Genomic DNA, 143,341 nt, shown 5'->3' with positions numbered 1-143,341 from the left:
GAAACTGCTACTAGGAGCAGGGTGGCAGCCAGAGCTCACTGGACTAGTAGTAGCAGCTCCATTATCTGGCACGTTGGAGCCAAGTCTTAGCCTCTCAGTTCCCCAGCACTGTGACATATGCTGTCTTAATGCCTCTGGCAAATTGGAATCAGCTTGGCTTTTTCAAAAGCCCTTTCATACAAAGGGCTGACATTTTCTGTGCTTTATTCCGGAGCAGGTTTGGGTTGTTAAAAATTATACCCAGTGGGTAGGAGCTGCCATACCTCCAATTGCCTGTGAGGCTACTCTGTATTTTGTCAGCCTTCTTTTTTTAATTTTGGTGTAAGGAAAGGGGACCCTTGTTTTGAAACTGTAGCAAGACTTGCCAATAGATCTGGAAATGTGCTAGTGGTAAACACCTATCTGAAGAATAAGCTACCCCCCAGCACCTCAAGGACAAGGCCTCCAGCTGTTCAGTTATTCAGCCTGGATCATGGGCTCCAGCTGTAATTTCTATCCTGCTAGCTTAATTCTACACCATTTTTACCCTGCCTTTTGAAAAGTGCATGTTTATTCTCCCTTTGCCTTCCCCCATTTGCTGTAAATGCCTTTCAGAGGGCCATACTCTTCAAGTGCACTTGTCTTTACAAAGCTGTGCACAGTGCAGCATCAGGAAGAGAGGAAGGTAGGAGACATGCATTCAGGATGGATCTGAGTCCACTCATGGTGCTGAGCCAAACTGGAGCAAATCTCTCTTGTCCTGTCTGAATGTCAGCACACGGACAGGCACATACGTGTGTGTACAATGGGCACAAATGCATTGCAGGCCTTCCTCATCCTCTTCCAAGACACCCTGGGCACCCTGGCTTGCATCCTCCTTGGATCCACATCTGGTAACGTTTTTTCTCACTCAGTGGAGCAGCTCCTCTTAATTCACATTGTGGCAAGGCTAATGTGGCCATTTTCACAGCAGGGGCAGAGAAATCAAGCAAGATTGTGGAAAGATATGTGGGAGAAAAGCATGAACTGCACCCTGTGTCAAGTCAGGACAGGTGTCTTTACAGGATTTCAAAGTGATGTAGAATTCAAATAATGGCAGAAATAAAGTGGAGACACCAAACTGGGCTGAGAATTAGACTGCTGAATCATTTTTCAGAGGAAACAGCATTGTTTCAGTGCTGTGACTCCATGCTGGCTAAAGGACAAGGTCAGAGCTGTGACTAATCTCTACAGCTCAGTTTGCTTCTGTGCCTGCTCCAGGAACAAGGTGGTATGTTGAAGCACAACTTTCACTTCCCTTCTACAAGAACTCTTTCAAGCTGTCTGATTCTATATATTGATCACAGATACTCCAGACAGCAGCTCTGCTCTGTTGGGGTGAGCAGTGAGGTCAGATGTAGATATTTTTCTGGTACCTAGACTGGAAAAGCCTGTAAGCAGATCTGGTGTAAGGCCTGTGTGGGCAAAGTACAGGTTAAACTTGTGCATGATGCTGACTCAGGTGACTTTGAAATTTTCTTTTCCTAACCACCTAGCCCAGGAATGCTCCCAGAAGTCAGTCAAATAGTGCACATCTGCCCCATAGGGATGAGTCAAAGGGAATTTAGAATGCTCTAACTGGAAATGTAGTGTAGAGGACAGCATAGAGCAACCTGGAGCTGGGCTTTGGAGGCCATCTCTCAACCCATGCTGTCCCCTGGTCAGCAGCCTGGGCATATACAATCTCAGCTGGAAATGCAGCCTTGTCTATTCCCAGCACCTGGGCCAGGAACACAGTATCACAGGCTCCTCAAACCCTTACCCTGTAAGATGTGACGTGGAAAATCCCCTTTCCCTGCTATCTTCACCACAAAGCCCCCATAACTGTGGCTCTCTGCCACCATGTCTTCTCCCAGTGTCCCTCTGTCTTGCTTGCAAGGAAGCATTCTGTCCCTGAGGGAAGACAGCTCTTGTCATTAAGGGACTGAATGCTGGGTTTTCTATTCGGCTAATTCTTGCATTAGCTCAATCCCATGGGCTATGTAGAGGACCTGAAGCTAAAAAGGGCTGATTTGTCTTGTTCCTGCATTGTCTAATGGCTGTTGCTCATTTATACCATGCTCTAGAGCTTTAGAAGGTCCACTCCAGTCCATTAGATCACCCCACTGAAGTGGAGAAAATGAAACATGTCCTTTCTTTGCCAGTGACTGAGTAAACTGTAAAAAAAGCAGAGGATTAAACCTTCCCCAACAGAGAGATTGCTCTAACAATTATTTACTTTGAGCAGGCATATCTATATTAATTTGCTTTGGGTTGGCTTGATTTTCTTGATGAAGATTACAGTAGACGAGTTTTGGAGGGAAGAGAATTGCTTAATTGCCATTCAATACTGGGGCTATGTCTTTGCCTTTCTGCATTTGCAGAGATGTTTAATATAAATACTTCATTTGGGATGAATGAAATCTGAATGGAAATGAGTATCTGTGGGTACATGGCTAAACAGTAGCTTATATTTAAGCACACCATTAAGTAGGTTAGTGAAGGAGGGAGTGTTGCTCAACTGGCCTGCTCCTCACTTTCACAGACATGTTTAAGTATGAGTTCTCAAGGCTCTTGAAACAATTTCCTAATGAACAGTAGGAAAGAAATTATCACAGCACTGTGGAAATGGCATGTGTCCTACCTGAAACAATCCCTAGCTTTACAGCAGTTCAGCTACACATTTAAAGACAAAGGATATTTATATTTCCTCTTTTGAGTTCTCACATGGAAAATCATCAGTGAAACATTTTCCAGCAATTGTTTTTGTCTTCTGGCATTACCCTCCCAGATTTCTGTGGTCTTGGTGTTTCCTTATCATTGTTAATGCCTTGCTATTAACTACTGTGTGAAATTTCATGGCTATTAATGGGATTCGACTGGATGTTTACAGGGTTTCATTTTAACATTCAAATAAGACTTCAAAAGTAACTTTACATTAAGATACAATTTCAGACTGTCCTTCAAATTGTGATTTTCACTGGTGGAAAGTTGGAACAGGGAGGTAGAACAGGAGCCTCAGCTGGTCTCACAGCCCTTCATACACACAGACACGATGAAGAGCAAGCACCTGGGTTTTGTCCTTGGTTCCAGTCTTTGATATTTTGATACAGAGCAAAGTAAGCAGCATGTGCAGAAAGGCAGTCATGTGTCAGTCCTGGCTTCTGGAGCCCTCAGCTCCATGTCTCTGCAACTGGAGATGAGACAGAGTTAACTTTTTCCACTCCTCAGTCAGAGCCCAGCTGCTTTTTTGGTTAATGGGGATGTCAGTCAGCCATGAGTGGCACTACCTCTGGAGTACCTCTGACTTGACTAAAAATAGGCAGCCTTGGTAATCTCCTGGGGGACCTGGCTTTCCTGAAGTCTCTCAACTAGCTCTGCAGACCAAGAAGCTCAGGAACACTTCTGTTAAAAATCTTAAAATAAAAAAAAAACTACCTTGAACCTGTGGGATTTTCCCTGTCAGTTTTCAGGGAAACATCACCTGTCCTCTGTCATCCCTGGCTTTCTTGGCAGGACGAGGATCTTTCAGAGCTTCCTTAGCACCACATGGCAGTTCTTACAGCTTGAATTGCTAACACTGAGCAGAGCAGAACAGTGCTGGCTGGGGGAACCCATTGTCCTTTGGCCCTGGGGCTCAGCGGGGTGCTGTCAGCATGTGCCTCACTCTGCATGATGCTCTGTGACTGAGCCTCCCTGGCTCCGGTTCCCACCCTAATAGATTACCATTGAAAAATGCCTAAATATTTCAGTGTTTCAGAGTTTGCTAATGAGGTGATAGTAGCCTTAGAAATACCAAACTACACCCTTTCCAGTTCATTTTATGATGTAAGCTGGGATAGACCAAGATAATTTCGGTATTTCATTGTGTCATCTTCAGTTTAACAGACAAATTGCTTAATGTGGAGTTGTGACTGCAGGAACACATTGCTGTTTCCTGTCCTGGTCTTGGCAATATTGAATTTCCCCAGCCCTACCAGGACTCAGCTCCTCATGCCAATCACAAGGACTGGTCATTAAAAACGGGAGAGAAGAAAACAAGGGAACTGTTTCTGTAAGCTGTGTGCTTCAGCTGACTGAGAAGGCAGGAAGGAGGAGATGGGCTTTGCTCCTAATCAGCCAAAGACATTGCACACTGTAGAGACAAACTCTGCTTGCTTGAGACAGGCTTGAACCATATCCCAGCTCCAACAGACCTTGATGAAACTGTACCTGGACCTGGCTTACTGGTGCAGGCTGTCTCTGCTGTAAAAAGGTCTTTGCTCAGGAGCTCTCCTGATATGTTGTTGACATATTCTCCTTCTCTCCTCACAGTTCTTCCACTCCCCAGAGCAATATAGGCTTTCATCTCATATCAAAGACAGGGACAGCAAAAAGCTGCTGGTGAAAGAAGCAAGCTGGCATGGTGTTATGGATGAGACACACAGGGAGGAAACAGACTATCACCCGAAAAGTGGATCTCAGCCTTGGCCTGAACTTAGGAGCCCTTAAAGCCCATGGACATGAGGCCATGTACAGATGTACTTTTACTCTGTTTTCTTTTTATTTAGTGAAGGGGAAGAAAATAAACCAAAGAGTGAGAATGTAATGGAAGATTGAGAGATGTAAAGTGTAGAGCAGGAGAGCAGTTGTGTTGTGTGAGCAGGACCCAGCCAGAGTTTTTCCTGTCCCAGGCACGGGGAACTTGGCTCTCTGGGTGGTGAGCTGGAGGCACAGTAAAAGCCAGGCATGTACATGTGTCAGAGTATGAGATGATGGAAGATGTTTCATTTGGAATTTAAGGAAAGCTCTTTGTTCTGTGTCAAAGGCAGCAGCCGTGTGCCACGCAGTCTGCCAGGGTGATGCTCCCATGCTGACTGGGTGCTCTTGGGGCATGCTGCAGAAGTGTGTGTGGGGCACACCAGCGGCAGTGCTTTCCAAACTGCCCTACAGCAGCTATACAGGAGCAGCAGAAACACTCAGCCTGGGGCCCCTAGAGCAGGTTGCAGGAGCACAGCAGGCACTGCTCCAATTTGACAAGCACAGTGAGTGATTAATGAGCCAGGGAAAACAGGGTGACACATGCAAATACTAGAGATCTACAGAGGCAATTCTGAGGATCAAGTCCACCTTTGTAAACAGAAATATCTCTATTATTGGGGAAGACAAGAAGGGAGAAGAGAAGCTCTGTGACTTCCCCAGACAGTCTCTAATGATACTTTCTGCAGTTTGCATCAATCCAGATTAAGCTTTGGGCTGACACAGACGGATCTTAACTAGGCTCTCATCCAATGGAGTTGCATGTTCCCCTGTCCCCTGCTTTCCCTGCTGCTGAGCTAGGCTCCACGCCTGACACAGAGTATCTGCACATCCCTTTGAGCAGCTAACCCTGCTCTCCTGATTGCTCTGCCAAATGAGGCTCTTGTTTCACTGTGATGAGGAGTGCTGCATTGATGAGGACAGTCCCTGTGAAGCAGGAAGTGGGTTTGGTCTGAAACTTTAGTTGTTCCAGGCAGAAACTGGAGCAGCTCAGAGAACTGCTGAAGGATGCATTCTTAATCTCCCAGGGTAAGGCCACTTACATTGCTGGCCCCTGAAAAAGACCACTTCAGTGATGGGCTGGGCCTTAAAAAAATGCTCCAAGTTTGGGAAACAATGTCAAAGAGAGTTGAGGTCAGTGGGAAATGCCAGCTGTGGTGGCCTGCAACAGTGATGTGCTTATGTTGGACAGGATGAATGGTGCAGAGCAATGCTCCTTCCATATCCGTACTGAGAGCAGGGAATGTGGTTCCTAATCTCTCTCAGCCCTGAAAAATGATGTCAGGTTCTGCAGGAACTGCACACACCACAGCCCAGCCCAGGTACTGCAGACCTGTGCATGTGGGGGTGTGCAGCAGTGCTCCAGAGGCACCAGAACTAACAACAGCTGCTTTTCAACAAATCACATGCGTCTGTATTCTCTCTTGGAAAGAGATCTCTTTGTGGTCTCTAAAGAGGAGATGGGCAATTGTTTCTCTGCTTTCCATCTGGGGAGGAATGCCTTGACCTTCTGGCATACAGTTAGATACTGAAACCAGTTTGCTGCCAAAATAAACTTTTGAAAATTTCCCATGTTGCACAAGAGGGGATAAGGTTTAGTATGAGATTTTCAGAGCTGTTTTGGAGTCCATTTTCTTTAGACAGAAAATGCAGATTTGAAAATCTGTAAGGGAGGTTGAATAATGTGGAAGGTCCTTGAGGCACACTGCAGTTTTGCTGGGACTCATCCACAAACAGTTGTGGATTCATCTGCATCAGCTTGAGTCTTTTTCCTTTGCCTGCTGCTCAAGTGATCCCATGGGTCTGTGGTGCTCCTTCCACCACAGTACTGTACAAAAGTAGGACTTCAGCACAGCCTGATAAATACTGAGTAATTATTCTGGGGTAAGTGGGGACATGAGAAGCATGATTGAACATGTCATGTGTCAGTCAAAGATGCCCATCTTTAGCATAAATGGGAGCAAAGTAATTGACTTCTCTAAGCTTGTGTTACCTGGAAACTTTTGCCCAGCTGGTGTGAGGCCATGGCAACACAAGAGTGGTTGGTGATTGCAATCTGCTTGATGCACATGATGCTAAAGTGAAGCCTTCTACTTCTTGAGAAGGTACAAGCTTGGAAGGGTTCTGGGCTTGATTGTCATTCTAGACAAGTGTATTCTGACATCCTTTCTATTTTACTATAAATCAGAAGCAAAATGAATAAATTAGTTATTGAAGTTCCTTGTGGGCTTCATTGATGCGATTGCAGGTGGAAAAGACAGGTAACATAACCAGAGGGAATTGGTGTCAAGGCTGCTCCTTACAGACCCAGATTATGTCACCAATCAGCTGGTGAAATAAAGAGATTTCCTGCGTATATTTAGTAAATCAACATGACAATGTCATATACAATCGGAGTTAATTAGGCAGACCTTCTTGCTGTGTGTAGCATACTTCATGCCTTAGAGGTAGAGAGGTTTCCGTCATTACTGCAGCTTTGCAAGTGTCAGGGGGAGCTGCTTGGTTGCAACTCTGTGATGAAAGAAAGGCACCTACAGCAGCATCCTCTGCAGGCTGCTGCTCAGAGCAGAGCTGGAGGAGCCCTGGGCTGAGCAGTTTCATGCCATGAACCCCAAGAAAGCTGAGGTCTGGCCTATAGCACAGAGTGCTGTTGTGAGGGGGCACTGCTGTGGTTTGACATAAAGGGAGACAGGAATCATCCCTGTGTTTCCTTAGCCCCAAAGTGAATGTGACCTGCTGTATGGCCAAAAGTCACACACTTGTGCCCCCACAGCACCCACTGTGGGACACTGTTCCTGACATACACGAGACTCACTTCTCAGGTCAAAGAGGGACACGAGTGACAATAACCCCTGATGCTACTTGAGCTGCACACAGCTTCCTGACATGTCTAGGGCAAAAGGCATTTGGTGTCTGAAAGCCTCTTCTTCACCTCTGCCCCAGGGAGGAGAGGCCAAGTGTAGGGCAGTGGAGTGACTTGTCCAAGGTCAACCCATGGCAAATCCAGGAGCTCTCCACCATTTCCTCGCTCTGCCCGTGGGTCTCCCATCTGGTTTGATTCAGCTGTCAACCCTGGAGCAGAGAGTGGCAGTAACAAAAGGCTTTTTCAGACATAATCCCGCTAAACGGAGACAATCCTGTTATGTTTCCAGGCGACAAGAATTGAGACTTTAGTGCCAGAGTATGAGGACTCTGCCCTAGGGGCTTTGTTTCAGGACTTAATGTCAGGTGATCTCAGGGCCAGCCTGGTCTTTGTGCCCTAGAGCAGCACAGATTAAGCCCTAAACATGTATTTTTAAACTGAGCAAAGCCCAGGAGGTGTGATACACAATCTGGGATGGGGAAGAAAATCCAGACCAGCATCCTAGTAAGAGGGATTAGTCTGGGCAAGACAATAGCAGCCATAAATCTCCAAGGGGCATGGCCTGACATGCCAGCTGAGGGCTGGGCTGCCCTCCCCATGCCAGCTACACCAGCCTGCCAAAGTTCAAATGTCTGACAAGCATCACACTGCAGCTCCTGTATTCCCAGCCCATGTGTCCCCATCCCCAGCAGAGGCCAGTTAATACCCAATTAACAGGACTCTTTCTAATGAACTGAGCCTTAACTGCCAGCCACTTCATCCTTTAATCTCTCCCATCCAGAGTGGAAGGGATTGGCAGGTATCACTTCAGGCTGGGGTGACAGGGCAGATCTAGCCTGCCAGAGCACAACCACATATCTGACAAGCCCTCACTGAGCCCTCCTCTCTGGAAACACCTTGTACCCCAGGGCAAGCAGCACACAGCCTTGCTTCCATGTTCAGCCCTGCAGCTCTGAGGAGTTCATCTCTCCCGTCCCTACCACCCTGCTGGGCTGCAGCCAGGACATGTTACCTCCCCAGGCAGGGCAGTTTTCCTCTGACTGACTTGGCCAGAGACACTCTGTCAAAGCTGTTCTTCTGCACCTGCTTGCCAGAGCCCCCTTGCTCAGCGTGAAGGACTCAGTGCCTCCAGGTGTGTCCCAGCATCCTCTCTTTGTGGCATTTGCCACATTTGCAATGGACCTTACTTCAGGAGGCATGGCTAGCCCACAGATCTCATCAAACCAGGAGTGCGTGTCTTTGGCTGAAATTTCTCAGAGCACAGGGCACCACACATCCCTGTCTCAAGGGTCCCCCCAGCACCCCAGAGGGCTGGGTCTTGCTGTAGGTAGCATTAGAGGTAAGCAGTTCAGGAGCTAACTTGGCTTTGAGCACATCAGACTGAAGCTGTTTCTTCTGTACAGGACCAGCTGCCTTGCTTTACAAGAACTATTGTGCAAACTAGACTTTCCCCTCCATGTTGATCTCAAAAGTAGAAATCTGAGACACTGTGACAAGCTGAGAAATCCCCCTTATATATCTTATCTCAGTGCCCCCAGCCTTATCTCCACTCACAGGAGGCATGTGCATGCAGCATACATCCCAGCAGCCTCAGGCAGAGCAAAGCATGAAGATGCAGCACAGGGTGGGTGCTGTGGAATTTGAGTTTGGGGCCAAATGAGGCCATGGGGAAAGAAAAATCACATGAATAGTAATTCCTAGTGGCTAGAGGCATCCCACACTTCTCCTGTGCCTCTCGGGCTGCAGGTAGCAGCAGCAGAAGCCAGTGGCATGTTGTGCTGGATCCAGTCTTAACCTGAGCACCCGGGCTGCTGTGGAAATGTCTGTGATGGGCATTCTCCTCCCATCAAACTGTGCTGCAGAATTAGAGAGTGAGTTCAGGTGCCTCTGCTCTCTGTAGCAGGAATTAGGATTTGACAGGCCTGGAGAAACTGAAATGCTTACAGTTGTGATAACGTTGCCCTGCTCACCTTTCTGCAGCTATGGTATGGATGCTGCTGACTTTTTCCCTTAGTGCTTCAGCTGTTTAACTGGTGTTTCTGGGGATGCCAGGAGCTGCCCAGTCTGGATACAGGGTGAGGGCTATCTCCAAGGCCAGCAGATAGTAATGAAGTTTCATTGCATTATTGTATTTCTTTCATCTCCAGATCTTGGCACACTTCAAATGTACTGACACCATCCCAGGAAGGGGCTGAGACAGTATTAAAAAGCTTACAAATAGGAAAGGAAGACTCTGAGAGAAGGAATGCATTTAGACACTGGTTCCTCTCTCTGTCAGGTGCCTGCAAGAAGCTGGGCCAAAAAGGATTTGCTTAAAGCCCCAGAACAAATGGCTGGAGTAGACCTGTGCCCCAGCCTTTGGCTGCATTAGCCACAAAATAGCTCCCTCCCCCAGCCTGGGAGTGAAGACACTGGGAGAATGTTGTCTCCAGGGCTTTTCCAGATTTTGGGGGAGTTTGTAAGGAATAAACCTCTGAAGTGCTTTCTTGTAAGTACTGGCACATCTCCAAAAGTTGTGCCACAAGCCACTCGTACTCCTGGTAGTCTCTAGGCTGGTCTGAATTTATTTTGGTGCCTTGATGCTATGTTGAGCCAGGCAGTTCCTGCCGTGCAACTCTGCTCTGCCCCTAGCCTGGCAGAGAAAGGTTTGAGCTGTTCCATCGTTGTTTTTTGGAAGCCACTGACCTAAACCTGAGGAAGCAGACTAGATCCTAAGGGATTACTGAAGAGTAGTAGACAGGATCCTGTGGGATCTGTGGAGACATATTGCCTGAGCAGCTTGTGCAGCTCCCCCCACTTTGCAGCTAGCAGTGTAGAACAGAAGAGCTGAGTGTGAAACAGCTTCCCCACAGACCCCATTAGCCTGAGCTGGCAATCACCAACATAAGGCTGGGCCATGCAGCCCTGAGAGATGCCTGAGCTGGTGCCATGCATCTTGTGAGAGCTTCCCCACACAGGAGGGAGCAGTCAACGAGTGGAGACTAAACCTTTTCAGCTCATAGGCACAGGGCTGTCACTTGCCCATAGCTTTCAAGCAAAGCCCCACTCCCTGGCCCATGGCAGGAAGGCTCTCCAAGGGGGCAGATTGCACCGAGGGCGTCCTTCTGCCTCTGCTGGAGTGGGGCTTTTCTCTGCCCTAATTTTCTCCCAGATGAATTTCTTCTGTGCCTCTAATTAAGCTTCCCCTTTGGCTTAGGAGTGTGGACAGTCTGAGCATTTGTAAATTACCCCATCCACCAGACAGGCTTTGTCCAGCTCTCAGACCTCTAATTATTCTGTTCAGCCCCTGGAGACAGGAAATCTGCTGGAGACTGACTGAGCAAAGAATATCAGGTGTGATAGACCCTGCTTGGACAGCAGCTCTGAAAACATGGCTGCTGCTGCCCAGCACAAAGAGGTGTTGAAATTTATCCTGAACCAAGCAGGGCTCTGTGTTTGCACATAAAGAAGAAAAAACTTTTTGCTATGTGCATATCTGGGCTGGGCTGTGGTCAGTGTCCCTCCTGAGGTGTCTCACAGGCTGGAGCTCTCCCATGGCAAGTGCTGCCCACAATTCCCTGACAAAGTGCAGGTGTCCCTGGGCTGTGCACAGCCAGCTCTGAGACAAGTCTCTTCCTCCACTGTGATGCTCTGATCCTAGGGAAAAGGGGATGACTGTCACTGCCCGAGGAGGTGACCAGCAGCTGGAAGCACCAGGACACACGACTCTTGTTTGCTCTCTCAGTGGTCCCCCAACAGCAGTCCTTTGGAAGCTGTTTGGGTGGACAGGACAGCACTTTGAATGCAGTGCAGTAAGCTGTGCTGGGCAAGTTTAGATGTATTTAGTTAACATGATGTATGAGATTCAGTTTATCCTTTGGAAGAGACACATCACTAGTCACTTTGCAATCTCTTCTCTGCAGCTCCTTCCCCAGGGTAGCTCAAGCAGCCTTTGCATGTGCATTGTTATTTACTTGGATTTGTTTACAGGAAGCATTTGGAGAATGTGGCCATTCTATGTTTTCTGTTTCCTTATAAACAAACATGCCGGCAAAAGAGCTGGTCTGGTACACTGGGCTGTGCTAGATAAGGAGTAAAGAAACTTGTCCAGTTGTGTTTGACTGGGGAGATGCTGGGAGAGAGTGAGCCCAGCAACTCCTGTGCTAGGAAAGAGAGGTACAGACTGCCCTGCCCTGCCCTGCTTGACAGTCACTTCCTCGACATGGCATGGGAAGGGTGCATCTTTGGAGGTAGACATGCAAGCAGGGTGTTTGCCCTATCCCCTCCAGGGCAGTGCAGCTGCTGCAAGATCACTCTTTATGCAAAGATTAAAAGCAAAAAAATGCACCTCTCTGAGCTAGCTGCTTTGTCTAAGTCTTGAATGATTTTCTGTCACTAGGTATCAAACTGTAGTTGAAAGGATTTCCTGTTGACATTTAGCAGTATTAAATTACAAAATAACCACAAGTCAGCCACTCAGTATGATATAAACAGTGGGATTTGACAGAGCTTTTTTTGGCCTTGGGGACCAATTTACTCATTTTTACAGTCCCAACTCCAGTCATCCACTGGTAATGCACAGCGTCTTTTGGACACCATCTATTTGGAATTAGAGACACATATGGCAGAGTGTAATTACCTATTTATTCTGCTGCTGAATCAGCAAACTGAGGCTAGTTAACATTACAGCCCATAAGCCCCTTTCATAAACATGGGTCGGGGCTGGAACTGGGCAAAATTAATGCAAAAGAAAGAAAGAATTCCTATCAAAGGGAGAGCCAAAAAAATCAGATGATTTAACAGGGAAAAAATGGACTCTCAATGCTTTGTGTGAGGAAGAAATCTAAGGAACCACATCCAGGCTTCTGGGAGGAGGGGCCTGGACCATCGTTTATTCCCACTGGTGCAAATCGGGAGTAGCTGTAGAAATGTCTTGCTGAAAGTCTGAAATAAATGAGAAGGAAATCAGGCACATTGGCCAGAGCTCGGCTCAGCTGCCTGAGGAACCAGACAGCTGGTTTCAGCTCGGAGCTCTGTGTACTGCCACCTCACAGGGTCCAGTTCAGGCCTGGGTTTATGCTGGCTGTTGGGGCTCGACTGCAAGTCACACTTGTTTGCACCGAGACTGGATTTAGCCCCTTGCCACCAGCCGCGATTCTGTGGCTGGATGCGCGCAGGACTGCCTGAACTGGGGCTAAGCACACCCCCGGCTTCCTGTCCTATTTTCTGACACCCTTTGCAGACCTGCATGCAGGTTAATAACCAAAGGCAGAAAGTGCTTTGCAGCTCTCAGCGATGCCGAAACGTTTCCTGGTGGGTAAATGGCAAAGCAGCTGCAGTGAGGAGAGCTGCTCAGGCAGGAGCGCTGTGGAGAAGCCCCACTTGGCTGACACACGGCAGGGGCTTCCCCAGCCTGCCAGCCTCGGAGAGCCCCAGCCGGCGGGACTCCACCTGCCCAGACAGCTGCAGAGTGCGACGCTGAATATGGGGCAGGTGAAAGGGTTAACTTCCACGAGTACCAGCTGCTCCCAGCAAGAAGCGAGGAGCTGTGTCCTGCCCTCTGGGCAGACCAGCTAAGGGAAATCTGTCCAGTTAGTAACTGGATCGCCCAACCCCCAGGGCTGTTACAGATGAGTTTCTGGGGAATGGGACAGAATTCAGGGGCCCTCCCCGTGCTCCCATCCTGCTGTCACCTGCCATGGTAGAGCTCACTCCCCAGTTCCACTCCTTCCACTCCCTCCATGCAGCCTGCTGAGGACCACGGGCTTCAAATACGCCAGGACTTTGTAAAAGAAAAGCCCACGACAGAGAAAAGAAAGTATCCATCAGCTCATATGGGATGGGAGGAGATGGGAGAGAGATTTGTGGGAGGGGAGGAGGGTTTGAGTCTCTCCCCCGCGCATCCCCAGACTTGGTAGTGACATCGGCCTGGGCACTCTGAGCTTCTCCATCAGCCTGACAGCACAGCCCTGCCCTGCCCCATGTGCTGGAAGCCCCACAGACCAGCAGGAGCTGCCATGCAGGACATGCAAACCCAGCAATGATCCTGACTGCCTGCAGAGTAGCCCAGACCTCTAGCCAGGCAGGGAGGCTCACCCTTTGCCTTGGGTCTGCACAGCAAAGCTGGCACAGCCCTGCAGAGCCTGTGTCAGAGGGAGCAAGGGTGCTGGGGGTGCTCTTTTCCTCAAGGGACATATGTGCAGGATTCTGGGGAATCTCAGCACCCCTCTGCTCTTGAATGCAGGATCTAATGGATTCTGTCTTCAGGCACTGGCACGTAGGTGAGGGCATTGTATCCTTGTTCCTGGGGATCGCACATTTACAGTGTTTGGATATTTAGCATCATAACAGCACAGCTCTGCGGGACTGCCCATGAGCGGGCAGGCACACGACTGTGAACCTCACGTAGCCAAAGCTGTGTGCCCAGCAGCCTGCGGGACAGGAGAGGTGTTCGAGGATTAAGTAAAGCTGGACATGTTACAGTGTGACAAGTGCAGGACTGCTGGCTAGACAGTGGGAAAGAGGGTGAGACGAAGCTTGTGAAACAGGGCACGGAGTTGGGATCTGCCACAGCGTCCAGGACTGGAATGCAGTGCAGGGAACGGCCAGCTGCTCACAGCACTGCCCGGAGGAGCAGGGGTGATGCTGGGCAGAGGCAGCAGGAAAGACAGACGCTTGGGAGGACAGCTGAAAGCCACAGCCATGGAGCTGGGTCTCTGCAAGGGCAGGGCTGAAGCCTCTCTTGTTTTTCTGGTTAGTGCAGTGGTATGCAGGGTAGTGTAACACTGCAGACCCAGAGGGAGCTTGCCCTGTGGTAAGGGCTTGGAGTGGCTGAGCCAGTTGAGGGCAGTGGAAGGAGGCAGCTTCCCTCTCTCTCCATAGGTAACAAAGGGGCAAACTAATAGCAGGAACCTAGGCTGCCAGCAGTGAAGCAAAAGACTATTCTGGAAATCACCAGCTGAATCTGTAGGAACACGTTTTTCCTCTCACTGACTTTCAAATCTTCACAGTGATTAAGACACACATAACTGCCAGGACTCCTCAGTAAAGCTCCTATTAGGTGGTTTCCTTGTGGGACAGGGTGAGATGGAAGAGGAGGTGTTGGCCCCTGTCTTTATCTGCATTCGGGCTTCTCTCTTGAAGGGAGATTTGTGGGTCCTGGTTTGGAAAGTCCCTCTGAGCTGTGCTGTAGACAGGGCAGGTGGTAGCACATTGCTATACATTGCCTCATTGGGAGTCTCACTTGGCTCCTGCTATTCCTAAAAGCAAAGGAGCAGGTTTCATTTCTTCCTTCTGCGTTAAACAGGCCATGGTGGCCCGTCACTGCCACAGAGGAAGGAACTGAATTCCTTGGCTAACTTTGAAACCTCAAGGACCACAGTTGATGGGGAAAGGGCTGGCACAGCAGAGTGGGCAGAGCCACCCAGTGTGTTTGTCCTGACAAACCACATGATCTGGATAAGCAAGTTCTCTACTTGACACCTTGGTTTCTACCTTTATACAATGGGGATAATAATGGCCAGCTTCACTTCAGTGCTACAAATGCTGATCTTTAAGTCTTGCTTTTAAGCTTTTCAGGAAAAGGCATTACTATGAAGTGAGTGTGGCATCCTGGAGCAGGGTCCTGTCCACCTTCACTGCAGGCCAGAAGAAGGAGCAGCGTTCATCTCCTACAGGTGGACCCACTTATGCCTGTGCTCTTTTCATTCCTACTCTTCAAAGGGCTGGGCATCTTGTGTGAGGGTGTGTGGGGAGCTGGGATTTGAACTCATTACCTTCATGTGGCCTGCACCTGCATCTCACTTTCAGCTGCAGCCTGTGGGGAAACAGTTTTGGTTTTGTTTTTTCATTCTTCTTGTGTTTTGTTGTTTGGTGTGGTTTTTTTTTTAATTTTTTGGGGTTTTTTTTTGGTTTTTTGTTGTTGTTTAAGAGGGAAGGAGAGGGAAGACAGAAAATGACAAGTGCTTAGGAGGAGCAGCTTAGTTCTAGGCCAGGTGCTACACAGCAGGAGCAGAAAAAATGCCTTAGAGGTAGCTGGTGAAACTGTTCCAGGGAACGTGGCTGAAATACCTGCACATCTCACTGTGCTGAGGCCTCATTTGCCTTGGGACCACAAGCAAGAAGGGATCGTGCTGAGGGAGCTTCTCTGTGCCTGCTGGCTGGATGTCTCCTGCCAAGTGTGTCCACAAGACCAACCCAATTTTAAATCTCCAGTTGTGGATGTACCTTGTTTGCTACAAGCAGAAAATAACACAAAATTTCTGCCTTTTCACCCCACCCTCCCTATGGAGAGAGTGTGTGCAGGAGGAGGGTTAGACCATAGTGCTGGATGGCAGGACTTGCATGTCATTATTCTTTCACTCTGCTATTATTCACTCTGCTAGCATGGATTTTTTTACTTAAAGCATTATTTTCCCCATCCATAAAACAGAGATGGAAACTAGGAGCCTCACAGGAATATTCTACACCCTTCAGATGGATTTTGTCTCACCTGAATTCACATCTACCTGCCTCTTCCCCCCTAGCCCTGTATATTTTTCTTTCTCTGTGATTTCAGATAGACTCCCATAAATCTTGTTCCAGGCCTAAATTAAATGACTGCTTAGAAGCCAAATCCCATCTGTGGCATGCCCTGTGACCTGGCAGTCTTCCTTTCCATCTCTTCGATCTGGCAGCGTCCCAGGGTCTCAGGAAAGTTCTGCAAAAGGATTGTCAGGCTCCCGGGATTTAGTTTAGATCTGTATTTCCACCCCCCAAAACTTTTTTGGGGGGAAAGGGAGAGAAGAAAGCAGCTTGATATAGTTTTTAATTGGCCATGTAAAGTCCATACACTTAAAAGCTAAAATATGAAGCAATCTGTTTTATGTCTGAATTTACTGCATCCTCTTAAAGGCTGTGAAAACCTAAATCCAAGAAGTCCTGTTTTTCCCACACTTGCTGTTCCTTGGTTATGTGCTCTCTCTACGAATATCCTGTCCCCATAGTGTGCAGCAGTTGGTACCTGGTCTGCTGGCAGAGGCTGGCAAGGGGCTATAGTCTGCAGATCTTTTGTGAACATTCTGATTTTTATCTCAAGTGAGCTTTTTTGCTTAATTTAATACCAGCACTGTGCAGTGCCTGAGCACTGCACAGAATGTATCTAATGAACGTGGAGGAACACCAATACCAACAGGAAGCTGTTACAAAAGCAGCAGAAGATGTGATCTGCACTGTGGCAAGATCATGCACGCAGGGAACGAGCCACAGACGGGGCGCCAGCTGTGTCTCGGGGGAGGGAGATGGAGTTGGGACCCACTCCAGAAGTCTTCCATGGGAATTCAGCAAGCCCTATTTTCTGATGAAGTCGAAGTTGGCAGGACATGTAGCTGAGCCAAGGAGTTCAGAACATGGTGACTTTTAATAATGTCACAATTGCTGCTCTGTGCTAAATGAGTCATTTTAAAGTCAGCCCTTCATAAAACAATCCCTTCTCAGATTCTGCTTCCTTCTATACATGTTTCACCAGCACAGCATTCTTTATGGTGTAAACACCACCTTAACTTATATTGCTGCTGAACAGTTGCTGCTTGTTCTCGCAGATTTCTCAACAGCACAATCCAGGGCCGTGTATGATGCCAGTGAACAGGGGTTGGAGAAAGGGCTGTTAGAATTTTACATCCAGGCCCCAGGGGCGTGAGCTGCAGTTACAGTGACAAGTGCATTGACATGTGCATGTGCCACAGCTCCTGCTGGGGCACCACAGCCCCCGCTGCTCCTTGGCTGGCTGGGGTAAGGGACCATGCCTTCCTGGCTCTGTGTGTGGCCAGCCAGCAGGACAGACAGAGGTAGCTGTTGGGCTTCTTTCCTCAGTGAGGATGCTCATTTGGTAACTTTCTAGTCCATTGATTTTTCACAAACTTTGTTGAACTGAAATCTGAGTTGGAGCCTCCATCAAGTGCCTGCCAAATTACAGAGAATTATTTTAAATTGGCCAGTGAGTTAAAAAGAGGGGAGTGAGGAGGTGGGGGGAGATAACAGATGGACAGTGTGAATGCAGAAGTCTTGCGTCCTTAGGAAACCAGGCTTAAAACATTCAGAAAACTGAAGAGGTCTCTGATCCATAAACCCCTTTGTTCTGAGGCACTAATCTACCCAAACCAACCATGCTGTTGAAGTGCAGGGTGATTTAGTTTGCTTGGGTTTGTTTATTTGCTTTTTGAGGCTGTGTGGGCCAAAATCATGTCTGAGGACGTGGCATGTCTCGCATCATCTGACTGCAGAACACAACCTCCTAAACCAGCTTTTGCAACCTGAATGCAAACTGCCAAGCACACGTTCACAGAACTCTGGTATTTTTGTTTAATATGTATATATTTTCTTTTACAATTTGAGCTTAATGAAAAACATGTGGTTAGTGCTGAGTATAAAGAATAATAGAACTTTGTGACAGATGTGTCAGTTCCTGCTGGGCATTGCCAACTGTGTGTACTCTCCTACTGGCTTGTGACTCCAGATCCTTCACTTGAACACGTTCCTCATCCCCACCCAAACCTGAACATTGTGGTTTTCAAAATGTTGTTGTCTTGGCAGCCTTCCAGATCCTTTCTGGGCATTTAAAACTCATATGAAACTAGCAAAAGCACATTTCAGTGTTTTTCTGGGCCTATGGGACATGGCACACCATCTAACTGCACTCCTGCTTTCTTCCCAACACTTGGTGGCTTCAGTTGTTTTTGCTCCAATTTCTGACAACAATGGCACCACTGTGGTACCTCCCTGTTTCCTTCCTATTTAAAAGAAAGCCCCATATCTGCCCAGCATTTGAACCAGGGGCACCAAAACATTTTTGTTCTGTGATTATTCACAACTGAGAACTGCCAGCAGTGAGGACAAAGATGCTTCATGGGCTCTCCAGAGAGCTGACTCAGCACTTTCAACTTCCTGAGTGATACAGACTAAAGAGGGCATTAAACAGGGCTGCTGCTTTAGAAATGGCACCAAAACCCTACAAATACAGAAAACTGCTCAAAGAAATGTAAATTTGAATGAGTGTCATTGAAACACATATAGAAAAATCCTTCATTGTGAATGTAAATTTAAACAAAACCATCTCCCTCCTGCCTTCCCACACAAAGGAAACCTGCTGCCTCTTCCCTAGGAGAGTGTTTTACCAAGCTCATATGAAACTCTTTTTACAACATCCCTTTGTCTCTCTTGGAATCTGACCAAGAATTATAAGCCTTTAAAGAGAGCTTTTTTTGCTTGTTCAGGCCCAAAGGGAGTAGCTGGGTATAAATAATAGATTGGCCTCTACTGTTTCCAGTGTTTCTGTTTTGTTGCTCCTCACAGACAAAACCTGGGAAAGGTGTGGTGATGCCTGTAGCAACAAGAGAGCAGTTATCTGGTCTCCCTCGAAGGAACATGATGATAAAGTGAGGAACAGCTGACAGGACCAGAGCTCGTATGTGCAGCCCAGCAGACGTGATGTTCCAATTTTAGAAAACTACAACTGGGGAGACTTGCTTGCTGCTTTCCATACAGGGAGCCTTGGGAGAGCAATGTCTTATCTGCCCAGCCTACTCAGCAGTAACAGCCCCTCTTCCAGACAGCTGATGGTTAACAATTAATACCTTTGGATCATACACCTAGCTAAGGAAAATGTTAGGGATTTGCAATATACAGTCAAGCGATGTGAACTCCTTGTTTTTCCAAGGTGAACAGCTCTGCCACGTCAGCCTGGAAAGTCACAGTTCACCTTTGTTTTATTTCGCCAGTGTTGCACCTTTCATCTCCTGCTTGCATGTGAGCACCAGTATTGCAACCCCAGTGGTCCAAGTAGTCCTGCTTCCTGCCTGCCTCACTCCCTCTCATCCCTGCCTTGCTTCTCCTTTTATTTTCTGCCTTGTAACTTATTCCCCACCTTTCCTAAAAGATGCCCCTAACTGTTCTCTCTTCTCCAGTGTCATATTCTGCCTTGAATTGTCAAGTTTGACACTGGCAGTTTGGCAGAATCCCAGTTCCCACCCACCTCTTTCTTCATTGCTGTGGTTTGTTAAGGAAGGGAGTTAGGGGCTGTTGCACATCCCAAAAGGAAAGTCTTGTATTTACCTCTTGGCAAGCAGAATTAGGAACCTGAGTGAGAGTGTACAGGGTTCTGTTCTCTTCATCTCCTCAGTTACCTTCTTGGTCTCTCTGGACAGATTAAGGCTTTTGTGCTGTTTTCACCAAGGTCAGTGATCTATTCTTTTGTATTCACTGTACTCCACTCAATTAGTTGAGGGCATTTAACATGGATTTTTCATATTTGCATCACAAATTCTAAATGATCCATGAAAAGCAGCTGTTCAGAAACTTCTGAATTCATTATCCCCAGTGTTTTGGAGTAAAGAAACTTTGGCAGCCATTTGATTGGGGTCCTGTGTAGTCAGTATGATGGGAAGCTGTCAGGCATTTTCAGTCTGCATTGAAGAAAGAATGTGATTCTGTCTCTACAGGCCTTAGCACAACAAGCACCTGAGATTATTTCTCAGTGACAGCCTCAATGTTTTCCCGTCCAGGCACTGCACAGAACACATTTTTGAGCTCTTTAGTCATCCCTTTTCCCTGAACTGTAGCTGCTGCTTGTGCAGCCCTTCAACACCTTACTTCTGGGCAACCACTTGTCCAGCTCAGGGTATGACAGAGGAATGCCCTCCCCTCAGCTGTCCAACACTCCTGGAGGCACCACTTTGTACTGGGAGTACAGGATACAGCTAGAGACAACTTCTTATGCACCACATGATTCTTCTGTCTTACACACACGTGTGCAAACACCACACCAGCAGCCACACACAGAGAGCTCTCCTTGGCCCTTCTGCGTTTCCCTCCAGCCAGTTTCTCAGCAGCCACTGCATCCACTCATACAGGAACAGTGTGGCTGGAAGCCAGAATCTGGTTGTGCTTTCTCTTCTTTCCTTCCTTTCTTCAGCTCACTGGGTGTGACAGTCTGAACATGGTTGTTTATTGCTTTTGTTTCCACATATAATCAGATCTCTTTCCCTGACATTATGCAGCTCAGCACATGCACTCCAGGTGGGATGAATCCAGTTCAGTGCCCTCCTCCCACCCTAGGCTGCTCCGATCGCTAATGAACTGCAAACAACCATGTTCCCCATGTTCAACCTTCACTCTGCCCAATGCATCCATAATCTAAATATAGGCCATAATTATTCCACTGGCATCTGTAGACCCATTGACAGAACTGACAGTGCCAGAGGTCGGGAGACCCTTTGCACCTTCAATATATTCTCTTAACCATTTCCCTGCCACCAATGGTTACAATCTCCCTAATATCCGGTAAAACTCTGGGATTTCTTCTTTGACTGTTCCACATCTGTTTGTTCCTTAGTCCACGCAGTTCCCATACCACCAAACCACAGGCTGATTATTTTCATCCCTCTAATTAGGACACTTCATTTGTTTATCTCGTTGTGCAATCAAAATGTGAACTTGCCACGCTCTTTTCAAGACGGTGACCTGCATCTCCCCCAGATGCAAATCCCAGTGCCTGTGAAAAGGAGAGCAGGAATCGATCTCCTGGCCATTGCACTCTCTCCATGTCAGAGTACCCTGGAAGCAGAGGCAGTAGCTTTCCATATTATTATTTTTACGGCTTATGGAACAAACAATTGAATATGGTGCTGTGAGAGTGAATGGTGGGGGGAGAAGCTAATCTGTGCTGTAAGTAATTTGATCACAAATCATTTAGAGAATGTAAATTGTAGGGGAGATGTCACTCTTGGCAGGAGGTCGCCTATGTCACCTGTCAGACAGTCCCCAGTGGCCATCATGAAATTTTTTTGTGGGATTGTTAATAAATAAACATAATGCTCTGCATTCCTGCAGCACCTTTCACTGGAGGAACAGAGAGGATTTTAAGAACTCTGCTATGCAATTACTTTAAGTTCCTTTCAAAACATTATTTTAAAGGTTAAATTTGTCATTTGTTTCCTGGGATCTTAAAAGGATATTAAACTTCATGATTTCCACCTCTGCTCATTTTGAGGTAACATATAATCTCCACTTGACATCTTGATACATTAAATGAAGTAACAAGTCATTAGTTCTGAGACATATGTTATGTATTGCAGTGTAGGAGCTCTTTGAGAGTGTAATAGTGGTCAGGAATCTCATTTGCTACCACAATGGACAAAGTTTTTGTCCCATAGAATTTATAGCTTAGTTTTAGCTAAGAAAAGCAGTAGAAGACAAAGGAGGAGGTTGGACAAGTCCAGTTGTGACTGTTTAGACCTCCTGTAAGTGCACATCACATTGGACATGAAGTTAGAGCCATGAAATTGTTGTGCTCTCATTTAGTGTCTAGTGACATACTGCTGCACTTCTAAAGAACTGGGTCCTGGGTGGACATCCAGGTACATGCATCACCATAGCTCTGAATAAGCTGCAGGAATAAATGGAAAAGGTGAAGAAAAGATGAAGAAGAGCTAGTGATATGGTATGATCCCTGGGTGTTTTGCTAACCAATATTGCCTCATTTTTCATTTGCATTCTTTTGTCTCTGTGTATCCATATGGTCAGCCTGAAACATAAAACTTATCTGCAAGCTTTTTCTGGCAAGGAGTCTTCTTTTGTTCTGTACTTTTTGCACAGCACCAAGCACAGTTTTGGTCCTGACTTGTGAAAAGGACCTAAAAGTCCTACAGTGCTGGTCGTCTGTCCTGCTGCCATTGAAGATTATGGCAAAATTCATCCCACTTTCTCTAGTTCTGAAATTATATAGCACTGGTGCTACGAACAGATCCTAGAAGTGAAGAAAACAAATCACAAAATAAAAGTACCCAGAAGAGATTCCTCAGAAAGTATCTCTTGTAAAAGGGGGCTGAGAATGGGAAGGTGCATGCATGGAGCTTCTGGCAGGGTCACACTTGTAACATCTGGCTGTGAAAGCTGGAAAGCTCTGCCAACTCCTTGTGAATAACAGGCAGAGCTCATGGAGACTGAGTGAAACTCTGCATTCCTGCAAAATTTGCACAGAACACTTGGAAGGGGTCACAAGGAGGAATGTCAGCAAAAATATGGGAAGGGCCTGGGACTGTTAAAACCAGAGCTGCTCAGTCTGGCTTCAATTGCTTTTCTCTTTTTCTCTTTTCTCTTTTCTCTTCTCTTCTCTCTTCTCTTCTCTTCTCTTCTCCTCTCTTCTCTTCTCTTCTCTTCTCTTCTCTTCTCTTCTCTTCTCTTCTCTTCTCTTCTCTTCTCTTCTCTTCTCTTCTCTCTTCTCTTCTCCTCTCTTCTCTCTTCTCTTCTCCTCTCTTCTCTTCTTCTCCTTTTCTCTCCATTCCATCTTCATTTTCTTTTACCCTTGCTCCTTCCCCTTCCTTTCTTTCCCTTTCTCTTAGATATCTGCTGACTTATTACAGACGCTTCTGCCAAGAAAAAAAGAGAAGAAAACTGGGGTGACAGCACACCACAGGATGCATCAGACAAAGTACTGAAGTGACACACCTCTATAACACTGTGCTCTGTGCCATACAGTCTGCTTCAGATTTGTGACCCTCTGATCACAGGTGGTTGGGTAATTTTCCAATTTCACAAGGTCTTCTACCAACCCTCCAACTTACTCCTCACTAGACATTTCTTTACTGAGATGTTTGTGGGGCTCCTTCTCCTGTTGCATGGGTCCATTATGGGTCCAGCCACAGCTTGCAGCAATGGTGCAGTACACAGTTCAGGTTTCCCCTTGTCACCACTATCCTTACTTCTCTCTGCACTGTTGTTGGTGCCTATCAGGGTGGTGGCAGCAGGGGCAACCAGCTGACCACATGCTGTTAAGAACTGAGCTTCCAGAAAAGCCAGAGAATCATGAGCAGGCAGAGAGTGGTCAGGAGTCTACAGAGACACCGAAAGGGAGGATGTGCTGACTTTGGAGCAGAGAAGTTATACTAACAGAGCTGCATAGAGGAAAATGCATGAGTCAATATTCATCCATATATTCATGATCTGTAGGCTTGAGTGCTGTGATGCTCATTATCTAGGCATGACCTTAAAAACTGCAGTTGATTGAGAACACGGCAGCCCATCTGCTTGGCAACACAGGCTGCTGGGGGCCTCACCCCAGCACCCTGCTCCCTGCACTACTGCTCTGTTCTTTGTCTGAATACAAATTCAAGGGCACAGGCTTCATCACCAAATCCTTTGCTAGGAGCTGAAACATGGCTTCCACAACTCCTACTCTCTCAAGGATATAGCCAGTGAAATCAGTGTGTGCAGGATGCACAGCTAGCCCTCTGTTCTATCCCTAGCTCTATACAGCAAACTTCGCTCCCCAAAATAAGCAGCAACCACAAGTCTGTGTGCCCAAAAGTCTCCATCTTCCACTTGTCCTTCAACAAAAGCAACAGAAACAGCCATCCCACAGCCCCTGCAAGGCAACGTGGAGCTCATGCCATGAGCTGTCATTACAGTTTGGGGTGATAATAGGTACGAACCTGACAGTTAGACAGGCATGGCCCTAGAGCCAGCCTGGAGGTAACAAGGAGAGGGTGCTATGGCTCAGGTGTTCCCTCAGCCCCTTGGCTGTGCGGAGGGGCTCCATGGGGGTGAAACCCTCTCCCCAGATGTCTTCTCCACACAGGAGAATGAGCAAATTCATGAATGAAAAGTCACAACTTCCTGCCCTGCTGGTAGGGGACAACAGACCTATTTTTTTCTGTACTGCCCCACCCTCCTTTTTGCTGACCAAAGAAATGAATGAGAACTGGCCACTGTCACTTAGACACATAAAATACACCAAAAATAAAAGAGGAAGCAGCGTTAAATTTTCTGTCCATCTGAAAAAGTCTTCTGCTCCTTCTTCCAGACGCCTTCCTGAGTCTGTTTTCTAGCACCCCTTCTTCTTTAAAAGAAAATGTGTCTTTCTTCTAAGCAATTAAACTCTATAAAAAGGGACATTTTCTCCATCATACTTTCCCATCTCCCCTTTCCTGGATGGCAATCACATGCTCCAGATCTCACGCTGCGAAGGACATTCTGCCACTGGTCACATCTGGTTCCCTGATGAGATCCACAGGCAGTGGAGCTGGAGCGTTTGCTGGGTCACGTGGCAGCTCTAGGTTGCCTTATCTTCCTGAAGACCAGCACTTTTAAATCTCTTTTTATTCTGTTTCTCTCTTTTTGCATCTCTCTTACCAGTTTGAGACTAAACTGCCACACAAATGCTCATGAGATCAATCTATGGGTCTTAAATATAGTAAAAAAGAGGTGTTTCTCTGAGCAATCTGTTGGAGAGATTTTGCACTGACTTTTAGACGAGTTCCACACTGGTATGCATTCCGTTAGCATTAATGTTTCCTCTGGGACTCAAACCTTACAGAAATATGAGAACCGAGTGTGCAGGCTGCAGACACACTATGAAAGTCAGCCTGCATGTGGGGTGTGTGGGGAGAAGCTGTGCTGCAGCTCTGTCTGTGGAGAGAGAAATCACAGCCTGTCTGCTCCAGCTACTGCTGGAAAATTGACTCTCTTGAAACTGAGTAATTTTCATTTGAAGAAGAAGGTTGCGCTTTGCGTGATGCTTTGCTTTGTTTTGTTTTCTGAAAGTAACTTCCAGCAGAGTCTCCTCAGTGTGTGCTATTAAGAATGGAAAATACCAAATAAGTCAATAGGCATATATTAAGTCAGTGAGGCCAGGATTTTATTGATAATGGGCTGAGGATGAAGGCTACAGTGACAGTTGCATTTAGCGCTCAGAATAAAGTAAATCAATCAAATCGACTGTATGTTGATTTAAAATCCTTAAAGACTTGGATCAAGATCATTCTAGTTTTCCCAAAACAGACTTGGTACTGGGAATCTTCCTACCTGCAAGTAATGTAGAAATGTTCCTGTTTAATTTTCTCAGCCTGCACTAATGGGATGTGTTTACTTGCTGTGCTTGGTTCTCTTTGAACAATTAAACCAAAGTGGCCTTACCAGCCATGGCTCAGCACTAACACATTTGGGCTGTAAATAATGATGAGATGGTAGCTGATCTACAACCATGTATTAGCCATTCAAGCTTAAGAGGCATAAAAGTCTATTTCCTTGTATTTCAGGTTAAAAATCAAGTTATTTAAAATACTTTTATTTATGTAGTTCTCCATTCCTTACAGACTTACACTAAGAATTCCTTTTGACAGTTGTATCAGTGGGGTTTTAAGTACTGTAGATTTAAAAAAGTACATCAGCCCACACTTGAACTGTGTAAAGTAATTAAACTAATTACATGAGAATGGTTAGCTGAGGTTTGTGAATGCTGCAACCTTCCTTTAGATGCATGTGTAGGAGAGGCACTGCTTACACTCCAAGAGGCTTGATTTGGAGATGTAAAGCCAAATCTTGCTGCTCTTGGGCACTGCCTGCTGTGGTCCAAGGGAGGTGTGACCATACAGGAGACATGAACTTTATACACCTCAGGGCAAGCCATGCCACAGGATCAGCTGTGGCTGGTCTTAAGGCTGTTCTTACAATGTACAGATGTTCTCACAAGAATATCTCCTGGAAGTTCTTGCTTTGGGAGGGTCACTTAAACCAGAATTTCACACAGAACCATAGTGTAGACTATGACAGAAAGACTCTTTCTGTCAAGATGTAACTGAGGAAATTTAATTTTCCTTCCTAACTGAATTGCTGTTGATAATCTAAAGTAATTCTGTCCGGTCTGTCCAATTTAGCAATGAAAAACCTGGATCTTGAAGCTGTGCACAAGCATGTAGCAGATTTTTAACAACAGCTTTTCTGAATAGAAAGATAGGAAATTATGGCAGCATAACAAAAGACCCCTTTTTGGTCACTGTTTTGATGTAAAACTCTAAAATTCTTATACCTCAATCCACTGACACTCTTTTTAAGAGAAAAAATTGCATTTTTGCAAATAGTATATCAACAGACCTTGGGAAAATTGAGTTTGAGAAAAAAATTGAATTAATTTTGTTTCTCTAAGCACTTTCCCATGTTTCAGATTTTGTACTGATAGATTGATGATATGATTTGCTTTAAAACCAGGTGGCCTCTGAGTTTCCATCTGTTGTGTCTATTGCTCTGTCTCTAGTGAGAAGCATTGCATAGCTGTGCAGGCATCTGCACCCTGGAGAGATAACACTTTATGCTACCAGAAATGCTCAGGGAAAAAGAATCTAGTTTTACAGTATCTTAAATGTGAGACGTATCAGAAACTTGAGCCCCTGGAAGGATCATGTTTATATTTGCCTGAACTGAATGCACTGAATTTATATTAGTTTTGTGTAAACAACATTACAACAAACCCAAAACCTAGGGACATTTCCAGATGAAATAGTTCAAATCTGACCAAACCACCTGAACATCCTGCTAATGCTTGCTGCAGCTTCTTGTCTCTGGGTGCCAGAGGTGGCACTGCATTAGTGAGAACATTTTCCTAGAAATAGGAGTTTCAATGGATAAACACCCCTGTTTGAGCAAAGGCCTGACATGATTTTTTATCTCCTGCAAACAGAGTTACTTTGGAGCTTCAACTATGTTAGTGGAGTCTGCTGGAAAAAGTGACTTATCTGAGTCAAAATGCCTTTGGTAGCAGGTTCCCTGCAGCTCTGGTGTAGGTGTAGGTGATGCAATCAGTCAAGATGAGATGCAGCAGCTGAGTGTTACACCCCACATTGGCTTCAAGCACTTCCCTGGAAGTTGTACGTTTATGAACCTAATACAGGGAATGCAGAACAGGGTCTTTCTATTTCTCCCAGGGAACATAAATAACAAACAGGACTGTTGGGAAGGGCATCATGGTGTGTGTCTGTTTGCTTCTCTAGAAAGGACACCTAAAGGGATTTGGAAACACATGGAGGCCAAGGCACAGGAGAATGGGATAAAATCACGGGGCATGTCCCAAAGAACAGGGATACCCATGTATGCCTGTTGTTATCCTAATGAACTGGGCCGACCTGAACTGCCTCCCTTGTCCCAGTTCTGATCAGCTCCACACCAACCACATATAGCAATTAAACTAGTCTTGCTTAGAGGATTGATTAGAAAACCCCCAAACTGGTTATTTTTAAGTGCCAAAGGAGTGAGTAGAAAATAAACTCTACTGGCAAAAGGTGTCTTTGCTTGCATGGCTTGTTTCATTTGCTGAAAGTCATGCTGGCATTACCACTTTCTGCTGTGACAGCGTGAGGAGTTTCCTGGTTGTACCAGCAAACACCTTCTGATGGAGCTGGGCCTTGGAGTACCAGAGCTGCCAACTCATGAGGATTTTTCACCTAAGAAGCTGCTGCCCTGTGCCTTTCCCCAGCTTTGACAGACCAGGCTTGTTAGTTTCATTTTTATTTGCTGTGAAGTTCACTTCCAGGATTTTGCTCACTTTCAAAAAATCCCGTTGAATTTCAAGTTCAACATTCCAGGTACTGACATTTGTCTTCACCTGAGACCACAGCAACTTGTGAATTCGGGATTTTCCATCTGAAATACTCAATGTACTTCGAGCTGGACCCGTTTAGACCCATTCCTGCAAAACTACGCATGTGCTTGGCTTCGGGCATGCGGTCAGGCTGTGAAATGCACCGGATCTACCGGAGTGCAAGGCCGAGCCCCCCAAACTAGCCTCCTGCAAAAGCACCGGTGCAAGCGAAGCAGAAGACGCGGCGCAGCTCCGCGGTTCTGCAGCGCTTCTGCCGGGGCCGCCACCCGCGCCTTGCACCGGCAGAAGGGGCTAAGCCCGGGAGCGCGAGTCTGCAGCTAAAAACGGGAAACCCCGCAAGCGGGCGTCGGGTCGGTTTTCACGGCGGGGGGAGCCGTGGGGATTTCTTCCGACACCTGAAGCACACAGGGAAACCGTCACTTTCCGCGGGGAGGAAAGGCCGCGGTGGTGGCGGCGGGAGAGCTTCGCTCACACTTCGCTCCACAGGGGCCACCGGCCCTTCGCCGCTACCGCACCGCGAAACGCGGGACACACGCCTGCGAGGAGTGGACGCAGGCCCGTGCCAGGTAAAGCGGCACGATGGATCCTCGCGGGCCGGGGCCGGGCGGGCCGGCAGGTGGGCAGAGCACCGCGCGGCGCCGCCTCCTGCCTGCCACCCGCGCGCGCTCCCGCTCTCTCCCGGCCTGCGTGGCAGCCGGCGGGGTGCGCGCGCCCGAGGCAGCGGCGGCGGCGGGCAGCGCGTGCGCGGGTGGCGGGCGCGCGCGGCGAAGTTGTCTGCGGGACGCGGTCGCCGCTCGCTCGCTTGCTGCGGGGCTGAGCGGGCCGCGGCCGCCTGAACCGCCCCCTTCCTCTCCCCGAGCTCCCCCTCTCCAGGACGGGCACCGGCGTTTCTCCACCGCCTCGCCGGCCGCAGGTGAGCACGATAGGGCGCCACGACCGCCCAGGGCCGCGGACGGGCCGCGTCGCGCTCTGCCGTGTTGGGGGTGTGCCCGCCGCGGGCCCCTCTGCCCGTGCTGCCGCGCCTCCGCCGGTCTTCCGCCAGTCCCGGCGGGCCTGGGCCGCAGGTCGAGCGTGCGAGGCAGGCAGCCGCAGTGCTGGAGCCGCCAAGGGGCGGGCGGGCGAGCGAGCGGCTGTCCCGGCGCGGGGTCCGGCCCGCGGCGCCTCATGGCCTTCAGTCTTACCGGAGTTAACGCGCTGCTGGCCCCGGGGCCGACACGTGCCCGGGCAGGAGTAGGAAATGAACGGGAACGGCAGCGAAATTGGGAGGGCTGGTGGGTCGTCCTCGGCTCCCTTCGAAGAGGTGGTGTCTGGCAACATTAAGGTTTGAGCAAAGTTAGAACAATTGCAAAGATAGGAATGGCCGTGGGGTTTGGCGTCATTGCAGAGCTTTTCTTGAAGGTTTTGGGTTATTTTACACCAGAAGCAGCAGTACTGCCAAGCACACATGCCTCGGCGGAGCGGTTCCCGTACAAGCCCCTCCAGTGGCTGCCCCAGAGCCCGGTCTGTGCTCCTCGCTACTCTCTGAGACCCGGGGAGCGCCCGGGCTGCCGCAGAAAACCCCGGTGCCGGCCTTACACCATCCCCAACGCGTCTCCGTTGTGGTCTCCCGAGCCTGCAGCTCCTGCCAGAGCAGCGTACCTGTTCTAGGGTGCTCTCCTTTGTGTTGTCTCAAAAGATAAACTCTGAGATAAACCCAGAGTGCCAGGCATTGCCATATTGCTTTTGCGGAGAGCACATGTTAGAGCTAACTATGAAATACCATTTTTTCCCCCCAACATGTTATTCCCTCTAAAGTGTGATTTATGGTTGTTTAGAATAACAGTGGGTTTCTGAGCTCCATCTGTTTGTCTGTCTGTTCTCTCACATGGAGTGTCTCTGCCAATGGTGACTGCCGATGGCATTATTGCAGTACAAGTAGTTTGATAGGAAATATTGTAGCAATTAGAAGTCCAGTGATGTAAGTTCCTGACACATTATGACTGTCTTGTCATTTCAGTGTCTCCTTTAAAAGTTCATTTTTGTGAATCATTGCAAGCAGCCGTTCAACTTCTGCAGCATTTCTACAGTTTTTACGTTCTGAGACATCTCTTGACATTGAGTCAAACTCTTTCCACTGGTTTTTTTCCCTGTTGACATTCTTTGTCACAGTCATATTCTTTTAAGCAATACCAGGGAAAAAAAAGAGGGCGGGGGAGAAGGTTTGGCCAAAAAAAATGAGAAAGGAACAACTTTTAGATAAGTGTTGCTGCTTCTGTTTCCTGTGACTCTGTGCCTTAGAGACCTGAGAAATGGGGGCTGGGAGGAACTTATATTATGATGGAAAAAGAACATCTGTGGGAAGTGAGATTTGTAGATGGAGCGTGAGTGACTGCTGTCACCCTAAAGAAAATGTCAGAGCAGAATCCACCTTTTGGTTTTGTAACACCTGTGACATACAAAATGCTTCTGGTTGTTTTATTTTTACCTCCTTCCTTTGGAATTCTGTTTCTTCACAAATACATGTTTTACAAGTGAGGACGGACATGTCATTTGCATATGAGCTTTAGCATACCTTCTCAAATTCTTCAGTGTTCATTTTGTTGAGAGAAAAGCAGGTGAAGGGGAAGAACTTGGACTCCAAGCCCCCAGTGGGAAACAGATTTTTTTCTTTTTTTGGTAGTGCTTGCCTTCTATAATCCTATGTGAAAAGTTCTGTGTCAGTGTATGACAGTTAAAAGTACACTGAAAATACTGAGCCTACATTGACTTTTAGTAATTGAGGCTGTACTGGAGAGTGGGATGTTCAGAGATGTATATTACAGGGTTTTTTTAGGCTTTATTCAGGCCTACCTATTGGTCTGAAAACCTCTTCCAATGGCTTTACCCTCAAAACAGAGGGTTTCTTTGTGTACTGAATGTTCTATTAATGATTGTTTACTCAGTAAAATGAGTAATTTTTTTTGTATGAGGATAGGAGCCAGAAATACTTTTGTGGGTTTTTCTCCTGCTCTACTTCTGCTTTCTTAGCTGTAAGATGGGGGTAGTTACACACAAGTCCACCTCCTGCACACCTTCAGGACACACTTTAGGGAGGTGTAGAAGTCAAATTAGTGGATGTACTTCAACATCTTTTCATACTTTATGTGGTGCCAAATATATTTAACCTTGAGGCTGTGAAAAATGTACACACAAGAAGCATGGCAGCTGCAGTTCACACCTCTAGTCTGTACTGCCAGCAAGTGGGGCAGGTGGTAGAAATGCAATGTATTAATTCTGAATATAAAGCAAGGAAATTGACCATGTATTGCTGGAGGAGCAGAGAAAGTAACTAGAGGAAGATTTCAAAAACAAAGTGGTGGAAGTGGGCATCAAGTGTGACCTCTGGAGCTTGACTTCTGCTCGTCCTAAGTGAAAGCCTCTAAGGACTGTATCCCAGATAGAGGAGAGTTAAGAGTCCAGCTTGTGTTTCAGTTTTTGTCATTCTAATTTGCTTTTCTGTGTGTTCTTGTTATAGAAGTTGTTCATGGTGGACTCCAGCAAATGAGGAAAAGAAATATATGTGGCCTCATTTTAGAAGCTGGGCTCATCACTGGCATTGAATGAATGTGTTTTTAATTGCAGCTTCCTCAGTATTACTACAATTCCATACCCATTGAGGCAGACAGTGGCCATGATGCTCTACATGGTTTGAGCACAGAGTTATGATTAAGGAAATCATCAGCAGTCGTTCTGCCTGTGACACATACTCCTGCATTTGTCTTGTAAACTCACTTAACCAGTCCAGTTCAGGTTTTATGGGAGCGATGGCGACTGACTCAAGTGTACACCTATCCAGGTGCTTGACCAAGCTGTTTGAAGGGAATTATGTGATACGTGTCTTTCTAGCCACTGTAAATGTCAGATGCAAGAATGTTATTGTGCTGTTGAAAGTAAACACTAAATATCCATGCAGTTGAAATGTAGTTTATGCTTGCCTTGATGCCATTAATTGCTGAAGACCCTAAAAAAGTGGCTTTGGTCAAGAAAATGGTGGCTCACTCTGATACTGGGTTCAAGACAGGCATGGTGGTGTGCGAAGCTGATGTATCCATGCCACGCTCTGTGGACTGGCCAAAATGACCTTTCCAGTATAAAATTAAGTAAAAGTTAAAGGTTGTCAATGGACAGAATTAACACCTTGTCCTGTTAAAGGCCTTGAAAATAGTTTCTTCTGTTACTAAGTCCTGTTAACACTGTGTTTTATTCTCCTCACTCTTCCTTTTGCAAAGCTTTTAGTACAAGTACATGCAGATATTTGGCAAATTCCTTTGTGCTTTTTCATTGGTAGATCTCTAAGTGTCATAGAAGATAAATACAGTTTATCTGAAAGCTGAGGATTGCAGCATCAAGAAGATTTGGTATGTCTCAGCATCATGTGTTGTCCCTGGGTGGCTGAACTAACCTTCAACATCTTGATGCTATTAAACAGGATGGTTTTCTTTGTGTCCTCTCTTCCCCTGTGCCCTGACTGGCATTCTGAATATTGGTGAGTTGGTGTAAAACTAAGGAACTAAAAGAGGAGGCGACCCCCCCATTCCTGAAGTTTGATTAAAAAATAATATCTAGGAGATAGAAGGTGTTGAAACTAAGAGGTAGTGTTGGCTCAGACACTTTTTTTTTTCTTTTTTGAAGAAATAAAAAATCAGGAGCCAGAAAATTAGCATGCAACATCTCTCTCTCTCTTTTTTTTTTTTTTTTCCCTTTTCTCTAGCAGGTTGAAACTGCTCCAATATGTGTAAACTACATAGGAAAATCAAGCAGTATAAAATACTGCTTTAAAAATGTCTTACAGGTTTGGGGGTGTGTGAGTGGAAGTGTGGTGTGTTTGTTTTTAAAACCAGATTGGAAGCTGCTGTCTTTAGTATGGACAGGGAGACCCAGGGTTCTGTGTAAGTGTGTGATGAAGTGGGCAGTTCTAGAGCTTGTAAGCTAAATTTTGTATAAAAGCAGAAAACCACAGGGAGTTATTTTTAATAGTGGCTTGAATGCATAAGTCTGTAAAACTGTCAAATCTTTTTATGGGTAGATGGGTCTTTTTCGATCTTGGCTCATTTTTTATATGCATATTGGATTGGATCAAGATTACATCAAGTTCTAACCTGTGCTAAGTACTTAAACATCTGGAGTTGCTGTAAGCGCCATTCCTGTACATGTGTATGAAGGCTCTTGGAATGTTTTTAAACATCTAAAATAATGCTGAAAAAACAATTAAACTTTATTCATAAAAACAGTCTGTTTAGCTTTCAGTATGGTCAGTCATGTGACAGGGCTTATCACACAGCACAATGCAATAAATGGAAATAATTTTACAGTGTCAGTACAATTAATTCAATTTCTAAAGTGTTTACTTCAGCTTGGTGCCACTTTTAAGTGTCTGCTCTTGTAGATTCCAGGCAGTGAACAGCTGTCTGTTGCAGATGGGAGAAGAAAAAAAAACTTCCCCTTAGCTTCTTACTTCTAAAAAGGATTCCATATAAAACCAGTAGTAATGTAATACAACCTTTTAGTCAAATTTGAGTTTCCTGTTACATGTTTGCATGAACTAACAGCAGACTCTTACCCGTTTGAAACCAAATGGTGTACGTGAGTGAGACTCTAGGAATTTCATACTCCAAAGCATTCTTGAAACCTCACAGGTGTTTGTTTCGCAGTCAGAATGCATTGTTTGTTACATTTAAGAAACCAACCAACCAAAACAACACAAAAAGGAAACAGGTATTACTTGCAGGTAGTTCATCAATTACTACTTTAGAGCCTGCTGTGTTTCAGTAAGATAAAGCGATATCGTCTGTCCTGCTCTTCTACAGTGTTTTATACAGCAAAAATCAGGTAGATGAGAAGCTCTCAAGAAAGCATGTGGCAAATCTGTGGTTTTATTAGAATACAAGAAGTCTGAGAAGGAGCAAGAGTGAAAGGTCTAATGGTTTTTGTTACAGTTGAGTGTTTTCTGAGTGCAGAAATTGAGTTAATGCACAGAACTATCTAAATTCAGCTGTAGATTGTAAATTGGATATACTGTTTTATTGTTCTCTGAGCTAGCACACCATGGCAATTATGAAACTTATTAAAATAGTTACGACATGTCTGATCACAAGATTGTTTTTAAATTAAAAAGTTGCTGCTGCTGCTGGCATAAAGCTTTTTCCCACATGATTGTTTTCTCTCTTTATTTTTTCCCTCTGGACTATTAACAGATATATTACAATCCCTAGGCACGTCTTAAAGTTTTTGTGTTTATTTGCTTTGAGTAACTTAGGTCTCTGGTTCTGGACTCCATCCTTTGTACGTGCTTCAGATGATGAATCAAGGTGCCCAGCTAGTCCCTGCCTTTGGACAGACCTTGGGTACCATCCCTGATAGAAAAATGCCTTTGTGTTTTAGGAAGGTAATTTATTTTGTTGTTTTATCAAAGTGTGGACTAGTTTTGGTTTAATTTCAAACAGTTCTCATTCTGAAGCTGTTCTGATTTCTCTGCTGCAGCTGGCAGGTGCAGTGGTCTGTGTACATTTCAGTTCACCATATCTTTAAAATGTGGCTGCACGTCTGGACTGATTTATCTCAATATAAGGTGCAATATGCTCTTTGTATAATTCAGTGGATGGATTGTTTGTGTAACATCCACTACTGGAAAAAGTGTTGGAAGTGTTGTTTTCCTAAGGATGGAGATGCTGCTGCGGCTGTTCCAGAACCCCCTTTTGGAAGTCAGCCTTCTGATTAGGGGGAAGAGGTGGCTCCCAGATCTTGTGTTGCCAGTGGCAGGATGATGCGTGGGAGTGCTCCCTGGCACATTTCAGGCAGTGCTGGTTCATTGAGCTAAACCTCTTATAAACCAATCTGACTGGGGAATCAAGGGTAATAAACATGAGTGTGGCAATGCTGGAGAAAAGGGCAGAGATTCCCCTTTGAGGAGGGGAGTGATAATGTCTTGTAAATAGCTGTGGCAGCACAAAATGTGGCTGTCAGCAGCCTGTCTGGTGCATCCCCAGATACACATTTCAGCATTGCCAGGACACAGCTGAAGGACCTTCCTGAAAAGGCCTCCAGTGTCTCATTTCAACACTGCATCCCCACCTTTTGGACCCAAAACATCATTTGGTGTTTGACCTGGGTGGGATTCCCCAGGAGCGGTTCTCCTGTGCATGTGGGGGATGCTTTCACCATCCTGCCACGTGTCATATCCGAGTGAATCAGTTGCCTCACCTAGCGTGCCAGGGGTCAAAAAATGAACTGATAAGGGCTGTGACCCAGCCTGCTGACAGAGCAGGTGTTTCTCCACACCCTGAGGAGGATTTGCAAGTCTTTCATTTTGCAGAGCTCAGTGACAGATACCATTCTCTAGTCACTCTTGTCATTCAGTCTTTGAGAAGCCCACTTGCTACAAGGCAGGAAATACCCGCCAGGCTGTTGAAAACTCATGGCTTGCTTGAAGCAGAGCTTTAAGTCCATGCTGACAGCAAAAATGGGTGCTGGATAGTTGGGATGGCTCCCTCTGAGAGCCAGGGTGCTGGGAGGTTGCACAGCCTAGGCTGTTTTATTTGTGATCACTGCTCAGTGGTGCTTGCTTCTGGGGCAGCTGCTGTTTCCTACCTCAGGTGGTATAGGGTAGTATAAGTTCCATTTTTTTCTTCTGTTCTTAGAGCCAAGTGTTGTCTTCTACTCTAGACTATCTTTATTATTAATGTAATGATCTTTAACCTGTGGAGTTGGAGATCAAAATCACTGCAGATGATGCAATAATTGGGGAATGCTGACCTAGAGGATGGATTGCAAGTTCACAGTACATTCAATATGATTCCTTTCAGGAATTTCAGTCTAAGTCTCTGTCCTTTTCATAACCTTGTGGACACTTGTCTCTGCCACCCTAAAAAGAAATGGACTTTCTCCTTGTTGGAAGACTGTTTCTTGCTTAGGAACACTCTGAATGTCAAGCCTGTCTTAGTTTGTGGTGGATTCTGGTTCTCGGAGCATACCTATGTCATTACAGTGAGGAGATGGGGAGAAAAGCTGTGGATATTTTAAACTTCCTTTTCTCCAAGAGTAGGGACCCAGGGTAGAATACATGCCAACAGACATAGACATAAAAATTCCCTCTTCTTTCATTCATGGAAGTTCTGCTTTCATTCTTTTGTGCTGTCAGTATTTCATTAGCTCTTCTGTCAGAGCTGTGCAAAATGTAAGTCTAAAAACGTTAAACTGGCACAACAAAAAAGCCCAAACAGCCTTGAAAAGGTTTTTGAAAATATATGAACGTATTCCAGAGAAGCAAATAAGTCATGACTGTGTGTCTCTATGCTACCCTTTAATCAATTGGGAAACCTAAGTGGTGACTTTCAGCTGTCACTATACTAAGAACCAGTGCTGCGTTTTGTGGCAGTCTGTATATACTGAACTCAGTACTATGTAGTAAATATTCTTGCTGTGTTTTCATAATCATTCTACTTAGAGTAAGCGCTACTTGGGTGGGTATTACAAATCTGTTAATCTTTATGGTATTTATAGGGTAATTTTTAACTCTGTTGAGCTTCTTGCTTCCTCACGGGTCAGTTACTCAATTTATAACATTGTCAGTTGTAAGAGCTTTGCCATCCAAGGGTAAACAGTGTTGAGCATGGTTCTTTACCTGTGTTTGCTCTTAGTTCTTTGTATATTAAGGTATGCAATAACTTACTCTGTGACTTATTTATTGGGATTTCATTTAGCCTCCCTGGTTTGTACTTTAAAGTGACTGTGATGACTTACTTTAGCTTTTGTGCTTCATGACTAATGCAGGGAGAGGGAAAACTTGCAGCAGTTCTCTCTGAAGGAAAGACAGTTAATCAAGTTTCAGCTACTTAAGTCAAAATCGCTGCAAATAGTGTTTAAATATTTTTGATTGTCTACCGATGAAACTGATTAAATGAAACATTTTGCGGTGCTGTGAGCACACAGCTCTCTGGGGGAGGGTTTGGCTCTCTAGTAGGGAGGAATGGCTGGCTTGATTTTACATTCTCATTGTAGTTGTGCATGTTGAAGTGAAAATCCACTCTGACTATATGGGGTTTCAACTGGCCTATGGAAAGAGAATTAAAGTCATCTCCTGGCACTGGGATTTTTTCTTCTAGAAATTGCCTTTCCCCTTGATCCTTTTGTCACTGTCAGGATTTCCATGGCAGTGCAACCTGATGATGCTGATCCTTGGGTAGTGAAGGGGCATGCCCTCTTTCTGTAGCATTTTACTCTCTGAGAGAAAGTTTGGAGCAGTAAGGTGGGAGAGAGGTATGTGTGGTTGAGAAAATTGCTGGTGGCTTGGAAACCCTGGGTTTGGGAAGCATCTGGGCAGAGATGTTAAATAGTCCAGTGTTTAAGTCTCTTGCTTTTGTTACCTCTGGATGCTGAAGTGGATTATAATCTACTGGAATTTGTCTCACACTTTTTTTTGTTGTATATTTTCAAGATGAAGCTTCTCCTGCAAATGTTTCAGCATCAGTGATGACTTTTTGAGGATCTAATAACTCCCCAAAGGAGCCTTTATTGTAGTTGCAGTTTTCTTTCTTCCCAGGGATAAACCATCATTCATGCTCACAGACAGACCTTGTAGCATGTTTGGTGCAATGTAGTGTAGATCATTGCTCTCAATGAAGTGTGTATTGTTTTCAAAGATTCAGCCAGGGTTTGTTTGGAATTGGTTGTCTTGTAAGCACATCACACTATGATGTTCCCATTTTAGTATTATTATCCTGCCTTTTGTCAGCTATATTTTGGAGTTTGTGGGACTGGCAGGAGAAGCTGGCAGTGGTTTTTCTCTGGCTGGTATGTGGGAAGTTGGTCAGCTAGAAAAGCTGAAGTGAAAGTGAAGCCTGGGTTGGCAGGAGATGTGTTGTGCATGTTTTTAAACAACTTGTTTGCATGTGGTGTTCCAAAGGAAATGAAGGTTGAAATGAATCATTCATCACAAGTCTTATCAGACTTTGCTGAAGTTGCATGTTATCTTTCCTATTGTTCATCAGAAATTGGGAACTGCTCCTTTCTTTGGTGGCGTAGGTAGCACTAGTGAGTTTGATATAGGCAGCTAGATGGTGTGGGGAATATAGTTCCCTTTGGAGACTGTCTCTAATTTGTTAGACAATACCATATTTAAATTTATATACTCTTAGTCATCAGGCAGCAGTAATAACTTGTAATAACCAGATGAGCTTTTGGTCATGCATCTGATACATGGCATTAATTCCCGTTTGGACTCCAATGATGTTGTCCATAGCTTCTTCTTTAAGCTTTTACCATAGCATGAAATTCTGGTGCCTGCAGATTTTGTTGAGAGCATGTGGCAGTTACAATCTTCCATAGGCTAACTTATCATTTTACTGGTGGGCTTTCAGCTTGGTTTAGACTGTAGACTTTTCAGGGCGTGAGTCATCATGCAGTGGAACTGGGATCACTACCAGCAACTGTCCTTATCCCTCTTATGTTAGAGGTCAAACGCAACCTTTATAAAACTGGATTGTGTTGTCCTGCCTCTGCCTCCCTACACTGAGGGTTTGCATTTCTGGGTTTTTGGATCAGTCTGAAATAGTTCGTATCTGTCAGCCAACTGGTAGATGTTGCAAATTCATTAATAAATATCTTCATTTAAAGATCTTGTTTTCTTCCACACGTTCCCCTTTCCCACACATTCACTCTTCTAAAACAAGCTGTTACACATCTCGTGGTTGTAGTGTGGGAACTCTCTCCACTCACAGGAATGCGTGCTGCTGGAACAGTTTTGTTTTTTTTATGGAAACCTTGCCCACATGCTCTTTTTGCTTTCCAAATATCTGGGTCCTGCTGACATCAGTGCGGTGATCCACATTCATTTTGTGATACTGTCTAGGGGTTGGAGCAAAGTAGAGTATGGAGTCAGGGCAGGCATGTTTTGTTCCCATCTTTGACTCCAGCCTAGTCTGGACATCAAGTACAGCAAATGTTATTTCCAAGTAAATTACTGCATCAGTATTCATTTATAGTTTTCTGCTAGCTGTTTAAGCTGTTTTGTTTTACATTAGGTCAGTTTGATTCTTGTTTGCCTTTTTTTTTTTTTTCCCCTCTCTGCTCCTTTATTTTTTCTGTTCTTGCACTTTGCCATGCCTCCTTGCTGTTTTCACTGGTTGAGGATGGCTGTGCCTGAGTTTGCTGGACTCAGAAAATTATTCATGAATAGTAGCATTTTATTCCCAGGTACTAACAAGGTGCCAACATAATTTGCATTGATATTACTGAACCATAGTGTAGCTTATTTTGAAATACTGTAAATATTTGTCTTTCTTTTTTGAAACAAACCTTTGTGTTTGTGCAAGTATCTCACGGTAAACAGGTGTCTCTGAATGCTGATGGACAGGTCCATGACAGATATTTTCAGCTGTGCTCTGCATAATTACTCTTAAAACCTGGTAATTTGAGATGGTTGGAAAATTGCATTTTACTTACTTCATGGATTGCTGAAAGCTAAATTGCTTTATATGCCTCAGCTGGATTGTGGGTTGTTTTGTGTCCCCCCTGTAATTGCATTAGCACGTTAACCATCATGGCTGTAGCTGCTAGGTAGTTGTCTGGTGGTAGATAGAGCAGATGCTGCCTTTTGAAAACATAAAGTAGAGGCCTTTCCAAATGGCTGTTAATTCTTTCATTTCATGCTCTCTGACAAAAATTCTGTTATTATCCGAAGGATTTTGTAGTATCTGCAAAACGACAGTGAGATGGACCTCAGTTTTAGAAGAAAGAAAATACCAGGGCAGGGCAAGTCTTCTCTGCTATGGCCATTCCCTGTCCCTGTACACTGAGAAACTGCTCACTCTGATCAATATATTGCTGTAGAGCTGGGAGTGTCTGAAAGGTTCCTTGCGGTATATAGCAGATTTTTTTTCCAGACATGATGGAAGTGTAAATGTGGAGCTGTTGTCTTGGTAAGTAAAATTTCATTTTCTAGTTCCATCAAATGGGTGAATCGCTGTTTTAACAGCATAGTATTGATCAATGTGGTGTCTTGGCAGTCAGGGGAGGTTGGGAAGACATGCAGGGTGGGCAGGAGAGAAAGTTTTGTTTGCATGAGTAAGCTTATGGGTTTTAATAATCTGATACTACTGAATTTATGCCTCAAGATTGAAGCTTATTAGAATAATAGAAAATTGTTACATAGAGGGCAGAATATAGTGTAAAATGTAATTTGTCTCTTTATACAGAGCTTGCACATTTAGTTATGATTTTCTTGAAAGGTTAATTCCCAGTTTCTCTTCAGAACATTCTGTGCAGGCCTTTCTGCAGGGGAAAAAAATTGGACCCAATTTAAATAGACAAGTCTTGTGAATCCTGAAAGAATTTGGGCATTTAGCCCAGGAAAGGGAGAGTTCTCTGCAAGAACTTCATTAACCCTGTCTGTCATCAAAATAAGTAATAAAAGTAGCTATGCAGAATTTGTGAAGAACAGATCTTTTTTTATTTTACCCTGTAGCTGTGGTCTATGATGAACGGGTGAATGAAGCTTGCTCTTTAAAGAAAGCCGTGCCTGTATGGGAAAGGAGATGGGGATGTGTTATGGTGATATGGAAGTGTGGGTATGAGCTAAAGAGCTACATTAATCTCTGGAGAGCTGGTGCCATTAGTTCCAGATACTCAAACGTGTGTAGAAAAGCTCACTAGTTAGTATAGGTAAGACACCTTATAGCACTGGTGATGATAATGGTAACTTATTTAGCATATTCTGAGGCAGAAAATACACAAACATGTTTCTGATGTAGCTATTTTTGTAAGTAAAAAATGCTAGGTGTTTCTACATGGGGAAGATTTTCTGCTTCCGTTTGGCTGTTACTTCCCAGGTCCAGATGCTGTGAAGGCTCTTTCTGCAGTGCTCACATCTGGCTGCTTGAATGGTTTGCAGAGGATTTTATGAGGTGGCTTTGAAGTTAGTTGCCTTTGGATTTGCATCACATGAATCTTTAGATTGGCTGGGCTGTGTAATTCTCTGCATCACTTCCTCTTATTTCTGATTATGATAAATGTAAATACTTCAAGCTGCTGTTCTGATGTTTTGAAGTTGGATGAACGTGTATCTGTGTCTATATATATCTCTGTCTTCTGTTCCTTTCCCTTGTATTTGAGACAGTTCTGTTGGCTGTTAAAGACTCAGATGAATGGCTCTAGAGATACTGTATGAATAGAGTGCTTACAGCAGGTTTCATGGGTTTTGAGGCCATTGTACATGAGCCTTAACTCTCTTTGGTCTGCCTAAGCTTTCCTTAAACATCTGAGAAATTACAGTAGTATTTCTGAAGTATCTTTTTTTTGTGAGGTTTGCTTAATATTTGTCAACTGCTTGGAATACCTTTTAAGGTATTTTCAGTGCTAAGTGATGATGTTTGTAATCACATACCTGTATATGCCTTTCTAGAAAACTTTGTTAGGATTTGAAGGTCATCTGCTTGTTAAGCTGAGAACAGCCCAGGCTGAACAGTTTCCACATGGGGGAACTCTGTGGCAACAGAGCTTATTTAAACTCTTTTGTTCTTTGGATGTTACTTGTTTTGTCTTACTAGCTTAAGATGATCTATTAGCTTATGCTCTTGTTTAGGATGGTTAGTTGCTAAAGGTGTCTTGATGGGAAGAAGTAATTTGTATTCTTAGTTTGTGTGTGGCAGAAAGTTTAGGGATTGGCTTGAACTGGATGTTTTTGCCATAGGTTGGGAGCAGTCAGTCTTCCCTACTACTTGATTTTGGGCTCTTCTTTTTTACAAGGGCTCTTCAGATGTTGATTGAGAGTTGAAACTGTTTGTATTTCACATGTAGATTGTCAACTCACTGGTAGTACAGTAAGTTTGCTTACTTATGTGCAAATAGCTGATTGTTCCCTTGATGTGGAAGGGAGAGCATAGAGCTGGCATGATAATGAAGTTGACATTACTGGTACAGGCAGCACGCTTCAGAGCTGGATGTGATGTTACTTATTTCAGTTATGATTTAATGATGTGAAAATGTCTGGCAGTTTCTATGAACATATACGTTATGAATATATTTCCAGCCTATATTTAATCTTTCCTTCATCAGAAATGAATGAATTCTGAGAAGGATAACACAAATGTTCTTAAATAATTTGGCTTCGGGCTTGAAAGCTTTATTGCATTATAAATTAAAAGGTGAGCATGTTGTTGCATGCTTAGTAAGCAATACAGTAAAATTCCAGGTAGATTTAGTGTGTGCTTATTTTTAACACGTGTTTTGTTAGCACCAGTAGTAGCCTGAGAGGTCTATCTCTAATGTTTCAAAGGTTGTAGAAATTAATGTAGTGAATAATTTTGGAAGGCTCAAAATTGCAACTAGAAGAATATAAATTGAGGTCTATTGGCTGCTTTCTTTGTATAAAACATAAGTGAAAACTGCTTGTGGAAAAATCCAACCTGCTGTTGCTGTGCTGTGTTTACTGTATTATCTCTCTTCAAAGGAACTGTTGTCACTTTAAATGCTGCTGACTTCTATCTGTCCTCAGTTTGAGATGTGGATAGGTATTTGATATTTATCTGCATCTCACACAAACATAGTACACAAATATTTACATATTTACTGTGCTAGGAAATTCTGTGCAGTGAAATAAGAGGTAGGAATAGTCCAGTTAGGCTGGTGAAAAGGAACTTTTATTTACCTTATCACATTGGTCCCTTAGTCATAACTATAAATCACCAAGTACACTTGGCACTGATCCTAGGACTGTTTAATAGGAGCCATGTGAAGCCATCCCTTAAGATGGATGGATTGAGCTATATAGCGTCTAAAGTGTGTTCAGAGACTTTTACATACAATTAGGGCTTTTGGTTTGGAACCAGGTTCTATGGAGCTAATGCTACAAAATAGGGGGAAAAACAGCTCTCCAAAACAACAAACCAAACCTTTACACAGATTAAATGTTTAAAACCCCAAATTAGAAGTAAACTACCTACCTTCCTGGTTGTTGATGAGAAGTGGTTTAAGTAACAGAACAAATTGTTCTGTCAAAAGTGTTGTAGAAACTCAAGTAGCATCTTGAGGCATAGTAAAACAGCTGGGGAGGGGAGAACACTGTCAGACCTTGCTATTTTCAGGTCTTTTTACTAGATCTGTCCCCAAACTAGAATACAGAGTATTTGAAATTATAATTTTACTTGCTTAAAATGGGAATGTGGACCTGAGTTGGATGCAGAGAGGGACTGAAAAGAGAGTGGGAAGTTTGACACAAATACTTAATTATTGGCAGGAAGCATTTGTTTTATTGACATCTACAGTGAGATGGCTCCGAATAGCTTTAAATAGTCAACTTAATGTCATTTTGCTTCTAGGTATGGAACAGTGAATTACAGTGTCTGTCACAGCATTTGTTTAATGAATATCAGTTGTTGACATAGTACGAAAAAGCTCTAGGGCTTTTCAGCCATTTCACTAAAACATTATGTTAGTGGATTTGGGGTCTTTGAGAAGCCAGCACTTAGCTACTGGCTGTTGAAAAACCTAGTTTGCACAAAGTCTGAACAACAGGTCTGCACAAAGTCATCACACAAACCCACCTGCACCTGCTTTCAGGGTAATTCCAATGCTCATAAAATGGAAGTATGCTCAGTGGTTGATCAGTTGGTTACAAACATCCTCAGCCTTTTTAGGGGTTTATAAATTGCAGGTGTAGTTTTCACTGAGGGCCATGTCTTGTTTTTGCATCTCGATTGGGCAGCAGCTATTTGTAACATTCTGAATGCATAAATACATTGTTGTATCTTCCTATTATGTGGTCATTTTCCAAAGTGTGAGTGATTGTAACATCAATGAGTTATTTCAGATGGAATGAGGATGTGCTTCTGAAAGCTTTCAAAAATAGCCACCTGTTAAATGAAATGTAAATAAAGGTTGAGTTAACACAGATGGGGTCCTTAGTACTTAAAATACTGATAAAGAAAAATTCTACTTTGAAATGCAACTCTTGTCTTGAGTGCCATTTGGTGGTTGATGCTTTTTAGTACTCTTGGTACTAGATCCAGGGCCTACCCCTTAAAGCATCCCTGGTACTGAAGGAAAATTCATTTCTGCCAGTTTTCATTTGTCTTTTATAGCTTCTGTCAATGAGGATGAGTAAAGTTATGTTAGAAAATATTACTTTGGTAATATTTAAAATTAAACATTAAAATTAACAAAGTTGTGTTACTGAGAGGTCTTAAAATAGTGGTTTCAAGAGTCTATTCTCTCTTCCATGTATTTTATGCTTCCTGGGACGTGGCAGGTGTGCATAGCTCACACTGGGTTACATGTGTGTGTACCTGTAGATGCAGTTTCATCTTAATGCTAAGCCTAAAATTTTGAAGCCATTTCCTGGTGATGCATCTCTGCTCTGTTTAACTGTTCTTGCTTGAATTCTCTAGTTGCAGTCTGGAGCTGTTGGTAAGACAAGCCGTGCAGTCCTTCTCTGCAGGGCTGGTGAGCTTTGTAGGCGGCCGTGGCACCGCAGCGTTCCGGCCAGCTGTACCTTCTGTAGGCAGCTCTTCCTGAACAGTTTTGTACTGAACTGTGCTTTTTAACTCTGCTCTTGCTTGCAGCATTCTCTTCTGTCTCATGCATTTCAGTGGCATTCCTCATGTTGTTTCCTTTAACATTCATAGTCATTTATTTTTTTTCAGTGTTGGCAGGTGTGTATTTCACATTAACATGAGGGGGTTTTGGATGTTAGACTGCTATTTGCTTATGGTAATTTCCAGTCATCACAAGGTGACTGTTGAGAGAGATGAGCGGAGAGGAAAAAATTGTCAAGCATTTACAGTAAATATTCTCTGCTTTTGGAAACGCTGTCAGAAGTTTAATTGTTAGGTTCAAGTAAGTTTGTCATGTGCCAGACAGAATCAGTCTGCTGTAATGAATGGGTTATGCACTTCACCAGCAAAAAGGGAGAGTGAGAAACCAAGGGATGCTCAGGATTTCCTGTCACCTTGCACTGCAGAAGGAATGGGGTAGGCTTTTTAACCTAGCCTGTAATTAGGTTTTGCATGGAAGCATATATTACTGTGCTTGCTTTGCCAGAGCTCTTCAGTATGATGGATGAGATTTAAAGGTTGATCTGACTAAATTGCAATGAGAATACTAACGACAAAGATATTTCTGTTGTGAACTATTCCTACCAGGCATCATAGCTGTGACACAAATGGTGTAAGATAATGGACAATAAAAGTCACTCGAAAATAATACTCTCTCAGGATTGGACTGCCTTCCCCACAGCACGTACCCTGAACCACAGTGATAATGTAATCATAAGCCAAGATCATCATTTAAATATATAGGTAATCTCATATAGTATCCTGACAGATTTATTTTATGAGCAAGCAAGAGGAAGAATATTATTGGGCAGTAGAGAGGCAGAAAGTGTTACTGATGTGATTGTGTTTATTTTGTAAAATAGTTTGCATTGCTCCAGTCTTGGGGGATTCTGCAGCAAACAGCATGCTGATGGCTCAGGGGAGGGGGCAGAGCCTGCACTCCCTCCCACACCTGACCCAGGAGCCTGCTTGCTGTGCAGGGATGGATTTTAGTCACTCTTAATCTCGATTCTTTGTGCATGTTAAAAAATGGAAATTTGTGCAGTATTTTAAGTAATGTGCTTGACAGTGTTTAAACAACTTATGGATATAGAACACTTGCCTTTTTGTTTTGTTTCACACAAGGTACCTGAACAGAGCTGCTTGCTTCCGTGGCCCAAGTCTGCATGGTGCAAGAGCACATGAGAGAGCCATAGTAGCTGAGTATAAAAGCATATATATCTTACATGATATTTGAGGGCATTGGGTCAGGTCTGCCCCCATTTCACAGCCAGAATGCTGAGACTCTTCAAGATGGACTCATATTGCTTTTACAGTAGGAAATGGTGCAAAAGTGGAAAACCTCCTAGTTTATTCTACTTTTCCTTTTTGTGGCAGTACTAGGGAGAGCTGGAAGTGCTGTGGCTGGTTTTGCATTTGCAAAGCTGTTTACTGGAGTATCCAGCATGCGCTACAGAAAGAGCTGCTCTGTGCAATGCCACCCCTTGCTGTCTGCCTGACCTTTGAGGAGCAGGTAGCAGTGGCTGCAGTATTTGACTTTGACTCCTCCAGTGTGGTAGACAGCAGCAGAGCTGAATGCTGGGCACATGGAGTAGCCGGTGTGTCTTGCATGAAGGTGAAGAGTGTTGGTACAGAAAGTGGTTCTAACACTGAGCGCTCAGACTGCTACTTTGCTGTCTGCTTTAGAGGTGCATGGTCCTATTATGTTGATTATTCATCTGGGAGCACATAATTTGGCCTGCAGTGGAGTTTGAGGCATGCAGAGACACATGGTGATACTCGATTAGGCTGGTCACAGCTGTTTTCACCAAGCTGGTTTAGAGAGGAGCTGCACCCGGGGCAGGAGGGTGTGTGAGACCAAATGCCAAGACGCTGCTGAGGTTCTGCTCCTTAATGAGTGTTGTGGAACTAATGAACTTGGCCTTTGCTATCAAGTGCCCTGGGCTGTTTCGCTTTGAGAATCCCACCTGTCAGGTACCTGCAAGGTACCATGGGGTTCGATGGGGTTTGTTTTGTTTAGCTTTCTATTGATTCAGGCATCAGGTGGGTGGGATGGGGTGTAAGGTCACCCAGGTACTTGGGATGTGGTAGGGAAACTGACTGCCTGAGTTTATTTTCACTTGCTTTGTAAGACCTCCCATATACCTGTGACTGCTGCCACTGTGTGCAGTAATATCTGTACTGCAGAAGGGTGACAGTAAGTGGCAGGATGCCTGAAGACTTCTGCCAGTCATATTACTGGGTGGAGGGAGACTTTTTTTAGGTGTTTTGGCATAGTTGGACATGTTTTGTTTCTCCCTTTTGCATTCTTGCCCAATGGAGTGGAGGGCACATGGTGACAGACAAACCTATTTCAAGTTGTAGTTTGAGATAATGAACTGCTCATCCCACATGGGCTTTGGTTGTATTGCTTGCTCTCTTGTTAAATTACTCTGAATTTTTCAAGTAACTGAACTGCCTGCAAAACTGTTCAGATAGAAAACTGGAGACTTAGAGGTGGAAGGTTTTGGTTCTAAGGGTATTTTCAGTGCATTGTTGTCAACATTTCTCAGCTTATACCTTAAGCTCTGTTGGGAGAAGTGAAGCAGCTGTATGCTGAGTTCAGTTATATATTCTCATGTTAAGTAGGTCTTTGATTTAATTGGAAATACTTCACTTCCTTCTGTTGTTTTCAGAAACTGTTTCCCCCAGACCATCGCGTACAGGCAAACAATCCTGCACCATTCAGTTACATGGGAGCTGCCACCTTTTGTGTGTGGCTCTGTGCTATTATGATGTCTTTTTTGTGTTAGAAAGGTAAAAGCTTTTCCAAGACAATATGTATCTCTATTTATACTATGCAGCTAAGTACTGATATTTTGATAATTGGGAAGAAGCAGTGGATTCTGTGTTCATGAGAGTTCCCTTGGTTTTGGTATGGTAAGTGTACTGTTGTGGTTGCTGCAGAGGAACATGAGCCTGTGTCTGATGCTGTAAATCAGAGATGGCAGCTGTAGAAGGGAATGGATTTTTTTTATTTTGATTGACCATAAACTCCAGTATTTGAATGTCACCTGAACTGCTGTTGTAAAAGTCATTACCTTGGTTGGCAGCCAAGCCAAGTAATTTGGAATTTGGCTGATTAAAATTGACCCCAAATACTGAAACAGTTGTCATACATCCTTCACAGAACTTGGCTGGACTATCCTGGAAGTACCTGCTACACCAATAGAGCTTCAGTAAAATCTTCCTCCCTGCACTTCACCACCTGTAGGGACAAACAAGATTATCTCTACTTACTCATTCCTCTCTCCAGGACTGGAACCCAATTGCTGTAATTTGTTTGAGGTAGAGGTAAATGCATCCATTTTTATTCAAATAGGGTAAAAATCTGTCTTCAAAAGCTACAAAATGCTGCAAGAGATTTTATAAACTGTATATGCTGTCCTTCCTTTTGTGTATATTGATTTTTGAGGCATATTTGTTATTGGGGAATTGTGTGTATGAGATTCTTGAGTATTTGTAGTAATTCCAGAAAGGTGTTAGGCTGTTCTTGTAAATCCTTTCACAGATGATGATCCTGTTCTTTGATCCACTTCCTGGAAATATATGTGGTGCTTCAAGCAATTAAAAAATGTTTTCATTTACTGTCACGGTCCAGACCTAGTCTGAAATTATTTGACACAGCAAAACTTTGTAGGAAACTTGGCAGCAGGAATAAGAAAAACTGTCACTTGAGAAGTAAAAGTGCAGAATTTAACAATGTAAAGTAAAAATATGCCAATGTTAAGAGAGCTTATTCCAAGACCTCTTGTCTTATTTCCTGCTATTGTCTTTGGCTGTTTAAACAGATACAAAAATCCTCCATTATTTGTCTGCAACTGCTCTTTCCCCCTTTCCCTGGTCTGATAATAAGGAAATGAGATGGAATCTGGAGTGTTATTGTCACTGCTTGGTTTTATGCCTAGTTGCCTTTTATTTTTCTTTCCCTATTTGATATCATTGATACTGTTGCTGCTGAGAAGTGACATGTAAAGTCAATTTCTTGATCTCTGTCCAATTTTAATAGACTTACACCCTAAAATACACCAGGATAGCAGATCCACTTCTTATGCAGGTCAGAATTTGAATTAGATGGGGAGACACAACTTTGGTTTAGACACGCTGACCACAGATTGTAGGTGGTGAATTAACTGTTGCATTTGAGATTGCTACTTAAATCATTAAAGGAAAATGCATTACCTATTAATATTGCAGTTAGTTAATGAGGCATTACATATACCTGTCAGTTAATGAGGCATTACATGCTTTAACGAAGCTGAAATGTGTGTAGTTCAGATGCTGTGTGTAGAAACAGCTTCTCTTGGCATGAGAAGGAAAGGTTGTATGGTAACTGTTGGATTCCATGAGGTAACAATGCAGAGATCATGTGGAGTGATGGAGGAAGGGGTGGCTAAGTGGGTTCAAACATTTCTTACATGTTTGTGGTTTTCTTCACTAGTCTAAAATAACTCCTGCCTAACATTTTGTACCCAATATCCAAACTAACTTCAGGATTAGTAAAATGTAGCTTGAAATGTGGTCACGTCCTCAGGAGTGTGCAAGTATCCGAAATGGGGGTGAAAGTCACTGGTTTTGAACAGTGTATTGGACACTGTCAAGTTTTTGGCTCTGCATTTTCATGTTTATAATTGCCATATTCTATAGTTAGATCTTTAAAAAGAGAGAATCTCAAAACTTCTGTAGAATTTTGTAGAACTAAAATTCTGTGCAATCTCCATACCGTTTTTTGACGGTAACAAAGCACCTTTCTGTTGTACCTTTCTATTTGAAGACCCTTTGAGAAGCCCCTTCCTGGGGAGTTCCCCTTCCAGTCTACCTATAACATGTGCTTGCCCATAGCCCAGAATAGCTGAGCTGACAGCTCCAGGCAGGACACGCTGTCCTGTAGGTGTCAGCAGGCTGGGAGCTGGTGTCATGTGAGCTGTGCCATATCTCTTTTCAAAGCTGATATTTTGTTCTTACTTCTTCCTTTGCTTCCAGCTGTAGTGCTTTAAACAAACAGTGACCAAACCCAAATACTCCACCTAACCCATTCCCATACAGTTCCTGGCAGGCAGGCTGTTAATTGCCTTCCCCTTGTCTAATCCCTCACAGTAAGTAATTGTACTTGGAGCTTCGTTATGGCAGCTGGACAGTTGCAGTTCTCTTGGGAATGTCCCAGATCTGTGTATGACCAGATGAGTCAGGTTCCTGTATTTGGAAATAACTCCCTTTTCTGGTTTTGAGTTTTAGTCCTTCCCAAAGGCTGGACACAGTAAATGCTGTGTTTGATCAATGTTAGCCTACAGACATTTCACATGACACTGCCTGGACACCTATTATCTCAAGGCTGTAAACACGAAATTTCTGAATTCCTCTGGAGATAAGTGGCAGAAGCAAGGCCGTCAGTAGCCTGCAGTCCCTGGAGTGTTTTCTCTCTGCTTGTGGACTTGAAAAAGAATGTGTGTTGTGTTCTTCCTTCAAGTAAGCAGCCCTTCTTCAAATCATGAATACAAGAGTAATTAAGATAGTAATGTAAGGTAGAAATTTCATACGACAGTTTAATGTTGATGTTAAGAGACATATTTTTATTTTTTAAGTATTCCCCTGGTTACTAATAAACCTACAGATGCCTGGTACTGTAGGAATCTTAAAGTCAAACTTCTTCGTACTAATAGTGATTATCCTTTTCCCACTGGAATTTCATAGTGTCTTTGAAAAACTGTTTTACTGAGAGCAACCCACGTGTTAGCCTGCTTATATGCAGCAGGTACTCAGCTTGCACAACTCTTTTCTAGTGACTATTAGAGTCAAAGTTCATTTGCTTAAGACACAAGGAGTGCCTTTTGTCTGTTTTCTCCCCAGTACTGGGTGCACACATTAGGGTAGCTGGTGTTGGGAAAGATGTGCTAAAGCTAAAGGCCAATTTCACTGACAAGTGTTAAAAAAACCAAGCACAGCTTGCTACAGAAATTCTTCTGCATCATATTTTCTCCCCCACTCCCCCCAAATATTTAGAATACCTTTGTATTTTAAATTAAGAGTTAGTCACTGCCCCAGTGCCAGGCACACACTATTAATACACTAATGAGGTCAGGTTGTGCTCTTTCACTGAGTGAATACTTGCCAAAACTCTTGAAGCAACTTTCTGCAAATGTTTTTGCTGGCCACTAAATCTTCCCTTGTCACCATTAGGCTTATCGTCACTGCTTGGGACAGCAACAGTGTAACTCTAAGTGTGCTACCTGAGTGTGCACAGATAACAAATACCTCACTATGAATAACATTATTAAGTAAGCCCCCAAACCTACATACAGCCCTTTGGGGGGAAAGGATGTTAGTGCATTTATTGTGCATGTTCTGTATATGCCATGGTTGTATTTTGAGGACTGTCTTTGCTTGGGGCTTTCCAGAGCCTGACCCAGAGCTGGCATGGAGCAAGGAGCACTGTGAGCCACGCTGTGTCCCCTGAATAGCTGATAAAATTACCAGGATTTGGCCCAGCGTCAGGCTTGGACATGGTGACTGTAATAGTTCAAGTGTGGTTTTAGTTTCCTAGAAGGGCTAGAAAATATGTATAACTGTTTACTACACTTAGAGTAAGCTCTGTGTCTTGTAACCTCAGCTAGATTTTCTTCTCCAGTGCTGCATGCTTGTAATTTCCGTAGATTCTCTAAATTGTGCTGGACAGCTGTGCTTAGTAATTGCTGAAGGTAAAGCTGGAACAAGCTAATTCATGGAATTCCCCCTTGTTTGTATATTTGTTCCAGAATAATACTTTGATCTTGTTCTATCTTAATATGGTTTCTACCTGCTGCTTCCTGTGGCTTACCACCCTGCATGAAATTTTTTGATTTGGGGGTGGACAAGAAAGAATGTGGCTAAAGCTACATTTCTAGGTTGTCACTGGCCAAAGAAAGCTGCAACTGTCTGGTGGGTCTGTTGTCATTGTTGTTTCACAAATGGAGTGGTGCTGACCTTTCTCAAATTGTCCACCAAGTGTCTGATGCTGTTGGGGACCACCTAATTTCAGTAGGTCTAAGGAAGGTAGCGCTAGTGGCTGTTACAGTTGACAAAAGCAATGTCTTTTGTGGATAACATTCCACTGACCAAATAAAAATATTTTCTGCTCTTTTGCTTATTCAGAAGTGATACCAGTAGTATTATTGATACTGGTACTTTTAGGACAGAGAGGGTAGCTTTGACCTGTTGCTGTGTCCTTTCAGTTTGCAGGCAGCAGCGGATGCATGCTACTCAGCCAGGAACCAACTGAGCTGTGGTGGGGCTGGGGTAGACAAGGGGTTTCTTTCTTTTGAGAATTGTACATGAGTCAAGTCTGAGGAGAAAGGGGAGGAATTAGTTCTTGCTGTCTTGATACACAACCACATTTGGGCACACCCCTAGGGTTTCTTGCTTTCAGCACTGGATGGACATTGACGAGACTTCTCTCTCCCCTCTTTTCTTTCAACTCCTGCAGAACTGTGAGGCCAAGTCTGGTATGATACCATGGAAGGGCAGCACAACCATCCACATCATCTAGGGGACCAGAACAACCCTCTTTGTAAGCTGCCAGGGCAGGAATACCAGCATGATCCTCAGGTAAGTGCATGTGTCTCTTCAATGTTTCTCCTGTGCTTTCTTCATTTCCTTTTATAAAGGTCTGTATATTTCTTAACATTTAGCCTTTTTTCCTCTTTGTAGTGCAGTTAGAGCTGTTTCAGGGTATATCCAGTTTGGGATTCTGCCAGCTAGCCAGAGTTTCCTGAATCCATTTTTTTTTTCATGATAATGAGGAAAAAAAAAAAGGAAATTGTTTGAATTTTGCTTACAGTAAGTATTTTTAAATCATCCTATGAAAACATTCACTGTGTTGAATTTCTCTTCTTCTTTGATTCTTTGAAGAAAGGGACAAAGAAAATCAATTGATTAAGTGAATAAACGGAATTTATTTTTTAGTTTAATAATAAAAGCTGAAGAGGTAGTTACCAAATACAAGTAGTTCATCCTACGTAAAGCTGTAGTCTCTCTGACTTCACTTCCTGTGAGGCTCTGGAATCTCTTCCACAATGTGTTTTGTCCTTACTGTTATCAAGTTTTACCAGAGCAGCTCCTCTCTCTCCCTGCCTTTCTGCAGTAGTAGGCTGAAGTGAGAATTAGACCTGCACTCAGAGCGACATTGGTACCTTTCCTGTAGTCATGGAACTTGCATGTTGTGAATTCTGGTTGTTTGCCTGCCTTTTATCAGAGCAATTAAGTTTTGCCTATATGTATTTTAAAGAAGAAAAGCTGTCAGAAAGAAAACTCTTGCAACTGTGGGGAGGGGGCTGTGGAGGTTAATTTCTCATTCCAAACATGTGGTCCCATGGTGATCCAGGTTCCTTAGGAAAAAGTCTTATCAAAGCACAAGGTAGGGTTTGCAGAAGTGGTAAGTTGCCTACACACAGACTACAAGGATGAATCTATCTCACCCAGCACTGCTGGAAAAGTAATGTTGTATGGAGCAAAGCCCCCTTCTCCTAATGTAGCAATTTGTCATATTAAGCCATTTAATAATAATTGAATCCCCTTGATTAATCTCCTAGAATTAGCCAGTTGCGTTTTGAGCAATTAGGGTTAATTACTGCCTCATTTGGCAGGATAGAGCCCCTGTAATTATTTCATGAACAAGATTAGGAAGTGTTCCTGTGCAGCAGATACATTCATGGCATCTTGGAGCACATGTTAGAATTTGTAATGACATAGTTAAGTGTAATTAGTAGCTAATAATCTATGTTCTGGTTTTACGCTGATGCTGAGTGGGCTCATTTTGCTGTATGGTCATTGTTCAGTGAAACCTCCCCTCAACTCAGTTAATACCCAAGTTGTGATAATGGAGATCTCTGACTATATTAACTCTTCTTGAGAATGATCTAGTTTGGAATTTGCAGAAAAATATTTTGTTTAATGGCTTATTTTTTTTTTTTTTTAAAAGCTGAATAACAGAAATATGCAGTCTGACAGAGAAATTTTGGGAAGAAAAATTTCCTCAGCAAACTCAGTTTAGAAATTAATAGAAATGGTACTGTTCTGAGGGCAGGCTACCCTATACTGATGGCATGATATGATTGCTTATTATGTATTTCTGATTTTTCCATTTTCCAGGAACATAATTATATCATTTTCAGTTTTCTCATGCCTATTACCTAGATGAATCCAAAAATTATCTCAGTCTTTCTTCTGAAGATATGAGTAGTGAGGACATGCTATATAATAGCTTGTGGAAGAGAGAGAGAAAGGAAAAATTGACCAAAATGATCTTTCAAGAAATGTTATGAATGGCAGAGCTGAAAGCTTAAGCAGAAAAAACAGAACCTGAGCTGTCAGAGCCTTGGATGAGGAGGGGGTTTTGTCTGAAATGGCCCCTTCATTCAGAGCTTCTGTCACCCCACAAAAGACTAGAGCAACAGTATGCTCCTCTGCTAGAAACTTTTCCTATAATTGCTCTGCCTCCTAAAGCTGCTTTTTTTTGTGGGTGGTTGGTTGGTTGGTTGGGTTTTTTCAATTTCAATTCATTCTGACAGAAGTGTTACTTCTGTTTTATAACTAATTAGTATAGAACTATGAGTAAGTGTATCAGAGTTTTTGTCTTGGAGTAATGATTCAAATTTAGAAGGTTTCTAGAGTAAGTGAATATGTAAATATAAAAAAAGGGTCAAATAAGGTCATAGATTTAGGTCCTGACTCCCTTACTTGCTTGGCATTACCCTGATGAAGTTTGTCAGCAAGAGGCAGGATGCTTCCTAGTAATTTTCCAGAATGAAAGTGTCAATTGTTTAAATCTCTAGATTATTATAGCAATAAACAGTAAAAGGTTTTTAGGACTAAATCAATAATATAAAAATATGGAGCTATAACTTTTGTCATAGTTTTTGTGCTAAATAAACACAGTAACTCACTTTCAAACAACCTTTTTATATACTCAGACGGCAGCAGAGCTGTTCATAGATGTTCTTACTGGTTTGCCAATTGACAGTAGACTTGAACTGGTCATCTAGCAACAGTCTCTTCAATTTATCATTTTCTGAAATGCTTAGGTTATTTCTATGTCTGTCTTAATTTATTTGTGATGGTGATCTCGGTCTACTATTTTCAAGAGAGTACTTTCCTTGTTATAAGCTAGTTGAAATATCTCCTGATAGGAGTGTTAACACTTTGAAATTCAAGCCAAGTTCTTCAGGAACTTTAAATTCTGGGTAACAGGTTGAGTTAAGGATATTGTGGGACTTTGTGGTCTAGTTTTGAAGCTGCAAATTGAAAAACCTGATGTATTCTTCAATAATTACTTGGCTACCTGTTTGAAGGATAATCCATATTTTAAAAGTTTCCTCCTCTCTTGGGAGCTTAGAAGTTCTCTTTTTAATCAATCTATTCTAATGTGTTCTCATAAATTCACACTGGAATTTCAACCTCAAAGTATGCAAAACTCTTTTCAGGTAGGCATTATTGAGTGGAGATAGGTGTATAATTTGGGACATCATAAAGAGGTTTGAAACACTGATGCTGATAGTAAATCATTGCTTATAACGTATCCGTGTTCAACTGGAGGGGCTGAAGCTTCCCCATCCACTGTTGCAGATGCCTTTTAAAGGTGAAATTAGTTTACAGTAAATGTCACTCAGATGAAGTATGCACTTTAGAAGCAAGGAAATCATTCTTTTAAAATTAATGATGCATTGCAAATATCAGGAAAAAGCCTTCTATCCAGTGTAAAGATAATTAAAATTCAGGTCAGAAGTGTATGACTTAGTCGGGCTAAATTTTTTAATGAGATTTCAGAAAATTAATTGGGCGAGTATGGTTTTACTCTTCTAAAGAATATTTCATTTCATGGCTCTACAGGAAAGATGCTTTTATTGGCAGATTGCAGTGTCTGACTTTTTAACTGTTGCTTAACCAATCCTTAATTTTTAAGGTGACTGCAAATAATCTAAAGGTCTCATGACCCTTGTAGCCATTTGTGCAGGCTGATGACTAGTGCTAGATTTCCACATGCCAATCAGACAACAGTAAAACAACTGACTTTATTAGTAATTAACATTAGCACTTTGGGTTTATGTATTGTGCAATTAACAGGGAACATTCCCCCTTTTTCAGCTCATTCAGGCTTATTTTTTTCTGTGCCTCTCAGAGAAGCATTCACCCAGGCATTGCTCTGCAGTGTCTTAGTATTTTACTGGTATGCTTGTCTTCAGTCTCTAAGTACTCTGCTCTGCCTGAAATGTTGGGTTAAAGGCTGCAGGCAAGATTGCTTGGTCAGTTTTCTCAGAACTGTTCAGGTTTTCCTCAATTTTTTAAGTAATTACAAACAGGTAAATTTATTGGCTCTGGAGACTGAAAGCCTTTCTGCAGAAGAGCTTTGGGTTTTTCCTTGCTCTTCCTTATCTCAAAATACAAATTCTGAGCTGTACAACTACTCATTTAACAAAATTACAAAAAAAAATTCTGTTCAGGTTATGTAGCTGTCCTACCTGCACATGGTTAGAGCAGCATAGGAGGGAATTGGAGGAAATTATCAAATCTGCAGTGGTAAATTTGGACACATTTTATATCTTGTGTGCTCAGAGTGGCCTGATGGCTCTTGTAGTGCTGGGATGGACATCCCTGAAAATGGGGCAGTGTAAGCAGAAACTGCAGCCTATCTCCAAGGAGCAAGTAGATATCAGATCATAATGCAACTCTTGTTATATAGAGCCTCCTATTAACCTTCAGTGTTCTTATCCTCACAGCCTATCTGTTCAGGTGTGTGCAAGATAATAGAACTGAAATCTTTATGACATGAAATTTTTGTAGTATTTTAAGAACCTTACTAATTCTGTTTTGCAGAAAATCTCGTAACACCTCAAACTTTGGGTCTGAAAGTTAAGTTCTGTTAAACTTCTCCCTCAAGTACTGCGATGAGGGCTTTCCTTCCAGGCTTTTGCCAGCTTTGGAATTTTTGCGCTCTCATCAGTGATTATATCTAAAAGAGAACGTCTATGCCAGAGATGTTGTTCCGAATAGCTTGTCCTTGGAATAATCTCTGCATTTCTTCTTAAAAATGAATAGCCTCTTTATTTGAAGGATGAATTAACTGACTTTAATCTTTGGCTTTTTTTTTTTTTTAAATGGATTAGTAGAATAACGAGACTTCATTGTGTGGATAAAGAGAACAGCCTTTGTCTCAAAACTAGCTCTTTCCAGGCTGTCCTCTTCCTATGACTGCCCTGGGAAAAGAAATGTGCAAACAGCCTGGTTTTCATAGTGTCTTTAGAGGTCCAGTGGTTGGAAGGTTGTGGGTTTTTTTTCTCTCCTTTCTTTTTCTTCCCTTTTTTTAATTTCAGTTTTTTAATGCAAACTCCATCACCGACCTTGAAGCCTGTTCTGCAGAGACAGTGATGCTTTTTATGGTATTCACGCAGACCTGAACCCTTCACTGAGCCTGAATCTGTCCTGAAAAATGGGACAATCTAGTTTTGATTGAGCACATTTGAAGATGATGTTGGTATCTCACTTTACACACTGGTATTTGCAGAAAAGGAAGGGTGTGGTTTATTTGAATGGATAGGTATTGTTTTTGTGGCAGCTCTGTGAAAAGTTGCAGCGTTTGAATGTGGAAGGACTTGAAAGAAATGGAATTGCCTCATCAAAAGTCATTCAGTAAGTGAAATGTATGCAAGGCCAGACCATAGGGATGGGATTCTGAGAAAGTAAATATTTCTTAGGTATTTTTAATGTGTCCTTGTAACAGTGTTTAGAAGAGTTACTTGCATACGCTGAAGTAAAGCATAAGAGAAGATTAATTTTAAACAGACGTATGGCAAATGGGCTGCTGTAATCAATGGGGAGCTTCTGGTATGGTTTGCTCTAACCTGAGCATGCTCCCTGGTTTATACGATAATCAAACGTCTTCTAGCCTGTATGAAAGCTCCATTACTTTAATTAGGTCTGATAGGTTGTGATAGCAAATGCAAATCTAGGTCATTGCATATGTAAATGTGCAGCTGTAGTCCTGGAGGATGCCAGAACATATCAGCTAAGGTGTCCAGTCATCACCCAGCATTAACTCCAGCATGGCAAGCAGACTTTATGTGTTAACCATGTGAAAGTGGTTAGGACACACACATACACCCTGTCACTTGCCTAACATTTATTTATATTTTCAAGTGGAGAAGTTGCTAGATTTCTTGGCACATGCTTAAAATATTAATTTACACTTAAACACTCCTGGTTTAAACACACTATTGAATGATTTATGAAGGACAAATGGATATCATACTTGACTGCAGCATGGCTTTCTTCCTTAAAAAGAAAGTTTTGTGATAGTTGCTTTATAAAACCTCATTAAAGCAGCTACCTCGGCTGTGAATGTTAACTCCAAGTTAGAAAAGCTTTTGCTCAAAATTCCTTACTAGTCATGAGTCACATTGTTTGTTAAGGAAATGCTTTGATTCCTTTCATTTCTTAATAGGGAAAAAGCGTTTTGTAATTTTATGTGCTGACACCTTGGGTTTGGCTGGGTGTAAAGCGATTTGACTGGACAGCTCAATTTATTTGCTTAGTAGCTCTTAACAGAAAAGGTGGGAAATGGAAGAGTTTCTGGTGAGTATCCAGTCAAGTTGAACAAATCCTTTGTTCAGATGTACTTCTGAAATCACTTTTTCTGTGATTTCTCACACCAAAAAATGCACATAAACTTAGGTTTCATTAAGCATTCCCTGGAATGAGATGAGTATTCCTGTGAATGCTAATGCAACCTTCTTATTTCTGTAGGTTATTTTTCATGAATTAATATTTTTGTGTGTCATCTTTAGCCTAGAGAAATGTAAAACATTTCTCATGGTATGAAACTGTTTAAATGCTCATGGTGAAAAAAAAACATACCTGTGGCCTTTGCATTTCAAAAATAATTACTTGAAGTGTCATTTCTTCTGAATAGGAGCTCTTTCAGGGAGCTTAAACTGAGAAAGCTGATGATTGTGATGGCCTGGAGTTAAATTTGCAGTTATGTGCCTGCTTGAATTAGCAGGCATTAGCTGGATGTTAGGGGGTTGCAGTTTTGTCTTCTCTGGTGTTCATAATGGTCTAAGCTTCTCAGTTCAGCAACAGACCTCTCAGTTCATAGCTGCAGAGCTTTATCCTCGGGAAGTTCTCAACGGCTGACACCGGGCAGTGGTGTGGAAGTGTGGGACAAGCTCCAGCAATAAACAGCCTTTCTCTGCCAGAGAGATGAAGGGGAAGGTGACAGCAGAAAGACCTGCTAGTCTTTTCCCTGCCTGGTTTGTGATTTAGATCTGCAGCTCTGTATAATCAGCATTTATAAAACGTCATTGTTTTTCTTGAACATGCTTGCAGAAGGGTAGCTTTTGTTGGGAGGATTTCTTCTGTGTTTGTTGTGATCCAGATGCTGTAAAGATGACTGTTTTCAAAATAGCTTGTCTTGGTTGATTGATACAGTTTCTGGGTCAGGAATTACTATTTAGGGTACCTTATTGGTAAGTTTTCTTAAAAACATGGCATTTTACAACTTTGTTTATAAAACCTGCCAAATAACTGATTGTAGTTCAGCGCTGCACAAACACCTTGGAATCAGGAAGTGTTTTCAAATGTTTGGTTGATACCTTTTTGTGTGTAATTGAATAGTAGTAATTTTTTATTTCTGTTGAAAAGAAGTCCATACTTATTTACTTGTCAAAATAAATCTATGTTGTAAGAGATCCTCGTGCTGGCAAAGATGCTGGACTGAAAGCTTTACCCACATTTTAAATCTTACTTCCAGCCCCAATTCACTGTGTTGAGAAAAGGCAGTGGTAGCAAGAGTCAGCTCCTTGAGACCCCCTGCCCTCCTGGTCTGCTCTCCCTCTGCACTTCTGCTGGGGTTGTCTGCTAAATATCCATCTCTAAACAAGGGCTCCATCCCTGGGAAGCCCTCCCCCAGGCTTTGGTTGTGTATTTGTCTTGTGGTTTCTGAAGGGAACTCTGAAATGGCTCAAGATGCTGAAGCTTGAAAATAAATTCTGCTTGGCATGTGTGGCAACTTTAAGTAATTAGTTTGCATAATTTCTTTTTTAAACGTTGGTTAGCAGTCTTGTTAATTACAGAAGAGACCAGAATGGCTCTAGGGAGCAATTCCTGGTCCACAGAGTACATAATCCTCGTTACGCTGTGTCTACCTGCCTGGCTGGGTGTTTACCTGAGACCCCTCAGAAGTAGGCATCAGCCATCTCCCCAGTGACACAAGCAGGCAAAGTGATGAGAGGGTGTGTAACTAGGGAGAAAGTAGTTTGGGACTAATTAGTTCCTTACGAGAAAGGAAGACAAGACACTATTTCCTTTTTTAAAAAGGCATTTAACTTCATTCAGCCAATGTTGCTGATATATTTACTAGGAATTAATGTATTTATGGTTGTAATTATAGATAGTCAGCCTAGATTAAACTCTTGACTGTCAGCAATGAGGACAAGAATAGTTTAGGATCTTAACTCTGTTCTGTACATTTTTGGTAGCTGATACTAGTGGTATGCTTAGCTTTGGTTAACATTTGTGTACAAGTCTCTGCCATTACCTCTGTGTGTGCTAGAGGCTGTGGGGAGCCTTTATATTGTGACTGCTCTGGTTGTCTGAAGTGGACAAAGAAATCTGAAGGTTGCACAGGGAAAATCAGGCTACTCCATTGTCCACTGTACACCAAACCAACACCAGGTTTCTTTGTCTTTCTTACTGGGCAATCCTTACTGTAAGGAATTTATGATTAGTCATAGAACCCACTCGTCCGTGGTCATAAAGAAGGCAGACTGGCAATGCAAATTTATGCTTTTGTGTCCCTTTTTCTAGTTAATTGATGTAATTCTTTTGACTTGCACAGAGACATTTAACGTCATATCCATATCGCTGCACACTGGCGGATTTTCAGATAGAGAAAAAGATTGGACGAGGGCAATTCAGCGAAGTTTACAAAGCTACTTGTCTTCTGGACAGAAAACCTGTGGCATTAAAGAAGGTTCAGGTGAGCATTTAATTCCAAATTCTTCCTATTTAGCAAGCAGAATGGGAATGCTTTATGTGTCTACACAGATTACTTTGACTCAGATACTGATTTCAGTATTCATTTGTCAGCAGTAATAATGTGATAAAATGCTTTGGAAATTGAGAGTTTAAGGTTTGATATTTTTACATTAAAAAAAACCCAATACTCTGCTTTCTACTCTTGTTCAGTTGGGTTTTAGAGATTTGTTTGTTTATGACTTACTCCAATATGAGGACTAATGGATAATGCTTCTGAAGATCTAAAGCAGTTTTACAAATACTGATTAAGTCAGAATAGTTTCATGATGCATAGTTTACATCTGGTTAGAAGAGAACAAATGGCCTCACTGTGCTCCTGCTTGCCACTTGGCTGTACCCTCTGTCTTCTCCTGTATCCTCTATAGGAGCCTGTTTCTATTTTTGAGCAGTCTGTTTGCACTGCATGGCCTTCATCATCTCGGGGTGGGTTTATTTCTAAATCAGAATCATGCAGCAGTGGTGCAATTTCGTATTTATTTTTAATATTACTTTTTACCTTTCATGAAAGGTTCACTAAATTGTAATTGTGTTTAAAGAACAAGACCCAAATGGGCACTGTCACAGAGCTGGGATTCTGCTGCCTCAACACAAATGAATCCTGAGAGCACCAGAGCATGAAGGGAAAAATTTCTGCCTTTGCTGATGGAGTTTCGGAAGAGTTTGTAACTTGGCTTAAAGTATTGTGCAGTGTTCAGCATTTTGTTTGAAGAAATTTGTCTTTAATCCTGCAACAGATCCCTTAAGCTCTTGTTTCTAGTGACTTTCTGTTTATTACAGAATGCATATTAATGCTGTATATTATTGTTAATTATTACAAAGAAATCGGTGCAAGCTATTATCTCTGTTTAAAAGAAAAAACATTTTGTCTTACTTATTATGTGAAACAGTAGCTAAACTATGGTTTGAAAGTCACAAAAGCAAATTCACAAACTAGTATCTTTATTTTTTTGGTCTGCTTAGAGTATTGCCTACAGGTTCTAAAATGAATTTTGCCCCATTGCTAGCCCTTTACCAGCTTCAAAATAAAGAAAACATTGATCTTTCTTTGATCTGGGGATTGTTTTTATACTTGTTAAAGTACAGGATATACAAATCGGAGGAGGAAAGACCAATTTCTTGTTAAAATACAGAATTCTTTTTTGTTCTTGTTTCATTTTCTTCTGTGCTTTTGTCTTTGAAGATTTTTGAAATGATGGATGCCAAGGCTAGGCAAGATTGCATTAAAGAAATTGACCTCTTGAAGGTAAGAATTTTTACAGTGACTTGTTCTGTTATTTTCTTTTGAGGAAAAAGTAGTTTTCAGGTTGGCAACAGTCATGAGCCTTTTGTGGCAAATAACGCTCATATAGCACACACTATGGTCTTAAACACGCTGTGGTTTCTTCTGCAGTCTAGGATGGCTCCATGATGGAAGACTTTTGTCTTAAAAATTAATTTTGAGTTTTCTACCTGTGGTCTAAGGAATCTAAATAAAATAATCTTTGTCACAAAAAAGCACAAGTACTCCTCTCTGAGCGGCATGTAAATTCTGCCCTTTATGTGTTTTGATTTGTTTGTCAGTTCAAAATAAACTAATCAATGAGCTAGCTGAATGGGAAAACAGTTTTGTATGTGCGTGTCATGTGTGTATATGTATATACATATCACATGAAAAATGGTAGTTTAGAAAAAGGATCTGAAACCAGAGGGTGTTTTATAAGGGATTAAACAACGTAGTGATTTTTTTCCATCTCGGTCATTTATTTCAAAATGGTAGAAAGTACATATGTATGGCACTAAAAATAGCTATGTTGATTGAATGCAACAGATTGTGGAAGGCTAAAATTTTAGTTTAGCTAGTCACATTTAACTGTAAAAGTATTTTAAAGAATTCAGTTTGAAATCTTCTAGATAAGCCATCGATTTATATTTATGCATTTGTAGGCAAAGCTTGAGTCTGCTAGACTGCAGTGAATGCACACAGGATAAACCTGAAGGTAGCAGTTTGAATCTGATCCAGTTGCTTAACACTCATGGAGAAATGTAACGTCAACACTAACATTCAAAAGAGAATTTATGGTATATCTGGGTTCTAGGTCAGCTAAGCAGTTTTGTCTTGAATTATGGTTATGGAAGATGCCACAAAATTGCCCTGGATTTATTCAGAGCAGAATGTAGGTTTGTTAGGATCAGAGGAAATTATTTTTTTCATGACTCTCTTATGAAGTGCATCTGCCTTGCAGTTGTTTAGTGACTGGCCGTGTAATATGGCAAAGTCATACTTCTAAAACTTGCCTGCTGCTTTAAAATTCCATTGTCTGTATAGCATTTATAGACTACTGCTAAATCACCTTGCTGTAGGAATTGTTCATAGTTTTTATTTTTCATTTAGACCATTGAGAGATTTGGAAAGAAATTGCACAGACTTGCTCTAGTCCATCTCTGTCAAAGTAGTACTTCGGGTTTTTTGATCAAAGACTTCTAGGTGACCATGGAAGCAAAGGGGTTCTTGTGATTTGTCAGTGAACTCTAATTATTCAAAATTTAACAGAAGCCAGACAAAATTATCTGTTACCTTCAGTGTAATTCTTGGTAAAAGGTTTAGGTAAAGCAGGTCCATAATATGGCTGTAATCAGTGTTTGGGCTGCCAGCACCCACACTCACTCATTTAGACATGACTTACCCCTCCATGTGCCTCTTGCAGGCAGTGCTGCTGTGCATACACATGAGGCATTAACTGCCATCATACTTTTAGGATGCATTAAAGAAAAGTCATTAACCAACGATAAAGTGTTTGTAATGTTTTGTGAGAACGAATATACTTGCCTTCTAACAAAAGGAAATTCAGGTAGCCTTTGCTGTGTCACACAAAAATACAAGTTATTAAAAAACCCCAGAGTCTATATATGTATTTAAAGTAAGTTTGACAAAAGGGAGAATGGAGAAAGGAAGTCTGGCTTATCCAGAGTGATCTACCTGGCTGCTCTGGGAAAACAGGTCAGTAGAAAAAAAAATGTGTACTTTTGCATTTTCACCTCTAAAAAGGTGTCGGTCAGTCTCTGGTGTTTCCCAGCATAGAAGACAGTCTAGTAAGGCTCCTTCTAGACTACTCACCCCCTGCTCAGCTTCAGCAGAGGGTGTGTCAGCTTCTGCTGCTGGAAGGGAGCTCCTGGGAGATTGCTCCTGAGAAAAGTTACCACAGAAGGTAGTGTGTTGGTGTGGGTGTTTTGTTTAATTGCTTTTACATGATAATAGAATAGATATTCCTCAAACCATCAGAAAGTGTGTACAGTCTCACAAAAAACATGTTTAGGTTCTTTATGTCATGTAAGTAATGCTTACTTCTGAGTAAGCTGGCCTTTGCTATACCAAATAAACTAAAATCTGGGGTGCAGGATGGGCAAGATGTTAGTGTAGGAGCTCTCCCAGCCATGTGTGGTCTCCATCCCTGTTAACAGCTGTAGCTTTTTACTGGCACATGGTGCTGGAGCTTAGAAAAAGGCTTGACAGCTTGAAGTCCTTAATGCCTTTGGAAACTCTGGAAAGAGTTCCCATCAGAGCATTCTGAAGAGGACAGAAAACATTTCTTTAATTGTAGGTGTGACTCTACCTACAGAGGCAGTGAGCAGTCCCCAGGGGTCTACCGTGCTGGACAATGTGTATGCTGGTGGTGGGAGGGCGCTCTGATGTGTGTGGGGTGTCAGGGGCTGTGCTGCTCCTGATTTCAGTGATTTTTTTCACTGGAAGTTAATCTTTAATCAGTGTACCTGAGAGCAGACATTTAAAAGAAATTTCAACATAAATGGTGGGCTGTGCTATTTATTTATTTATTTATTTAAGGGTTGGGCTTGTGGGAATGTTCTTCTCCTGATGCCTGCACATGGATCCCATTAACACTAATGTGTGCTAGTGTTGAGGCATTGCACAGGAGAATCTGTCCCCTAATGTGCATGCAGAGAGGAGTGATTAGTGTGATGGATCAGAATGGTGTTGCTTTTGGCTTTGTAACCCCTGGAATAAACGGGTTGAGTCACAGCTGTTTAGTAGATGAAATGCACACTTTAGTAGTTTCTAAATTTACTGCATTTCTAAGAGCACAGGAGAAAAATAATATAAACCAAAACGAGCAAGAGAGAGTGAATAATGAGCTCTAGATACTACATTACTTTCTAAGCAATTGCAGTTTTCTGATATATGAAATTCTGACATAAAATACTAAAACAGAAATTGTAATTTATTGATCCTGTTGCTTAATTTAGTCCTGTGAGTAAAGTGTAACAATCTGGGAAGCTGTGGTTTTTTAAGAAACATAGAAAAAGGCAGGGGGGAGAAATATCAAAATACCAGTTGCGAACCTAAGAAGAAGCTGTACTGATACGGAAGAAGAAATTAGTAAGATGCAATATAAATAATTTTAAAAATAAACTCACCTATGCAATTTGTGCATTATTTTCCTTCATCAGAGTTTTGTTTTGTTTTCATTTAACTCTGTTCTTTTAAGGGGCAAAGATACCTGAAGGAGTACTCTGGTCAACAGTTGGGAAGGTTTGTTTATATTTAATAGCGGAAAAAAAAGTCAGTTGTTGTTCAACAAAGCTTCTTTCAGGACACTGCTTTTAAATATTTTGAGTTTGCGGTAGACAAAATTGTTTCGTGCTATTTTGGGCTGTATTGCTCTTTACTCAAGACACTTTTATTATGCTGTGCTTGCAATAAAAACTATTTCTTACAGGACTTCTTGTCTATAATAGCTCAGAGCACAGTTTGTAGTTGCAGCAGTTATGAATTGATTTGGGTAATGGTTACAGAAGTGGCACAGGTATTGTATCCTGGAGCTGTTGTCATTACAGCATTACAACATTCTTGCATTCCCTCTATCTGCAGCAACTGAACCACCCCAATATAATTAAGTACTTGGATTCTTTTATTGAAGACAATGAGCTTAACATTGTTCTGGAACTGGCTGATGCTGGTGACCTCTCTCAGATGATTAAGGTAAGGATGTATCAGTTCTAGAGGTGCTGCAAGCCTTTAGGATTAGGTACAGATATGGGGTGGCAGGGGTGAGCATGTGGTCTAGAAGCACTTTTATGCTGCTCTTGCAATTTTACACACCCACAGGGTGCTTCCAGAGCCTAAACCCAAGTGTCTGGAGTGTTGTAAATACACCAGTGTGTACTGCTTGCTTCTGGACACTGCTTCAGAAGGGAGCAAGCCTCTGCATGCATTGGTGGGACGTGTGTGTTACTTGCAAGGCCGTTTTATCCAGCCTATGATTGATGGGGACATTTAATTATTGTTATGTTCACTATTCACATAGCCTGTCTGCCACTCCGAAGACATTCAAGGAAGTGTATTGACTTTCTTTGCAATGGGGATTTGGGGTTGAGAAAATGTTTCAAGTACTTGTTCTTCTTTTATGTTGCTCTTAGGAATACTTGTATTGCTGCAAACCAGCTTTAGTTAAGCTGTTACCACCTGCTTTTATATTTTCTTTGACATGTTAATCTTTAGACATACATCCCTTGTGAGAACAGATGTGTTATATCATGTTTGTTAGCACTCTCAACCTTCTCTCCATGTTTTACCTGATTTTTTTGCCATCATTATTCTGTAATTATCATAAACGAATGCTTGGAAAAAGTTCTCCACCTCCTCCTTGTCACAGTTAAAATATCTTATTAACAGATTTGTTTTCTTTGCCAGCAGAGCTATGAGGCACTAGGCCAGAGGCTGTCAAGCAAGTTATCCATTTAGGCCACAGTCAACAGCTAAATTTACAGTATCCATGAAAATCTGCTCCATCTCATAGGAGAGTCCCCCTGGGCAAGCGAGCTGGGAACAGGCATTTGGCAGAGCTGTTCCTGAGGAGAGCCCCAAAAATTCCAGATATGGCCTCTCTGGGCAGCCACTCATTGGCAGAAGCCATGGTTGGGTCCCCCAAACACAAGGGTCAAGGCAGCGGTGACTGAGCCACATGTGTGGGCTTGTGCCACCACCTTCAGTGTGCAGTGACTTGTGCCAACGGCCACCACCTCCTGCAGCTGCTGATGGCGAGCTCTTGTTTGTGCTCACTGAGGGTTGTGGAGACAGAGCTTGTACTTCTGCCTAGGGAGAGCTCCTATGGATTTTTCTTTCACTGTTTTCTTGTGGTTTCTCCTATGCTTTACCCTTTTCCCAACAGATCCTGGGAAATAGTTTATCTCAGAATTTTTGTGGTTAAAGATGGGGAAAAACAAAAAGTGAGGATTGTGAGAGCAGGAGTCAGGGCTGTGATCCGATGCTCCTGGGGCGTGCAGGTGTTTTGCTTGATTTTTAAATCTTACCTTATGAAAAGTTTTACCTACATAAGTGAGATACCATAATACAAAATATTTGCCATTTTTGGTTTAAAACATTCCCTGTTAATAAGTATCTTCATTTTCTACCAGCATTGGTTATTTTATTTTGTTGTTTTAAATCACTTCTTATGTCATTATAAAAAGGAGTTATATTTTCCAAAATGTAATTTGTGGGTTCTTAGGTTGATGTCTTCTTTTGGCCAGCACTCTGCTGCGCTCTGTTCTCCCACGTGTTTGTTGCAGACACGAAGAAGATGCAGTGGGTTTTTTCAAGGTCATACAAATTATGTTTTTCCATTGGTAAAAATCTTATAATTCCATTCTTTTTAACAGAGCGGGGGGAAAAAAACCCAACCCCTAAACCCAAAAATAAACAGAAGTCTCCTCCTCAGATAGCTTTAACTGTATAAGTGGAGCTTGCCTGCCTGCCCCTCTGTCACCCCCACCCATCCCTTGGGAGCTGAAGCTTATGTGAGGATTTTCAGTTTCAGCAAGGCGGTAGGAACAGCAGTAACAACACTCTGAAGGTGCGAGAGTGATAAAAACAGGGACTGTCTTTGTCACGCCCCTGGTGCCTGCATTATTTATGAGGTATTGTAAAGCTGATGTAAGAGAGTGCTGCAGGATAACCCACTGGAGAGCTGGGACTTCTTGTAAATGTCAGAGAAATCTTATTGGACATGACATTTAGAAAATTAGCACTTGTGGTCTTGCATAACCACTCTTAAATACTTTAATGAGAATTAAATAAATTTATTGTGTATATAACACTTTATCCCTCACCCTCTGTAATTCCTCTGTGCTCTCTATCAAGTTTTGGTTTGAAACTCTTGCAATCTGTCAGGTTTGCTGCCTGGGGAATTGCACGGTCGTGCCCCTTCACAGCTGATCTGCAAAAGAAAATTTGCCATTACTCGAGTCAAACACGAACCGGTAACAGCATTTCACATAAAATAGAAAATGTGACAACGGACATCAGATGTCTGTACTGAGAGGAGAAAGCACAAGATGCAGGAAGGGGCAACAACCAATTCCCTTCCTTTTTTATTCTTGTTCTGAATGCTGCTGGTGGAAATTCTCAAGGGTGCGATGCAGTGCGCTAGAAGGTGTACAGCGTTTGTGAGGTAGTCGTTACCTGGTGACACCTCACATATCAAAGGATGAAAATAAATCTTAAACCTCTGGAAGCGTGTTCTAAGTCTATTTTGTTAATGCTCTGGCTGAAGAATTGGCTCAGTACTTAGCACAGGAAGAAGCAATGGGAAGTCAGGGACCAATAATCCAAAGCAGTGCAATTTTTGGGATGCAGTGCAGGAGGTGGTCACGTTTGCATGTGGCATACATGGTCATGCATTTCTGAAATGGAGAAATGGTAGTTGGAGAGACAGAATGTTTAGCCTTCACTGATGTGTGCAGCTGTTGATTTATTCCTGTAATAAGTTGCTCAGGAGGAAGACTTCAGTATGGCAGGGAACCATCACCAGGCTGGCTGGGCTCCTTTGTGTTGTCTATGTTAGGCTTACAATTATTTTATTAGAGGGCTGTTGGCACCCAAAGAGCCCTTGATTATGGACTCAGCTATGCTGGGTGCTGGGTAAATGCACACAAAGTGGTCTTTTTTCCAGATCTGTATGTCTCTTGATCAGTAGTGTCTTTCTGTCTCACTAGAAATAGAACAGTTAATTTAGTATTCCTATTATGCATGAAATAGAATATGTTATTCTACCTGATCACAGAAGAAATGGGGACAATTTATTGATGCTCTGGCCCTCTATTAAAAAGAGGAAATAGATTACCTTGTTGTTAATAGACTGAACAATAATAAATGTTTGCAAGATTATTCTTTCTAATGATCTTTTGTTACTTAAGGCAAAATATTTGAGACATTTGTTGTTTTGAGGCATTAAATATGTTTTGCAAGGTAATTAAGGAGATTAATGCTAATTATAATTGGTGTCCATTCAAAAATGTCAAACCTATTTAAGCATATTTCTCATAATAGTTGTTAATTAGTGGACTGCATTGAAGTTTACATGGAGAGAGAGAGAAAGAAAGAGTTAAAAGCTAATCAGAAGAAAAGTCATACTGCTGCAGATCTGGAAGACATGAGCAACCAGCAGCTGACTGACACAAGTCCAGGAACGAGTCAAATATGTTGCCTTTTCACTGATCTTTTATTTATTTCCTCCCACAGTATTTTAAAAAGCAGAAACGGTTAATCCCGGAAAGGACGGTGTGGAAATATTTTGTGCAGTTATGCAGTGCAGTTGAACACATGCACTCCCGCAGGGTGATGCACAGAGGTAACATTAATTCAGTCTCTTTTCACTGAATAATAATATAATGTTCCAATTAGTAAGCGCCTACATTCAAAAACAATTATGCTGATGTTCAGCCAATGCATGTTTAGAGAGGCTGGAGCTTGCAAGATGGATTTCTCCTTCTGTCTCTTTGCCTCATTGTTAAAGGATTCAGTCCGAAGTGAGGGTGGTATTAGGAAGATGAGCTGCTTTGTATTCCAGACACTGATACTAAGTAGACGTGTCAAACTTGCCATTAGAAAAGTGTCAGAAGTAAAGTGCTGAGACTACTGGATACAGTGAACTCTGAGAAATAGTCTTCATTGCAGTAGCTTTGACCTTAGAGAGTTTTAGAAGAGTTTTTCTATCTTGCAAGCTTCTCTGAAATATTAATACAAATATGTCCCCCACTCTCATCACCCGTTCTCTATTTTCATTAATTATTTTTGAGTCTCTTGTCTTAGAACTTTTCATAACTTTGAGCTCTGTCCAAAAATTACGCTGCTTCTTTCAGCATAAATGAAATCCTTTGTGAAGGACCTGACCCAGGAAATGCAAATATCCCAGAAGGCACCAATACCAATCTCTGCTGCTCGTTATTTCCTTTCTCCTTTGAAGTAGTGAATTCTTCACTTTTTTTTTTTTTTTTTCCAGCAATGTGATACCATTTTTGCTCCTTCATCCATCCCCTGGTGCAGTTGATCAGTTGTGCCTGAATTAGATCTGTAATTGGCAGCTGAAATTTGGAGCCATACACGTTTAATTTTCTTTAAGGGGAAGAAAGAGCCTCACTAATTCGATCGTGACATGAATGCTAGGGAAAACTGGGGGGCCAGTAATTTTTTTCCTTCATAATCAAACTGGGTTGCATAGAGCTTAGAATCTATGTGTATGTGAGACAATAATTAGCCTTTGGTGTAAGGGGATGGTGGTGGGCAGTGCAAATTTCTGCAGAAAACAACTTCCGAAGAGAAGCAGGCTTGGTTCCTTGATTTGCCTCTCTTCTGTTGTGCTGTTTTCTACATTTTCCCTCATTGGTATTTCTTGTGTGCTGGGGAGTGCACTCTGATTTTTGTGTGTGTGCAGAGCTTGAAGTCTTGGAAGATTGAGCATATCAAAGCTATAAAGAAGCACAGTTCTGCTCGAACCTCTTTTGTATAGAGAGCGCTCCAGGCTATGTTTCTATTGCAGTAGTAGAACCAAATAACCTTTTGTGGCTTTGACCTTTTACCTTTTTCTTCTTGCAGACATAAAACCAGCCAACGTGTTTATAACAGCCACAGGGGTGGTGAAGCTGGGAGATCTTGGATTAGGCCGTTTTTTTAGTTCTAAAACCACTGCAGCACATTCCTTAGGTAAGATGGTACTTGGAGACGTTAACCAAGCACTGCTGTACAGTTGTCAGCTGTGAAGTTCAAAAGGAACGGTGTCCTCTTACTGTGACAGAAGCTTGATTCAGTAGATATGTGTTATATTTTGTGATGTGTCTTTTAAATACTCTTCACATGAAATTAATACTTTGTGCCTTGAAACTCCACTTGGTATTTTTTCCTGGAGGATTTGGCCTGGTAAGTGTCTGATTTATAGCAAATGTAGAAAACTGGAGCTTGCCCACTCTAAATAGTGTGTTTGCCTGTGCTCTCTTATGGGAATTAAATGTTAGACCACCACCATTTTGAGCAGGTACCAGTTAGACATCTTACCCAAAAGACTGTTGTCTAAGGTGAGGGAGGAAATCATCTGTTACAAAAAGGACTGCATTTGAAACTCAGAACAGGCTTTAAAGATCCAAGTTTTCTTAATGTCTTCTTCATATCTTTTCTGTTGGTGCAGCTACCAGTTCTTGCCAAAGCATGGTACCTTGCTTTTATTCATCTGAAATGGTATCTCATTTCTAAATTCTCATACTTACTATCACTCTGAATTTTTCTTCTGTACTCCGCTGTGCTTTAGTTCATTCCAGATTTTTTTGTTAGCCACGAAACCAATGACATCACCATGGTCCTCTGTTAATGCATGTGTGGAACAAAACTAGAGCTATTGGCTGTCCTGAAGTGGAGTAGCCCTTCTGTTTTTCCAAACAATTTTGCAGTAAATAGGTAGTTTTATTGAGACAGATTTAACAGTTTACTTCTAAGTAAAGTTACAAGCATTTGATGGAAGCATTAATGTGTTAATACATCTGTTGCTTCTGTTTCCCTCTCTGTGAGGCCTCTTACCTTATGATGGAAAAGTATTTTATCACTTGTCATGGAGTTTTGTAGACCAGTCACAATGATAAGGATGATTCTTTGTTTTGGTGGGGGGGTTGGTTTGTTTGTTTTGTTGGTTGGTGGAGTTTTGGTTGGTTGGTGGTCTTTTTGTGGGTTTGGGGTTTTTTTTGTTTGGTTGGGGTTTTTTTGTTTGTTTTGGTAGGGGTTTGGTTTTGTTTTGGTTTTTTGTTGTTTTGGTGGGGGTTTGTTGTTGTTTTTTGTTTGCTTGGGTTTTTTTCTGTTTTACATGTAGCATGGTTATACCTCCAGCACTTCTCTGGAAACAGAAATTAAGTTGGCTGGTTTAGAGCATCCAAGTTTCTCTCTTTCATTTTTACCATTAGCATTAATTGCAATGCTGTAGAGCAGTGTGCAGAACAAACTGCATTCTGTAAGTCCCACAGTAGAAAGTCTTTCATAACTGTGTCTGTAACCTCTTGAGAAGTGGCTGATTTTTCCATTTTTATTAATGGGTCTCAATTTTCTGAGTCACCTCTGTGTTACAGCAGTGAAGAGATGTTGGCTTTTAGTGTGGCATTTAAGCTCTCTTACATTTAGCTCTCACAGCTGATTTTGGAGCACATGACATTTGTTTCACTATTTGTCTTTGTGCCTAAAAAATAAAAAGGGCATTTCTACAGTTGATTTTCATAAAATGTTAGATTTCCCTTTGTGTCAAAAGCTCTCCTAGGATATATACACACTATACTTAGTAGATTAAAATAAATCCTCTTCATAGAAAGTTACAGTCGCATCATCTGAACAGGCAAAAATATGATTGTGTCTAATTATATGATCTTATCTAGTTTGACTGCTGCACTTATTATATTAATAAGAATAAATTGGGGCTTGGAAACTGGCTGCACATGTAAGTCAAGCTTGTGACCTTTACCAGGGTTGCTCTTTCTTAATTGAGAAAGCTCATGTGGGAAGAGTTAAGCCTCTTCTACATGAACCTTGCCCTTCCTCAAATCAACAGCATCCTGGAAATGGGAGAATAAAGTGCAAAACACTAAGGGAGCAGTAGCTAGTGATGCTGGAGAAAGTGCGTTGTGTTGTGGGAGGGATGGACACACCATCATTTCCAGTGATTCTTGTATCCATGCAAAAAGAACACTTTAACAATCAAATACTATGCAGACTTCAAGCTTTTTTTTTTTTTTTTTTTTTGTTTGGTAAATTGCCAGGCATACAGGTTTTTGAGCAGCAGGAAATCTACTGATCTTGGTTTTGGTTTAATTAAGACATTTGTTTAAGTAGCTGTGAATGATGAACACCCTGCAAACCAGAGCGTGGTACCCGTGCGGACCCAGGCTGTGATGCCGGGCACTTCCCGTAGCCACGTTGCCCCGGCAACCGCCCTGAACCATCATTCCACTGGCTGCTGACCCATGAATTGAACGCATGGCTTATGCAAATATATTCATCTAATTTTTTTCTTTCGTTGTATTTGCTAGCATCAGACTGGCATAAAAGGGCATTAGGCAGTACCACGACCCGTCTGACAGGTGTACCACCGGGCTGCGGCAGCGCGGCCACTGCCGTGTCAGGAATGGGAGCTGTAATTAGAGCAAGGAACAGAATGAACGTCAGATGAATTACCAGGCAGCAGATCATATTTGTCAGGAAGGATTGCATACATAAAAATTAAGTGACAGTACATGCCGGGGTAATGAAAGAAAAATGAAAGATTTGCCTATACACAGCTCGTGGGATGCAGGCGAGCGCCTTGCTGGGAGCAGTGGCAGGATGCCTGACTGGCAGCACGGCCGGTCCAGAGCAGCACCAGGGCAGCGGCAGCCATGAAGCAGGGAAAACCCCAGCCCCCGGAAACCTCCACAGGCAGAGCTGTGAGAGGGGAGACACGAACACCTCCTGTCTTTGCTAAGTAACAGAACTGTGTTGGGGAAGGCAGCAGTGTAGTGTGGGTGGGTGACACACACTGGGAAACAGCTAGGGGCTGGTTCACCTGTGGATGAATTCAGAGATGGGACCTCTGCTGCTGTGTTCCCTTTTCCCTGGTGACTTGGGAGAAGACAGGCAGTACTTTTCCATGGGGAAGAGCTCCTTGTGCGCAAGCTTTACTGGAAAACTTCCATGTGTTAATGAGTGTAGCTAAGGTGAATTTTACTGCTTCTTTCTACAACATTGTGGCTTATCCTTCTTTCCTTAACTAGCCCTCTGTAGTAGAAGCTCCAGGATTTAATATGATGGAGATGGATTTGTGTGCCACAGAAACTTATTTTTTTGGGAAATGTAGGAGGGAAGAAGGGGACAATTCAGCATGAAATGAGGAATGCTTTTTTTCTATTTGTTTTGGCTTGTATTGTTTTAATTTTCAGTAGTATGGCTTACTATTTTCTTGAAAAACTCTTACAGCCTTTACATTTGAAGTTTATGAATGTAGTAAAATGTCACATTGTAGTCTTTTGTTTTTCCTTCTCCCTTCTGTTTGTATGGCTATTTTTTATCCCAGAGGAGCCATATGATACCTGGTTGTAGTTAAATAAATTCCAGAAAATGGCTGGCTTTGCACCCAGTAACAATGAAATGAATGTGGATGCTGGCATTTGGTTGTGTGACAATATGCAGATTGGGTTGATTTCATAGTACTGGTGTGTGATGTACTCCCTTGTTCAAAGTTTAATAGGGCTAGCAGTATTTTTTTGGTCTTTTTTTGATGTTTGATTTTGCCCCTTATTTTTGCTATTTGAGGTGGGCATCCCAAGGAACATCTTGTCAGTTAAGTCTATTCTAACCTGCTTATTGGAAGGTTTAAGTTATTAATTTTGTATTAAAGCTAATTAGGTTTTTACAACAAAAGTTGTAAGTAGCAGAGCATATTTAAACACTGCCTAGACTTTGGAAAACTGAACAATAAGCTAGTAGATTTTATTTTAAGCAGACTAAACATATTTGCACTAATGTTAAAATGGATAACTTTTTATTATAATTTGGTATCATGCCCATTTTTAGCCAAATAAACTTGTCATTATCTAAAGCTTCTTGCTGACTTTACATACTGAAGAAAAAAGAGAAAACAAAAAAACCCAGAACCAAAACCAGTTTTACACAGAATAATCTTGGTTTGGAACAGATGATGATTATTTATTCTTGGACAAGAATAAACTTGGAGCAGATTTTCCTTTTGGGGGAAGTCAAAACCTCCCAGTTTAGAGTGTGCAAATAACAGTGGCCTGGAGTACGTGGCGTGTCACACGTTCCTTCTGGTTTCTTGTTGGGTATGAGGGCAAGCAGGCAGTAACTGCACTCATGAGAAGAGCTCTCTTATAAATGGACTATTTGTCTTCTTTTCCTTTTGCTTGCCAAGCCAGTTTGCCATCTGAAACAAAATTGTAGTACTTCTAGGGGGTGGTAAGCAGTACTTGTAAGGGAAAAATGGCCACAGGAAATCTGCCTAAAATTTCAGCAGCCAATATTCTGTGCCTTAAATGTTGGCCTTTTAACCTGTTCCTGTACTACAATGTTTTTGGAAGAAAAGATTGCTGCAGAATTACTGCAGGTACATTGTACTGCCTAGAAATGAAATAAAAAAACCCCAATCAACCAAAAATGATAACGACTTCAGTAGGGTTACATATGTAATTAAGTACTAATAACGAAAAATAGCTTAGAGCAACAGGTCTTGTAAAACAGCTGTAATATTATGCACAAAATATTTACTCTTTTTTCCTAAGAATAAGTAGATTTAATCTTTTAGTTTGTTGTTTTGTTGTTGCTGGGGGCTTTTTTGTTTTGTTTTTTTTCTTTTTTTTCCTTTCTTCCTCCCTTGAAACACCTAGTGGAGGTACTCACACTGATTTGAAGGAATCTGAAGTATTTTTTAGTGCCTATCACTTCAGCTAATTCCCCAAAGTTGAGTTAATTCCCAAAGTCTCCTTCTGGTAAAAGATCTCTGGGAAAATGTGCCCCAAATAATGCAGACCTTTAGAAACAGATACGTGTGACCTAGACTCCTTTTAAGTAATGCTGGGGTTTTTTTCTTGTCTCGTGTCTGGAGTGATGAGACAGGTGAGAGCTATAGACTTTCATTTTCAAGTAGAATTGCTTCCCTGCTGGGTTTGCACCACCAGATATTACTAAAATATGCTAAAAATGTTTTTCTCAGCTGTCTGTACATTCGTGGAATATGCAATAGTGTGTCTTAGATACTAAAGTTAAGTTAATAGTTCTGGAAATAATTAATGACTGTTTTAAAAACTGGGTGGGTTTTTTGTTATTCGTGGATGGTATCTCAAGTTTTCAAGCATAGTTCTTTGCCTTTTTCAGTTGTAATGAGCATGTTTCAAAAATCACAAGTATTTCAAAACATTGCAAAGTTTGTTTTGACAGGAGTGGAACATCTCTAGAATGAAGGAATGCTTTAATCAACATTACCCCTTTGAGGCCCGTGTTGCGCTCTGATATCTCTTGGTTTGAAACTGGGAATACTCTGTAAAGATACAATAAAGGTCAGAATTTGTTAGGTTCTTTCATATTCAGAACTCTGTTCCCTGCTGTGAGAAAGAAAAGTGATAGATGCAGAAACGCTGTTCAGCTCAGTGTTGAAGATGAGCTGGAAGGTGCTGGTGAAGGTGGCACAATAAAAGCTTTCCTTATCACTCGTACTTTGCAGTGAAATATGGCTGTGGAGTTTGATTAACTTCAAGAAATGCCTCTTTTTTTTTTATATATAACATTTAAAAAGCTCCAACATACAGAACCTATTGAAATATTTGGAAATGTTCTGCACTGATTTCAGGCTAATGGCAACCTGCCTAAAGGTGTGGGAGAGCTGCTGCTGCAAGAGACATGTCTGTGGCATGTTAAATTCAGTGAATGGGACTCTGAGCCTCCTAAAAGCATGAATCAGATTTTCTTGGGTTTGTGCCTATCAGCAGCTAAGGATGAATTTCAGAGGAAGCCTTGATCCCTGGTGTGTGTGACTGTGGTAAATAACCTGACCACTGTCACTTCCACAGCAACAAAAGTCCCGATTCAAGGTGAGACATGAACATGATCTTCCCTGGGTGTTTCTGAGCATCTATGTGGCAGCTGAACATTTGCACCCACTGGCTGCTGTAGTTGCACAGGTCAGGCTCTTAGTTTAGATTATGTATGAGAGGGAAGGAATTTGACTTCTCTTTGCCTGTGTTTTTTTCCTGGTGAAGCAGGCCTCTGCTCCTAATCTAATGGAAATAATTAATATTTCCTTAAGTTGACTGTTGCAGATATCCCAGAGCTGTTCTGGTCCATGTGGGTGTTGTAGCTGTGCACACAGTGCTGGGGAAAGCAGGAGGAAACGTTCTGGTATCACTGATGTAGGCTGATGTCAAGTGAAGTGTTTTGACTTTCAGGAATTTTAGTCATCATCTGCTCTATGGTTTTGCAACCGTTACAAATTTCAAGGCATTATTCTACTACCTGGTGCTTAGTATTGAATCTGAACAATATTTTGTGTTTTCAGCAGGGCAAATGCAAAGAAAGTTTCTGATTAATAGTTCCTGATTAGCCTGTTCTTGTCAAATTGACTAATGTAATGCAATGGTGAGCCCTCGCTGATTGCACTGGAAGCCTTGTGTGGTTTTCTAGAAGATGCTCATTACAGGAGATTCCCACATAATGTTGGACAGGCCATAAAGAGAATTGGGTTTGTCAGTCTTTTATCATGACAGTTATTTAAAAATTAATGCATCCGTTTTGAAACGCAGAGACTCTCTTGCTCGTCCATTTGCTGACAACACTCCAGTAATGATAGGTAAATGTGCAAGGTAGACCTCCTAAAATCAGCTCAGGCATGGACTGCTCCACAAACCCATTAACGTAATGGAAGAGACTAATGCTCAGAAAATCAAAGAGGGGCTATAAGGCACTCAGCCGTGTTATAAACCCTGTCATTCTGCTTTGATCGAAGGCCAGGCTAAGGCATTATCTGAAAGGACAGTTTTAGCCTACCAAGCAGACCCCTGCTAACGTGGAAGGCAAGGCCAGAACTTTGGAGCCCACACGTTGTTATTTGCTCTGAGGTTGTCATGCCGTGACCCAGAATAACTGATTGCAAGAACAGCTAAGGCTGGAGGCTACCCCTGGCTCTGGCACTCTGAAGCAGGAAGGCTTCGGGGAGCAAGAGTGGGAATGATGTCCGTGTTCCCCCTTGCCAGCTGTGTGCTGCTGTGTGCTTGTGCTCAGTTCCTGGAGTCGCAGTGAGGGGCTGGCAGGTCTTGCAGCTTCAGCCACCCCGTTAGCTCTCCTGGCAGAGTGGAGAAAAGCAGCAGCACGGAGAGGTTGAAGGTAGGGAAGTGTCTTACACACTGGTGCTCAGTGGGGAATTCCAGAACTGTCTCCAAGAACTTCACATGATGAATCACCATTTCTACTGCAGCTGCATATTTTTAAGCAGGAAAATGAATCAGTGCTATTCCAACCAAGTCAGTTCTTGTACAGAAATCTGGCAAATGTCTGGGAATTACTTGGAGATCTGCGCTGTCCTTTGTGTGCATCTTGCATGCACATGGGAGACATCCGTGGAAAGCCTTGTTGGGCTCTTTGAATGACTCTTTTCTGCTCTTGGTGTTCTGTGGTTAGTCTGTGCACTCTGCTAGAATTAACTATTAGCAGAAATCTGGTCTAGCCATCCATAGAGGCCTTTCACTGATGGTTAAAACCGGCCAGATCTGGGACAGTGTCAGTGTGATGTGCTCCGAGGCTGGATGTTGTGTTACTGAGCATGGAAATAAAACAATCTCATGTGCTGTTTTTCCTGTGTCATAGTTTGTATATAGGATTTGCAGAAATGTAATTTCTCATTAGGGTGCTCTTCACAGTGACAGTGAAATGACTTATTTGAATGACCTGCAAGCACAAGCTGAGTTTCAGACAGGGCAGCTGATCACTGTTCCTCTGTGTCTTGATTTATATACCTGGTGAGTTCTTCGGGGCTGTAAGGGTCTTTCTGTCCTGGAAGGGCAGGCGTGGAATGGTGCCTGTACCAGAGGGACGCTGGCCTGTGTTTAGGTTCTCTGAGTGGCAGAGGAGTGCAGTTAAGATTTGCACTCATGTATACTTAGCACAGCATGGTCTGAGCTGGAGGGACCCCAAAGTGGCTCTTCTCAGTGCACTGACAGCAGCAGCTCTGTGCTGGGTTGCCTGTGCACTCAACAAGGAGTGATTTTTGTTGCCTTTTGGGAAGCTGTTGCTTTCTGCCCCAGAATTCATTTGTTTCCTGCATTGTACAAACCCCTCCTTAGGAATGCTGGGTGAAGGTGATGGCTTTTCTTCCCCCTCCACCTCTTAACACCATCCTTCAACTGCTTATTAGTCTTCCAGCTGTCTGCAGTCAGCATTTCAAATGGAGAAATTGTAAACTGAACGTTGCAGGCAAATTAAACATTTGCCATCTTGCGAGGAAAGGTCTTTAATTAGGAGAAGGATACACTTGAATGCCAAAAGCAAAAAAAAAAAAAAATTGACAGGGGACAGGCAAGCAGGGGAAGCAGGAGAAAAGAGAGCATGTAAAGTCCTTGGATGTTTTAATAAATGATGTATCTGAGGATTATTTGATGTAGTTGAGACTGCCAGGATGTCTTGTATTTTCAGTACCACAACTGAAACTTACTTAGGATTTAAAAAAGAACCTTTTGAGGTAAGGAATTTATTAATAATTTCCTGTAACTTCTGTCCAAAATGCTGGAGTAAATTTCTTTTGATAAAATACAGACTTCTGGAAGTACATAGAAATCCCATGGCTTCTGATGTGACTGCAGGTTGCAGCAGTGCTCTAAAGTTTGGAATTATTACCTTGGTTCTTTCAGAAAGTTTTTGAGTACCTGTCTGGTGCTGGGCTTGTTACTTCCATTTCTCTGCTGCAGTAAATGGTCTCCTGAACCTATGAAAAGGGTACCCTGTCATCATAACTGAGCCTCTGTCATGCTGCTGGTGTGGTGTGTGCCAGGTGAGTGCTCAGTCAGTACACTGTCACAGGAGCCCTGTTTTAGCTGAGTACATCTAACTTGCAGTTTCAATGCTGTTGAGTGATCCAAAGGAGGATGATCCTTTATGATTGCTCTGGCTGCCCGAGACACTCTGAAGGTACTTAGAAGACTGGAGGGGGAAGAAAACGTTTCTCAGATTTCAAAAACACAGAAAATATTCTCAATAGTGTACACCAGCTCTGCACGTGGTGATGTATTTGGTGCTGCGCCTTCGAAACCATGATCTGTCTCCAGATTTTTGTGCCAATCTCTTCTAGTTGGTTTTTGTGTTAAACCTAATCCTTTAACAAAGTCAAGCTTTGGCCCAGTACAGGCTGCACAGTCACTTTTGAGACACTAACTCTTTGTTTGTTTGTTTTTACAGTGGGAACTCCATACTATATGTCCCCAGAAAGAATACATGAAAACGGCTATAACTTTAAATCTGATATCTGGTCTTTGGGCTGTTTATTGTACGAGGCAAGTATCTTCTAACTTTTTTTTCCCCTCCCCCAAGTTTGTCTTAACCATTCAATGCAGTACAGGGCATGAGTAGGTCAGACTTACTTCAGCTTCATTGTTGAGAAAACTTAGGAAAAGTTAATTCCTCTTGTGCTCATTGTGTGCTTCTAGAGTATGAGCAGCAAAGGGGTTGTGCTTACACGAAGTTAATTTGTAGGTCGCAGTGGATGTTGAGGCTATGGACATGAACATGTCAGCTTACTGCATTCCTCCTCCTGACTGCCAGCAGACCTGTTGTCAGGGCAGCAGGTTGATAGTTTCTCCTGAATGCTGTGTGTGTTTTAAAAATAGCATATTTATTTCCATCTGAGCTATTAGTTTTTTAAAATGAATTCTGACCAATCAGAATATTTTAATTTGGGGAGCTTCCAGTAAAGAAAAATAGAGGGTTTATGCATTGTGAAATCAGTTTGTCTAAGTGTATTAAACTAGAGCTGGGGTCTTTTCTAATTGTACATTGTCTTCTAGCCAAACACAGAGGTACAAAGTAGGCATTCTGTGAACCATACACCAGCATGCAGCTTTTTCTTAAAAGCTATTACATACATGTTTTGAAAAGAAGTGCTATGATTTTATAACAGCACTTTAAGTGATTTTGGTTTTAGCAGGGATCAAAGGGTATTGAACAGTCTTATGTTCACTTAGAATCTGATCTTAATATTTTTTTCAGATGTCCACATCTTTGAATTCAATTGCCAGTGTGTGTCAGCATTTAGGAAACTTTTATTCCAGTCCAGAGAATTAAAAATCCCTGGGACCTTTAAGGATAGGAGTATTGCTCACATCCTCTTTGCATAATAAATTACGTGAACTGATGACATTTTGCTTCTCACTACAACATCCTAACCACATGGAGTTAGAGAATAAACAGAAATGCAATTTCTTTTGTGAGTACATGAGATGTGAAAACTACAAAAGTTAAGCATCTCCTTCAGCAAGTTGTTAAACCTTTGGGACCAGACAGTATAAAAATAAATTTCCCCACACCATTCATCTTCCCAGCAGGAGCTCAGTGCTTGCCACTGTTCCTTGCTGCTGAGGAGAGGGCTCATCTGATGCAACCAACTGCTTGTTGAGTGAGGTGACCCCCTGTCATCAGTGTGCTACCAAGCCGTGAGCTGTACAGTGTGATAGGTGCTGGTTTCCTATTAGCAGAGTGTGAATGTGCTGTGTGCTGGGTGTCTTCAGGGAGGGAGGCTGGTGCTGGGAGCTCCGTGAACTAAGTCAAAAAATCCTGCTGAAGGGACCTAAGCAACTGGGGGCTCCAACAGCCCTCAGCTTCTTGAATGTAAGACAGCTGCCCAGGCGTGGTTATGGACTTAAGTGAGTTCCAGAAAATGCTCTTGAGGGCAAGGGGAACCCACAGCTGTCCGTTCTTTTTGTACTCCTACCAGGCTCCATCCAAAAACTGTATCTCCACAGTGCATCAGCCAGCCTGCTAACAAGTGCTGGTGGTGCTGTATGCTTGCCATGGCATAGGGCTTCATTAAGGAGCAAGATGTGTCTGGGTGCCTGGCATCAGCGTCCTGTAAATCACCAGGAGCAGTGTACAAGTCCCAGTGCTGACCTTAGGAGTACCAGAGCAAGTAGCCACTAGATCTGCTGAAGGGAAGATCCAGTTTGGTGGAGACACTGGAGCCCAGCGTGGCTGTATCGCTGCTTTGCTGTTAAAATTCCATGGGATAGGAGGGAGAGGAAAGGGTGTAAGACACTCTAAGTACTTGATCAAAAATACTTGGAAAATTTGGAGCTTAAATTGAGTGGCTTTGTTCCTGTCCTTGAACTTTCATTACCTCTAGCAAAAGAGTTCAAGAGACTTTTAATAATTCCCAAAGCAGCAACAACCTATGATTAAAAGCTGATTTTTTTTTTTTATGATTTTTTTTTTTATAAAGGGTGGTTTTGCTTGTAATGAGATACTTAGAAAGCTGGAGTGGTACAGTATAGCTGCATGTACCTGGGTCTGCTGGTGGTGGTTGAAAGGAATTTGGATACTCTTCTGTGGTAACAGGTGGAGGGAAGCCTCAGCTCCCAGTAATTCATTATGCAGAACAGTGCCAGTTATGTTTCATGTATAGGGCCTGAAGAGGAATCTCAGTTGAAGGCTTTGCTAAGTTGAGGGCTTTGGCCCTGCTGTGGTGTGTTGGTCCTGCCAAGTCTGTCAGTCGTGGTCGAAGTCACTCACAATGGACACCGCTGCCCATTTGCTGCTGTAGTCTAGAGCTGCTCTGGGGGCTGCTCTGAGGCAAGTCGGAGACTGAGCTCTGCTGGAGATGGGATTCCAGATTTATGCAGAGAGAAATATTTAGCTTTGTGCTATGTTTTTGTTGCAGGCAATATGGTCCCCTTATGGCACAGTAGTCTTGGTACTCCTTACGTTTCAAGAAGCTGATTTAATTGTGCACTAAACATAATTCTCTGGTAGGAGTAGCAGTTCTATAGTAACGTGAAAGCTTTGGCATGTGAAGCGTTTTTGAATACGCTTCCTCTGTAGGTAAGCCTTACCTTTGTGAGCAGAAGCTGTGAGGTCTTGCAGATTCCAGGGAGGGCTGGACAGTTACAGTTGTGTGTTCCGTAGATAAATAGCTACTTGACTCTTTAAACTTTCTAGAATTTGGAAAATTAAAAATAAGATTCCTCTGTCTTTTGAAGGAGCTGTAATTTATCTTCACTAATTTCATGTAACGAGAATGTTTTTTCCATTTGGCTTCAAAATAAGGAAGGGATGTTTGTGTGGTTATGAGTCACTTCTGATCTTTCTCCAGATAGATTGTGTAGATAAGCTGCAGAGAGATTTAATGGACAAATTGCCTTCACAGACACGCGTGTCCACTGGAATCCATTTAGGGAACATTGAGGGGTTTGGGATGTGATGCCACATAGCACCACTTAACTTTGACATTGATAATCATACTGTGATTTTTATTAAATCTTATCAATATAGTAGTAACTGTCTTCAGCCCTCACTTCTTGTAGATATCTGTCAGCAAGATAACTTGGAGGGGATAAAAATAAGTTGTTAATTCCCAGAATATAGCTACAAGCAATGACTTTAGCTTCTCTGGCAATCCAATCAATTTAAATGCTAGCAGTGGTTCCTGTGTATGTATTTTTTAACCAGTCATACTGCATGGTGGTCATTTTAAATGGAGATCTGGCTGTCCTGCAGTAATTGCTCTAATCAAAACGTCAGGAGCATATCCCAATGCTGCATCACAAACTATTGTCAGTGAGACACTTGGATGGCCTGTGGTGGTGATGACCCCTGCAGACCTGACTGTTTCAGTCAGAGCATGTGTGCTACCTCTTCCCCTTTTAACTCCCTGCATTTACCACCCCAGAACCCCACAATGCTTCCATTCCTGCTCTTCTGCCCATGATGCTTAACTTAGACTTGGAAAGAAAAGTTAATGGCAATTGAAAAACCCCTTTGAACCTCACTGGCATTATTGATGTTTGTATTGAAGTCTTGAAGACCTCGTTTAACCGTTGAGTGCCCCCTGTGCCTTCCCTAATGTGCCCATTAGTGCTTTTCTTGGAACAACCCTGCTTGCTAGGCTCTCCACTTGTGTTGTAACTGATTGAGAGCAGTTTGCTATCAATCTTTAATTGGAGATGAGAGTCTGACTGGAGCCTGTAAGTTTTCCCCACTGATTTGCCTGTTCCTATTATGACAGTAGTGATGTAACAGTGACATAATGTCACCTTTTACATTCAAAACCTTCCAGAAGGCAGAGGCACAAGGGCTCTCCAGGCTCTCTCCTGGCTGTTGGGGTTCTGTTCACAAGCCTGCTGGGCAACTCTTCAGCTTCAGGTCTGGAGACTTATGGGGAGTATCTTAGTGTTACTACTGGTAGTAGTGGTGAAACCACAGAGAGCCAAAAGTCTGCCCATTCCCCAACCTGCTGCTTTGTGCAGCTGTTAAAGGTGTAATTCCTCTTCTTGCTCAGCCTGCAGCAATCACAGCAAATGTCACTAGCACAGCAGATACCTCAAGCTATGTTACATGAAACACTAGACACAGAACTGAACAAGCCTGGACCGTTCAGAGCCATGTACTCTGTCCATTCCTTCAGTGAAATTTGGCTACCTCCATAGATTCTCTATTGCCGTTTATAAGCCTCTCAGGATAGATGATAAATACCTCTGGCAGAGCTTCCTGAGAAATAGTTTAGCCTGGTGGCACACAAGGAGAGAACTGTGGAAATTTGGCCAGAACATATCTTACTACTTCCTGTAATGACTCAGAACTCCTTGCAGAGGGTCTCAAACCTCTGCACAGCTGTCTTACCCTGCAGCTGAGGCATCTTTTCACTGATTTCACAGAGTAACCTATACGGAAGAAGCATAGTAACTTCAAATTGTTTTTAAAATGTTTATAATTTAAACCAAGGATTGTTTATTTTCATGTCATGCATTGCTTAACACTTGGACATGTGTTAATGGAAGGAGGTTTCAGTAAGACACCCCCAGGCAGAGCCTGCTCAGGGATGCTTTTGTGCCAGGCCACATCCTGCTGGAAGTCCAGCCCAAACCTCTGCCCTATTCCAAACTGCTGCTCTGTCACCAAATCACTGATAATCCATCAATCTTGATTCCTAACTGCAGGATAATTGAGTGGAGGATCTAGTATTGACTTTTTAAATTCTGCTGGGAGCTTGCTGTGTGTGTCAGCAACAAGACAGCATTCTTCAGCTGTCTGTCACAGTCTATGGTAATGAGCAAAAGACTAATAATTACCAAATAACCTCCTGTTAAAGCTGTAGTGAGGAGCATCAACTTCAGCTGGCCTCAGTATGAAAAGCTTGCCAATTTGATGTGTTTTGTAGCAAAATGGTTTAAGATCTCAACAGTGGATAAGATCCACAGTTGTCCAGTGGTGCCTCATTAGGAGCTGGTATCACTGTATGGTGTGGGCAGTGCCTGAGCAGATTGGCCTGGCATGGCCATCCCCCATGGGTGGGCCTGCTAGGCTTGGGTCCTGGTGGGGGAAGTGGGAGGGAAGGTGCTGAGCACATGGTGTGTACCTTTACTAGACTTCAGCTGCATCTCCCAACTTCAGAAATGCCTGTCTTGCCACAGCTGTTTGTCTGAGACTTCTCATTCAGTGGTCATTTAGACCTCCTGGTTGAGAACTTGCACTGTAACTGGTTTTTCACACACAAAGATGCAGTTTCCTTCCTGAGACTTAAGTATAATATAAACATGTCTTTGTCAGGAGTCTCCACATGCCCTGTAAGGAATTCTTCCCCACCCAGAGCCTTCCGTCATGCTCTCCTTGCAGTGTGAACAGCCTCTTTATCTCGGACATCTGTCAGATTTTTGGAGGTGCAAATATTGGATTTATAAAACAGAACTGAAAGAGGAAAAAGGCCAGATTGATGAGGAGAAGTTTCACTAGTTTGGTTCCCAGTTCCACCTGGGATACTCTTTTCTAAATAGCAGATTTAGAAAACAGCAGGAGAGGATGTTTGTCTTGAGGCTGGTTTTTTTGTTTGTGTTTTTTTTTTTAAAGGCTGGAGTGCATTGCTTATGCTTAGGTTTTTGTCTTTGAAACAGCTTAATGTCCACAAATAATCCATGTATTCCTTGTGGTGGTCTGTTAAAGAGCTACTGGTCACAGAGAGTGAATGAACTGAATATGGTTGTAACCAAGGGAGATTGGAACTATGACATGTGGTCAAAGACAGAAGAGCTTCTGCTTTTGAAAGAGATGATTGTGTTTATGAGAGGTTTTCACAGTCACCTTAGAGCTGGTTGGTTTCTCACTGATTGCCTCATGGCCTGAGTGTCCTAGTTCTTGATTTATTTTTGTTTTAAACAAGGTACTTTTTTCTGTGTACCTGTAGGATTGTCTGTACACCTGGTGTCCCACATCTGTTTTGGGCAGAAAGAATCACAATGACAGGAAAATAGAGATTTTTTTTCCCAGCACAGTGTTGCGTGCCCTGGTCATGGGTAGTTGAGGTGGGAGACTGGGACAAGGTGTGCACCGTAAATGGTGTCAGAGCAGGCATGACTGGCACTGCTGCATCTGTAACAGGGCAGGAGGAGCTGCCACATGCTGCATGCTCAGTGTGAGACCAGCAGTGTGTTGGTGAGCGTGTGGTGGTGGCCTGGCAGCAGCCCTGTGACAGTGTGTCATGAGCTGGGAGCAGCTTTGGCTGTGGGCAGTCTGAGAGGGAAGTTATCACTTGTCTGCTGTCAAAGACTTTACTCTTGCAGAGCAGCAGTGCTGAGGGTTGTTAAATCCTTCACGTTTCTGAAATACTTTCTGTTTTTTCTCTCCAGATGGCAGCTCTTCAGAGTCCTTTCTATGGAGATAAAATGAACCTGTTTTCCCTCTGCCAAAAAATAGAGCAATGTGACTACCCACCTCTTCCAGCAGAACATTATTCTGAAAAGGTAAACAGGGAGGATTTTTTCCAGGGGAATGTGGTGGGGTTGCAGTGAAGTTCCTCCCGGCACAAGGAGAAGCAGCACCCTCATATCTAAGCCAGAACAGGCCAGTGTCCTGAGTACCTTTAGGGCTGGCTAAGGAAACTGTCATTGTTGATATATGACTATTGACAAACTAAATTAAGACAGTAAAGAAGATTTCTTAATACAGGAAATATTATGAAACTGAAAGTCAGTGATGATGACAAAATCCAGCAGCAAGGCGTGGGAAAGCCCTCCCCTTCACTTCCTTTCCCTTACAATAACGCAGGCATGGACCAGAGCTTCAGTTCTTGTTTATGAAATCTGTGGAGTGAAACAAGGGGGGAAAGTTTCTTTTTAAGAAATAAGGGAGGAGAGCTCTTTAGTTTAGTGCAGTGAGTATCCACACAGTAGCTGTTCCAGGGCTCTTTAAAGCCTAAAGTTGTGCATATGAAAGCAAGGGATAAGAAGAGCAGTAGCTGAACTGGAGTGCATGAAGAATGGTGGCTGTGCTTGCTCCCTGGTGATGTTTTACTTCAGCTGCAGACACTCCTGTTGGTTTTGTTCAGACCTTTTGAGATGGCTTTTTTTCCTCATTTTTTCCCCCCCTTACCTAGACACACCAGCTGGTTTTCCTTACATCCTCAGTCAGACAGTTGCCTTCTATTTGAAAGGAAATGGCTAATGTAATTTTAAATGTTCACCATATCCTTTGGGGGTTTTCTTTTGTTTTATTCCACCTCAGAGTTCTGAGGAGCAAGAGGCAGGATGCAGGGGAAATACCATCTGCAGCAGACGGTCTGGTCTCCGCCCTGAGAGGGACCCTGCACCACATATTTTACATTTTACTTGGCTTTTTACTCGGTGTAGCTCATGCAAAAAGATTATTTGAGAACTGTTCTGGAAAAGTGAATATTTTTTTTTTCCCCAAGCTGCCGTAGCAGCGAGGCCCAGCTCTGTGCATTCACGTTTGCCATGCTGTTGCAGCGTGCATTTCAGGATATGCCTGCTGGCAGCAAGAATTAGTGTAAGTTGACAGATGTGTTTCCTGTCTTTACAATTACTGTCTGTTTGCTTCCCTCTGGCAGTGCTAAAGAGTGTATGTAGTGTAGTGATACAATCCAGGGTGAGAAGGATGGTTTAAAGCTCAAAGGCGCCAGGTCCCAGAGAACTAGACTCCAGATGGTGTTCATACACTATTAACAGAATGCTTGACAGAGTCAGAGGAGGGCTGTGCCTTTGGCTGTAGCTCCTCTTGCTGCGTTAGCTGCTGCTTCTGACTGAAACCACAAGTTTCAGTTCTCTCAACACCAGAACATGGCTCCACCTTCAGTACCTGCTTTTAGTTCAAAGATTGGACTCTTGGATGTTTTTGGAGTGGGAAAGTCTGTTTGTGACTCCCATCAGCGGAGATAGATAAAGCAAGCAGGCAGGACTGGAAAGGAAGAGGCAGCTGCCTGAAGCAGGAGGTTGCACTAGAAATAATTTCTTCTTCCTGTGGTGGATGGGTGGCGGCTCCTCAGTCCAGCTGTAAGCACATTCCTTCAGGAGCAAATGTCTCTGCGTTGGATTGAAAGGACACAATCTCACAGCCACTCTGATTATCACTGCCACAGGTTGTCAGTGATATGGGAAAGCAAAGCTTTTGTATCCTCCCACTGAGGACTGGGGTGAGAATTGGGCCATGCCACTCTCCCAGAGCTCTGCAGCCATCGGCATGGCTTTCCTGCTTCTCAGTAATGTGGTCTCGAAGCGAAGCTTTGGCTCTAGGCTGACTGCTGATCACATGAATATTTTAGCTGCAGTGTTGTTTTAGATGAACAAGGCAGAGCATTTATTGAAGAACGCCTGCTTTAATGGGGTTTCCTTTCAGTGATACTCCTCTTTGTAGCCTTTTGTGACTAACCAGTCCAAATCCTCTCTGATCAACTGGCTGCTTGTACAAGTGGAGGAGCTGGGGCTCCAGCCAGGATTAGTTTTCTGTATCAGGAACAAATTTGCTAGTAATCAGAGATACTGGTTTGTGGTGCTTGTCAGGACTTGGTCTGCCAGCTTCTTGTAGAGGATGGTGAAATGCTTGTGCTGTCCTGGCCATAGATTAAGGACAACTTCTTGGGCTGTGGTTAAGTGCTGTAATTGCCTGGGAGCACAGCTACTGGTTAGACAAATTGTTCTGATTTTGCATGCTCTGGTCAGAGCTTTGGAAGAGCTTTAACTTATCTGTGGTCTCTCTGATCAGGGTTGAGCAATGTGTTAAATCCTTGGGGTCTCAGTTACAAAGGCAGAGACCCTGGTCCTCGGATTAAATGACCACAGCAGTTAGGAGAGGCTGGGCCAGAGCCAGGCAGTGGAAACGAGTTTACTGTGGAGGCAGCCTGGCTCGGGGGTTTGTATTGCTCTGTGTGCACACAGTGACAGGCAGGGTGGTGAGCAGTCCCTGCACTATGCCCTGTCCTTGCTGCTCGTGCTGCCTGTGCCTCCCTCCTTCCTGCCCCTATGGGAATCCCTGCTGGAGACCATGGCAGGCCCAGCTCAGTGTGAAGCAGGAAGCCTTGCTCCATCCAGAGCTGAAACATCACTGGAGGACATTCAGTGATGCGGCTGAAGCCATGTGCTTGATAGCTGTATGGTCATGCTTTTAATTACCATTAAAATAATTGGCACCGTGGCTACTGGGGGGATGTGAGAAGATCAGAGGCTCAAGGCTGTTTCTCCCGGTGCCTCGGGGGTATGAGCAGCTTTCAGTGTCTGTATAATTAAAAGCTACAATCTTTCATGTGCACAATAAAGAGAGGTGGGAGGTGGGGAGACTTCAGCCCTTCTGCATTTTATTTATTAAACACAATCAATGACCAGTCTCTCCTCTTCACAAAGGTTTTTAGGAGGCACTGATGTCTGACAGCTGTGCACCAGTATCTTTGGAAACACAGGGGCTGGTCTTCCATTAAAAACTTTCAACTGGCCTGTTAACCAGGGGTTGGTGTGGGAAGTACAGGAGAGCTCTGTTGAGGACACCTTTCCAAACCCCTCCTTCTACTTCCCCCTTTGCTCAGAGTCCACTTTCACTGGCAGGTCCATTTCTGCCTGTCAGCTAAGTCAGATTTGTGGTAGTGCTGTCATTTCTCTTCCTGCACATCCTGCTCATGCAATGAGTGCCTCCCTCTGTCCATGCCCTTGGTGCAGGCACTGAGTCCTCCTGGGCCAGGCTCCCTCCTCCAGCCTGCCAGCTGTCGCCTCTGTCTTGTGCTTCAGACTCCTGTTGATTGTGAGCTGCTGGTTGTGTGATGACACTGGTTGTCACTGCTCTGGTTCTCTGAGGTAAATTGAAATTCCTCATGAGGGAAAAAAAAAAAAAAGCTTTGAAGCTCCCAGTGTCAGGAGGGTCAGAGGTAGCTCTCTATAGAGCAGCACTAACCCACTGAGCAGGGAACCCCAGGTATGTATGCACAACTACCACCTTGTAAAGGATGTAGTAAAATCCACCGGGTTGTTGAAAGATTTGACCTGTGACTGGGGAAGGTTTGGTGGAAAAGGTTCCTCCTGGTCCTTCTGTAGGGTTGAGTGGGATACAGGACAGATGGACATGTGCCTGCAATCTGCTTAGATGGCCAGCTCCTGTCCTGGGTTCCACTGGTCAGACAAACATTTCCGTACTCTTTTCCAGTAAGAAACCAGTGGATTTGTTCACATTTGTACACGTTTTCCTGTCTTTCAGCTGCGGGAGCTGGTCAGCATGTGCATATACCCGGATCCAGATCAAAGACCTGACATTGGTTACGTGCACCAAATAGCAAAACAAATGCATGTTTGGACCTCCAGCACATGAAGCGTCTGCACGCGCTCGAGAAGCCAGCACAGCTCAGTCTTACTTGAATTTTTTTTCTCAGATGAAACCGACTGGTGCCTAGTCACACAAGTGAGAGGGTTGAGCACTCATAGCAAGATGCTCCATTATTTCTGCAGGTTATTTGACAAGGACTCTTACAAGGTGGTCATGCTTTAACGTGAAGATTCTGTGAGGTATTGCAAGTGATTCTTTTATTATTATTATTTTTTTAAAGCCAATAACATGTTACAGATGTAGATCATTTAAGGGTCCTTTCTTAAAACTGTCGTGTGTAATCTAGGATAGATGATATTAACAGGGGTGCCAGAGCTCTGACACACCCCTTCTATCTTAACTGTAATGTGAAATATTGAAATAATTCCTTCAGTGAAATCACTTTATACTAATGTAAGAATTACAGTAGATTTTGTGTAATTTGTATACTGCTACTTTGCCTCTTCTGCAAATGGTTAATAGCAAATTCAGTTTTTACTTCGTATATTTTAAAGCAGTCATTTCTGTGTTTTTGTTAATTCCCTCCTCTTCAGACTTAGGAACTGGGAGGGGTTGGGGAGGGACTCATTTCTTTCAAGTTTTTGTTTTGTTTTAATTGCAATTTTAGAGTGATTACTTGGATAGATCTCTTAACTTGGCTACAGCCAATGAGGTGAGGCGAGTTGAGCATGTACCTGGGGTGAAAAAAAATGTGCCAAGGGAATCCCAAACAAGCATTGCTTCTGCAAAGAATTTCTCCTTAAACTTCTCTTCCTGTTTGGCATGAATCTTTTTAGACTACAGGTTCTTGTTAGAAACCAGTGTTGATCTAAGCCAACTTGATCTTGGTGAAGATACTGCTCCACATTCAGTACTACCTTGAGTACTGCAGGTAAAACCTAAGCAAAGCAGTGTTTGAAACACTTAGAACATGTCTGAAAAAGTGCTTTGTGTATCTAACTCTACACAAGGCTCAGCCCCCAACTATTTAACTGTGAAAGCTCATTTACAGAATGTGAATTTTTATAAAAATCTCATCCTGATTTGAAGGAGTCATCTTCTTTTACATGAAAATTCTCAGCCAACTAAATTCATTCATTGAATCAATGATTTGTTTCCTTACTGGCGATAAGAAACAGTCACTGCTTTAGGAACAAACCTGGATTCACGTTCAAGTGTTTCCATTTCATTTGCCTGTTCAGAGGAGCAGCGCTGCACTGAACGTCCTCAAGGACTGCAGCAGGGGAAGGAACTGCCCTGTTCAGCACTGCTGCCCTGTGTGCCAATGTCTGCGTTTGTGTCTGACAGTTCCAATGCAGCCTGGGCCTGTTCTTTCTTAAGAAAAGCAATCAATCCTTAATGTTTTGGAAATGAGATTAGGATTAGAGGGTTTTACACACACACATATATATATGCTTCTAGTAATATTTTTGATTTTTTTTTAACCTAATTTGCTCTGCTTAAAGGAAAACTGCAGTGCTACCTTCAACTACTTCTGTCAAATCTCAAACTATTTATATAGGGGAGCAAAGAAGAGCTATTAATTGCTGTGAATAATGTTGGTATCATTAATGCAAGGTGCCATTTTATTTGAGTCTTCTCAGCAGAAAGTTGAGCCTGCTGCTCTCATGAGAGATTCAGGAAATTCAAATCAGCATGAGAACGAAGCAGAGGCACCAAATTGCTTCCAACATTCCCCTGCTACCTTGTTTAATTTATACCCAGCTTCTTTAGCAATCCTTAGAGTTAAGACTGTCACTGCTCCACTGCAGATTTCCTTTAAGCCACGGTGGCAGCTACACGTTCAGAGGGATGGTTGTGCTGCGCCTCTCCTGGTGTAACACAGAAAAGGATCTTTGGCTTCCAGGGAAGCTCAGCTGAAATTTTGAGTATCTTGAGAAGTCTGGTCACTTTCTTGCTACATAAAATTTATTAGTGCTTATAAGTAAATGTATTTCAAAAGGTAATTTTTTGCAATTGTGCCTTTTTAGATAAATAAAAAACTGATTTACAAAATAAACACTTTTGTTTTTAAAAAAAAAAAAATCTAGTATTAAAGAAAATATATGTATTAAAAAAGCCTAAGCAAACATTGAAAAGAGGCCTAAATCTGTTAAACTATTCCTAATAGTTCTTATTTGTAGATATTTTTTCAGAAAATGGGCAACTGGACTACAGCAACTGTGGAAAACTATGCGGCACAGGTACAGAAGTTTCTCTTGGCTGTTTGTTCCAGGCTGGACTGGTACCAATTAAGCTTTTGAAGTCAAGTGCAGATGCTAGGCCTTCCCTTTTGACTAAGTGAGAAAATAACACAGGTGGAGTTTCTGCTAGCTTGCTTTTTCCTCAGGATTATGTGGTACTGTATGAAACAATTTGAAATTAGTTTATCTCAAACACCACAGGATTGGTAAGAATGGAAAAGTAGCAAAAGAAATCAGCACCACGTGCAACCACTCAGTAAGGACAATGGACAGAAGCTCTTTATTCTGCGTCAGCTGCATGTTTGTTTCTCGTGGTGCTGGAAGGCTTCTACACAACTACTGCTGGTCTTCAGTGAGGCAGAAGGGCTGCGGGTGATGGTTCAGGATGTGTCCATGGTCTGTACAGTTTCATCCACCACCTCAATTTCCAGCAGTGATACATTTTCTGTGAGAACAGCAGTAGTTCCCTTTTCACACTTGTATCTGCCATGCCTGTGAAGAAAGAGGTGAAAATTAAGCTGGAAGATGTCACTTGTGTAAAATTTGAGAACTAATCAGCTTTCTCTAGAAGTTTCCTGTAAAAGTCCATGGTAAGTGGAGGAAGTGTGCTTACTGCCAACTCCAGAGTGCTGAAGCTTCAGAGAAATGAGCATTTTTAGGAAACACACTGCCAGTAAAGAAATCAACAAACACTGGCCATAGCGGAAAGGGATTTTCTTTAAACTCAGCTGTTTTGGCACTGGGTGGAAAAGCTGCACAGCTTGTTACATGTACCATAGAAGTACAGCTTAGAGACCCTTCAGCTGCCTTGGGGGGGGGGGCTGTGATTTCACCACTTCAGCAATGGAGTTCCCCAAGCAACACACCTGAGGGTGCAGAAGTCTAATCTGCCCATTCCTCTCTCAAATTTGGAATTTTATCCCCTTCTGCACTCAGATCTACACTTAAACTTTGGGGACAAGGCTACATTTAACATGTGAACATCTATGACAGAAAATGTCTGTTTCAGTGTTAGTCTTAAGGAAACAATCATCTCACTTTGAGAAGGAGGTGCAGGGCAATGTCACATGCTGCACGACCCCCCCCCATGTGCATTAAGAAAATGAACAGAGCAGTAAAATGGGGCTATGCAGAAGTGTGGTTTTTTTTTTTTTTTACTTGGCTTGCCAAACTGAAGAACTCAGAATAAAAAAAACCTCAAGTTTCTAAATCCTAGAAGTGGTTGTGAGAGGAGTGTTTGATTGGGAGGTTAGGAATGCTTATAAGCATGTTGTTTATTCATACAGGAAATGGGACTCAGGTTTAGCCCAACTGAAAAACCTTTTGCCTGCTGTGTTTAGCTATAAACTGTACCCTGTCCTTTCAGCACATCATGCTAGACTTGACAGTTTTGATCTAAGGATCAAAACAATGTCTGTGTTGTCCTAAAAATCTTGTATGTGCTAGAAAGGGCCTCTAGAAAGAACAAAATACAACCCAGCAGTCACAGGCTGGAGTTGAAGAGGTTTTTCCCCTGGTTTTTGGTTTTGTCCTGCAATGACAGGCTCTGATGCCCAATACTGCTTTCCAAATCTGCACACTATGATTTGGTAGAGCTGCAGGGGGTACAGCAGTGCTAGTGGTGGTCCTGACACCACACAAACTTCACCACCACCACAGAACAACACTGTGTTGCCACCTGGTAACAAGAGAAACCGAAATACCTGCTCAGTCACAAATGTGCACTCTGGAGCAGCCCCTAAAAACAGCAGGAAGTAAACAGCTCTTCTGTATCCTTCACACATCAGCCTCTATCAACTGCAGATACAGCTACTAATTCTGTTTTCTTGTTTAGTTAAAATTCTCTCCACAGCACTAGAGATTACTCTAACAAAATTTAGTATTACAGGAAATGAGAATTGCTGGGAAGAGCCTGGATAATATCAAGCTCCAAGCTTACTCACCTGTCCCCCTTTCTGTTGGCCACATCATACGGCCGGATGAAATTGAGCTTGCTCTTGCTGATAACACAGATATCAATGTTACTGCCGGAGCCCAGGTCGTTGTATATGCCAGCTGCGATGGCATCTCTCACAAGCTGTTTGGCTTCCTCTTCCTGGAAAAGTTCAAAAAGCTGTCAGTGCACAAGTGCTGGCATTTCACAGAAATGTTGGTCCATGTGACCATGGAAGCTGGGTGCTCTCAGAACAATGAGCGAGCTACCAGGGCCTTTTTAGTCACCAGCTACTGCAGAGCATTAACAACGATGCTCAACAGTGGGACTGTCTGCAGGGACAACCTTTTATCCTGGTCATGATCCACCACCCCGAGGACAGATCAGACTTTTAAAGACAGTCAAGGAAGCAAAATGAAGATTTCTGTCTTAATGAACAGAGAAAATAAATTTTACCATTTTTATCTTCCAGGCTTTTGTGCCATGTGTACGTTGCAAGGTCCCTGTAGTGCCCTCAGTGTAACAGCTGCATACAAATTAAAGAGCCACACTAGTTTAGTTACAAGACTTCCCCAGGCAGGGACCATTGAGTCATCCTCTGTAGTACCAAAGTGTTTTCTATGATCTTGTACCATAGCTTGGTTTGCAGAATTTATTCAGCAATCAACTATCTGTAGTGCAAAGCAGCCCAGCTCTGTGCTGAGCTGGAGCTGGCCAGCTCTTCTAATTCCAGTCATTAACACAAGGACAGAGGAGTTAAACCTGCTTAAAATACTGGTCAAAGTCAGTACCTCTGTCAAAACACTTAAATTTGTAGTTCTTAATATTTAAAGGGGGGGGGGGGGGGAAGGGAGGGAAAGGAAGGAAATTTTGCTGCTGTTTTTCTGCTGAACATTTCAGCCATTGCATAGGTAGCTAAAGCAGAACACATACTCAGTACAGTTCATTCAAGCACTCACTGTGTATGTTTCCAAAGCAGGTCTATGTCTCAGTTACCTGTCATACAAACATCATCTGCAACAAACCTAGACCAGAAAACCAGAACAGGAAATAAAGCTCTCTTCTTTTGTTGCATCTGAAACTAAGCAATACTCCTGCACAAGTCCTAATGTTTGCTTTCTTGCAGGCTTTGTGTATATAGTGCCTTTTAGAAGGGCAAGCACATGCTGCAGCAAACAGGGACATTTGCTCTTTAGAAGTTGTGTAAAGAGCCTAGAAGAGAGTGCAGTAGTGTCAGCTTTACAGACACAACCTTCAGATCAGCCTCTTTTGCATTTCAAATTCAAACTCTCCATTACAATATTAGAACAGATCCTCATCATTCCTCCCCTGTAAGAGGCATGAACATTACCGAGGTGACAGCGTCAGCAATACAAGCCTGGATGTGCCCGACAGCCTACGGTAGCAGCAGAGTAGTCATTACAGCTGCGCTGGCTCCCTCTACAGACCCAGGCAGGGCTGCTTTCTGTTTCCAAGGGAGTTACTGGAAACTGCACGTCAGATCCAGTGCTATTAGAAATTATCAGCCCGTAAATCCTTAGTTTTGCAATGTAACCAAGGATGGTGAGCACAAAGAAATGCTGCAGAAGAACTTTCATGTAAAAACCAGGTACAGACATCCGTTCTCAGCACCTACACATGCCCATCCTTGTGACAAGACACACTACCACCTGAAACAAGCCCTACAGCTCAGGGTGGGGTCCTTTGCCCTGCACTTCTTCACAGGGCACTGTGTTACATGCCAAGAGCCACAAAACCATCCAAGACATGCCCTGCATCCTCAGCTCCAACAAAGTTCATACAGACTACAGAGTAGAGCTCAGCTGTCTGGCAAAAAGTGTAACAGATTGTGGATTGTGGCTGGATGGCTGTACACAGATGCACACAGAGACATTTCTTTTCAGTCCAAGTACATAGCAGAGCATATAAGATGCCTTACATTTTTCTCAAATATGTATAAGGAACTTACTTGAAAACTGATTAGAGCATACCTGGTCCAGTAAAGAGCTGAAACACCTATAAAGAAATTTGGACTCTTATCTTCAAGTCACTCCTGGCAGTTGCTGCTCAGCCAGCCCATCACAATCATAACTGACTGCTCAGTTCACCATGATCACTCATCAGTGTTCTGCTGGTATTTCACACCTTTGAATAATCTCCTGCCACTAGGCATCACGAACAAAAGAACAAATAGTCACTGCTGATCGTGATAAATGCAGCTTTTTAACTTTGCCTTTGTTTTCAAAGCCTTAGTGCTCTGCTGATGTCCTGCCACTTGAAACTCACGATGCTGAGAGCCACAGCCCACCCAACTCAGGCAGCAGCTGCACACACCCCAGTGTCCAAATGCAGCTGAAGAGGAGCACAAAATTAGCTCAGCCACTATCGCGTCTGCTCCTGGGGCATACTCCACATTCTCCAGTGGCCCTCCAGAAAAGAGCTTGGTAATAGCAGGATTCCTGTTCCAACAGCTTAATTAAGGGATCAACCAGGAGAGGGCCATTTTTTTCAGCAGCCTATAGAAATAGCACAAATTCTTATTTCACTCCCACTTTTATTAGTATCACTCTCTAAAAAAGAAACAAAAACCCAACAAACACAAACATCCCCCCCCCCCAAACACTTAATTACACTTTCTACCAAGCTGAGCAGAACAAAAGAGACAAGCTGTAAAAATAACTCCTGTGCCTTTCTTCAGTGGTTTAGGTAATAAAACTGGTGAGCAACTATTTCCTCATTCAACTCACAGAAGACTACTGTCACTGAGTTGCTACATGCTAAGGGTATTTTAATGCTATAGTGAAAGTAAATAGAATAAAACAGGATGAGTAGAACAGTCCAGAACAGCAGATGTCTTTTACAAGTTAGGTGGTAGCAAAACCAGAATACTTTAAAGCTGTAATGTGTTAGTGTAAGAAAAGTACTGCAAAAATTGAAGCAGACTGATGGGGAGTTGTGTCACTTTCCCTTTTAATTTAATCATTTTCAGACAACTGTAAATCTGAGTCCCCTCGTTAACTTAAATTTTATTTACTTAAATCATATTCTATCAACTTAATGTTATCAAAGTAGTTCTAAACACAGCCCTTGAAGCCAGAGGAGCTCAGCTGTAATTGCACTAAGACATCCACTATGCTGAGAAAAGTCTAAACCCTAACCTCAGCATTTTCATCTGACATAGTGCAGCCTGCTTCGGGAACCTGCAATAACTTTAATTACAGAAACCCTGCTTCAGTGCTGGGTTTACTCCTCCTCCCTTTTACAATTTAAAAAGATGACCAGAATAGCCACAAGAAAAACTCCACAACGTTCTTTGCTGGAGGTCCTGCAGAGGAAGTTCCAGCAAGGACTGCTGTTTTACAGTCAGAAAACAGGGGGTTAGCATGAAAAGTGCTGACAGTCTTAAGTACAGAGGCAGGAATGAGTCACTGTAATAATTAATCTTAAAAGAACAACCTAAAAGTTCAGAGTATATAAAAGCAGCACTTCCTGCTTTATGGTTGCAGAGACCAAGCTAACTGGGAATATCACTCTCTCGGGTCCACACTGCTGCCTAAATGAGATTACAGCAAGAGTGATTGCGTCGCAATACAAGGCGGCTGTGACAAGCAGCACTTTATAGAGCTATCTGTTTGTCTCCATCACCACATCACACCATGTGTCCCTGGACTCCAATGTGCAACTCCATTTACCACCACATGACAAATGGGCAGCACTTGTAAAAGGCGCAAAGAGGTCCAGATCAGCCCTGTAATGGTCACCACAGATGTACTGGAGTGCTTGAAGGGGGAGAAAACAGAGCCCCAAGTTCATTAAAGTGACCAGTAATGGATCTTTCAAAATGTGTCTTAGGAATAGTACAGTAAAGGCTAAAATAAATAACTCAGCATGGAAGGCTAATCTGAAACGGTGTTTGATAAATTATTTATAACACAGACAATTGTCTGCATTTAATATTGGCGCTACTGGTAGCGTCTTTAAAAGATGATTTATGCCTTGCAATGCCATTAAGCTTTATATGGGCCCACTGCTGGCTATAAAGTCTGCTGAGATTTAGAGAATGAGTTTTAAACTGTCACTGCAACATCATAGTAGATAGAGCCTGTATTAAATCTTTACTTTAAGCCTGTTATCTGGAGAGTTGCATTTTGTAGACACTCAAGAACTGATGGATTACCTCTTCACAGCTGCTATAGTGCAAGTCCCAAACAGCACCAATAAGGAACTTTTACACATTATTCTTGTATATGACTTGAATCAAGTTTCTCTTCCCACTTAAGCTATTTCCAGGCTTCAAATGTTACTGGAGGAAGAAAGAAAAGAGACTTTCCTACAGAAGCTGTGGATATTTCTACGTCCCACTACTACTGTCTTTACCAGTAGCTTTTAAACAGGTTTGTCATTATGCCTCCAGCAGCAAAGGGAGCAGCTGAAATAGCTTTGTCAATATTATTTCCTCAATATTTTGTACCTTCATAAGCAAGTTTAGCAGGAGATGTCTTTTCCCAATTTAAAAACTGTAGGAAGCATTTTTTTCTAAATTAAATTCATACCACTTTCTGCAGACTACCAGCGTGCTGTTAGGCGTGAGATATATAGTGCAGCTCTCAACAGCAAAATAGTGTCAAGAATTTGAAATACAGACAGGAAATAGGACAGAACGAATATCAGAGACAATTTTGGTAAAAATAAAAATCCAAATACTTATCACAACAGTTTTACAACAGAATGATTTTTTTTCCAGATTATATAAAAAGCTGATACTATTTAAGGTGAGAATCTGTAAGACTTGTGGGAAAAGAAGAGGGAAAAATAATCAAGCTTTAGGAAGGACAATGGTAATAAAAAAAATAGATCTATAAAGGAGTGTTGGGAATTTGGACCTAGGAAAGTGATACCTCTTGAAGGACATAGGCACCTCCAGAAGCATAATTACACTTTGGAAGAGCAATCAGCAGCTACAACATGCGAGAGGAAGTATAAGCCTGCCTGTTGGGAGAAGTTGTGGTAGAGATCAATATGTAACTGGAAGCAATGCTAAAATCTGCTGGCAAAGCCTGAAGAGATAACAATACAGGGAAGCAAAGTACTTTGTGTTTTTCTTGTAAGGGGAGTTGAAAGGCTCCATTAGTGAGAATGGATTTGTTTTGGCTGCCTTCTGAGGCTGGCAGGGGGCTGGCACCTGTAATTTAAACCTCACTCATGTTTAACCAGTCCTCACAAAATACACCTAAGCCAATGAATGACAAACCTGGTTTCGTAATTTTATTTAACAATAAATCTATGCTACAATCCCAGTAGTTTGCTTTTCTCTCAACTTCTAACTTTCTTTCACCTGATCAAAATAGCCAGTCTTTCTAGCTCTCCACTCATCTTTTTCCTCCAACACCTTTTTTTTGTGCTCTGAACAGTCACAATAGAAGTTGGAGGCAGAATACTAAGATCTAACTCCACACAATGCAAAGGAGGCTATTAAAGTACATCCATGTGACTAGTATGTAGGATCAGGAGTCCAAATCACAAAACTCAGGATTGCACTGACTTGCCAAATGACCACAGCACAAAGAAGCATTTACAAGACAGAAGCTGCAAGCAGGATTTAAAGCAATGATCGCACCAAAGGCAAAGGGGTTATGAAAAATCAACATCTGTAAGATAGCAGCACCTGGGTGACGTGGAGCAGTAAAACAAAGAAAGGTCCTGGGAACAAGCATCGTGAAGAAGAGTGGACAGAAATTATCAGAATGTTCCCAGCATGTGATAGAAAAAAATAAAATATCTAAAGATATCTGGGGCTAAGACTGTTCCATGGATAGGTACAAAGATGGCACTGCCTCCAATCTGCTGGATTTCACCCACATGCTATCTTGGAATCAAAACACTTAAATCTAGAGAAATATACACCTTCAAATATTACATACAACTTCAGTTTTACTGAAATACTGTTAAATACTAAGATAAACAGAAATTCCGTAGTTTCTAAAGCAAAGTGAGGAGGGAAAGTGAAATAACTCTTATTATTTTGTATGTTAAACAGCAAGGTTATTTTAAATCAAGGTAACGTGTACCATGGTATTTTCCAGTCCTCTTTCCTCAGCCTTATTTTACAAGAAATTGAAATGTTCTAAATTCTCAAACATTACTTTCATTCACCTGCAGGAAAGCAAGTGAATGACTCAATATTTGCACAACAGTCTCAAGGACTCAAAGACTATTAAATATGATTAGAATTTTCTCTCCAGAACACACGGGCTTCAAGCACTGTGGAGCATGCCTTCTGTTGGGAATGGTGACTTCAGATACTCTTGTCTAAATTCTAACCTCTCTGCAAGCTTTCAAAGCTGGACTTCCACTTACAAGAAAGGGGAAAAAAGCACAAGCCAGTTTCAGTTTCACACACTGCAAATTTCCTTGTGCAGTGGCACTACTACCCTGTTCATCACAGGGCAAAAATCTACAGAGCCACCACCACCATACAGTGCATTAAGACAAAACTCCAGCTTGCTTAAATTCTTGGACTATGAAGACATCTGGATTAATGTGCTGCCTACCTCACAGGAAAAATACAGAACAATTACTACTGGTGGGAAGCAGCACTCTTCAGCACAAATATGGCATGAGCAGGGTATTATGCAAAAAAACTGAGAGCCTAGCACTGCCCCAGCAGTCTGGTTAAAGCTCAGCAATTCCAGTTTTTACACAATGTACCTATATTCCTTCATTAGTAGATCACAGAGTCAGAGATCAAGTAATTTGGTGTGGGGTTTGTTGTGAATAGTTATGTTAGTAAATGTTTATTTTTCTAACTATTTTCTACAAAGAACTTCTCAAACAAAACGCACCTTAGTCCCTAATTATTATTCTCAGCAATTACAGTTTTTCCATGTTCTGATGGTAGACGCCTGCAAGCCCAGACTCACCACCACCTCCCCCTTTCTGATACACCACACAAGTATAATAAACCATGTTAATATTTCATACCACTGTGAAATATGCTGGAGTATCAATTCAACATCTGCTGTCTTTAGGGTACTGGCGTCCCGCAGAGACACTTTCAATTTGTAATTGAGTTCTATACTGAATTAATCAGCAGTTTATCTTTTTTACTAAAATAATGTCTTCCCCACTAACCTGGATTTATATTAACAATTTATGCCAAATTACCTGCCAAGACAAGAAACTTATCTGATTGGGAACTGCTATTCAATAACATTAACTCCTATATGTCACTCCTACAATATGCTACAATACATATTTCCCATGGTACTGAATTAAATTACAAGCTCCTCTCACAAGTACAGGATTTCTTTTAATACTCTGAACTAAGAATATGAACATTCATCTCATTCCTTTAACCCATCACTTCTTAAACCTGGGTGGAGTTCAAGGTCTTATTCTAAGAAACTGATGCTCAAAATAAGAAGAGTAAGAGATGTAGATTCTGCCAGCCTGCAAGTTCTACTCTGGCAGAGCAATACCCTTAATCTTCTGTGTTGCTGCATTACCACAGAGGAACACACTGAGCTTCAGCAACCAGGAAATAGCCAGATATGTAAAGCATACAAAAATGACAATTCAAATTAGTCTGTATTATTACTGCACATCAAAAAATTCATATCCAGTAATAACACATCTGCCACCAAATAAAGTAAATATCCATCTGTAGGACTGCCTTTACCTCTGAAGAAATGATGGAAAGAACGAAGGTCAACATTTTGCTAGGAAAAAGGTCTTGGGCCCTAATACACCAAAATGCTCCATAATGCTTACTGGTAGGGCAAGAGCCTCCCCAACAACTCCTACCTGCCTTCCACCCTCTTCCATGCTTCCATCCACTCTTACCTGCTCAGACAGGAATCACACACTGCTTCCAAAGCTCTCACCACAGTAGCAGCACTTGGACTTTGTGTCACCTGAAACATTTTCCAGGATGTTTTATCTGTGTTTTGCAGTTGTGGGAGATACACAAACTGAAACAATTTTCAACTGGAACACCTGCTCCTGAAAACGCATCAAAAATAGTTACCTGTCCTCCAGCTACCCAGTGCAGGGAAGTGATCTCAACACAGAGCCTTGCTTGGGACTAGCTCGTCCGCACTACTACATACAAAGCTTAAGTGTAATTTTCATAAAGGTGATGACACTGTTGCTCTTAGTCATGCAGCAAGGCCCAGTTTAAACTCAGGTAAAATTTATTTCCCTCGATACAGTCTGTAAACAGAAAACTAGAAGAAGGTGCTACTGGGTATCACTGCTAACTGAGACTGATGTTGTTGGCAGTTTCCCACCCGATTTCTGCACAGCAATTGTGCCCTTACATATTCAGAAAGCACACATCAAATACTTCTCCAGCAATCCCAGCCATTCCAGAGCACATGAAGCCAGCACACTTTAGATCAGCCTCTTATTTCCTGTTTAACCTTAGTTCTATAAAGTGTCACATGGAAACCAGGCTTCTACAGAATAATTTTAAGCTAACCTCAACATTTAGTAACAGCACGATAAGCCTTTGTTTTCTAGATGACTATCTGCACTGGTACACGTGGTACTTAACCATGGAAATTCAAGTTTCTAAAGGAGACAACAACACAGGTATGTAGAGAAAGCATGAAATCTGTATCACCATGAGCTCTGTCAGAAAAGGCAGTCAAGAAGTGCCCCTCAAGAAATGCCACTGTCTTGGTTATTGTCACTGGGTAATGAAAAACAGATACACAGAGCACACAAATACTAAGTACTTATTTTTGCTCATGGAGTCAGATTCCTCCCCCCCCCCCATTTACTTAATCTCTGTGTTTGACACCACCAGGGGTTCAAGTATCTCAGGCAGGCTCTCCAGCTTAACTCTGATAGTCTGTCTTGATCTCTATTGTCTGCTGTCTGAGTTCAGCAGACAAACCTCCCAGCAAGTGGTCACCTTCCCATGGAGCCATTAAACCTCCGACTGTCAGCTGGTGGGATTAGCCTTCAGACTGCCACACCTGAGCCCTATGGCAGGGACACCGGCATTTTGATCACCATCACTAATGAATACAGAATTCATATGCAGCTTGTCATTGCTCTTGAGCCCTGAATCACACAGATGCAGGCTAAATAAGACTGATGAGACAACTATTGTTGAAGATTAGAGAGTTTTGACAGTTTCCAAAAATAGCTCAGTATTATTGTCAGTAGTTAACAACAACAAAAAAATTATTCCACCATATTGAGGGGACAGTAGGAAATACGAGCATGGAAACATTTGAATGATTTGTGTGTCAGCTGCTTAAAAAGAGAAGAAAGTGACATGTTTTCATAGTATTTTGTACTATGCCTGATGTATTCCTTTACTGAAATAAGAGGTGCATAGTGAAAGTTGCACTTAAGACTACTTTTTACTTCAAAACAGCAAAGATAAGCACACATCAAACACTTGGAGAACAGTATTCTCTATGCCTCAACTTCACTCTGGAGATAAGGGGCTGCTCAAAAGCCTGGCAAAGCCAGAAACAAAACTGTGGACCAGAAAAGCCTGAGTTTACACGTTTTGCAACTTGCAGTTCTCTTCTTTCTTATAATCTCATCATGAACACACCTACTCTGACAGCAGCAACTATTCATTGAAAGGTTATTTCTCCTTTTACAGAGCATTACTGCAATCTGCCATCTGAACTGCTCACAAGATCACTTCCTGACCTAAATTTGTCAAAAACAAACAAGTTAGCAAAAGCAATCACTGCAGAATGATCACAAAAGGAGACCTGGCCAACAGGTGAAGGAGAGGAGAGCAAAACAGTTTTTGGGACAGCATGGCTGCTGCCAGAGAGTGAATGTCCCGCTCCAATTGGAATATAGTAAGCACAGCGCTGCCCCTCTTACTTTTAATCTATTCTTACTCCTCCAGAGTATTTTGTTTTCATTCACTATCACCTGCTTTCATGTCACAATTCAAAAAAAACCAAAAAAAAAAAAAAAAAAAAAAAAAAAAAAAAAGGACTGCAAATAGCAAATATAATTTCCCCTTTTTGGGGTAATCCATTTTAGAAATAAACATGTACCTTCTCCCCTTTGGTTTTGGGGGTTGTTTTTTGGGTTTTTTTTCGCACCTACTCTGTGCCCCTGGACTCATTGCACTAAGATTTACTTCCCTTTCCTTGAAATAGTTCTGCTTTCTGTGGCTTCTACAGATTCTCTTCCTTTTAGATCCTCTTTTTATTAACCCTGGCTGTTTTGATGAAATATGGAAAAGCGATGAAGCTACAAGCAGTCTGTTTCCTTGCTTAAACATGAAACTCTTGTCAGAAGGCTGCAACACAGCCTCACCACACATCAAGTAATTCCTCTACGGACATAAAGCTTCTATTTCTCAAACAACAGAAATCAAATACCAGAATAAAATAGATAATACCCCCCCTAATCTCCCTAGGAATTCAACAAGCACAGCAAAGATAAACCCAGAATCTCAGTATTTAATACTGTAGACATTTTTTCCCCAGACCATGACGGTTTCCATACCCACTGACTCAAGAGTATTTCTTTACTGTTCTTTAACACCAGAAGGCATGAATGCATTTGCAAAAAAATCTGCCTGTAAGGTTTGAAAACCATGTGGCTACTCTATTGAAGCTCTGTCGAAAGAAAAATTGGCTGCAATGAAAGATCTAAGCTCAAAACACTCTATTAGATGTGCTGTTCTTCCACTTAAGTTTTTTAAAGTAGATCTATAGCTGCCCACATGACAGATTAATATTGTTCCACAGTAGTTAGGTGCTTGGCATTACATTTTTGAAGCATCTACAGGCCTTCAGGGCTGAAAGTGTTCACATCTTCAGCAATCTATAATGGTTCCTCTAGAGGCCAGCACTTGCTTCATAATGAAACATGCCTCCATAAATCAGACGGCAGAAGTGGCACTTGGGTACGTCACCATCTATCTTAGCACTTTCTCTGAAGGATGTTGGGTAAAGATCATCTCCCGGCATTGCAGCCAGGGAAAGGACCATCACAGTTGGCACTGATAAAGCATGTGCTACTTAAATCTGAAGACACACTAAGTCTATGGAAAAAAACACATCCTGCTGGTGTTAGCATGCCTCAGGCAGTGGTAGAAGCTTCAGCAACTCATCTTCAAAAGGCAGAGAGCCAGGGCTCTAGAAACCTGCAAAAATTGGCTAAGCCTGCAGTCGTCTTTATTTTTTTTTTTTTTTTTAAGTTGAGCATCTTCAAAGTCTACGATTCTAACTGTAGGGCACAGCAGCTGCCACTGCAGATTTGATCCTCTCAGCTTTTGGCAGCTCTCAACTTGAAATTCTAGCAAAAGAATTTTTCAAGTTGCTATTATTGCCTGTCATGGATTTATAAATATTGTGCACTATCTGCTGTGGCATGGCTCTCATGGGACACCAGTGCATGCCAAAAGCATAACAGAATGAAAAACAGTTCCTATTCTTCAAATAAATGCTAATTTTTTTTAACTGTGCTCACACGATGCGTTTGGTGATCAGCTTCAATAGTACAGAATATATATCAGAGGCAAAAAAGCTGATTGTCTTTTCCAGTAGTATTCAGCTGCTACTTTCATTAAGCTTGTTTAATTACATTCCAGATGCTAATTTGCAAGTCGATACCAGAGGGTGCAGGACAGTTTGCCTTTGAATCTTTTTTTCTGTGATGTGATGGTCTTGAAGCACACCACTACCCTCCAGTAGCTCTAGCAAGATATTCTGACAATTAGTGCAAAAGAAAGAGGTATTGATCTTGACAGAAAAATGTTAATCCTCTACCCATTTTATTAATCTCCAGAAATTTTAAGTTTACCATTGTTACCATTTCATAGCAAATATTATGTAAAACATACAGAGCATGCTTCAGATTTCGTTTCATTTCAGCACAAATAGCATTTATTTTGTTACTTTACTGGAAAAAACACACCTCTGACTTAGAAGGTAAATATTTTAAGCTGGCAGCAGCAACAAAATACGTTTATGAGTACAGCTGAGCTTTGTCACCTGAAACCTTGCTGGTTTAGTGACTGCAATTGCTAAATTGTTATTAGAGTATCTAGTAAAAACAAAGGAAGGGTTAAGGTGCACGCAAGTCTCAAAGACCTCAATATCTATTTCTACAAATTGGTAGGCTGCACTTCTTCAGGCTTGTTAGAACACTGAATATCTGCTGCCATTTATGGTTGTGTATGAAGACAATTTAATTAGGATGACCTTTCTAAAATAGGAAAAGTTGGAGATTTACCAATTTTTGGTGCCTTTTTTGGTTGCTCTTACACAAAGAATGACTCCAAAAACAAGCTTGAAAACTAGCTGAGAGTAAGATGAAATTTTTCGTTTCATAGCAGAGCTCTGACATTTTTATCTTTGAAAGAGGATTATTTTGCTGTAGCTGTTGATTCCAAGGATTTGTAGCCCATGTTTTCAGAATGAATAGCACACATGCCAAGAGCACAGTCACACCAGAGGCTGAAAAAGAGACTGTCATTCTTACAGCAGTGAGGGGAGAAGATAAAAGTAGAGTCTACCTCTAGTAAAGAACCTCTAGTGGTTCTTCCTACCAGTCATCTAGTGCAACACTACATATAGAAAACACTTGACTGCCTACTAAGAATATTCCAATATTGCTGATAGCATTTATAAATACACTAGAGGTCACAAGTCCAGTGTGTCACATAATGCCCACAACGCTGCAGCAACACAGGAATCCTGATCTTATTCCATTTTCCACAATTATTCCATCTATACTGACAGAAGAGAAGCCAGTCACAGGAACAAGTGGGAAACTGCTTATTGCTGACTCTTAAATTAGTTTAATGGAAAACTCCAAACAAGTTGGGTTTGTGGGGTTAATTTTAGATCAATTGGTATTACACACGCATCACGTTTCTTCAGGAGATGTGACAGGGTATGACATTACTTAATTGATCAACTTTAGAGGAACCCAGTGGACTTATGGGACCATCACCAGCATCTGAAGGGAGGAAATGACCCACAACAGTTGCATTATGAAGATGAGGAACTTCTGAAGACCTTTTTGGAAACAAAGCATTTTTTTCCTTTTCCATGTTATTCAGGGATACTGAATAACTGTAAGATTTGTTACACCTGCATTTTAGGCTGAACCAATTGCAACTGTCAAGTGTTCCAAGCCATTTTTAATGGGTTCCATTTTCAATTTTGGTTCAATTCTCAGTTTTTGATTCATAGTAAAATTATTAACCAGACTGAGAAGGAATATCCAGACAGTCTGAAGGGATTCGTGTGGTTTAAAAGAGAGCTTGACATGACTAAGGCACTTTACAAAACAGGGTTACAGAAAGTCCTTTAATTGTTTTGGATTTTTTTTTCATCAATTGTCTGCAGATATCTGGATTTTTTGTTGCTTAGTTTAGCAGGCATTGAACATGGTTTAACTAAGTGTAAGTAAATACTATAGATAATACAGAAATAATGTACTGCATACACCCATAACTGAACAGTTCTTCCTGATCTTAATCATGATGCTCCAGCATTTAGCCCTCCTGAATGATTCTCTATAATGAACGAGGAAGCATTTTTCCATTTTTATCAAGATCCTCAGCAAAACACAGGCAACCCACAATCTTAAATCTCCTGATCATCATCTTTTAAAAGTAGATATTAAAAATAAAAGTGCAGTTACTAGTTTTGATTATACTCAGTCAGCCAGAAATCTAAGTGGTTTCATGTATTACTTGAACATTTTTTGTTAATTTTACAATCATGCATTCTCTCTACAAGACAGAGAGAAGGATTGGCTGCTGACAGAAAATCTGGAATATTGGCTATGCAAGAGCTGTTACATTCCTGAAGTCGACTATAATTAGCAAGTTGTAGGTGAAAAGCTTCCACATACATTGAAATCACATAAGTGTTTCCATATATACATTTGCAAAAAGCTATATTACTGTAAATTTTATTCACCAATTTATTTGCAGTAGCTGACATCAGTATATTTGAAGTCCAGGGAAATTAGAGTAGATTTAACTTTAAGGCTTCAAACCTCTTGAATTCTTATGATCATGAGGAATACGGAGGTTTAAAAAAAATAAAACAACATTTCTTACCTCCATGTCAGGTTTGTATTTATCTTCAAATACTGCCATAGCTGCTAGTGATCCAGAACCTATGGTAACAAAATAAGGATACTTCTTTAGCCAGTGTATTTACAGTATTTTTTAATGATAACAAGTATCAGCAGCACAAACCAAGCTAAGTCTACCTTAGCTTACTATACACTCCAAAGTGCCTACTGTCTTCAAGTCCACCATCTAATTCAATCCTAAATGTACAGTTACTGCGCAGACTTGTCACAGTCCTTGTTCCAACAGCCTCTTTTTTTACCATGAGATATGAAAACGAGATTAGAAATAGAGATAACCAAATGCCAGTTTGTAATTCCTAGTCCTCCATCCCTCCATTCCACTTTCGTGCCTGGCCACATTATAAGGAATGTCACTTAGTACTAAGACACTGGGAAAGAATAGATTGCTTTAACAAGCTGCACTGACACAGTCACCTTTACACGTGGGGATGAGTAAATCAGCAATGGTAACAGGGAACTGGCTGCTGCCACCAGGTTATTTCCCATACCTACTTTTAAACAGTTTATTAGGTGTTTATGCCATTATTTTTTAAAATTAACAATAAACAGCTGAATAGACAAAATGACAGATACAAAATCAAGAGTTTGATATTACTTCTCTCGAAGGATGCAGTGCCAGTGCAATACTGAACAGGAGCCATCTCTACCCAAACACTGTAACTGCAAGTGTTACAAATGTGCTTTCTGTAAATTAGCACAAAAAGAAGGCTGGCACTATTTGAAACTGTAAACTTGCTTTGTTCAGAAAGGGTGAGTCCTCAGGAAGGCATCTTGTCTGTCTGTGGCCCTAACCATATTTCAGAGAGCACCACTTTTGGGGCGTGAATAAAGTTACCTGCAATTTTTTAGTCCAATTAGAAGATTTTTTTGGCATTTATTACTTTTTAACTTGTTTTGCATACTGCTATCTGTTTAGCTGGGTCACAGAGAAAGCCATATTTTCTATTTAAAATGATTTGTGTATATCGCTTGACCACCTCAATGGTTTAGCAGAAGAAAAAGGCAGCGATTAAACAGTTTCAAATGAGGTGTCCTGCTGATTTTATCAAGTCTGCTGAATGTATAATGAAAAAGGAGAAGCTGACAGTGACACTGTTGAGAAAATACAGACTACCTTATCTGAACCATTTAAGGAGGTCCAATTATAGATCAAATTTAAAGGGTAGAAACAGCAGATTTACAGACACAAATCAATGAACATGGTAATCCCAATGAATATGACAGATACTCCTGTTACAGAATATTGCTGTGGTTGAGGATCATTACCTTTACAGTACCAAATACATCACATCTAAAAGCAGTAGGACACTCAAAGTGTGTACTTGTATTACAGGCAATGACTATTCATTTACACCTCAGAGCAATTCATGACTCCATTTTTTTAAATGCTGAAACTGGGAATAAAAAGGATTTTAATGCAACTAATAGCAGAAATGAAATGCTGATACAGACAGCTGGTATCACAGAACAAATCACAGATAAAAGGAATTTTACTGGTCCTTCAAACAAGGTCAAGAATGTCTTCCAAAACAAATACAGGACTTGAACTAAAAAGTATTTCTTCTTGTGGAACACCACAGGAATATTTCTAATGAGGGGGAAATAAAAATAATAATCTGAGATATAGTCTCAGACTAAGACCACAGTCTTACTAGACTCAAATGAAGGCCTATGCTGAATAGCACGGGAAGCCTCAAAACCAGAAAACAATCTTACCCTTGGAAAAGGGTTCTCTGAAAAAGGAATACAAAGACTGAAAAATGTGCAAGAATGAAAGTATAAAAGGCAGCATCTGACAGGAATTACTACAGCAGCTGCTGAGTTAAGAAAAAGCACTCTTAATTTCTTAAATCTTCTACAGACAAAAATTATCAATGACATATACTGCAGTAATACCCTGCTTGGCTCAGACCGGATTCACTCCTCCAGCTCCTTTTGAAAAGAAGTTCCCAAAAGAACCCAAGGGCAAGATCTCAGCAACGTACAAAGAAAAGGTGGAGGACACAGAGATAGGACAACACCACACATTATACTGCATTATGTGAAATCCTTAAAAGTATATTTGTATAGATTATCTCGCTATGTTACCCAGCTGAAAGTAAATGCCAAATCTAATGTTAACTTCAACTAAATGCTTTATAGGGCTGTTTGCATCTACATTTACAAAGAGCTGCTGAAAGTGTTAATTTGATTAAAAACCTACAGGTAGACATTTACATCTGAAAATCAAGACTCCAAGGAGGTTCTAACAGAACAGGAAGTAAGGCTGGAAAAGCTGAATAAACTCATTTCATTTTTCCCTCTACTGGCCATAAATCCTGAACATAAGCTTTATAAGCTTGCATTTTAAAGGTGCCTTAGCAAAAGTCTCACAGCACAGCTAAGCATTCTCTGAAAGAACAGGGTTTTGTAATCTTAAATGGCACAATGAAAATTCTTTACTCTTACTAGCACCAGATGCAAACACCATGTTTTTAGAAACACAGAGGTACACCTCTTAGTTTCTTCATCGAATCATCTGCAATACAAACTGTTTTGTGACATATTGGTGATGTGCATATATTCAGTTGTAGTACATTAAGTAAGAGAAACCCCTCAACACCCCTTCAAACTGCTGGTGAACTGGGACCTTGTCACCTGACTGCCCATGCAGAAATGCAGAAACCCAGCAGCAGACAGTTGCTTGTGAGCATAGTTGTGAACCCCACTACCCAATTACACCAACTTCCCTCAACTTGTCAAATCCCACAAGAGATCTAAACAACCTCACAATGTTCCAAGTAGTCCAACAGCCTTGTGAAAGCTATGCATTGTAACAGGAGAGCTGGCAATAAAATCTGCAAACTTAAGTAAACACTAGCAGTGTGGTTTTCTTATTGCAGTACCTGTAAAAGCACAGAAAACTAAGATATTAAGGGTCTGTGGAGTTGTTGTTTGTATGTGGGAAACAGCTGTTCTCTTGTCCATACATTCAGTGCCCACCAATAATTCATTTCTAACAAGCATGCTTTGCCTTTAAGTAGAAACAAGCTTAACAATTCTCAAACAACATCCAGAGACAGGTAAAATTCAAACATTGCTAAACACCATCCATTAACTGAGGATAGATGTTCCCCCTCATACAAACAACAACTAATTGAAGATATTACCAGTTAGGATTCAGCATTGCTAACCTCCAATCCATTAAGGAATTCAGAAAAGCTGCAAGATAATGCATCATTAAGTAGTGTCTTCAACAGAGCTCAAAGTAATAGCAAACCAAGTACTTATCTTAGAGAACTTTACTTTGAAAATTACACACAAACAGTGCAGAAATAAGATATTCTCTGCTGGATTTTTTTAATATTGGAATCTTATAACAGTTCTGTCTATGAGCAATAAGGGCAATAAAGTATAATTGGTCAAATCATCATTTACTTGTAACATTCATGAAAATAACCCTCAGGTAGATTTTTGAGAATCACTGACTGCTATGAATGGTTACACTTCAACCTTGGAAACAACCATCAAGAAAAAAAAAAAAAGGTTGTATCAACTCCAAAGAATGCATTATGTATGCATTTTAGATACAAATATTCAGGAAGTAATTATCTAGCACCTAATGCCAGACAAATTACAAAGAAGTACAGAAACTGAGATGCAAAGCTCTATTCTGATGCAAATGCTTTTCAGCCTGATAATTAGCATGGACCAGGTAAGTTACGAGCCCATATAAGAGATTCCCCCTCCTCTCCCCCTTTTTAAAAGAAACAGTGGTCATTTCATAAGTTTTCATAGCCAAGTTATTAAAAAAAAAAAAAATTTGGAGTCAACGGCAATAAACTTGCTTTAAAAATCCCATCTGGTCTTTTCTTGAGCAGCTGTGCCACTTCAGTATTGACTTAAAAAGAAAGACAATTATAGCTACACAGCAAAAAAAAAAAAACAACAAAACAACCCCACAACCCCAAAACCACCAGCTGACAATTTTCACTATGTTTTGCCACTGCAGTATCTTTTCTAAAACAGGTGAACTGGATCTTTTACAGCAGGCCATTCACTGAAGACAACTCCTTATTGCTAAGTACAGTCCATTTTCATCAGCCGAGGACCTGTTTGCTCCCTCAGCCTGCCACACCAGAGGATATACAGAGCCTTGAGAGAATAACATTTAGCACTTCCTAATCCATCAGTGTCAGGGCTCCCTGACAGGGCATTTATTCACACACACTCATTGTTATTCAATTTGCTGTTGACTCTAGGTAAAAATTCAGTGATCCCCACAGCCCCATCGATTGGGATCATTTTTTACCCTGGTTCCTGGCTGAGGGGCTGGGTCTCAGCAGCAGTAGTGCTTGCTCTGCAGGATGACACTGCCAATGCATGAAGAGCTGATTTATGAATACAAAGCAACACCAGTACCAGGGGACCAGCACCACCCACCAGAGACTACTGGAACATACTTACTGTTTCCGAAAACTGAACTACAGACTCCAACGGCTTTAATTTTATGCATGCATTTCATTATGTCTTGGCCAGAAGCTTTCCTAGACAAGCCAAGCAATCAGACGATCTTGCATCGTTTGCTGAAATCCAATTTTGTCCTTTGTCAGCATAAACAGTTTAATTTGATGTTTTCACTCCTGAGTAAGCACTGAGTATCTTTTAAATCTCCCTTGCAAGAGAGGACACCACTCTCTACCTCCACGAACACACTCCAGCACATCAAAACAAGCAAAAATCCAACACCTAAACCATCTTTCCTATTTACTACTAAACTTTAAGAAATTAACAAGCCAAAAAAACCTAACCCGATTTAATAAACTGCCCTTAGAACATGTGCAGAACAAATAACAATAGACTTGTGTAAATACAATGCCAACTACTACCTCTCATTTAACCTGTGGTATTTTCTCTGCTGTCTCAGTTCTTTCATTTATATGTATAAATTGATCTTTACTAAAATATATCCTAGGCACTGGAAAAAGTATCAGTGTACTGGGTGTAGAAAGGTAAAGGACAGTTGTTCTGAGAAGGGCTTTGTTTGACAGCATGGCCAAAAGTAACATGCAATCACCAGACAAATATGGTACAGCTGAAAACAACAAAGTTTAAACTACAATGAACTTAATCCACTCACTTTCTGCTTCCTACTCTTTTTGAACTTATGCTGCTGCTCTCTTATTTTTGTGGAGGGGAAAGAGAAGTGGCCAGGATTTTCAGGAATGCCATCCTTTGGAGCTTTAAAACCACAGACATGCAAATAGCCATGTATATAAAGGAAATTGTGTGATTTTATTCAAGCAGTCAACTGCTAGCAGCTCAATTCATAGCTTTACAGTTTACTACAATATTGGGCATAAGGCAATTAGAAGAATCAGACATTTACTTTTTATATATCAAAGGCTAAACAATGACATCACATGACTGTTACATGCATTTCACTTGCCAAGTAATTTGCCAGTTCCTGAGGTAATGGCACCATCTATGGGTTCAACACCACCTCTGCAGAATTTCCACAAGATAATCACAGTTCTCATTAGAGTTCACCAGATGATTCAGGGGAACAGCTGCACTGTTTCAGCAGCTCAAAGATACAGAAGAAAAACCTTCAACATTTCCAAGAATATAGTAAATAGGTATTTTCTCTAGAGATGTCAACCACAGACACAGGTTGAATGTGATTTACGAATCCACCACACTTATTTCAGATCATTTTTTTCCCTGATATTTATTTGGACTCTACATTACACTTTCACAGCTCTACCAAAATCAAGTTTTCACTTAAAAGTCATCCTAGTCTCAAATCAAATGCAAGTCTGAAATAATACAGTGATCACCTGCATTTAATTTAAGACAAACATTTCCAACTCTGGTTATGTTCATAACTTTACTTTTTCCATATATATATATTCCCAGTGGGGCATTAGCCTTAAAAGACACAGATGAAAGTGCTCAAGAATATTACTAGCTCAGAAGGCACTAGTTTAATTTCTTACCAGTCTCTCAGTGATACTTCTTACTATTTTTTAACGTTTAAACCCCAATTAGTGCCCTCTTCACAAGAGAGCTCAGAACTAAACAAGCTGGCACAACATCTGAAAACATCCCCCCTTTGCCAGAGACTTGGCAAGTTCTGTAATATTTCAAGATGTGTGTCTCCTTCCTTTCAACAGCGCATGTATTATTTCCCTTCTCAAAAAAATATGAGGATGATGGTGATCACTAAGGCTCTCTGAGTAACAAAGCTTACTACAGCTTATTACTTCAGGATTCCTAGCACAGAGACTCTCCAAGTATCCCTCAATAATTAAAAACAAAACAAGATGTCTAAAGAAAAAAATTATCTAGGGGATATGGACAAAGAATAGTTAGAAAACATAGGAGGAATGACAAGTTGAAGTCACAAATCAAGATTACAGATGAAGATTTTGTATTCTGTAGTAGTGTCTTCCTGGATATACTCATAAAAGGCTCTAATTGGGTGGTTTAGCAAGGTCACAGGTAAAGGGTATGTGCTCAAGAGTCACTTCACTACTTGATATTATTGCTACTGCAAAGCACTACAGAGTTCAAAAGTTTAATTCTCTCCTGCTAATCATTCTTCATCTCCTTCTGTACATCTGGAATGTTGCAAACTGAGCAATTTTATTTCTGCTTTTCCAGTGAGAGAGACAAGACACTCCAGAAAAGCTATGATTTGCATCCTGCTACCACAAAGTGCTTATTTCCACACTATTCCATCATCTTGTTCATAGTCAAAAACCCAGCAAACAAGAATATATTTACCAAGACTGTATTTCACAATATATCCTGAACATTGCTTTTGTAATTGGTCTTGACAGGGTAGTTCCTAAATGCCAAAAAAGCATGCAGAAATTTGATTTCAGCTTTCAGTATTTGCACTATCCCCTCACAGAAGGCATTACATAGGCAAAGAGTTGGAATACTAACACTTAATAACCTGATGGCTAATGTCAAGTTGCCCCCAGTAACACAAACTTCTTCACGAAGAAGCTCCATACAGTAAAGACAACAATGCTCTTGCTTTAAGGTATGCTGGGGAATGCACACAGCAACTTTACTAATATCAGGTTTCCAACAGCTTCACTAGTGTAACAGCCCATGTTTGTAAAGCCTTAGAAAAGAAAGAGTGCACCTGCCTTACAAATATGGGTACAACTTTCTCTTGGAGGTCTGAGATTTGTACAGCTCCCAGTACATGATGGAATTTAAGTAAAAACACTTTAAACAGCGCCTTGAAATGTTCACACTTTTAACCTGGCAGTTGTGTTACAATTCTGAGGGAGCATCACTTACCCATGGTGACGTAAGGCAGTTTGTCAGTTGATCCATGGGGATATATGCAGTAAAGGTGAGGTCCTGTCACATCAACGCCCCCTAAAACCAGGGCAGCACCAATGTAGCCTTGATACCTAGGAGCAATATTTACATGTGAATCTGAAAGGCCACAGTAAAGCTGTGCTTCTTTAACACAGTGCATGCTTGTGAGAATTTTTCCACAATTACACCCCGGACATCTCTACTAGACAGACTATTTGTGCTGCCCATGAGCAGTACTTTAAATTAGGACATTGACTAAAATATGGTATATTTCAGGATCAAAAAGAACAAGCACTGCACAAGCAAGTAGGCTGAATGATACATTTGTGCTAACAGGGAAATAATTCAAAATAGTTTTGAATCCTTAAATGAAATTTCTGTATCTGCAATTAAGTTGTTATTCAGACCTCAAAGAAAACTGAGTCCTTCATTTCCACCATGAGATGCTGTTGGCTGCATTAACTTCATTTGTTTTGCAATACACTTAAAAGAAAAAGCAAACTGCCTAGAAACGCAGCATTAAATGGCTGAGCTGAATCACTGTTGCTTATCTCAGTCACTTTGCTGCACAAGGCACATCCTTTTCATTGCTTTATTTCACCTTCCTGGAGACTTTCCAATAGTTTGAACAATGTATCTTTAATTGAAACACACCTTTCATTCTTTTCTTCTCTTTCAATACCATTTTTATTTTTGCAAAAGGCAGTGCTAACTGTACTGGAACACTGAAAGTTTGAAGAGTATGCCCTCAATCCAAGGGAGCATTCTGCATTGTGCCACTAGCTAGGAAGTTCAGCTGCCACCAACTGTGATCAGTCAAGAATCAAAGGAAATCTTAGGATAGCTGAAGCACAACTTCCAACCATTTTACTCATTCATCACACTGTAACACCAGCAGACTTCTTTATTAACAGCTGTAGGCTTCAGCACTTTATTATTTCAAAAATAAAATTCATTTTGAGGCAGTGATTCTTTCATGTGAGATTTTCAGTTGTACAAGCTTGCATGTTACAAGATTATTACTGGTCCAGCCATCTCACCACAAAGACACATAACAGTTTAGTAAACTATCGTCCTTTTATTTTTGCATTATAAATACTAGCAACAAGGTACAACTGTACTATCAATTCTCTAAAACACCACAGACTTAATTTCTTTCCCATTTCATCTCAAAAGAAGCAAAGGAAGCAAAGAGCAATATTTAAGTAATTCCTAAAGTCTTGTTATGAAGGTTATGGAGGCCAAGGAAGGATGCTCCTTCACAGGAGCTTAAATATTACCTAATGGTTTTAACAACAGTGTAAATAAACAAGAAACTCATTCAGTTACCTGAAGAGCATTTGCTTTAGCATTCTATTAGCTGTGACAACTCTTGGAAGTCGTCCAGTAGATAGTGAATGGAGCTCCAGATTGGAAGAAATCAACTGAGTTGTCATTTCAGTATCTGCAGCTGTTCCTGCACCACAACAACTGGAAAACATTAAAAGAAATCTAGGAAGAGGCAAGGAAAGAAGAAACACCTCTGCTTTATCCAAAAAGTAGAAGTCATCTCATAGAATCAAAGAATTGTTTTGGTTGGAAAAGGCCTCTAAAGTCATCGAGTCCAACCAAAAACTCAACACCATCATTGTAAAATTTAAGAAACTGAGTTCTCTCTTAAGTCAGTATTTTGAGAGCACTAGAGGAAATGAAATGCAAATAAATTCCCAAGCCTTACTAATACATTATCATTTTAAAGTACATCTTAACGTTTGCTTTTAGCTAAGAACACGGCTAAAAATCCCAATGCTATTACCAATACGATTACACAATAAATAACATTAACACTTACTAGATATTAGGGGAAATAAAGTGTATTTTCGAACAGTTCTTGTCAGCAACAACCATCCCCTCGGTTGCTCTCGTATCTGCTCCGAGAACTATGCCATCCTACAGAAAGAGAGAATGATTCCCAAAACCTCGATCTCCAAAGGGGATCTTTCTCGCACCGATGACGAGATTAACAAGGGCAGGGGGTGGCTTGCTGTGGGAGGCCACAGGAGCCATCTCCACACAGGCCGAGACTCGGGAGCCGGGAACGCCGAGAATGACTCAGCATCGCGGAACCTCCGCAGCGAGCCATGCCAGGCCGCCGCTTCCCGACAAGGCTGCCACGGGGCCGAGTGGCCTTCCCCGGGACCGGCTCAGGCGCGAGGGGCGGCTGCGGCCCTGTCCCACTCGGCCTAGGCCTGGGGGAAAAAGCCACCGAGTCCCAGCCTCCCACCCGCCGCGTAGCGTCGGGGAGACGCACCGGACCCCGCCTCACCTTAAAGACGATGCCGGCGATGGTGGTGCCCGTCTTACGGGCGGTGGGCAGCCGCAGGCCCTTCTGGACGAGCTCGGCCTCCAGCAAGGAGTTCCTGAAACACATCGCGGGAAGTGAGGCCGGCCGGCCAGAGAGCTTCCCCTGGCTACAGCCCCAGTGTCCCGCTGCCACCCGAACCCAGCCCCACCGTCCCACCCGCGCCTCACCGAGCGCAGTTGTCGAAGCTGAAACCACCGCTCGGCGCCTGCAGCACGGAGACCGCCGCCATCTTACCACTCCGGCAGGGACGGGCGGTGTCTGCCGAGCACTTCCGGGTCACCGCGGCTGGGCCTGGGGCGGGGCCTGGGGCGACCCCGCCTGTCCCCATCCGCAGCCTGTGAAATGGCGGCGTCGGCCAGGCTGGAGATGCGTGCGGGTCCTGCCCGCCGGCACAGACTCTCTGGAGTTATCGGCACAGCCCCGCGGGTTTGGACATCCCTGCGGGCGTGGACCTGACTTTGGCTCTGTAGCTTCGGTGTAGTTTACACTAAGCAGGTGATACCGGTCTGTGCTGTGCCACTTAACGAGCTGCCTAACCCCACGCCTCCGTGTGCTTCCCCACCGGCGCCTGCCCCTGGGAACAAGACTGATTGGAACAGGGCAGGACGGGATCAGACGAGATGCTCCTCCAGGCGTTTACTGTGCTTTGACTTGTAAACCTGCGCCTTTCTTTTACCATATGTGAATGGAAGCAATGCCGTGCTTACTGGGTTGTAGGTCTCATGTAAGGGCTTTCTATAAAACTTGGAGGCTTTCAAAGAAAATGAAAAATGGTGAAGGACAAAAAAAGGGGAGAAAACCCCCAAACTTTTATGTTTAGATCATAGAATGGTAGGGGTTGGAAGGGACCTCTGGAGATCGTCCAGTCTAACCCCCTGCTACTGAAGGTATCTCTACATTGGGTTGTCCAGGAATGCATCCAGGTAGGTTTTGAAAGTCTTCATAGAAGGAGACTCCACAACCTCTGGGCAGCCTGGTGTAGTCCTCCACCACCCTCGAAGTGAAGAAGTTTCTCCTTAAGTTCAGGTGAAACCTGTGCTATAATTTGTACCCATTGCCCCTTCTCCTAACACTGGCCACCAGTGGAAAGAGCACAGCTCCATCCTCATGACCTCCACCCTTTAGACATTTATGTGCAATTATAAGATCATCTCTCAATCTTCTCCTTTCCGGGCTAACGAGCCTTACCAAAAAAACTTAATTGTATGAAAAAAGGGAAACCCACCTAAAATTGCTGTGCTTTTAATGTTACATGGTAAAAGGAAAAAAAGAGAAATGCACCTTCTCAAAATTAAGGAATCCTGCTGTATGTCAAGGAGGTCAGTAAAATTGGTTTGGTATTATCTGGATAAACTACATCTGACCTCAATTTTAACTTTTCTCCAACTTGCTGATCTGATTCATCCATAGAGAAAAGAACTTGTAACATTTCCAATCCAAACCGTTCTGTGATTCTCTGATTTTAAAGCAGGGCAGCTATGTAGTGAGATTTTTATACCACATATCTAATATGTTTTCTAGATGTATAAGTTCCTGAAATAAAAATCTTGTTGATTAAAAATAAATAAAGTAAAATGTTATTTGTTCCAAACATTAAATGTTAATTACAGGAGACTGTCTCTCTCAGAGAACAACACAAGAATGTAAGTAGTGCATTGGCTTCTTGCCTAAAGGAAACTTTCCCCATTTTACCAAGTACAGTGTCTTCCTTCTTGAGATAGATAATGCTCAGAATATGACATTGTTCGAGTAGGTGGCATGGCTGAGAGGAGCAGGCCATTCATTTCAAGAGAAGTGAAGCCTTTACATCAGAAGTGAGTCAGACATCCTGCAGACTCCCTCTGAACAGCACCCAGTTAGCAGATGGCTAAAATATGAAACGAGGGTCCCATGTGTCCAGGCCAAATATACACATCTGCAGTGTCCCTCCCAATTAAAAATGAGTGTTCTCCATCAGTGCAATACTCAGATGAAAGTATACAAACAAAGATAGGGAGGCTGGGCAAAACTATTGTCAAATGTCTGGGGTTTCCTCCAGTGCTCAAAAATACTTGCCAATAAAAGGGAACAAAAACAGCCAAGAAGAAGAAAACCAACCCCCAATCTCTTTCTTGGTGCCAGTCTTGCAAAGAAAACCCCCACCAGCCAGACTGGAGGAGCTGCAGAGCCAAGCATGGCATTAGCCCCTGCCAGTGAATAGGAAAGTCCTGTCACAAAATATGAGGGAATCAGCTTATGTCATGAAATGAGAGATCCTCGGATTTACAAGCTCACACTGAGGACACCTTGCACATGACAAATTCTGTGGCATGTGCTGACATTGCTCAGTGTGTTTGTGCCACTGAAGAGAGGGAAAGGTGCCCGATACTCAAAATCTGGAAAAAAAAAGCAGACACATCTGCTTTCTAAAGTGCCCTTTGATGCTCTGTCCTACACAGGTCAGGGGGCCCTGGAGATACATTGCCACATTGGTGGAGTTACAGAGGACACTTTCTTTGCCATAGGCTACATCAGACAGTGTCCTGTGTGTGGATTTATCTCTACTGTGTCCTGTAGTGCTCAGATGAGGCTTGGCTGCCTCCTTTGAGGTGGAGCACATTATACTGAGAACATTTGTTCCAACAGACCAAAAAGACCACCTTTAAGATAAACACACAGAGAACCTGCACTCTGCACTCTTCTCTCCCTCCTTTTGACCTTTGAGTATCTAAAGTCCTATCTTGTACACCAGTTAGTCTGGGAAGCTGTCTGAGAGAAAGAATATCCTCCTGCCAGATGTTCCCTTTTTTATTATTTTAACATAGTTGTTTTTCTCTTCACTTGATAAAGTTAAAATAAAAAGTCTCTGGGGTGAATTACAGGCATCAAAATTGGATTGGCATACAAACTGTAGAGCAGTTGGTGGTTGGGAGTCTAGGGAAAAAGAAACAGCAGGTTTTAGCTAGAGGGGACAACAGCTTTATTTCCCTCTTGGTCCTTGACAACTAAGCAGATGTCCTACAATTATTGTTTTACCTTCTGGTAATATAGTGTCTTTTCCTATCCTCCCAGGTGCATGACTGGCTCTTTTGCAGATGTGCAGGTACACCTCTGTCATAGTTCAAAGCTGTCTTAGTGCACCACTAGCTCCATCTATTGCTGGCTGAGATTCAGACAAATGCTTGTTTCTCCCTCCTAACTTTAGAGGATGTGCTTCCAGTCCCATTTATGTAGACACAGATGATGGTCCTAAGAACAGCATCTTGCCCAAATTTCTCACATAGGCTTTTTCACACCTGGTGGACTGCAAACTTTCCTTCTGGGTTGATGCCCTCCACTGTTTACACAGGTGTCTTGTTCATGTTCTCTACAGTCCTCCAGAGGCCTCCAGTGCAGATGTCATTAGGATCAGTAAACCCTGACAACTGCCCTGCATTCCTCTGAACAGATGATGGGTTAATGGGTGGCATCACTGGGCACAATCACCATCCCCAATTTACTGTGTCCCCAGTGTACTGGGTCAGAAGATATGTAATGTGATGGTCCTGTTCTGAAGAGCATGGTAAGTAGTACAGTATTTAGAAGAAGACTGAAGGAAAGAGTTAAAATTTTTTAACATTCTAGGCCAATATCTAAAGGAGTGCTTATGTGGTCTGACAGGTGTGCTCAGCAGTTTCTGTTTAGCATGAGGAAGATCATCCTTGTACGAAGATCATCCTTGTACTGTCTGAAATACCCTCTTTAAAAATCTAAGGCTGCTTACTTTCAGGGTTTACCTTCATCTGGTAGGATGAACTGTGACCAAGCCTGAAGAATGTAATTTTTTTTTCCAGTCCTGAAGTCTGTTTCTAGCATTTACAAAGCTGCAATCCAGGTTTACCATCCTACAAGACACGTGACAGGGAAGTTAAATAGCACCCTAGATAGATTTCTGAAAACTGATTTGGGATACAATGAATGATTGTGTTTTTTTTCTCGACAGGTGGGCATTCAAACTGATACCTCTGTCTTTACAGGACATGTGGATATAGTGTATAAACTCCCAGGTATTTTGGTGTCTGCATTTATACCCTGCTTTGTCTTCCAGTTTCATAGTCAGTGCTTTCTCTTTGTGTGAGTGCCAAATGACATCTTGAAATCTTGGACCTTATTTAAAGAGGAATTGGGTAGCTTGGAGTATTTAACAAAATATTCAGTACTAATTTACTCTACAAACATTGCACCTGCTCTTGCAGCATGAAAGACAAACATGCTGCTTCTTCAGGGTAACAAGTGTAAATCATCAGTCAGGTTTCTGCTGTCTAGAATAAAGGAGTTGCAAAAACTAGAGTCTTAGCAGATGAGGAATGGTTTTATGTAACAGGTTAGAGTGATGGGCAGAGGGCTTTCATTGTTCCAGCACTCTCTGATGAAATAGCTTGGCACCTAAACCTGTTTAGGGTTTCCAAAGGACAGCCAGACAGCTCTGACAGCCACAGTCAGCCCAGCAGCTGCACACACTGAGACAGTCTCGAGCGCTCTGTAGTGCACGAGTGAAGCCTGCAGACTGCTAGGTAAAAGTCAGTAGGGATCCCAGTATGGCACTGGTGGGAGTGTGGTGCCCAGCAGCTTGTGGCTATGGGACTGAAGCCTACAACTGTTCAAAACAGAAGGTGACAAATCACCACTGGCCCTTGTGTGTGAAATGACAATTAGAGAAACCCAAGGACTGCTTTCTTGTGCTGTCAGGAGCTACGTTTGTGTCTCTGCTGCATGGAGGGCAGATACTTGGATGGCTGACTGTACTTACACTGAATGTCTCTCTGCAGAACTGGTGGGAAAATATACTGAGACCTTGTACCATCCAACCCTGTATGGGACTGATTTTCATTTGAGCTGCCCAGAGGCCATACAAATTGTCCAGCACACTGCAGCACACACTGCAGTTGTGCCTGAACCCTTCACATGGCTGCATCTTGTGCGTGTTCCAATGAATACTCAGTAGTTCCCAAACTAGCCAGCAACTCCTGTAATGTCCCAAGGTGAACTTGTGTTAGGAGTGGAGCCAGGCAGAGAGATAATCACTGAACTGGAGAATAAATGCACCATGTGTCTCTCCTGTTCAAAACCACTCTAATTTCCATCATCCTGCTTCAACAACGATCTGTTAACAAACTGCGGGCCAAGAATCTGTCAGAAGAATTTAAATACAATTCTGACAAGATCAGAAGTAGATAGACTAAAACTTTACCAACCTGTGGCTAAAACAAAGCTAATCATGTAAGTGTTTGCCTGAGTCTGGCAGAAGGTGATCTCTCAGGGACCTTCTTTGTTGTGCAGCTGTGGCTTCCCAAAGCAGAAGATTCGAGGTGTTTAAACCCATTACAGAAAACAGAGTTGATCTGAGTCCAAGAGGGTGTCTTCATTACTTTGAAAACTGGAAGAAGTTGAAGCAGGGAGCAGACAAACGGTGCAGTCAAGCAGACAATGCATTGAAATGTGAAGGAAATTCCAAAGAGTTCCTGAACAAATAATTTTCTGAACAGGAAAAAGTTGCTGGCAGAGATGTAGACATCAGAAATAGACTGTCTCACTCCAAGTAAGGGGCACAAATGAAGCCCTTTGCTTGCTTTCAGCTAAGTGCTGTGGACTACAAACTCAAGAGAGTTTCATTGCTGTTCTTAGGCTCCTTTCTAGCATCATGGTACTCAGATCGTTATGCTACTGTCTATCACTTGTCAATACAGTTTAAGAGAAGTGCCTGATTTTTTGGTGTTCTGTTGACAATTGCAAAAGTCCTTCTGTTAGGAGTGTTGGAATCAAGTCTTCAGCTTTATTTAGGTTCTGGCAGAGAAATCTGGCAAAGCTATGCAAGTCAGAAGAGGAGGAAGAGAGGTTCAGGTATGAAGATGTGCTGCTCTCCAATACAGATTTGGATGCACATATTGATGTTGCACAGTGTGGGAGAGAGCAGAAATAAGAGGAAACCTCCTTGCAGATGCCTGTGATAGTCTGACTGAAACACTGCTCCAAAACTGCAGGGCTCAGCCAGACACAACACGCTTCCTCTTTCTCTACAGCTGTATTCCTGCAGGTTGGTGTGGAACTGCTTGCACTGGTTGTTTGTAGACACCCTCCTGTCTTGTGACTGACATGATTAAATCCAGTAAAGAGATGGTTTCTCTATTGCCAGGTTCCTGCAGCGAAAACTTGGGCCATCTGCTTAATGGTCTGTTGCGTTTCTGGTCGCATGGTGCTGCAGTACTGGCTGGAGCTCTGCTGTTGTGCGACAGTCACGTATGGAAAGCTTTACCCTTTAATGGGAAAAATGGGAAAGACAGATGCAGTCTGGGTCTAATATTGCTCTTGTACTTTTTCTTCTCATCCCTCAGGGGCTGTCTTGCTGCTGCCTTTCCTCACTCTGTCTGAGCACCAGAGCCCCTCTTCTTACCTGGCAAAGCAGGCACAGTCACTGTCCCCCAAAGCAAACTTTCTGCCTCAGTGCTGTTCCTCAGGATCTCCAGAGGATATAAACCACCTCTCCATAATGTTTGTCAGTCTGAGACCATGCATATTGACTTGCCCCACTGCTTCAAAATGAACCTCACAGGAAGAGCAGTTTGAAAACTTTTTTGGTAGCTGAGACTGCAAGTTAAAGTAGATGCACAGTGGGTGTCTGGTTAAAACAGCAGAACACCTTTATCAGAATACTATGGGGAAAGGGTATCAGGGAGATTTAGTGTTTCAAAGAGGATCAGAACCAAATGCCCTGTCTTGCTGGTAGGAGGACGGGAGATTTAGGAGTAGTTAGCAGCTTGAGAAAAAAACCTAAAGATTAATAATAAAGGCAGGTCCTATTTTTTTTCTGTTAGAAGTTTCTAGGCTACACAGATTTGTTATAAATGATGGCACTAAATAACCAGCCATGGCCAAGCTCCCCTGAAAGGCTCTCTAATATCAGCAGCTGATGCCCTCCTGCACAGGGACACAATCGGGTCTGTTCCTCCAGACAATACACCTGTCAGTGGGAAACAGAGAGCTGGCAATTAGCAGGGGAGGCTCTGTGTTGTGCTTTCATCCTGGACAATAAGAAGGGCCTGGAAGAGTGAGATTAAGGCTGGCATGTCCACAAGAGTTTGCTGAAACAAACCACACCAAGACTTGGGGGCATTTAAGAAGTAAAACCAACAAAATAAACCCCTGGTTAAATCTAATTCTACAAACAAGTCTAGAAAGCAAAATATCATTGGAATAAGATCATTTGCCTTAAAAATCTAAATCTGGAGCTGCACAGAAAGGACTTTCTTCTCAGCTGAGATTTCTTGTAGTAGTCAGCACTGTATCATAGGAAATAAACACAAGTGGGGTACTGTGCACAAAAGCTGCAGTGAGAGTCCTGCATTGCTTAGCCAGTACTAAGCCCTGGGTAATATTCTATACCCTAAATTCTGAATATTTAAAAGTCTACCAAATTACTTAGCCCAACAAAGGCCCTGAAAGCAATGCACCAACACAAGCAGTCTCATCTGCTTCTTGTGACCAATACTAAAACCAGAAGAAGAGCATCTCATCACCTCAGCCATTTGTGGAGAGAACTATTAGAATAAACTAACATGGTCAGCAAGTCTCAAACTCTTTTCTGCTGGTGCAGGATTTTTTTTCCCAACCCATATGCATCAGAAAAGCCACAGAATTAAACTAGGAAAATCTTTTCCTTGCTGACAGTTCCATCACCCCAGGCACAGAAGTTATGATTGCCATGTGCTACAAAGTAATGTTTGCAGTGGGTCTTCAGTGCTCAGTTCCACACTGTACTTTCAGCAGTGCACAAACGAGGGAGAGGAGACACAGGTACTCACTGCAGAGCTCTGGCACAGCTTCCCACTTGCAAGTCGTTGAGGTGACTCATGTGCTGAAGATAGGGCATGCTGCTGTTGACAGAGGCATGGCTGGGTGAGGAATGCAGGGTGAATTGTGCATTTTGCTGTGCAAGGAGGTGACCTGGTACAGACAGACTCTTGAGATCTACATGCATGGGTCTCTCTGTCCCCTTGGGGATGTATTGCTCTTCCTGCCTGTGAACTTGTGCCCTCTCCCCTCAGCTTCCTAGAAGACATATCCTTGACATACCAGACTCTTGATGTGAAGCCTGTAGCATCAGGAAGTTTGGTCAACCCTGATATGACAGACTTGAAAGGTGAGGGGGAGAGGAAATTGAGAGAACTAGACAAATAGTGGCATTGCCAAACATGCAGGTGTCTGGCCATAAAAGCAAATCAGCACAGACCGTTCATGTGCAGAATAAGGATGCTTGTTTGGAAGCCTGAAGAATTAGCATGAACACGTGTTCCCTGTGTCTCTCTCCTGCAGAGCTGTGAATGTGAAATTACATCCATGATCCAAAGTCCAAAGAGCAAATTGTGCTGCTACCTGGCTGGGCTGGAGTGTGGTTGTCATGTAGCTAAAGACCAGTCTTCCAGTTGATGTGTGCATGGAGGCTAGGAGGTGATGCTGTCACTTTGTTCAGAGGAAGTGGAAGTGTTGTCTAGGGTTTTCCAGGCACTGCTCCTACTAATAGCTTGATCCATGTGAAAGTGATAACGTTTGTTAACAGCTTGCTTGGAGTGACAGACATGGGACATTCTGGACTGATGTGTCTCTTGTAAGCTGGAACAGCAGGAAGTTGTGCCATGACCGGATCCCTGTAATGCAGTGTTAATTGCTTCCTGAGTACTGATGAATCTTCTTTTGGGAGAGCTGGGGAGGTTCTGCAGGAGGAGAAGTCAGCAGCCTTCCAGCCAGCTGGAGGTCATGGGACAGCAAGCTCTCATTTCTCTTCACATGTGGGAATCTCAGCAGTGTGGGAAAGAAAAGGAGAGGAGCTTTAACATGGAAGTGTCTGTTCCAGGGCTGTGCAAAATATACAGGCTGATAATATACTCAGAAATCCATTTGTTCTGTTCCTGTTTCAGTGGTAGTCTGTCCATTCTCAGCATTAAAACTGCCCCAGACATACTTGTGGAAGTTACAAACCACTCATTTGCGTAAGGAGGACTGGATGGTATTTGATGGAAGGCTTTATTGGCGCAACTGGAAAGCAGAAGAGTTTTTGGTCTTGCAGAAGCACCTTGGAGTTTTAGTTTCTGCATGTGAGGGGCAGCTGGGTCTGTCTGCATTCATAAAGAAAGTGCCTGAATTGGAGGCCCCTTTTAAGTACTTGGCATTAGCCAAGAGAGAAGCAACGACTGCTTCACTATTTTTTCTGAAAAATAAGTAGTTGGACAGTGAAAAATGGTTTATTATAATGGAGACTGTGCTCTCCAAATGCTACGACAGAAGTGTCCTTTGCAGAAGCAAAGAGAAACATCCATATACAGATAAATGAGGGTACCACAGAAGCTTTGAACTGCAGAGGCAGTGCTGGTATCAGTGTGAGGCATCAGGACCAAACAGCAGCTTGTGAAATTTTGAGATGTGTGAAAGTGTAAAATAATTGAGATATGGCAGGCATGGGACATACTTTCACAGCCCCAGTACTAGTGGGGCTGCATCACTTCTGCCAATGTCTCCTAAGTCAAGACTTCACAAGCCGTGTCTCAGCTCAGAACCAAATCTAACTCAGAGAAAGCTTGGGTGATATTAAAGTTCATGAGGAGGAGCTGGGTCAGAGAGAGGGTCAGCTTTCTGCAATAAAAACTAGGAAAAAACAAATGCTGGTGTAGAATAACCTCTACAGCTGGGCTAGAGAAATGTTATTTTGAAGGATAACTCTGCAAGGAAGAGGCTTGCAACACAACCTAGTGATCTCTGACACACGGAGCACTTTGTTCCATTTTTCAATGCATCTTGCTTAGACACATGGCTTTCTACTCCACTTGGCAAATATTTGATTTATAAAGATTAACATGTTGCTAGCCCATGTGCTGGGAAGCTCTTCCAAGGATTGTGTGAAAGATGTGCCTCGAGGGTGGCAGATCAGGGTTTACTGCCTGGTACAGATAAGGCTTCTTAAAATGCACCTGAGCTGATTTTTTAAATTGACTGAATGTAAACAGAATTGCAACCCATTTAAAAACAAGCTAACCCAGAGTGACAGCATCACCCAAACTGAGCAACACAATTTGCCCTTTGTTCAGCTGCTTATTAGAGAGATTTACAAGCATTAGAAGTACATTGGGATTTTACCATCTAACTGTCCCAAGGTCATATGTCCACTCACCAAGGTCTTCTTGCACTGGATGGACACCTCTTAACTCCAAGAACTCTGTTATTTCTAATTTATTTTGAGATGTTTGAATGGAGGCTGACTTCAGGAACTGCACTTGCCCTGAGGAGAGAGCTGACTGCCTGGAATATTTGCTTTGTGGGAATGAGTGCTGATGAGCTACCATCACTGGTGGTGACAACTGTGCTGCATGGCAAGAAGCAAACAGATGCTGAGCTGAGCTGAGAGGTCCAAAAGAAGCATCCAGCAAGTCCAGGCACTGGACCCCACTTTCTGGACTTGCTCAGCAGCCCAGGAGCCTGTGATGTCTGGGGTCTTTTAGGTGTTATTTTGAGTGAAAAGACAATGAGGTGCCAATTATTAGATTCCACTTACTGGCAGTGACCTTTCCTTTAAAACACCAACAAAGCCCTCTCACCAGTGTCTCTAGAGCCAACCTTGATGCCAGCCATAACACCAGGTCTTATTCAAAAGTCCAGAGTGTAATTATGGAAGTTAGTTCAAATTTAAATCCAAAGAACTTGTATAGTGAGGTTAGAAGCTCAGGTGGCATTCCATGAGCATGGGGACCTTTTTTTCACCTCTCTGCATGTGCATAGAGGATGGTTTGTTTGTATGGCTATAGAAAAGAGGAGGGATGCTGGAGCCCATTGGTTGGATTCTGTTTCTAATGCTACCAGTAAACTACATTTAGTGCCATTGTAAAAGGTGTTTAATTCTGTCTAAGACAGAGGAAATTGTTTACTATCTGCGGGGAGCTCTAACTCTGGCAAACCTAATCCAGCCATAAGTTTGAAAAACACTTTGCACTTTTCCTTTGAAGATCTGTGGTGTAAACTAGGGCTCTGCCTCATGCCCTGTTCTCCCTCCATCACTGAGGGAAGGAGGATGAAGTTTTGACCAAACTGCAGCAAGCAACAGAGCCTCTCCTCATGCTGCCACACTGCTTCATGAGCCTTTGGCACTCCATGTAGTGCTCTCCATGAGTGCCAGGCTGCTTCCCGACTGGCAGCGGTCACTAAGCAGCCTGAAGCAGCTGTCTCCAAGGTCCATTCTTCTGTGAGAAATTTATGGCAGTGAGCAGAGGCACTGGGATGTGGTAATTGCCTTCGTTCCCAGACGAAGACCCTGAAGAACAAAAGCTAGTTGCCTGTGAATCCATGGTGTGATTCAAGCATTCACTTGGAGGGGACAAGTGGGAACTGTGTGCCTGTTGCTGCAGCAAAAGTGAGTGAGCATTGCCCAAAAGAGCATCTCTGTGAGGTGGGGAGCACTGCTGGCCCGTGGAGGTGTCCTGGGCTCTCCAGCCTTCACATAGTCCCCAGGGCAACTGCAGGCCAGGGCCTGAGGAAATGCCAGAATGCTGAAGCCACTCTGAGGAAATTGCACCAGGGATGTGCTGGGGGTGTCCTGCAGAGTTTCTGCTGGTTTGACTCTGCTTTCCAGCCCTGCCCCTGCTCATTGTATCTGCCTGCGTCTTTCGTTTGTTGTCCCCCTAGACGTCTCCTCCAGAACTGATTTTCCTCACCTGCTCACCTAAATACGCTGTATTAGATTCCTGATACTGAGAACATCCCTGGGAAATCCCCCACTGCTTCTTTTTTTCTGCCAAAATCATGTGCCAGGTTTCCTGGGAAGCTTTCTCGGGGACTCCCATGAAGAAGTGATTGCCTGGGAAGAAGATCTCCCACGCTGCTAACACTGGAGTGGGGACGATTGTGAGTGTTGGGGCGACGGACGGGAGGAGCTGTCGCGGGTGTGGAGTAGGGGTGTAGCGTGAGGGTACCGAGTCGGGGTGCGGGGAGAAGCACGGGATGGGAGTGCGGAGGGAATCGGCCCAGCCCGGGCCCCGCGGGGCTGCTGCCCATCTCCGTACCCAGCCCAGAAGAGCGGGCATCCGGGCACGGTTCAGGGAACGACAGCTCGGAAGGTCCGGCGCTGGTGGAGGAGGCGCGGAGCTGCGAAGGGCTACAAGGGGCGAGGCGCCCGGCACCGAGGAGGGGCAGAGCGGTGTGCGATGTGCGGTGCGGAGGGCAGGGTGGGGAGCGGTGCCGCCTCGAGAGCTCGGTGTCCGTCGTCGCCACCCCCGGAGCTGCGCGGTGCAGCGCCGCCAGCTCCCGCTGCCAGCCCGGTGCTCGGGCTCGTCCCGCCGGCGGCTGTGCTGGAGGAACCTCCTGCCCCGGGCTTCTCGGCGCCTCATTGCTGCCGGCTGGGTCACTGGAAGACCCCATTTGGGTCACTGGCAAGTCCCTCATTCTCTATTTTTCCTACCAAGACCGTGCTCCAGATTTCCTGTGGTAACCTCTCCAGGGTCCTTCACGGAGAAGGGAAGAACCGGGGGCTATAGGCACAGGCTGAGGAGCAGAAGGCTGGCAGTGCGTGTCACTGGTCAGATGAGCACAGGGCCAAACGTCCTCCTCCCGAGGACTTGGGTTTGTGTTCAGCCACTGATAAACTTTGGAAGGCTGATTATGAACGTATTTAGAGTCTAAGGTCTCCTCAGTCCCTTAGCAGCAAAGTGCTTCAATGTGTGTTTTTACTGTAGGAGAGCTCCATCAAGAGCAAAGAGATTACTCACGGCTGGCAGTGTCAGTGCCCAGAGACAGCTTTAGGACTTGTTTGCGCTGGAGGGCACATTGCCAGTTTCCATGTTTGCGTCTTACATACCCTGATCTACAACTGCACTGGGCTTTATAGGGCTCCACGCTCCAGCCTTCCCTTCACCGGCACAGAGGTGCTGAGGTGGGGGGCTCACAGCAAAGTCCTGCTGTTGGAACAGCTCCACGATACTGAGCTGTGTGTCTGGGCACTGCTCATGGATTTACTGGTCTGCAGGATCTGTTCTGTTCTGGAGTGAGAAAAGCTGCCAGTGATGTGACACTGTTTAACAGTGCAGTTTATGGCTTTTTAGTTTAGTTAATACAGACAAAGAGGCTCTGCTGTCTTGGCTGTGTTAATATACACACCTGCATATGTTTTATGATTAATTATTCTGTATCCTGGAAACAAATGTTAAAATGATACCTTGAGCTCTTCAAGAAGAACCGAGAATTATTTTGATAGGATTCTACTCAGGATGGGTATTCCAGAAGGAGTTGTTTTCTCTTTTTTGATTCAAGACTTCATGAGGAAATCAGAACTGAGAAATAGCTTTCTGAAGAATGCTTCTGTCTCTGCAATGCATCTCTAGCAATATTTTGTTTATTCTAGCAAAGGGTGAAAGCTTTCCAGATGGTCAGCATGTTTAGGAGGGACTTGAGACCTGATTCTTGGTTCTTCAGCTTTCTGGTGAGTTTTACAGTAATTTTTAAAATTTGAGCATTTGAGATAATATTAATGCTTAATATGAACGTTACACGTCCTCTCCAACAGGTCAGTAGTCTGTCCAGGAGTCTGTTTGCCTTTGCAGCCCTTGCCAAGAATCAGACTTCTAAAGGTTAGTGTTTTCATCAGCACTTCTGTATGCTTTTACAAGCAATATTCAGCACAGAGAAACAAGGCATTTTAAAAGTGTCCAGAGGCAGAAATAGAGGTAAAGAAACTCTTTCTGGTATCCTTTATGCTGCTGCAGCTGCAAACAAAACAGATTATTCTGTGCCTGCAAATTGGATCTGCAAATGCAGAGGCTGGTAGGACCTGGGAAGTGCAGATCAATGAGAAAATTTGCTTTATGTAACTGCTTTGGACAAGCTGTTACCACCCTGAGGGCAATTACTGTGTGTACCACAGCAAGCTTTTCCTTTGGGCTGAGCTCAGCATGGTTTTGCATATCCCACAGAAGTGTGCCCAGCTCCAGCCCTGGGCCAGTGATTCAGTTTGTGAGCACACTCACAGATGTCCAGTGTAAGTCTAAAGCAGGCTGGTCTTTTCTGTCATCCTATGCCCGCTGAACATTCCAAGGGGTCCTACCCTCAGCTCCCCCAATGTGCACCATGCGGAGTGTGTAAATGCTTGGGGGTGCTGCAGGAGTCTGACCCTGAAGTGTATGTGGCACAGCAGTGGGTTGGGGAGGCTTTCTGTTCTTCACACACAGTGTGTGTCTTTCCAGGTTTTGCTCCTGTCACAATTGAGACCTCAAGACACATGTATGAATATGTGGCCACTGCTTTGGACTGGTGGCATGCAGACAGATACTGTGAACAACACTTTGCTCAGCTGTTTTCTGAACCCCAGGACAGTGAGCAAGCTTCCTTCAGTGCACTGCTGCAGTCCCACCACATCAGAGGTTCTGTGTGGCTAAGAGAAAGGGATAGTGTCCTGCACAAGTTGAAATGGAGACGTGAGTATGAGTGGGCTTGGACTGCTTGGAGATAGGTTCACTTGTGGATCTTTTTCACTCTGAAAAAAACCCAATAATTTGGCTGGAAAAGTTGCCACTTGTCTTTTATTGTCACCGTGCTAACCCCATGGGCTTTGGCCCATGCTTCTTCCTTTATACTGGCTGAAATTTCTCTTTCTAGGGAATCACGTTGTGCCAGTATTGGTATTTGGAGACAAAACAGACACAAAATATGCAAAGGTGCTCTCTGACTTCCCAGCACTGCCTGCTGTCACAGCCTGTGCCCACCTCCAATGGGACACCAGGACCCAGGAGATTGCTACCATCTTCTCCTATTCTGTGCCAGCTTTCATTAATGAGTTCCAGCTTCGTGGATTTGTTGACGAGGAAGGCTTTGTTCGATTTGCTCTCATAGTCCATGAGCACCATTCCCCATACCTGCCTGTGTTCCGTGCTGATGGAGAGTGGCATCACTTCTGTGTGACCTGGCAGCAGGAAAATGGGACGTGGGCCATCTATGCCGACGGGAAAAGGAGGGCATCTGCCAGCGGTTTGTGTGCTATGGAGCCCTTTGCCCCCCAGGCCATCTATGGCCAGGGGACTTTCATAATTGGCCAAGATCAAGATTCCCTGGGGGGCACCTTCAGAGAGAAAGAGTCCTTCAGTGGGAACATCACTGACTTGCACATATGGCAGAAAGTCCTCAGTGCAGAGCAGATTGAGAAGGTTCGGTCATGCTGGATGGTAGAGCAAGACCTTTTATTTGAGTGGAGCTCAAACGCTTTGGAGATTGAAAGCTCGGTTCAGGAAGTGACAGCACAGTTTCTCTGTCCAGGTAAGGCTCATTGTCTGTCCTTGCTGCTCCAGCTCCCTTCTGCAGTGGTGAGTCGGCACACAGGCACGGTCTGGGAAGCCACTTCCATCTGTAGAGGAACTTTGGTGCAGTTTGTGGAATGATGCTTCTCCTTTGGGAAGGAAAGCAGAAGCACATTCAAGGCTGAGCTGAGCAGTTTACAATTTTACTTAAAGGCCTAGTCATCACTAAACTCCTGGTCACTGAAAATCTCTGCCATGACCCCAGCAAAGAGCTGCTCAGATGTCCTGGTCTAATGGCAGACTCTCTTCTACTGAGAGATGTGGCTTGTTGGCAGTGCTGTTCCCCGGGGTTTGCACACCTGGTCCTTCAGTGCTCTCCTGGGAGGAGGGAATCAGTCTCTCAGCCAGACTGTCATGACATTGTTGGGTAAATCATGAACTCAGGACCTGGTACTGCCACCTCTTCCAGGTTCCTTCCAGGGAGAATTTACCAGGCAGGTCAGGGGCAGTTTCTGAGCTCAGTTCCTGTTCTGCTCTGTCTCTAGGGCTGCTTGTCCATAGCTTTTGCCTACACAGGGCTTGCAGATTGCTTGCAGGGGGCATGATACCTGCTGGGGATGTTGTATCTCTGGGGTACCAGGACCTGCTCTTTCTGTGTTTCCACAGGACCTGTTGAGGAATGCCGAGTTTTTGAAGTTGGCAGCAGTGGATTCAGTTACGTGTCTTGCTTGCAGTCTTTGCCTTTTGTCTGTGGCTACAGAAAGGGTACAGCATCTGTTATTTATTTATTCATTACTCCCACAGCATTCACTCCTGGAGGTCCTGGCTAGGATGATGGCCAGTGATGAGGAGACCTCATGTCTGCTCTGAAAAGACCACATGCAAAGCTTACTCTAGCTATGACTTTGCTTCAGTCTCACACACTCTCATGGGTTGTTTTGCTGTTTTCCAGTTAAGCAGTGGTTTCATGTGTTACGTGGCTTCTGGATGCAGTGTTGTAGAGTGCCTTCCAGTCCAGGTTTACCCAGACTGGTTGGCCAGGGGCACATGATGATGAGGTAGAAGAGAAGCGTTAGACAGTTTCTCCAGATGGGATCTTGTAATAGAAATAAAGTACAGCACAGCTGTGAGGTGTCCTTGCCTTGACTGTATTACAAACGTACCCATCAAGCTGCTAGACACCACAGCAATGGTTGTGATGTTGTTTTATTCTCAGATGCATACTGGCAACTGCAAAAAGCTCAGCTGGAATCCAGCCGCTCACTTGTTGGCCGTGTGAATGTGCTTGCAGAGAGGACCATGGTGAGTCCTGCAGCCCCAACAGCAGCTAACACCAGAAGCAGGCAGGAGCTGCTGGGTTGAGCTTGCTAGCACCTACTGGTGTTTGAGTTCCCTTTGCCAGCAGTTATGCCTATGATCTTTTTAGAGCTGCTGCTGAAGAGTGTGACCAATACAGCTGTAACTTGTTCTGTGATCAAACAAGCAAAGTGTTGCTTCAAGTTGACTCATCTTGCTGAGGCTGAGAGACTCAAAATGTCAGGGCATATATCCGTCTGCTTAAGATATGCTTGGTTGGACAGGCAAGTCTCCTCAGACCAGTGAGGGTGTGCAGGGCACTGCCAAGGCATAATTGATCAAGCAGAATCAGGGCTCTGCACTGAACTCAAACATCTTTTCCATGGCAGATTCCTGAGAATGTTTTCACAAGTGATGTCCAAGACATGAACCTCTCTGTTGCTCTTGGTGCTCTTGATGTATTGGCAACTGTTCTGAGAGAAGGAGAGACACCTGTGCTGGAGTCATCTGATCTCCTTGTGGTGCTTCAAATACTAAAGCAAGCTTCTGATGTGGAAGTCCAGGAGGAAGAGGAGCTGGAGATGTTGGAGCAGTTGGGTCATTATTACATGGAAGTGACTGAGTTAATCTTGGAAGAGCACAATATTAAAACGTGGTCATCAATTAGCCAGGTAATGGTGACACCAGCAGCCTGGCTGCTGTGTGCTGCATCTGCTCATCTTGATCTGTGTACAGCTCCTTTGACCTGCTGTATGACCACAGGCTGGGGACCCTCAAGCATGGGCATGGGGCCTCTTTGTCAGGTCAGATAAGGGCTGGCTGCCTTTGCTCTTGCTTCATATGTTGGAGGCGAGAAGTAATTCTTCTGCAAACAAGTGCTGTCAAGTGGTGCCTTCATTTGCGAAGCCCTCCAGTGGTTATCTCAACCCTCATCAAGCTTCCCCAGTTTTACAGCCTGGATTTATGGCATTGCCCACAGTTCACAGATTCCCAGTGCTTTGTTGATTCCTTGCTCCCACATCCTGCTGTCTCTGGCAGGGCAATACCCTTCACTTTATAGTTTGCTGTATTTTCTGTGGGTGGGCTGCCAAGGAGCTATCTGTCATCAGCCCCCATGCCGTTCAAAACACCATCAGGCTTTGTGTGAGGCAACTCCATCATCTCAACCTCTTTATGATTTTCTCCATTAGCTTCTTCCTGTCTCACGTGGGTCTTTTGTGTCTGTTGTATGGTCTACACTCTCCACCTGTCACTGGGAAATGTGTGACAGTGTCTGGCCTGGCCAGAGCTCCAGGAACCAAGCCAGAGACCTCCAGAGATGAAAGGATGCTGAATAGTTCAGAGTTTACCTCATCACTTTGAGTTGCCTAGGTCTCCATGGCCACAATTACTCACTGCTTCTTGTAGTGGCATAAAACCAGCTCTGGCCCAGCATAGCTGGTGCAGTGGTGCAGCTCTATCTGCTGAAGGAGAGAGGGTTTCTGTTTGTGTACTGCAGGGGTGGCACTTGTGCTGCCCAGCATATGCAGGACTTTAAGTAATGGGGCCAGTCACCTGCTACCCTTCCAGCAGTGGACTCTATTTCTGAGTGGAGCCTTTTCCAGGAATAGAGGATGGTTGTGCTACAGCTTTGCAAAAATCAAAAGTCAGGTCTAAAAGTCTACTTTCTTTCTAGAAGCTTATCTAGTTCTTTATTTTCATGCTGGTCTAATGGCTTTTTATAAAAGCCAGCAGGTTTCCCTCATTGCCAGTCTTCTCTCCTTGATAAAGGAACCAGGAACATCCTTTAGTGAAGAAATCAAAGCAAAGAAAATCAAAAGTCTTGAGTCCCAACTTCTCTTTTTCTGCAAAGGACCAAGTGTTTAAGAAAGCTTTTGTGAACTGTGGGAGGTGTGAGCTGGTGATGCAGGTGCTGGTTTCCACTGCTCTCTCTGTGTTTGCAGGTTATCAGTGGGCCCATGGCTGTTGTTGAGCTCTGTGACAGAATGCTGTCACACTTAGCCCCACTGCTGACTTCAGGGAGGACAAAGATCACAATCCAGCATGGAAATGTTGGTGAGTGGCACTGGCAGAGATGCGGGAGGGCATCTTACTGGGAAGGAGGCAGAATCCCAATTCAGTCCTGATTTTACCTCTCCACAGGGGCAGAGCTCAGGAAGCTAGAGCTGGACACACAGGAGCTGAGCAGTGAGGCATACCTGGTCCAGAGCCCTGAGAAAGGAATGCATGACCTCATTGAAGTTCCTGCAGAAGAAATGCAAAGACTGAAAGCCAGAGGTAGGCTGTGATACCCCAGGTCTCCCCTTGGCACTTCTGCAGCATCTTCCTTAATGGCATGAACTCTTTACCCTGCACACATGTCTGGAGAAGTGTGAGGATGAGATGTCTTTGGTGAAAAGGAGATGGGCTGTGGGGGACTTCCAGAGGTCCACAGGATCTACCGGCTCTCTCAGACACAGCTTGGAGCTGTAGGTGCCCTGGACCCCATGTATCGCACCACCAGATTCGGGCAGTCATGCTGACATACAGATTCTATGCCTCCAGGTCTCCAAAAAGTCATAATGAAGAACATGTGGTTTGGCTACACCTCCCTGCAGCACTGCCTGTCCAGTGCTGGTGTCAGTGCTGTCTCCCAGGACATGGCTGCCTCTGACAGTGGACAGAAGTGAGTAAACCCCTCCCACTCACACATCCCAGGGTTGCCCTCTTAGAAGAAGAATTCATTTCCAAGTCTGTGCTGAGTTTCTTAGTGCCTCTGTTTTAGGGTCACCTCCACCCTGCTCCATCTCATCCTGTTTGTCCCTGCTTTCTGCAACATGCATCTGGAGACTGAAAAATGTAAAGGAGATCCCAAGGCAATACTGGAGCTGTGCCATGTGGCTGCCTGTGTGCCATATGGCCAGCAGGATTTGGGAAGTGAACGTCCCCCTGTACTTGACACTAATGAGTCCACACTTCAAATACTTTGTTCAGTTTTGAGCCCCTCACTTCAGGAAGAGCACTGAGGTGTTGGGGAGTGTCCAGAGGAGGGCAACAAAGCTGGTGAAGGGTCTAGATCACAAGCCTTCTGAGGATCAGCTGAGGGAACTGGGGTTGTTTAGTGTGGAGAAAAGGAGGTTGAGGGCTCTCTGCAACTCCCTGAAAGGAGGTTGAAGCAAGGTGGGGGTCAGTCTCTTTTCTCAAGTAACAAGTGATAGGACAAGAGGAAACAGCGTCAAGTTACACCGGGGGGGTTTAGGTGGGATGCTAGAAAGAATTTCTTCCCCAAAAGGGTTGTCAAGCCCTGAAACAGACCACCCAGGGAAGTGGAGTTCTTGTCCCTGGAGGGATTAAAAAAACATGTAGATGTGGTGCTGAGGGACGTGATTTAGTGGTGGCCTGGCAGTGCTGGCTTGTATGTTTGTACTCGATCCTCTAAAAGGTCTTTTCCAACCTAAACAATTCTATGGTTCTGTGCACTGGGGTGGCTCTTCTATGAGCCTCTGGTTCCCCTGAGGTTATCTGCTCTGCTGGGATGGGCTGGGGCTGCTGCAACTTCCCCTCCGGTGGAGACAGAAGCTGCTAGAACTGGGTTGCCTCTGCAGATGGGGACTGGCAGAGCAGGCAGGAGGCAGAGCCTCGCTGATCTCCCGGGAGGTCTCTGAACACTAGGTGGGGATGGCAGCTCGCACATCCAGCCCAGCTAACGTCCTGCTCCTTCGCGGGACCCTTGGTTCAGGCATTGCACAGCTCAGCTGCTTGGGATGTCCTGGTGCCTCATCTATATGGTCACCTCCTGCTGTTACAGGGGGAGTGGTGGTGGTTTCTATTTGCCAGGTATCTGAGATACTTTCTGCTCTGTGCCCAGGCCCTTTGCTGATGACATTGAAACAGCGCAGAAGTGGCTCCATATCTCTCCAGCTGTCTTCTGTAAAGAGAGATCCTGTTTTCTCAGCACATCTTGTGTCTCCTGCCTTCCCTGACAGGTACCTGACCACCACAGTGGGCACTGCTGTGATCTCATCCTCTCTGCTCAGTGACTACCAGGAGATCAGCACATCTGTTCACTACCACCTGGAGCACCGTGTCGAGGTACCACGAGGAGGGGCTGTGCTTCTCAGAAACCTCCCTGTCCAGCAGCATCTCTGTGTCCAGACTTGGATCAAGGCCCCCAGAGTTCTTGGGCTTATGGGTGTCCCATGCCCAAGGCTTTCACCTTGACTCTTGTTTCCCTGTGGAGGTGTTTGTCCTGTGCTGATGGACCTTGTTGCAGCCTTATGAGTGAACTGTATTGGGCTGTATACTGTACATGCAGAGCTGTGTAATCTCTTCTTCTCCCTCTGCCTGCAGGACCTGCCCAACAAGCTGGTGAGGCCCATCTGTGCCTTCTGGAACTTCAGCCTCAGGTGCTTTGATTCAGTTCAGGTCCCCAGACTTATGAGCTTTTATTTCTATTGGAAAACTAAACTTGACAATAGAAATGTAATGGTAAGAGCAGGGATCTGTGAGTCTTGCCCTGCTTTGCATGCTGGCATCCTCTCTCTGATGGAGTAGAGCACTCTCTCCAGGGAAGATATCCTTTGGAAAAGTCACTCACAAGCAAGTGACCTTTAATGAGGTATATACAACTAAAATGGAAAGCCCTAGTTAATTATGATTGTTGCCTGCAACAAAGAAGGGTTAGTCCAAGATATATAGTCCCACAGACATGCAGGACTCCCAGCCTCATAAATACTGTTTGGCATTGAGATGTGTTTTTGCTGAATGTCACTGAGGTGAGAGCACTGAGGCTGTGATAAATTATGATTGGTAATTAAGTCATTCAAGTGCATCAGATGCAAAAAGGCTCCTCAGGGGTCCCTGTTTTTCACAAGCATGGATCAGTTTGGGGAAGGCAGAGGGAAGGTGATTTTGGAAGCAGAAGGTTGCTGCACAAACAGTTAACTAGCCCCTGCTCTGAATTTGGTCTTCCCTTGGTGCTGGGACAGGCTCAAAGGGACTGTGCTGCCCTGCTGCCCTGCTTAGCCTTGTTTTTTGCATAGGGAATTCAGATCCAGAGCTTTGCTGGCTCCAGACAGTGGAGAGCAGCTGGCTGGAGATAGGCTGGCTTGTTCTGAAGAGCAGGAGTCTGGTGGAGATGCACCATGTGCACGCAGGCCAAGCTGATCAGAGGGTTAGAGATGCCTGGTTCAGTGATGGTGCCAGTGAATGTGGTCTTAAAGGAGCTCTGCCCAGAGCCATGCAATTACTGAGTTCTGTTTAAAGCAGTAATGGCTGAGCTGTACTTTTTAATGCATACACTGACACTAGACCTGTTTCTTGTGTGTGCCTGATGCACAATAAGGCAAATCTGCTGAGACAGGATGAACCAAAGAGAAGTCCATATGGAGATCTGTCTATGATACATTTTTCCTCACTTCAAGTCTTCCTCTTCTGGGTTAACAAAATTCTCTTAATGCCTTGGCTTTCTGTTGAAATGGGTAGTAATTTCCATGTGTTTTCTCTGTTTTTTTTGCTGCATGTTAGCCCAGATGCTGGTGGGATGTGGTCCACAACTGGCTGCTCTGTGGTGACATCTCTCCCAGGCTCCACTGCCTGTTTTTGCAACCACACCACAAACTTTGCTGTCCTGCTGCAGGTGTACGAGATGCAGGTAAGCAAGGAGCCTTTCTCGGCTGCTCTGTGGGATGGGCACCAGCACTCCAAGAATTCTGTGGTTAATTTGGGGAGGTGTTGTTTCTTCATTTGTTTCATGGTTGGAGCAGAGGACTGCCAAGGAGGAGATCACACTGCAGACTTTGACTTTTATTGGATGTGGAGTTTCCTTCTGTGCCTTGATAGTCACCTTCATTTTATTCTTGACAGTTGGGTAAGAAAAGTCCAGACACTTGTAGCCTTCTCTGTGGTTTTTAGTTTGTTTTTTATTTGTTTGACAATTTATTTCAGACCAAGCATATAAACAAGGTGTCCTTTGTCAGAGTGGGGTGCTGCAGGTGCACTGGGAGAGGCTGGGGAGCTGCCCTTAGGGTTGGTGACAGAGAGGAGGGAGATCATTGGCTAGGAAGAGGGTGCAGTTATGGTTGTTTCTGTGGAGATGCTTGTATGAGCTGAGCACACACCTGAGTGTCCATGGGAAGACTGTTGTCAAAGAGAGTATTTACTGTAAAAGCTGCTCTACTAGAAGTAATTCTTATGAAGTAAATAGAGCAAAGACTATTTCTTCAACTGCCAACCATTCTGTGTCACTTGGCAAGCACAGAGGTCTCCCTTGTGAGCATGGTCCTTGCTCCCTCCACCTCCTCCTCACTGCTTGTCCCTTGGAACACTGGCCAAGGTCTGAGCAGCTGTACCCAAGTGTGTGCCCAGCACCAAGTGCTGGCACTGCAGGGCAGTCTCTGCCTCATTGGACTGTTGTCTTTGCTGTGAGTAGCAGAGAGATCCCAGGTCACCCAAGCAGGTCTGCACAGCCCAGCAAGGACTAGTGAGAACATGTGCACCCTTTCAGTTGCCTGCAGCTGAAGGCATTCTCTATCCTTCCTCAGTGTCCCCAAGAATGAACGAATCACTGTGCACAAGAACCTGATCTTTGCATTAGCTGCAGCAGAAGCTTTGCTCATGTTCAGTGAATTGGCCAAGACCAACCAGGTAAGCTCATGAGAAAGTGTCCTGTTCAGCCAGGAGGACCAGGTCTGCTCAAGTGTTATTGTCAGAAACAGAAGTGTGATCCTTTTTATTAATTACCTGTAACTTGCATCTAGGAATGAATTGTGTCTCTGTGTCTGGAGACATGCATATATACATTGTGCAGTCTGTCAGGAGATTCACCTATTTTTTTCTGTCAGTCTGTTTCTGACAAAAAATCCTTTAAGAAATGTAAGTACTTAGGAAACTGCAGCAGACAGTTCTGTCCCTTCCTGTGTCCTCTTCCACATCCCAGGGCTGGATCAAGCAGCTCTGAGATGAGAGAACTGCAAGGAAAGTCCATGAAATGCAGGAAAAAATGCTATCAGTTCACTTGTCTGTGGTTTGAGATGGTCGCACAGGAAATGAGTGTGAGCTGCAGCAGCCGGTCCATTCATCTTGAGAACATCTGCTTGTGGATGCTTAAATACATTTCTGCAGCATAATCTGCAGGGTGCTCTCTTCCTCCTGACCACACACACTCAGAAACTTCCAGAGGACAAATCTTCCTGAAACAACATGTGATTTCTCTTTTCTCCAGGTGATGTGTTTCATGGTCACTGCTTTGCTTCATCTCTTCTTCATGGCAGCCTTTTCATGGATGCTGGTAGAGGGGCTTCTCTTGTGGAGCAAAGTGATAGCAGTTAATATGAGTGAAGAGAGGAGAATGAAGTTCTACTATGCAACAGGCTGGGGTATCTACAGACTCTGTGTGTTGGGCACTTGGGAAAATGTGTCAATTTTACCTCTAGTAAATGTTTCAATAGGAGAGATTCCAAAAGGTTCGGTTTGATTCAACATGAGAGCCTGCAGAGGCTTTCTTATCTTTATGTGTCAAATTGCCAGTCTTAGAGTACAAGTTAAAAGGAATTTCTCTTGGGTTTTGTTTGTTTGTTTGTTTTGTTTTGTTGTTGGGGTTTTTTCCCTAAAATCAGGAGTTCAATAATTGTTTTTTTTAAAAATAGAGAAGAAAGTTTATGCTAAGTTCTTGTTCTTGGTTTATGGTAAGTTCTTGTTCTTGGAGAGCATTGCTGTTGTCTGAGAGCAATCAAAATAGAAATATGGTGCAGACTAAGCATCCTTTATTCTGAGTGAACTCTTTAGGGACATAGAATTCATTTGAATAAGCTGAGGTTTAAGTCTGAGAGGAGCCTCTTCAGGTCAGTGCTCACACACCTGGACAACCAGGTCAAATATTTTGGCTTAGTTTAGTCTGTGTCCATTTTGTTAAAAAAGCAATATGAGGAGTAAATTGCTTTGATCAGGACTCAGGACTTGGAGTGCTTTATACCTAGGAGAGTGATGCTGACAGCGTATAAATCTGGTCTCACAGAGCTGGAACAGATTTCAGCTGCAGTAAATGGATGTTGTTCCTGAGGTTTCAGAGGCTAAGCTGGCTCATGCTAGAGCATGTCTGGTCATGGTGGGGTTTGAAGCAATTGTCTAGATCACAGCTGACCTGCCTGGGTCATCCCTGCTTTTCCTGGCATTTAATTTGTGCTTTTTTGATGCAGGCCTTCCATTCATTATCGTGGGTGTGACTCTTGCAACTTCCTTTAACAAGTATGTGGCAGACAACCATTGCTGGCTGAATGTTCAGGCCAACGTCATCTGGGCTTTTGTTGGCCCTGTGCTCTTCATCCTGGCCGTAAGTGCCAAAACCTGCCGGGAAGGTGTGACTGCTTCATGTCTGGGTTTAGGAAACCACAGTCAGGGGTCTCAGCACTTCTCTAAGGTGCTTACTCACAGGGCTCATTGTGCCTGCCTCTTTCCTGGAATTTTTGCTATGCTTTAGATACACTTTCACAACACAAATAATTCCCTTTAACCAAAGCAACTTTTTGATGGCAAAAAAGGTGCTTTAAGAAAATTTGGCTGAACAGTTCTTGTACTAGCTGATAAATCTGGAATGTAGATAAATGTGTAGGTTGAGTGTGACATTGCCTTAACTTAATATGGGAACATCTATGTCCCTGAGATATTTACGAGTATCATTATACTATAGCACAGTAGCAGAAAAGGGTGCAATGGTCAAGGGAGTCTAGAGTAGACAAGTTACAGGGAAGCTGTTCTGCAGGAGAGGTTTTGAGATCAGTTTTCTAGATTTCACACTTGTGTGGACAGCTCTGTGAGGCACTTTACTGACTGTCTTCTCAGGAGCCCAA

At 43.0% G+C, this 143,341-nt stretch overlaps 3 protein-coding genes across 3 annotated transcripts in view; 2 read left to right on the top strand and 1 right to left on the bottom strand.

The window, feature by feature from the left end:
* Positions 1-51,850: 51,850 nt before the first annotated feature.
* Positions 51,851-90,082, top strand: NEK6 (NIMA related kinase 6). Its single transcript, XM_054393461.1, has 9 exons — positions 51,851-51,943; positions 60,225-60,365; positions 61,605-61,667; positions 65,289-65,399; positions 68,940-69,048; positions 70,293-70,400; positions 79,653-79,747; positions 86,081-86,194; positions 89,925-90,082. Exons 1-9 carry the CDS (start codon positions 51,851-51,853, stop codon positions 90,033-90,035), a joined length of 945 nt encoding a protein of 314 aa, XP_054249436.1. The 3' UTR covers positions 90,036-90,082.
* Positions 90,083-92,509: 2,427 nt separating this feature from the next.
* On the bottom strand, positions 92,510-118,171 carry PSMB7 (proteasome 20S subunit beta 7). The gene is made up of 8 exons (XM_054393460.1): positions 118,110-118,171; positions 117,904-117,997; positions 117,430-117,527; positions 116,928-117,068; positions 115,575-115,690; positions 108,238-108,296; positions 94,177-94,328; positions 92,510-92,725 (listed from the first exon to the last, which is right to left on the bottom strand). Exons 1-8 carry the CDS (start codon positions 118,169-118,171, stop codon positions 92,614-92,616), a joined length of 834 nt encoding a protein of 277 aa, XP_054249435.1. The 3' UTR covers positions 92,510-92,613.
* A 13,194-nt stretch (positions 118,172-131,365) lies between these two features.
* ADGRD2 (adhesion G protein-coupled receptor D2) overlaps positions 131,366-143,341 on the top strand; it is a 24,010-nt gene continuing 12,034 nt past the window's right edge. Inside the window, exons 1-17 of the mRNA XM_054393239.1 lie at positions 131,366-131,413; positions 131,498-131,561; positions 132,174-132,404; positions 132,586-133,239; positions 133,887-133,985; positions 134,437-134,522; positions 134,906-135,187; positions 136,460-136,571; positions 136,659-136,793; positions 137,061-137,181; positions 138,482-138,587; positions 138,846-138,901; positions 140,022-140,148; positions 140,261-140,364; positions 141,038-141,140; positions 141,718-141,871; positions 142,691-142,824. Coding sequence (XP_054249214.1) covers positions 131,366-131,413; positions 131,498-131,561; positions 132,174-132,404; positions 132,586-133,239; positions 133,887-133,985; positions 134,437-134,522; positions 134,906-135,187; positions 136,460-136,571; positions 136,659-136,793; positions 137,061-137,181; positions 138,482-138,587; positions 138,846-138,901; positions 140,022-140,148; positions 140,261-140,364; positions 141,038-141,140; positions 141,718-141,871; positions 142,691-142,824 — 2,616 coding nt within the window. The remainder of the gene's footprint in view (positions 131,414-131,497; positions 131,562-132,173; positions 132,405-132,585; positions 133,240-133,886; positions 133,986-134,436; positions 134,523-134,905; positions 135,188-136,459; positions 136,572-136,658; positions 136,794-137,060; positions 137,182-138,481; positions 138,588-138,845; positions 138,902-140,021; positions 140,149-140,260; positions 140,365-141,037; positions 141,141-141,717; positions 141,872-142,690; positions 142,825-143,341) is intronic.

Source organism: Indicator indicator, chromosome 28, assembly GCF_027791375.1.
Source record: "Indicator indicator isolate 239-I01 chromosome 28, UM_Iind_1.1, whole genome shotgun sequence".
In the NCBI taxonomy this organism is placed as follows: Eukaryota; Metazoa; Chordata; class Aves; order Piciformes; family Indicatoridae; genus Indicator; species Indicator indicator.
This window is presented reverse-complemented; position numbering and strand designations above follow the sequence as displayed.

Coding starts and splice junctions, on each gene's coding strand:
- NEK6 (XM_054393461.1), top strand. CDS start 51,851: ATGGAAGGGCAGCACAACCATCCACATCATCTAGGGGACCAGAACAAC. Junction 61,668..65,288: donor AAGAAATTGACCTCTTGAAG/GTAAGAATTTTT, acceptor CTCTATCTGCAG/CAACTGAACCACCCCAATAT. Junction 70,401..79,652: donor CACTGCAGCACATTCCTTAG/GTAAGATGGTAC, acceptor TTGTTTTTACAG/TGGGAACTCCATACTATATG.
- PSMB7 (XM_054393460.1), bottom strand. CDS start 118,171: ATGGCGGCGGTCTCCGTGCTGCAGGCGCCGAGCGGTGGTTTCAGCTTC. Junction 117,998..118,109: donor AGCTTCGACAACTGCGCTCG/GTGAGGCGCGGG, acceptor GATGTGTTTCAG/GAACTCCTTGCTGGAGGCCG. Junction 115,691..116,927: donor CTAAAGCAAATGCTCTTCAG/GTAACTGAATGA, acceptor TATTGCTCCTAG/GTATCAAGGCTACATTGGTG.